The 144,179-nt window shown below is 34.9% G+C and overlaps 5 protein-coding genes across 10 annotated transcripts; 3 read left to right on the plus strand and 2 right to left on the minus strand.

Moving 5' to 3' along the window:
- Positions 1–1,055: 1,055 nt before the first annotated feature.
- Positions 1,056–100,755, minus strand: LOC119074772 (voltage-dependent calcium channel type A subunit alpha-1). Of its 3 annotated transcripts, XM_037181044.1 has the most exons (37): positions 100,562–100,755; positions 56,439–56,618; positions 56,097–56,369; positions 51,305–51,405; positions 50,754–50,909; positions 50,424–50,644; positions 48,310–48,413; positions 47,676–47,791; positions 47,523–47,582; positions 47,328–47,432; positions 47,005–47,040; positions 43,183–43,380; positions 42,597–43,110; positions 42,195–42,539; positions 41,831–42,133; positions 41,459–41,734; positions 41,227–41,370; positions 40,955–41,156; positions 40,541–40,705; positions 36,398–36,508; positions 31,663–31,746; positions 31,202–31,228; positions 27,662–27,844; positions 25,048–25,139; positions 22,921–23,071; positions 22,693–22,820; positions 22,241–22,443; positions 21,961–22,169; positions 19,510–19,551; positions 15,609–15,820; positions 14,913–14,937; positions 12,128–12,243; positions 11,867–12,033; positions 8,834–9,031; positions 8,233–8,378; positions 7,874–8,076; positions 1,056–7,813 (listed from the first exon to the last, which is right to left on the minus strand). In XM_037181044.1, the coding sequence occupies exons 1-37, from the start codon at positions 100,753–100,755 to the stop codon at positions 7,651–7,653; spliced, it is 6,153 nt and encodes a 2,050-aa protein (XP_037036939.1). In that variant the 3' UTR covers positions 1,056–7,650. The 3 variants fall into 3 exon arrangements, with proteins under 3 accessions (XP_037036939.1, XP_037036940.1, XP_037036941.1); XM_037181045.1 differs by lacking the exons at positions 14,913–14,937; positions 15,609–15,820; positions 19,510–19,551; positions 31,202–31,228; positions 36,398–36,508 and adding an exon at positions 33,637–33,747 and having other exon boundaries at positions 47,005–47,022; XM_037181046.1 differs by lacking the exons at positions 14,913–14,937; positions 15,609–15,820; positions 19,510–19,551; positions 31,202–31,228; positions 47,005–47,040.
- LOC119074776 (vitamin D 25-hydroxylase-like) lies at positions 66,909–69,927 on the plus strand. 3 transcript variants are annotated; one of them, XM_037181051.1, is made up of 11 exons: positions 66,909–67,091; positions 67,284–67,477; positions 67,790–67,890; positions 67,952–68,072; positions 68,140–68,246; positions 68,303–68,441; positions 68,630–68,767; positions 68,827–69,077; positions 69,142–69,322; positions 69,378–69,669; positions 69,740–69,927. In XM_037181051.1, the coding sequence occupies exons 3-11, from the start codon at positions 67,797–67,799 to the stop codon at positions 69,884–69,886; spliced, it is 1,470 nt and encodes a 489-aa protein (XP_037036946.1). In that variant the 5' UTR covers positions 66,909–67,091; positions 67,284–67,477; positions 67,790–67,796; the 3' UTR covers positions 69,887–69,927. The 3 variants fall into 3 exon arrangements, with proteins under 3 accessions (XP_037036946.1, XP_037036944.1, XP_037036945.1); XM_037181049.1 differs by having other exon boundaries at positions 67,794–67,890; XM_037181050.1 differs by having other exon boundaries at positions 66,909–67,018; positions 67,296–67,477; positions 67,794–67,890.
- On the plus strand, positions 81,815–83,226 carry LOC119074777. Its single transcript, XM_037181052.1, has 2 exons — positions 81,815–81,899; positions 81,953–83,226. Exons 1-2 carry the CDS (start codon positions 81,846–81,848, stop codon positions 82,994–82,996), a joined length of 1,098 nt encoding a protein of 365 aa, XP_037036947.1. The 5' UTR covers positions 81,815–81,845; the 3' UTR covers positions 82,997–83,226.
- LOC119074774 lies at positions 88,952–91,032 on the minus strand. 2 transcript variants are annotated; one of them, XM_037181047.1, is made up of 3 exons: positions 90,790–91,032; positions 89,091–90,732; positions 88,952–89,009 (listed from the first exon to the last, which is right to left on the minus strand). In XM_037181047.1, exons 1-2 carry the CDS (start codon positions 90,790–90,792, stop codon positions 89,092–89,094), a joined length of 1,644 nt encoding a protein of 547 aa, XP_037036942.1. In that variant the 5' UTR covers positions 90,793–91,032; the 3' UTR covers positions 88,952–89,009; position 89,091. The 2 variants fall into 2 exon arrangements, with proteins under 2 accessions (XP_037036942.1, XP_037036943.1); XM_037181048.1 differs by having other exon boundaries at positions 89,091–90,729; positions 90,790–90,988.
- Positions 100,756–118,319: 17,564 nt separating the features above from the next.
- On the plus strand, positions 118,320–119,706 carry LOC119074778. The gene is made up of 2 exons (XM_037181054.1): positions 118,320–118,671; positions 118,779–119,706. Exon 2 carries the CDS (start codon positions 118,795–118,797, stop codon positions 119,617–119,619), a length of 825 nt encoding a protein of 274 aa, XP_037036949.1. The 5' UTR covers positions 118,320–118,671; positions 118,779–118,794; the 3' UTR covers positions 119,620–119,706.
- The last annotated feature ends 24,473 nt before the right edge of the window (positions 119,707–144,179 follow it).

Raw genomic sequence — 144,179 nt, forward strand, 5'->3', positions numbered from 1 at the left:
AAATTTCGGTCATGTAACATCACGATGGAAAAAGTGATTTTTCAAGTTTTCTTTTTGTCTGGCGGCTCACAGTTCTCACTGAATTTTGTCTGGCGATAGTTTTTTTGTTCGTTGGGGTCTGTGGGCATCGAATGACACCACTTTCAGATCATGGGGTCATCACGACAAAAATCGGCCATGTTGGGCTTTTCATTTTGTCTGGCAGCTCACAGTTCCGACTGAATTTTGTCTGGCGGGTGTTTTTATGTTTATTAGGGTCCGTGGGCATCGAATGACACCAATTTCAGGTCGTGGGCTTATCACGACAAAAAGCGATCATTTTTCGATTTCCCTTTTGTCTGGCATGCCCCAATATGCATTTTCCAGGAAAATCGTAGAACATTTTTTGTCGCTCGTATTCATGGGCACCCTTTAGTACCCAAGAGAATTATATGACCATATGAGGGACTCAAAATACCATAGGCTCCAGGTATATATGAAGAATTTTTACGCGTGGATCACGAGAATCGCGTGAACCACGAGAATCGCATGGACCACCGGAATCTTGAGAACCACGAGATAGAGTCTTAAGTCATTTTGTTAAAATAATGCACCGACGTCTTCTTTGGTGACGAAAAATGATTCTATATCTAAGAAAATTTCTGAGAATCACTATCACTATCATGGCACACGATTTTCCACTTACCTCTCTGTGAAAAGAATCCATCCTATCAAAACACTTTAGAAATAGCACGACGGCGTTCCATCGGAGACAAATCTAATTTTAGCTAGATAGAAAACTGTTTGTACTCTTTGCTTTAATAATTTTTCTTTTATTTTCTTTTTAAAAAAACGGCTTCGAAAGCGATGACATGACTTAATAAATTTAATTTATCTTTGTAATGTACTTAGTTAATAAATGCAATCAATCAATAACCGGTATATATATTCTAAAATCTGTTGTCAAAAATGTCTATTTGTTTTGAATTTTAATTTAAATAAAAACAGAGATCTTTCCTATGTAACTTTGCCTTTATATATACAATGTCCTTCATTTCTGAAAAGAAAACCGAACAAAATTTTTTTAACGTTTTTTATTTATATGAGTGAAGTGAATGCTGTTATTATATCAGTAAAAGTTGATTATATTTTCGAAAAACGTCTGACTGCAATTAGAATGAAAACGAGACTAATTTTCATTTTTCTTTCAATTATTTCATTATATAAAGTCGAAATTGTGGAATTGTATAAATGTTTGTGTTATATAGGGTTGTCGTTTCTTTTTTCTTGTCTTGTATAGAACATCGTTTCATAAATTTATATTGTCGAAGTAAAATTGTTTGGGGGACGAATATAGAGATCCCATTTTTTTAAAATCTATTTCATTTGTTTAACTATTTCGTTTACAAGAGTATCCAAAAAAAATGTTAGGTAATTTCTCATTTCACAAATTGATGGTGGATTGGATATGTTAATTATTACAAGAAAAAAATAATCGATACGCACGAACGAGTATTATCTATAGGATACAACAATCTGTAAGCACATGACTTGTTATAATTAAAAAATTTCCATTTTATAATTCGAGATGGGGTAGAACGTTCTATGACTTTTTTTATTGATTTTTTTTACTTTTAATTTCAAATTTTAGATTTATTATGTGAGTGTTGTCTTATCTATTTATTGTTAATAAAAAAGTAACGAAAAGAAAACACTGTTGGACTGTTGTTGCTTGTTTATTGAGTTAGAGTTTTCAATATGTAGAATTATTTATTTATTTTTGTATCAAAATGTTGCTTATTGGATGGGCATTATTAATCGCATTCGACTTTTTCCATTGCAACCGGATCATTCGAATAACCATTTTATCATGAAACAGATAACGCAACAGAGATGGAGACTGTCTTACTGAATTTGTAATAATAAATGGGGTACTAGTCTACCCTGGCGGCTACAAAAGCACCATCCTTGTCATCATAACTGAATGCGGTTGTTTCGGAAAGTTTTTCACTGAAAACTACAACAGAGCCATATTAATAAAATATGCCACTTACGAAATGGCAAATTTGAAAATTCTAAATTCGTTGAATGGTCTATGGCATTACACTCATACCATGTAGAATCAACCAATCATTTCGGAACACAATATCACATCTAGTCTCTGAAGGGTCACGTGCTCTAAACGTGGTAACGTGTATTAACGACAGATGAGAGAGCTGCAGTCAAAGCAGCATGCCGGTTTACATAAGAAAATATATATTAAAATGAAGTAAAAGATTTCAATCTGTCGAAAAATGTTCTTTTCTACCAATACTGTTGGTACCAAGGCCTATTTTTTGATTTTTTTTGTACATTTTTTCTAAAATTTCTAAAAAAAATGCCAAAAATTTCCAAAAACTGAGAACGTCCGAAAACTGAATTTTTCCATCATTTCAATGATTTTGTTTGATTCTTGACACTATCAGCTTACAAATGAAGTCGAGCGTCAATTATCAAACAAAATCATTGAGAGCCGACCAAAACACAAGGCTGAGCTCAGGAGTTGCCAAAGACGGTCGAAATTATGGAAAAATTCAGATTTTGGACGTTCGCAGTTTTTTTTGGAAATTATTGGCAATTTTTTAAAATTTTGGAAAAAATTTCCAAAAATAGGCCCTGGTTGGTATGTCTGTGAAGTACCTTCGAACTTGAGCCTGCGAATTCTACATTACAGTCCGGTCGTTATGACGATCATTTTACATGACGTTTTAGTGATTTTAGGAATTACAAAAACCAGACATGTGGTTGGTACAATCAATTCTTCGAATAAAAAAACAATTCTTGAAATTTTTGTTAATTATTGGAATGTTGTAAGCTCGGTACTGTTGGGTCAAGTAAAGGAGAATAGTGGAAGAAGCAGGTATAACAGTGGGTAACTGTTTGTATGCTTGCCGTCTGTAAAAGGTTCAATTGAAATAGGAAACTTCTGCTGTACGGTTCCCATTCAGTTCGTTTTCTTCTTCATGATAAATAGTAACATGGTTCCGAGAGTTCTGGTGAATGTAATATTCTTGTAACTTTTGTCTCTTTTTTTCGGTCTATGATAAGAATTTCTGTTCGAGAAAAAACGTTTACAGTTAATGCTTAATACAATTTAACAGAAATGTGTACATGAGTTTTTATTTATTAAATTTTATATTCACGAGTTACGACATTCAATTTAGGATTTTGTCAATTTTTTAGTTTTTCGTCTTTGAGTTTTTCCTTTCTTTTCTTTTTGTATGTATATAGATCAATGGTTTAAACTCGCGCCATCTATCAATGATAATAGTCTTCTATATTTATTCACATGAAATTTGGTTTATATAAATTGATAAAAATTGCATCTTCTTCTAAATTTCATTTTCTTCTTCTTTTATTTTTTTTCTTTTTTTTTGGTTTGTTTCATATCACAGAAAAATGTATTTACATTTTCGTCGAATGCGAATGTGAGAAAAGTTTTCAAATTTATCCAGATTGCGTCGAAAGAAACTCACAAAAAATAATCAAAAGCTGACACACTGATGTGATACAGACATGGGTAACAAACCATGTAAAATAACATAGTCAAGCCAGAGAACCATTTCTCTAACGAGACTTATCAATAAGTCTGTCAAAACAAGACAGCAGATGTTAGCTCATGCAATTTTATGGAATAACCACATATGCCTTAGTTTCCTCGCAGTGCAAACATCGACTATGGAAAACGATACAATTTTCATGAAGACTCCCTACCGTTCCCTTTGAATCGAAGGTTAAAGGAACGATCCTAATTAATTAATTCAAAACCTTTGCGGGTCTTATTACGAGATATGTAAAAATTTACTTTAGTCTCATTGCGGTGTATAGTCAACTGTTGTAGTCCTAAACGATACATCATTTATATTAATTCCAATGATAGAAGTTAATTTTTTAGAATTTCTTTTTAATGTCTCCTAAGTTGAAATCTATTAAAAACCAAAAAAAATAAGTGGAAAGTAGCACACTTGGCACAAAAAGGACACATTTTAACAAATGCTCCACTTTTTTTTCAATGTAGAAAAAGGTGCAGAGTGCATGTAAGCCAGGGCCGAAAGCGCCTAATCTAAATGTTGCACGAAATATATTCACGAAAAGAGCAAATCAATTGCATATTAATCAGACAGATCGCGATAGTTTGAACAAAGAACGGAAACTTTAGCTTTAAAAGTCTTTTTGTTTTTGTTGGTCGAATTAATTTGCTTTTGCTTATAACACAATAGCGATTGGCGTAAGCGTCCCGAAGTGACAATTCATTGGTCTAATTGTTTAATTTCTTTTAATAAATAAAAACTTGAACTCATTTTTTTGAATTGAATCATGCAGTTGTGTCTTTTCCGCACTGCTTTGGTTGTATACTAATTAAAAGCATAATTACGCGCACAATTTACTTATCGAAAAACAAGTCAATTGAAAAAGCTCATATTTGATTCATTATATTAATTCACTCGTTCTCAAGATTATTTGGGTTTTTTTTACTTTGGTTTATCACATGCATTCACATAACATTCCTTAACTATTAAGTTTCAGTTTACAATTTTGTTTTTTTATATATTCTTTATCTAAGAGTTTCTGTTGTCTTTTTTTTAGTTTTTTTTTTAGTCAAAAAATGAGAATTTCTTCTCGTTCTTCATTTATCAAGATTTTTTTTTTACATTTTTATTTAAAAATTTATTTATTTTTTTATGAAATTTGCTAGACGATTTTATTTTATTATTTTTACTGTGAATAAAGTTTCGAGGGAGTGTGAGTTTACAGGGTTTTTTCTTTGTTATATTTTTGTCATTAATTAAATTGTTTTTTGTTCTATATGTACAGTACAAGATTTCAAAATTCTCTGTTGTTTTTTTTATATAAATTGTTTTGTAACGAGTTCGTTTACTTTAATTCTAACTTTTTTTAAACTTTTTTTCATTTAAATATTTTTTTTTAATGATCGAAGGCAGGTTTTTCTTTATATTCATCCTTTAATATACGCTGAAATCTATATATTCAAAAAAAATTAGTAAAATCGGGCTAGTTGTTGACGATTTTTTTCGTCGTCTCTTCTTAACTTTACAATAAATTTCTTTTTTTTGTGATTTTTTTAAATTTATTTTTTAATAAAAATGTTTAAATAGAAAAACATATTACTCGATTCCATTATAGGGTGTCACTATTTATATATATATTTGTCTGTAAATATATTATCTTCAATTTGTACATAAAATAAGAAAAAAAAAATCTTTTCAATTTCTCTCCGTTCGTGTTGCAATAATCCAATAATAAAATTTATATCAAAACAAATTTACTATTTTCATTTGATTATTCTCTTCACGATTTTGTCATTTTATCTACTGATCTGGCATGGGCTGTGTGAATTGGGTAGCTAGATTTTGTTCACTAAACATTCAGTATTTGTACTACATATTTTGTAGGCAGCATAGCTATGTATGTTTCGACCGCAAAATGTGAAAGAACGCTAACACTTTTACGTAAATGCTTGCGGATCGAAAATCTTTCTTTTTATCGAATTTTGTGTGGTTATTGGGCTCGGCTTCGCCTCGGATCTATTCCATATGTTTCAGACATAGAATTTTTTTCTTCATAAAAACGTTTAATATAAACATGGAACGTTTAATCGGAACGTGGAACCTTTCAGTGGATTGTGGAACCTTTCAGTGGATCGTGGAACCTTTCAGTGGATCGTAGAACGTTTCAGTGGATCGTGAAACTTTTCAGTGGATCGTGCAACGTTTCAGTGGATCCTGTGACGTTTCATTGGATGGTGGAACGTTTCAGTGGATCCTGTGACGTTTCATTGGATGGTGGAACGTTTCAGTATAGAACGTGAAACGTCTCAGTTGAAAGGTTTCAGTTGAACGTGAAACGTTTCAGTTGAACGTGAAACGTTTCAGTTGAACGTGAAACGTTTCAGTTGAACGTGAAACGTTTCAGTTGAACGTGAAACGTTTCAGTTGAACGTGAAACGTTTCAGTTGAACGTGAAACGTTTCAGTTGAACGTGAAACGTTTCAGTTGAACGTGAAACGTTTCAGTTGAACGTGAAACGTTTCAGTTGAACGTGAAACGTTTCAGTTGAACGTGAAACGTTTCAGTTGAACGTGAAACGTTTCAATTGAACGTGAAACGTTTCAGTTGAACGTGAAACGTTTCAGTTGAACGTGGAACACTTCAGTTGAAAGTGGAACGTTTCAGTGGATCGTGGAACGTTTCAGTTGAACGTGAAACGTTTCAGTGGATCGTGGAACGTTTCAGTGAATCTTGAATCGCGGAACGTTTCATTCAAATGTTGTAATGTTGAACGTGGAATGTTTACGGAATGCCTCAATTGGATGAAAACTGCTGCACAAAATATTTGCATCTACTAAAGATTCGGTTTCAGTTTATCATAGACACATTGACTGCTTGATTAAAGGAACCTGTCAGAATGTAAACAAAATATAAATAATGTGTGACGTCACTACCATATGTTTACATCATTTTGACAGAATTATTGAAATGTCAAATTGAAAATATTTGTCAACTTTTATCTGGAATCGGCCATAGCTTTTCCACCATAGGTATGTATAGAACTTTTTTGGGTTATAATTCGTTTGTACAGTATTGTACATAACACGGGTTCGCCACAGATCAACTACCTTATGTTCGCACGAAAACCTTTCAACTTTGAATTTCTACTTAACTGTGAAAAATGGCTTGATTTTTCCACCAGATTTCCAGAAGGATTAACCATACCAATTGTACACATCAGCCCAGTCCTGTTATCTACTGTTAATTTGCTAAAATATAAAGTTCTGAGTATTTAAACCTAACCGAAACGAGACACAAATTCAACAAAGACGAAACAATATACATAATTATGCGATAAAACTCTAGATTTTTCTTTCTTCATAACACATTCCCGATATTTAACATGTCCGGACGCCGGATCTGGCTCAACTCAATTTATAAATTAATTTACATTGTGACTGGTATGACAATTTTCATAACGTATCAACAGAGGATTGTACTACATTTAATTAACTAGAGATTTTTCCGTCCTTCCTTTAAAAATTATTTACAAAATTTAAACATTCGTCTGTTTATGAGTGTTGGCATTTCCGTTTAATTATTTCTTTAATTCAGTGTAAAGTATGGGTACAATGGGCGATAGATCTTTAAAACCTTTTACAAACGACACCTCTCTGCATCGTCAGCGACGACGAAATTAAGTTACCCGCTCCAGCTGAAATTCTATTGTCATATTTGATGATTGAGGTCGCTGGGATTGTTAATCAAACCGTTTGTTAAAATAATGAAGTAGAAGATTTTGTGTACGAAAAAGTTTTAAAAGAAAGATCTGACAGCAAAATATTTGGAAGGTTTTCCATACAATCAAGTTGAGACCTTTTCCGAACTATTTCCGTTTTTAGAAGATCTAAAAAAACGGCTCAGCTTTACATTTACCTTTCATGGTTGAATGAACCTGGTGAAACCAACTGATTTGTCCTTTCCAGTCAAATAATGGAGCCCCACAACTCTGATAATAGTTTCAAATTAAACGAAAACACCAAACCAACTACTATCGAACCGAATCCAAATGCTATACCCAAATCTGTTCACGTCGTCGACCTTTGCGTCGATTTAGTCTTTGCTAGCACCAATCTTCATCTTCGTCCGAATCGGAGTGTCTTGCATGCAAACCCTTTGGCTTGTATCCGTTCAAAACTGGCGATGGTAACACACGACCGGTACGTCCCATAGCTAACGCCTGTTCGAAAGACAATGGTGCGTGGTACTCCAATCTCTGGATCAAACTGAATGCAAGATTTATTTTCGATTAAAATACTTGACACGATCTGTCATTATCATCGTACCTTTCCCGTTCTAATTCACGTTCGAGTAATTCTCGTTCCCGGTCTCGGTATTCATATCTCAAGTCATAATCTCGCGTCCGTTCACGCATTCGTTCACGATCTCGGTCACGATCTCTGCTACTATAATACATATCTTTGTGATCTCGTCCAAAATCACGGGAATGTGGCAACGAGTGAACACTGTGAGGTGTGGAGTGATGAGTCTAAAAATAATCGATCGAAAATGTTTATGATTTCCGTTTGTATCACTAAAAGCAATCAGTTCTCGAGGTAGAAAATCCGCATATCATTTTTCCCCAGATATAATTTAAATTCTAAAACTGAATCATCCAAGGGTGTCGTTACTTATCGTTACTTACATGTGTTGGACTGGCATTAAGTTTCGGGAAATTAATATTAGTTGGCTTCAATTGTAACGTCGATGGTTTACATGGAGTTGGCGGTAATCGTCTTCCTTGTCCTCTGCGTGCTACTAGAACTGGATAACTATGCTGATGATGACCACCTTCAGTCGGACAATAGAAAAAAATCAGAGACGATTGTCATAAAAACGAGATGCGGGAAAATGTCTACATCGTCCAAAAGAAATTAGAATTTTTCAAGCTTAAAGATTTCACAAGATGCGTTTGTCAGTACGTAGAGTCAGTGGGTTAGTCAGTGGTTAAATCGTCGTATGTACAGCAAACAAAATTATTCAAAAATTCCAAATTCAAAATAGATTTTTGAACCATGGTTGATTGTCCACTTATATCACCATTGAGTTTCTTTTATTTTACAAAATTCATGCAGACTTACATTCAAATAAGAAATGTAAGTGATAAGAGCATAACATGCAATTACTGCAGAGATAGTGGTGAGAAAAAAAAACGAAGCAAAATAACCGAAATTGTTTCCCAAAAAATAAAACGAAAACAAAATGAAAATAATAATAAAAGAAAACCAATGACTCGTCAAATGTACCCATTTCATCAGCAAGTCTATCTCTTTCACGAATCTCCAATAGTCGAGCGGGACTCGGCGAACGTGACCTTTGACATAGACTTGTTGTACCGTATGCTGGATTTTGCAGGTAATTCCGTCTTCGATGATTTCCACCACCATGTGGATACCGATTGGGCGATGGTGACCGAGCTGGACTTGTCGACGCTGACCAAGAACCTAGATATTATTGAAGAGAAACATATTGGAGAAATAAAAAATAGGAGAGATAAGGTGAACGTAAACAGAAAAGAAAAGAATTGAAACGCTTCAACTGTTAACCAGTTAAAATTTTTAACTTGACTTAAACTATCTATTGAAATGTTAGACAAGAATCTAGTGAAATTATTTTTCTATATAAAGCAAAGAAAAGCTGTCTATCGATAACATTCAGTCGTATTGGGTAAATCTAAATTGGTCTTCGGTCATTGAAGTGTGCCAGAATGATGGCCTTAAGCAAAGTACAGGCGATAACAGATATGGTTCAAGGATATAGTGAAAGTTGTGTTGTACGTCAGTACGATGAGAGTTATAGGTAGCTTTTTCCGCAAAGTTTTTGTTAAGCGTTGATGTACTTATTGAAAAATTGAAAAATGGAAAAAATAGATTCAAGAAATTTTGTGACGAATCTATTACTTGATAAAATTCAAAGAACCCAATTTTTGATCATTTTAGTTTGGGCAACCTCCTCTTATACTTCCGATTTCGATTACTTGGACCGAAATGATGAACGATGGGTGAAGGGGTAATAATTTCTCATTTTTTTCATAAAATCTGATAAAATTCCCAAGAGTGATTACCCCTCTATTGTTGCAAAAGACAAGTGCAAAATTCGAAAATTTGAGTTGTTGTCTTGCATGATCAGTAGACAGCCTTACACAAATTCGTATGTAAACATTCTCTGCAACGTCTTCACGGTATCTTAATGGAAATAAAAAGTTTTGTGTATCTCACAACAATTTCAAAAGTCTATTTTCTGTTAAGTCGACTTTCCTTTAAAAAATAATTAGTCAGTTGACTGGTAATGTAACAAACCGCCCTAATGATTTACTCTACTTATTCGTAATTAAAATTTATTTTCGACTATCGACAAAGATTTTGTTTGGTATTGAACTAACTAAAAGTCACACGGACTATAACTTTAATTATCAAAAATTGATTGATCGACAGTATAGAAACGTTAAGTATAATATTAGTAATTAATGGAAAACTATAAATAAAAATTTACGGCGCCAAGGCTAGACTTGTTGATGTTCGTATTTTAATGATAATCACGTTTCATCTACATTTGGAAAACTAGTGATTAAACTATGCTCAAGATAACTTTTTAATTTTTGTGGATTCTGTTTGTTTCATTCGTTCCACATTTTACATTTTGTTCATTCCACACATAGGTGTTTCTGAAGCGTCTCTCTTTTCGTTTGTTTGAGACTGATGTGAACCACGCGCGCTAAGTTATGTACGAGAGATGCTGGCAAATTTAAATTTTGTAATAGCTTTTCTAAAAAATTTTTTGGCCCCAACTGAAATTCGGCGCATCTGTGTGGAACGATGTCGAATAAACCGAACTATAGATACCCACGTAAAAAGTTTATTTGAGCTTAGTTTAACAATACTCCGAAATATATAACAAAATAAAATTGAAAAGAAATTACAGTAACCAAGTTTAAGAAGTTATATTGCCAGTGTTATTGATTCAATTTGCTCCACATGCAATATCCACGTATTTTTGTACATATAACAATGTTGATATTGCATGTGGGTGGATTGTGGAATGAATAACAAGGAATGCTTGTAGCTCCTTAGTGTTCTTAAACTGTACATGAAATTTAAAAATACACTAGACGACCACTAATGAAATGGGCATATATGAAATTGTTGAAAACTTGAAAATTAAACAAAACAAAAACGTATACTTAACGAAAACACATTAGAACACAACTTGTAGGTATACTCAAAGATTAACACAAATTCACAAATACGACACATAATTTTTGTACATGAAGGATGTGATTATTGACTGTGAGTTAATAATTATTTAAAAAAAAAAAGTTTTCGTGATAGATCTTGTTCGAAGTTAGTCTAACGAATTTCAAACAAGCAATAGAAGTAATATTTCGCCTGGTTTGAACATTTGATGAGTCTATTATGTTAGATCATTTTTGGTGATGAATCACCAAAATCAATTACATCAGTCGCTTCAGTCGGTTGTCTTACTTTTTTATATGCTTTTGAGTTTCCTAGTGTCGAGAATGTCTTATTACTATTACATCACTAGGTAAAACAAGAGAATTGGTTTTTAGGGCATGTAAAATCCATAGCAAAACTCCGGTATAAAAATGAAAAGTCAAGTCTTCGTGTGACTGTTGACCTCAGATCAACAAACTTCTTACGAAGACTGGACTTATCTACATTTTATCCATTCTCATGTAAATAACGACTGTATGTACACGTCTAGCGAATCATAAGCGGAATGAACAAATATTTCCAAATCACTTCACCTGACACGTGTGAGATTAGAGAATTTTTAAGCTAGAGTAATCATGAAATTTATTAATAGAAATAACTTACAGCGACTGAATAAAGAGACAATACCGTAAAGAACGAAAAGAATATTAAGAGTTAAAGAACATGTCACATTAGCGAATTATAAGAAAAAAGAAATTCCATTCATTTAGCTCCTCTTCAAAGAGGCTGACGATGCCAGTTGAAGTTCTTTTTGATACATTTAAAAAAGAGAACGAAGCCGAATGAATAAGATTTCATTTTTATTGTAATTCACTAATTTGACACATCCCGTTTCTGCATTTAACTATTCAGATGTAAACAAAAGAATTTCTGTTTTGTTAGGCAATTCCACTAAGAAAAAAGTTATCGACGAACCAGAATTTACAATTAAAATGTGATTCACATACACTACACGAACATTATTACTGTGACATGGTGAATACAATTTCTGAACTAAGTCAATCCGACCTGTGCTCGCTTATATATTTCTATCAGTGATATACTCACCCCGGGGAAATCGTGAATGTGGCATATGTCGATGACTTCGGATGCCACGCTCTTCTTTCACGATTTCAACCACATTCGACACGGTATCAGAAAATCCAATATCGTGATGTGGATGATGGGCACGTCGTCGAGGACTTGGCGTTCTCACTAACGGTGATCCTGATCGTCTGTGCGGAAGAGAAAATTTGATTAAATATTAAGTGAAAGTATTGAGAGAGAGAGAAAGAGAAGGAACAGAGATTTTGAAATAATTAAATTCACCTTAGGCTAGGTGATCGACGGTGGGCATTATGTGGATAACCCGGATGAAGATGTCCATCTCCGGTTAATGATTCCAACGACGGACGCCGTGACTCCACATCATTTATATCCAATATCTATATCCGGTACGAATAAACGGCATAAATTTAAAACGAAACAAAGATCCGATCAAAATGCAAATGATTTCGATAGAATGATTTTAGGTTGATCTTATTAACAGAGAATGCTTAAGACATCATTTCGATCATTTAAAATACGCATCTTTGTCCTATATTTTCGTTATCTGTGGTGAATCATCAACAAAACTTTCCAATCAATTTTTCGGTATCGATTGAGTGTTGTGATTGGGAATTCGGTTTTATTGAAGAATCATCACAGAGTTTGTAATGAAACAAAAAGTCTTTCGTGCACTACTAAGTGAGAATTGAGTAAAAATTGCAAACCAAAAATAGTTAAAATAATTGAAGTATTAGTCATGCAAGTGACAAAAATATCTTACAAGAACATGCAACTCAAATGTGCTTTAAAAGTTGAAAGAAAAAAAATTTTGTTACAAAAAAAATAAGGAAATTGGCTCTTTACATGCGAATTACAACTAATTTTTTTAAAAATTAATTGTCTTTGTTTTATGGCGATGTTCTTCTCCTATCAAATGTCCATTATATATATGCAGGTCGTCGGATTTGAATTCTTTACTTACCCGGACATTATTTAGTTTTATTTTATTTAGTATTAAACCTAGAAATCTATTCTACTAAACATATTTTTGTTGTATAATTAAAATAGATTTTTTGTTTCGTAAATTCTGCTCTACATTTATAAATATATCACCTACCGACATACCTGAGAAATTTATTTTAAAGAACCTATTAATCAAATTGTTTTCGCTAAAACTTTATCTAAAATTGTGCAGAAATTAAGATTTCATTCACTGAATTCAGGTGTGACTGTAAAGAAGTTGTTCTATCGTTAGACGTGAGATCTGACTAATGTTAAGAGGCACCGGTACTTAGCTAAAATTGTAGCCTACATTTGTGTTGTCATATTTCATTTTTGATGATATCTTTTCATCAGAATCCTTTTTCAAAAATGTACGACCGTAATGCTGACCACGAATGTGTTAGCTTTTAACAGAAAGTACATTTGGTTGTAGTCCTTTCACCAGCTCTGAGAAAAGTGAGCAGCTTAACGAAATTTTCATAAACTGCTCACGTTTCTCAGAGCCGGTCAAATTTCTACAACCAAATGTATTTTCTGTTGAAAGCTAACACATTCGTGGTCGGAATCGCGGTCGTACATTTTTCAAAAAGGATTCTGATGGAAAGATTTCATCAAAAGTAAACTAAAATACAGTATTTAAAATACGCCCTAATGTATGCTTTTCAGCAAAGCACCGATGCCTCTTAAGAGGAATGGATGCTTTGTTGATAAGGCTACATTAGGGCGTGTGGGTTTTTGTTTGATTTTGATATCTTTTTTCGAAAATCGTTTTTGAAAAATGTTAGACGACTGTCGATTGTCACAATGACCACCACAAATGGTTAGAACTGGTCAAACTGCCACAAATATATTTTTAATTGGTCTTAAATTTTTGTAAAAAGATATCAAGGAAAGTACAACACGAAACGCCCAAATATAGACTCAGATTTCAGCGAAGTATCCATGCCTCTAAAATCCTAAATAATTTCCATTTTTTTTCGAAGTTCATGTTCGATATTCAATATGTTCGATATTCTCATGTTACATCCAAAATATCAAAACCAAGCAATGTAAATTGTCGGTGCACGGAAAATAGTCTTTAAAGTTAGGAAATCTCAATTAGTTGAGTGAGTTTTTTCATTTTCTAGATATTTCTGCAACTGCCACTTTGAATTGATTTTCACAAGTATCCTAATGGTTCTCTTGATGCAGATAATATTGACAGTGACTCTGGTAGCAGGACTTTGAATGAGATAACAGGTAATAGAATAAAAAGTTTTGTTAAAGTGATTTGAAGTTTTCAAAGACAGGAAAGTCTTCTATGATCAAAAGTGTTTTTAAAAGACATTGGTTGGAAAAGGTCAGGTTTAGAGATGAGCGCGTTGAAGTTTTAAGAAACCTGACCTGAATTGAATTTTCTAAACCCAAAATCCTGAACCCGAAGGAAATGAAACCCGATAGGAACCTGATCCGAATTGAATTATTAAATCCCAAGTTGTATCCCGAGAAAATCAGAACCGAATCAAATTTTCGACAGCCGGTAAGTCGATAAAGGAGAATCGGGCCGTGTTCTGGTCGGGTTTTTTTACAGCCTGCTCTGCTCGTCTCTATCTTCTTTATACCTGCCTAGGTGTTTTGAATTTTTAAAATATATTCATAGGACGTTTTAAAGGTCTAATATCAACTTAAAAAAATTGAAACTTTATAGAGCAGTCAGACCTTATTTGACCTCCTGCTTTTTAAGTTACCTATGCTCTCTTAGAACTCAAAACTACACAACATTGATATCGAATGGTTTTCAAAAGGTATCATAATCAAATTACACAATGGAAAGTATTTACTATAAAAATTAACGCAATAAATTGTGAAATTTCTATGTAAAATTAAAAACAATTATTAAGCCCTATAGGAACGTGTAGGTAGATATAATATAATTTGGTAAAACGTTTCTTTTTTCTTTTCAATTTTTTGGCTTTCAATTAACATTTCTTTACCTAATAATTCGGGGTTACATTTAATATTTACGAGAATATTTAGACATTTAGTTCACGCTTAGTTCTTACAACTTAAAGTTAATCTACATTACCGGCTGTAACATCACCTTTTTGCTCCTGAAAAAGAACATACAAAAAGAAGTGAAAATAAATTGATGCCAAAACCAAAGTTGAATTTTCAGTTGCATTCGTTTGGTTAACTCGAAAATTGAGATATTTTGATAGCATCCAGGATTTTTATTTGCTAAGGCCTGTCTTCTTTGGAAGCAAGGACTATTTTTTAAAATATCTGAATGCAGAAAGGGGACCCAATTAGCGAATTATAAGAAAAATGAAATTTTAATGATTGAATTTCGTTTCAATACTCAAGAAGGAAAATAATCGTCATGTCAGCCTATCGAATCTAATGAATCAATGTGATTTCATTTTTATTATAATTCACTAATGAGACACGCATCCTTTCTGTATTTAATATTCTTTTGAGAAATTTGAGATTTTTAAAATAGTTCCTCATTGGATAACACTAGATAATTGCGTACTCATCGCCAATCGAATTAACCAAGCGATATTCAAATTGAAAAATATGTCCAAAAAGATTGCCACAAAACTTCTTGCACAATATTCTTTGCAGCAACAAAAAAAAACATGTGATCACAGAATGGAGTGGATAACAACTATCTGAAAACTTTTACTGATTCTGTTTATTGTTTTCGAAAATGAAAATTTTTGTCAGAAACCTTAGATTTGTCTGTTTTCCACTCCAATTCCCACAGCGAAACCACTCTTACCTTAACGACCGGTTACGTGTGTTGCGTCTGGCCAACGTCGATAAACTAGACCGTTCATCATTTCCAGAACCGCCCTGCTGATGTCCTTGCAGCAAATGCGTTTGAGAACTTACGCCATCCGCGTTATTACCATCAATACTCATGGAATTAGCTCTTGAATTTGTTTTTTCCATGGCCGCCATATCGAGTAAACAATTGAAAAACGACTGTTTCTAATTGTTTTTGGCATTTGTCGCAGTAGGAGCACGAAACGATTTTTTTTTGTTGCGATTTTGATGATTTGAATTGATTATTTTGTGGTTTTTGGTGCAGTGTGAGTTTTTTTTTTAATTATTCCGCAATAGATTTACACAGTAGATGTAGAAGGTACACAGGTTTTGTGTTTGGTTTATGATTTGTTGCAGAAGCAAGAGTAGTTTATTGAAGCGAATGTAATTTAATGAAAAAATTAGAACAATTTGGTGAGAATTTATCAATTGGTTAATGTGTTATTCGCATGCCGCTTTTATTCAATTTTATTTCACTTATTTAAATCAACTGACTGTGCTACAATAGTCAGGTACATTGTTAACTAAGGCGAGAAAACTGAGTTGCATTGTTACCTTTCGTAACCTTAAAAGTTGTTCTTCTATTTCTTTTTCTTAGCTGCAACAAAATGCATTTCTCTTCTATGTTAAAGAACCGAATTCTCTCATGCGGTTGGTAATGATTAAATCTTAGACCCAAGGATGCCTCTGAATTCCTTATGTTAGAATAAAAGCACCGTAGTTCCAAGTTGGAAAGTTTTAGGAACGTACAAACATACCAGGCTCTATGCTCACTTGGAAATAAAAAGATTTTTGACACTCGGTTTAACCGATTAAAATACCTCCACCGGAATCGGATCTTAACATACCATCGTTTCATGCAATAGATAAAGGATCAATATAGTGCATGAAAGTCAGCTCGAACTCGTGTCGTGGTATCTTGTTTTGTTTCGACACAACATTTAGAAGCCTTTGGGGTTGGCATTCAAAAGTCTTACGTATACAGTATTAGTAGAAGTGTGGTTTTTGATGTCAGTGAAATTGAGACAAAAATGTGTTTCAGCTGTTTTACTGCTGCTCCAGTCATACAAACAAAACTGTTTATATACTTGTTTGTTTATACAGGTAAAACAGTTACACGCGAGTGGTGGAGGTAAAAGAGTATAAGGACTTATCGCAAGCATTTTCGTTTGTATAAGCGTGTCAACTGAAAAACAGCTGAAGCAATTTAAATTCATGTCTAAATCTCGCTGACGTCTTCTGTATTTTTGATGATTCATTTTATATCTTAATAAGATCAAAACCGATTATGTGTGTACAGCAATGCAAGTGATTATTATTTGTAGCACAGTCTTGTTCACGTTTTTAAATTTTACATCCTTTTAATCATTTCTTTATTTTGAAAACTTATATAGAGCAATAAAACTGGTAATCTTCAAAAACTGCATGCGAATATGTTTATTCAAAATGCTATTCAGTTAAAAATGGTAAAATGTTTAAAGATAAAATTTTTGTCCAAAATTTAAACAAAACAACGTGCAGTAAAGAAGTTATATAAAATACGGCTGATACGAATGGTAGATAAAAAAAATATTTACAGAATAAAAATCTACTAAAAGTGGAAAAACTCTAACTAATTGATTGGATTGATTAGAAAATTGGTAAATTGATTTTATGCGAAAAGTTATAAAAAAAACGAATTGAAAATCAATTACAAAATTTAAACTAAATTATTGTTGAATGCGAACAATGAACAAATTGTATAAAAGTGGCAAAACCTACTATATATCAACAAATTGTATTAAAAATATAGAAATTACAGTTCAACAATGTTTAATAATAAAAAAAAAACAAACGAAAAGAAGACAAAAAATTGAATGAAACACTCTGAAAAGCTCGATCTACCAAGCTTAAAATTGCAATTTAAATATAGGACAAATATATGTTCTTTCATTGTTAATATAATCTATTTATGTTTTATGTCTTAATCTAATGGATTTTTATTTACCAATTGATTTCTTTTTTGTCTATGATCAAATTTTGAGGCTATTCTATTGTCTACTCTATATCCTATCCTCTATTCTATTCCTCTGTTTCCTCTAATACTAATAAGGGCCGAGAAGGCGTAATCTTGAAGGCGATGTACCTGGAATGACACTTATTTGCCATTTCAGTAAGTCATCTGTTAGAGACATCGAATCGACAGCAAAAATAAGCGATAAGCTATAGCTAGTCTTTTCTTATATAACAAAACTCATGTTGAAACGAAAGGAGTACAAGATTTGCATCAAACTTTAAATGAAAGAAGTAATAGATTTGATGTTGTCTGTAATTCTATTAACAAAAATAGTCACAATTTGTTGTAAAATTATTGGTTTACTGTCAAAAAAAACTGTCATTTAAGGTACAGCGCCAAAATTGAGGAGAGTATAATATGCAATCAATTTGGGATCATTCATAAAGTAAGGTAAGGTTTTATGTCACGCGTGCGAAAGAGATGCAATATATGGTTTTAAATGTGATAGAAACAGATGCAAATAGTCGTCACGTTGTGCCATACTTTATGAATGATGTCGTTAATGCTTTCCTATTGATAAGAAATAAATTGTTTGCTCAATGCACAGGCGAAATATTTTATTGGCTCCATGATCCATACAATACGAAAATTGAAACGCTTTTTGTGGTTACAGGATATCACTGGTTAAGCAAGAAAATGTGTTGCTATATCAACGTTATTCGTCATTCAAAAATAATTTTGGTGGCGTTGGCGATTAATTCTAGTCTATTTTAATGCCTAGTGCCTAGCTATTATAGCCCAAGACGACCATAGCCACTAATCATATGTTAGATAAGAAGTTGTATGTATGGAGCCAACAAGGTTTCGCAACAAAGTTATTTTGTAAATTTTTGAAATGTTAGTAAAGTCAATTAGTGAAATATGCCAATGAAAAGATTTAGAAAGAATAAATTGTCAACAAAATAATCTTTCAAATGCTAAACCGACGTTTCTCGATATGCCTGGATGAGTAAAAATTAAATAAAAAATTTAAAATCGAAAGAATGCAGTGGATAGATTCTCTGCAAGAGCCAGTGTCATATTTCATTAAAATATCCACACATCTGTACTGAAATCGGAAATGTTCATTTAACGCATGTGTTAAAACTAGTACTTTCTCCTAAAACCGACCCTGGCTCAAACTATCATCTAAACGTAAAATGAAACTTAAAAACAGAAAAAATAAATCAAATTCATCATAAAGGTTACACATTTATGCTTTTTCATCAGCTGGTCGTTTTGATGTGTTCATACTCGTACAGTAAAATGAGAACACGCGGCACTTTGATTTATGAAAATAGTGCAAATTGATCAGTTGAAGTAGAAGCGAAAAAGTCTAACCTTTATGTTGAATCTCATTGTACTATTAAATATAGGAAGAAAAGTCTAAGAGAATGAAAATGGAGCGACAATAAGGATGGATTGTTAGCCGTTCTAGGAGTTATTTTCAATGGAGGCATTATAAGGTATGAAGAATGCAAAAGACTAGATTGATCAAAAGATGCATTACATTAAATAGGAATGAACTATTTGCTACAGAGAAAAACCCTCGGAATATAGTTCAACAGTTTTTTGTTTTTGTTTTTTGAAAGAATCACATTTCTTAATTGTTTCAATTTTGTTTAAATCCAATTCATATGGACTCCGAAGATTTTTTTTTAAGATTGAGAAATGAAAAGAAAATATTTTCTGTTTGTTATATTCACTCAACTACGATTTCAGAAATATTTCAAACCACTAAATGACTAAAGAAATTATTTTGCTTTCGATAAAAGTTTATTTGGTAAAATAGAAATTGAAAAATAAAATTGAAATATACCGGCTGTCTGGCCGTAGGACTATTATTGCTTGCATCTTTTGCCTGAAAAATAATGGGCGTAAAATTGTACAATAGATAGTTAAGGTGACAGAAACAAAAGAAAATAAAAAAATTTGTAAAAATCTAATGAAGAGGGATTTTGATATTTCTTTGAAATTTTTAGATTTTTCAATGGAATGACTATTCGCAAACATGTGTACAAATAGTACAGTTATCAACTATTCGCACACGCGTGCGAATAGCATCAGCCATTTTTTCAATGAAGAGATTTTCGGCTACGATCTATATGCCTAACTATGATATTTTTGGGGGTAGGGTAATCTCGCACACCACACAAATTCATGGTGTGCGAGATTCACCTCTAAGTGGTGAATCTCGCACAGTCATGACTTTTCGTTACATGTCGTAAAAGGACGCATACTATGATCGTGTGTGCGAGATTCCCCGACACCTATTTTTGCTCTAATAAAATATAAAATAAAATTTGAATGATAATCCCGGACATATTTTTGTAGCAAGTTGTTTGATTGGCATCACAAAAAATCTATATTTTTTTTCACCTTAAATTAAATTACGAAGAAACTCTCTAGAGGCATTACATTTTAAATTGCTTGCATAGAGGAATGATGGAGTTAATCTTATTTGTGTTCCTTTGTTTGTAGCTAATTTTCGTATCGATTAAAATTTAGTTTAAACTTTGTGCAGCAAGATGAGAGAATAAAAATACACATCGTGCGTACAGAAATTACGCGTAAACCCGCAAGTTCAGGTTAACAGAAAAAAAAAAATCGGAAAAAAATAGTTTCCCCGGAAGTGTAGCTTTCACCGAACAAATCAACGGAAAATGTGAGTGAAAAATCTTTAATTTTTGATTCCCGGGTAATTTCCACTGGTTCCCGGGAAGACAGCATTATTTCAATGCCTGAAAGCTCAGGTTCATTTGAACGATCGATTGAATTGCTTACCCATACATATATAACTAATAGTTAAGATTGACTTAGAACTTCTGCTCATTGCAATCACCAACTAGAGATCATTTGCATAAAAAATGCTGTCCACGTACCGCTACCATGTGCAAGGTGAACAGTGGACGTTTTAGATTGTGGATCATGGTCAATCAATCACATAAATATTTCAATCGTTTAATGTATCAGCCGACAATTTAAATGGTAAAATTGCTGTCTGTGCCAGTATTAAAATAACTGAAGACTATCATCACAAGTTGTGTTTAAATTAACACGATAAATTCGAGGTACAACATAGGTACATATTCAAAGTAAATAAGTGATGCGACGGCTACAGCCACAGTAAATAAACTTTCCATTATAATAGTTGAAGAACAATTTGCAATTCCCTATTTGTTGAATATACCTCATCTCAATTACGTAATGTTCTCGGCTATATTACACTCGCTTATTAATGCAGAGAGTCAGTATTATGTTTTTGTTTAGAGAAGAACGGATAAAGAAATAGACAGGTGGGTTGTGAAATTTCGTATAACAAAAAGCTAACACCGAAACAATATTAACTATCAATATATCAATATAATCTGTTAACGAAACAATCTATTGAAAGTGTTGATGTACTTGCTGAAATTGATTGGATTTTAATTGTTTTAACGCCAAACTGACACGACAATTATTAGAACTAACCGTGTCTGTGCAGTCTACAAATTGAGAATGGAGACTGAAGGTTCTTGGCTCGTTATAGACCAGGCTCAGTCTTGGTAAGCCGAGCTTTATTGTCGTTAGTTGGATTTTGCATTAAAATAAAGTAAAGTAAAGGGCGGAGACATTAAAAAGAAACGTTCGCGTCTAGGGGGAGAGTACAAAAAACCGGAAAAATTCGAACAAGATGGAGGGGATGTTGCTAATTCGAAATTCGAACGTCCGTTTTACGATGTAAAACGAAAAGAGTTTCGTAAGGGACGTCCGCTTTCAAATAAATTAAAGTGCAACGCCATTTTCCCCTCAATGAAATGTGGTGAAAATTGAAATTCTTAAAAATTCTTAAAATTTTGGGGGAATCAGAGAAGTGGGTAAAAATGCTCACAAACGTCCTTTTCGAATGTCCTTTGAATTCGTTGAAATTTTTTTATGGAAAGGGATCCAAAGATCTATCTCAGAAAGGTTATTTCTCCCTAAAAAAAAGGCCAACGAAATCGAACCGCTGTGCGTGTCAGAAAAAATTTCAGCCAAGGTACATCAACTCAACCAAAACGTACTAAATTGTTAAGATATTGCTATAAATCATACCGGTTCTACTCAATAAAATTTGATCGGCGATCCCTTTTTTATATAAAAAAAACTATAAACATTAACAGTCATCCTTAACCGAAAAGAAAACATGTATTTTGTCGCCGACGTTGTACTCATAACAAAATAGAAAATAATAAACGAGAAAAAAAAAACTGTAAAACATTGGTGCTGTAAAAGAACTGTTCGTATTTACCGGTATTCCCGATTCCAACTGTCCGAATCTAGTGTTACGCCATGACTCCAGTATGAGGAGGCCGGCGTAGATTTTTCCCACCGTTAAATTACTCCGGTTTAAATGTTCATTTCGTGGAACCAGCAGATCTAACATTTTCTTTGCTTGAAATGGCCATATGTGCGTTATCGTACCACGCAGCTCTTCGTCGGCTTGATCCATTTCGTCAGCTAAATTGACAACATTTTATTTTCGTCAGCCAAGTCAAATAAAATCATGCTCAACTATCGTTGACACATACCGGATCTCATTTTAATATTTAAATTTTCCCTAATCAGTGCAAACAGAGTGGTCGTAAAATTAACTCTGCCATCAGCATCCAATGGCATATTCATTCGTATTAATTTCTTGTAGGCGAGACGATTCGGACATTTGTTGCCAAATCCCAAAGGTGGATCGATGTTTTTTAGCATATCGTACATTTCTGTGTAATGGATTTTACCCCTGCCATACAATTGATAATCAACGGATTAATTTCGTGTTATATTTTGTTCCAATTATTTATTGTGTTAACACCAAACATACACACACGCACACATAAAAGTGGTCGATAAAACAACTCGGAGAGTTACCATAAAATCAATATGATTCCAGGCTATCCCTCAATTGCAATTTTTCGTTTCCCAATCTTTGTGAATCGAAAACTGTACAATTTGTGACCTAATCGTTCCCGACATTCAAAAATTCACTTACGTTGCATTTGGATCATACTCGGCCCAAATTCGAACGAATTCGTCTAAATGATGAGCGCCGAGTATACTCGAATCCCTCGTCAGATAATCGAAATTATCCATAATGACAGCGACGAATAAATTTAGCATCTGTTTCGATTGAGATAAATTGTTCGTTTATCACAGAAAATAAATGGTCAATTAGTATGGTCAAGAGTGTGGGCACAATAATTTGTTATGTGTTGATTACCAAAAATGAACAAAAGAAAATGAATGACACGAAGTATGCGTACGCTATTGATGATCCGCACGTTTCGTCACCTTTCTTTGCTTTCGAATCACATGGTTTTCCTTTTAGGCAAGCCAACATAATGTTCGGCCACGCCTCGCCTGTAGCACATCTAAGGGGAGAGATGAATTGTATTAAAATTACAAATTTGATGAAATATTTGAAGAAAATGACTTTAACTGAAGTGATTGAAACGCGACAAAATTTTTTCATAAAATGTCTTTGCTTGCCACCAAGGTAATGGTAATGGCAGTTATATCCCGTGCTGTCGACAACGAGAGCAAAAATAAAGGTTGACAGAGCTCACGTAATCTTATTATTCATATGTTCAAGCAAATGAAGTAACAGACTTCATTTCAGTCTGAGTCGAAAAAAAATGTGAACAAATTCGATAACTGTTTTAATGATACGTTTGCTGTCTGTGAAAGATTAATTCAATGACATTATACTTCAGCTTAGTGGAGGGGTCTGACATTCTTTATCACCGTGATCCGAATTATTCATAAATTGAGTCATTAAAAATCGATGATGACCAACGAAATCACTTCAATTTGTCATTAACTATTATAAAACCTCTACAAAACTACAGATAAAAAATTGTATTTTCTGTTCTAGTAAAATATTGAACTTTCTCAGCTAAGAAAATGTATAACAAAAAGGATCTAGATGATCACTAAACAAAACGTCTTGTTTCTTATCTACATTGAAAACCGCAGACACATACATTCAACGTTCTAAGTAAGTCTATACCTTTTATTCGCTTTTTCATTTTACTGACCACGAGATCTAAACAAAACTCTAAAAAAAATCTAATTTCAGTAACTTTCACTAATCTAATCAATCTATTTGTCTAAATGTAACAAAACCGAAAATATAAAAGAAATTTTTATCTGGGAGCCAAAAACGTTTCCGTGGGAGACGAAAATTATGAGAGAGAAAACAAATGAAAATCCTGACCGGTTCTCTTTTAATTAATACAAGTATACTAAGAGCCAATGATTCCGGCGAATTGTTTACAATTCTTTAAGTTATAGAAACAATTAATTTTTTGGCACCCGTGAATTATTGTGTCAGATTGTGTGATTCATCTAACTATAAGTTAAGAACAAAAATACTTCAGTGACTAGCGAGTAACGAAAAAAAAAGTTCCAGAAACTAGATCGACGAAATCGAAATACTAATGCAGTTTGTGTCAGAAGAATGCCATAATTCTCTAAATGCAACTTAGTGATTCAGTTTTACAGTAAGATACTTGTTCAAGTCCTGTCTTGTGTATGAGGATTTTATATATCAACGAGCTGAAATCAATTCGATCGAAATAAGTAACTGAATCGATAAATATGATGGTTGTACTTTGAAAGCAATCTTTGAATCGAATCCTTCGCTGAAAATACCGATGTAGGTATACGAGGATTACGATGTACGAGCTAATAGTGAGGGTATTATGACAAAGGCACATAAAAAACTTGCGAATTTTCGTTCGGGTTGAGATTAGGTTTTTATTTGAAAGCGAAAATGTAGATTTCAAAAAAACCTCGATCACTTGTAGTGCTATAAAGCATTGTCATTAAATCTTTCAGTTAATAATGAACAAAACAAACCAATTATAAAGCGACCTAGTTTCTGGATTGCCACTAAAAATCTATTTCACTGCAAAAATCATTTACCGACAGGATGAAGAGATTCGAATATAAAAAGTAATTAGTTTGATAGATACTAATTGAAGAAAAAAAACATTAGAATTAAACGTACGAAATTACTGTTTTCCCCCGTGAAAAATCCTATTTTCTTTTCTAAGCTTTTATTGTTACTCATCTCTCCGTTCCTCTGATTTCTCTTATTTCATATGATTTTTTCAAATGACAAATGAGAGAAATCAGATAAACTAGGAAGAACAGCTTAGATACGACAGTGGGATTTTTTACGTGTGTAAAACAGTACGTCAAAAATTAAACGTTAAACTGAACAATCTATTCGAATTTTTTTTTTTTCTTGTAAATAACAGATTCGATCTTGAAACAATTAAGAAAATTATAATTTTTTTTAGATCGCTCCTTTTCCTGTCTTGTCAAGCTGAATTTCACTTACCTGAACAGTAACATGAGCCCTTGAACAAATGACCGGAAGTTGTTATGCCTACTTATCGCATTGTCGGGAGATAGTGCAATATTGCCAAACACCTATAGTATTCCAAAGAATAATTTACGAATTCTAGCATTAGTCACACTGCATGGCATGGATGTTCTAATGATCTTTTGATTTTTTTTACAAAAATAAAATTTTCTGTTGCAATTTTTTGTGTGTTTTTTTTCGGAAGCTATAAATTTTGAAAATAATAATAATGCTGGATGATCGGTGAAGATAATTTCTTTTCGTAAAAGCGTTGATAAATTCCAATTTGTTAAATCTGCATGTAGACCTAAACGTAAGTGAATTGTACTAATGTTCTTTACGACCTAAGGATATTTACAATTTCAAATCAATTGCACGCCGCTAGTTGAATTTGCGCTATTTTAATCACTTTTTGATTTACGGTTTACTCACAAATACTTACAAATTATTGAGGCTTTGCTCCTAAATACAATTGTTGTAGTATTTTCCATATTTCGCCTTTATAATGTCACACATTTAACAGGTTTTTACTTAAATTATTTACAACATGCAATTTATCAGTCGAAATGAATGGTTAGTTTTAACAAGAATGAGGTTGCTTCCGTCGAAGTTTTCAACAATATTTGCAATCACAAATCAAAATTATCTCCTGGAATGGGTTTTTACAGTGAGAGTATATCGACGTCTATCTGCCAGAAAGTGGAGTTTTAGGTGTTTACTGAATATGAAGTAAACTAAGTTTTCTCGTGCATTAAATATTTGTAAATTTGTAAAGGTTGTTGATATGGTAAAACAAACAAGATTGATATCAGCAAAGTAAAAGTCATCCTCATGAAACTTTCACCTTCATACTGACACCAGAGAAATACAATGAAACCTTGTCTTTGTCGTAAAATAGGCCTAATTGGCTGAATGCCTAAAAATAGTGTATGTGTGTATGTGTAAAGCAGAACAGAACTGAGGATGGCGCCGTTGTTACGTACTGGCCTTCCACCAAAACACCTCGGATTCAATTTCCATATCAGACGAAATTCCACATGGACTTTTCCTGGCGAGTATATTAACGTCCTGAAGTTCACTCAGGCTTCATAATTTGAGTGGTTGCGGTATACATAACGTATACCAAATGAATTTGGGTACATGTTACTTGCCTACATTCAGGCGAAATATCAGTTACACCTGAAACGAGTAATTGAATTTTTCGAGGCGTAATTGGGCATCAACCCAATTAAAAAATGTAAAAAGTCTGTTAGATTAGACTCGAAGCGTGGGAATGTGGCCAGATCTGAGATACCTTGTTTCCTACTCCCAAGCCTGCTCCTTCTATCACTGGAACCTCACCTATCTAAAGACTGGTGAAAAAGACGACAATCCCTAAGGATGTGTACACCAGTCACAGTTGAAAGACCGTAAGAATGGATAGACTGGATATAAAGGCCTAGAAAACAAACAAACAGACAAGCATTTCCCATTTGATAAATAATAGGATCCACCGCCACTCTTCATCATAACATAAAATTTATTTTTGGATATTGATTCGGTTGCACTTTCGTTGCCTTTTTCCTACTTTGTATTTAAAAATACCTTGCACTCGATAGTAGGTAGAAATTAGTTTCCGTCACATATTCGTATCTTGACAACTTACATATGGATTAAATGTTCTCATACAAAGTCCATACCAAATACACAAATCACTTCAATGCACATACAATCCACAAAAGAGAATATGTGTGCCGGAAATTAATTTCCACCGACTGTAATTATAACCAAACCAAAATACTTTCTACGTGATCGACATAATGCAAATCAATTACAAACAAATATTATTATTTTTTACAAATATTTGGATTTTCAATGTCATAAGTTTCAAACTCCGAGCAAATTTACACAGAGGGGATGTGGTTGGATTGAGATTTAAAATCAAAACAATAATGGAGTAAGTTCAATAAAGTCTATGTTCAAATTCAACTCATAGAAATAATAAATTCAACAACCAAAAAAATTTCCGCTTTTAATATTTTACCGAAACAGTAGAAGAAGGCCACCAAAGAATGTTTGGAAATTGTTGTGTCGATTCAATGCTGTGTCCGGGTCAAATTTTAGATTTCCGAAAACCTTTATTTTGTTGTTGTGTTTTTGTTTTTCAAAAATTGAAATGGAATTGTTTTTGATATCTTAATCTTAAGATTATTTAAATATTCAAAAGCTTCACTCAATTAAAATTAATGCAGCAATAAGAACTAATTGAAAGAAAGTAAATGCATGGGGGAGCATTGCAGCTATAATTTGATAATGTAAACCAGATAAGACTTTTAGGTCCACCTTTCTGAAGGAGTCGTTCATAAATTACATAACGCAAAAATCACGAATTTCGACACGTAAATGTATGAGATTTCCACACACAAAAAACGTATGGAACTTCACGCGAGCTTTATACCTTCCATACCATCTCTCCCGTCTTGCATTACGTAATTTATGAATAACCCCTGTTCTACCACTTTTTCGAACCAATAGTAAAACAATCAATGCTCTCCCCATTTCCATCGACGAATCAATTCTGTTAATAAATTGTGTGTCATAACATTCTCACCTGCATCCCAATGATTGCGTAGATGAAAAATAGCATTGCAATGAGTAGACAGACGTACGGCAACGCTTTGAATGACTGCACAAATGTCCACAATAATATTCGTATCGTATAGCCCTGGCGCAACAGTTTGATCAGTCGTGCGGCGCGGAACAGACGTAAGAATCCCACATTGAACGTATTCGCCTGCATAGTGTCGATTGTTCGTTTGCAACGCAAAACGACAGAAGGAAAATAAAATCGGGGAAAATGGAAAAATTTCGAGAATTAGTTAAGTTTCGTTAGTGAGTGCGCATGCAAATAAAATTAATTTGATTTTTAGAATAAATTACTGAGTTAAATGCTAAGATAATAAAAATTAATTTAAATAAACAAAACTAGTTTCGTATTATTATATCGTGTGTGCAGTGTAATTGTGTTAGTGTTGGGTAGTATACATGTTTTTCCAGATATATGACGAATTTTCTAGCAGTCGATTATATGTCTGTTCTAAATTTCGATCTCGGATTGAAAGGAATTTTAAATTTTGGTTGATATGTGGCAAATAAATGGTTTATTGCACGACTAAGAATATTTTCTAAAGAAAATCTAATTTGATTATTTAGAACAAAATCGCATACAAAACAAAATCTAAGAAAAAATGTTTAAGCTTCAAAAACTGGCAATAAAATGTAATTCCGTAGGCTACGCACGCACTAAATTTGTTTTACAGAGAATATTCATTAATGCAACCGAGTGATAAATGGTTTTTAAGGCACAAGCTGCACGTGGTCCTAAAATAGCATTTATCACTGAGTTTCATTTAACATTTTTCTCAGTGCAACAAAGCAACGAAAGTTATACTTTTCGTCACTGAGTTGAGACAACAGATTTCTTTTTTGTCGAGTTTGTTTATAATTCTAACAATTCCTTGATTTTGTCAGCAAAATTTGACGTAGAGCGAACTTTGTTGAGCGTTTGAAGCATGCATTTGAAATGGTCAATCAAGAACTATTCGAGCGTAGCGAGCGCAATTTTTTTATTAGAAATATTTGTCGAACATTCATCACGAAATTCTCTTTTAGAGGAGACCTTAAAAAATCTTGCCGGTTGTTTTGGTCATTTTTGTATCAAAGCTTACTTTAGCTCAGAAAAAATCAGCTGGTATGATTACCTGGTCATACTGAACGACGTGCTTATGTGTTGCGTATGATTGTTTGACTCCTAACATAAAACTAGGAGTGTTTGTAGGAATACGTACCAGCTGGTACAAAGACATGAAATTGAATGTCACTCACTGTAACTACAAAGTTTAGAAATGTGCCTCAGCTTTAATGACATATACCGAATTTTCCAATGAAGAAACTTTAATCTATGGAAATGGCTGGTCATTCGCTATCTTCGTCAATGAAAAGAATAAACGTCGATCTCTGACTAGTGTTCTCTTATATAGCAAAATGTTTGATAAAAATATTGAGGCGATAGACTTTGTAGCAAACATTGGAAGATAATCTAGACAAATGCAGTGACAGATTTAAGGAATGATACATTCATTGAAGGACTTCAAAATTTTCCCTACTTTGCAACGGGAAAATATTCAATAAAAACTTCCCAAAACCTTGTATCCTCTTGGGAATACAATGTTGGAATGAGGCACTGCAAAATAAATTATTATTCGTATTGTTATACCTTTGGAATGCAAGGCGAACAAAGCAAATTTCGTTTTATACTTAAAATTAAGAAAATAACTTTCCAAACATTTTATTTTAGTAAATTTTCAATTTATAGATTTTTTAAAGATTTTCCTTTAATTACAGATTATATCAACCAAATTTGTGTCTAAGTTAGCGAATTTATCAGCTGGTCCACTTATACAATAACACTGTTTTCACTGTTTTTCCACTGCCACGCACCTATGAAACCCGTATAAATGCGTATCGTATAAGCAGTTGATTTGTACGATAGATCAGCTGGAAAAAATACTGAGGCAAAAGATCCAAATTTGGTTGACATTAACTGTATCAAAATTAGAAAAAAAAAAGTTCTTTCAGATATGGACTGTGCGATCTGCTGTCACTAATTTTTTTTTATGAATTTGTGTGTATTAAACGAACAAAACTATGGCCACGTTAGACATAAGGTTTAAAATTTCAAAAAAATTGTGATTTTTGTGTACAAAATTCAAACAACAAATGAAAATCGACAATCCATATCAATGTTTTAGCAATGCCTTTGTCAATTTTGCAAAATCTGTTTTATAGGAACCAACCTATTCCTTTTTTGTTTCACGCCGACTACACTGACTACTGTATGCATGTTATCCTAAAATTGACAAACTTACAGTTATTACACTTGTTTTGTACTTTACGTAGTTCAACAAAATTTAATTTCTTTGCATCATCGTCATATTTTTTAATTGCATTTTGTTTTCATTATACTTTTAATTTTAAAGTTAAATCTAAAATTCGAAAATTAGTTAACTAAATTCAAAGTAAAACTAAGCTAATCAAAGCTAAAATTTACTAATTTTTTTTGAACATTCGTTAGTATAAGCTAAAATCAACTCAAAAACGCTAAAAGTTTATTTGAATTGGGTTTGATTGTTTGCCTTATTGTTACCCTTGGGATCAGATTGCCCTAAAAATATAAGTAAATTGGCTGATGAGTAGAGATAGGGAGCCGCCAAATTTTTTGGGCAGACTTTAAATTCGGAAACCGGAATCCAATAAGTCGGTTATATAGTGATCAATCAACGATTAACCAGTGATTAACCGTAATTAATCAGTGATTAATTTGTAATTTACTAGTGACTAATACGTGATTAACCATTAGCTCATTTTGTCTATCAATCAAAAAGCTTTGATAGATTTGCTATACGTTTCGTCTATGCTCGTCTACCAAAGCTAGATAGATCATTGCTTTCGTTCTTTGATATGTAAATCATACTAGAAAATTGCATTAAAAGTGGCCAAGGATATGCAGCAGTCAATCTGTTACAAACGACCAATGATCTATTTTCGACAACGAAATATATTATAATCGTCACGAGCTGGAGTTCTCATATATACTAAAATAAATCGTACGACAAACGGAGTAAGAGAATTTGTGTCAAATAATATTTGTCGAAACGAAAGAAGTAGCAGAATTCATGATTGTATGTATCGCGATATCCTGGAAATTTACATTACCAAATAACTTGGAATGATGCAAATTTGCACCAACATTTTTTTGTTAGATAGCGGACGTAAAGTTAGTGGGAAGGATGTGAAGTAATGGTTGTTAGTCAAGAAATAGATTCCTGAATAAGACACCATTCATTTTGTATCATTAGACAATTACAACTGTAATGGACGGAACCCATCAATAACACATTTATCTGCGCAGAAGATCGCTAATGTCAACCAAAATCAAAAAGCCTATGTAACAAAATCTAGGAGCTATCGATATATTATATAAGTTATAAAGCCAAAGAAACTGTTATATCAAATATATAATTTTCTATATGTTTAAACGCATTTCATAAATTGAGTTCTTTGTTATAAGTCCTCAGATGGTGACATTTACCTCATCACCGGGCTTCTTACTATCATCCTAGAAGAAGAACATGTTTTTTGTGTTTTCAAAGAATATTTTGTGTTTGCAAAATGACGAAATAACGAAAAATAACAATGACATCGAATAAGAAAATGTGAATTTCCTTTTATCCATAAAGTGGTCCGAATGGGGTCAAGTTGATTTTTTATGCCAATTTTATTTTGTGCTTTGCAATGAGTATAGGATCACATTAGTATAATTACATTCCCATCAAAATTATGGTCAGTTCGACTATACTCTATCATTTGGCAATTGTACTCGACTCATCCATATTTTCGAAATTATAGTGGATTCGACCTCTCTCTTCATTTTAAAACCACATTGCATTCGTTCCACTTTATGGCATTATTTTTGAAAATGAATTGATTTTCGTTATGCGAAATTATTTGCAAGGAAAGAACAAAAAAAAAATTCTGCAAACAAATACTCACCCCAATTTCCAAGACCATTGCGTCAATAATACTTCCAATGACCGTGATAAAATCGAAAACGTTCCATGGATCTTTGAAGAAATTCTATAAGAAAAATACCGGCAAACAGAAGTGTTAGTCACAAGAGCAAAAGAGAAAAGTTCAGAAGGTTCTAAAGTATAAATAGGACCCGAAGCGTCTTTAACAAAACTAGACTTTATTTCAACTGTAAGAATTTACAATTTAACCAACTCTCTGCAAATTATTTTATCGAAACTCTCAGCCAAAACCCGCTTGGGTTGACAAAGGCTGCTAAGTAAGTAAGTAACTCTATGACATCATTAATCACTTCCTTTCAGTAATTTCGATTGATCAACTTTATCCCAATTGTGATGCACATCAGAAAAATTTATAGACAATGTGCTCAATTAGTGCTACTAGTATGCATTGCATAGTGGTTGTTGCATTGATGCTTGCAAGACGACAAAAAGGATCAAAAAATGATTTTAAAAATATTCTTCGAATGTCGCAGTCAAAAGTTTTATTGATTATTGACATCCTCTTTGAAAGGAGTCGGATTAAATTAGAATAGATGGCGGAGTCAATCCAGTACCTAAGCTTCAGATGGGACTGTTACGTATCCCGATGACATGAGAATATTTTTGACTTGAAATCTAGTATAATGTACTCCCTATGGATCTAAGATGGAGCTGCCAGGCATTTACTAACTAATAGCAGAGAATTTCGATCTAATTATAGTAATGTGTCAACAGTCAACTAGGAAATACTTAGTCACTTAGTGCTTACAAGCCAGGCAAGATTTTTCACTCGGATTCGGGTTCACACCATCTAGTGTACAATCTTCTGTTGAAAGTATGGTTTTAATAACGTTTTCATAGCATTGTGATAACCATTGATCAACTGCTTTTTCTCTGGATATTCAACCGTTACAGTAAGAACTTGTTAAATATTAAGGAACAACACACAAAATACTTGAAACTTTTGGGTCACTCATGGTTACGAAACGGTTGAACAACTCAGGTTATTTTTAAAAATCGGCATTAACAGTTAGTCAACGGTTATCGCATCGCTACGCAAAATATTGCCTAAAATAATGAAGAATTGCTACTACGACTTTTACAGTTGAAATAATGTTAGCCTGTCAATTCCGCTTCACCATGTACAAGAGCTACACAATCTCGATAAACATCAGATCATTACGTTAAATTGTATCTAAAGTTTAAACAAATTACTTTATCAATTTTTTAGAGGGGAAGTGGTATAATACTTAGTTGGACGGTTTTGTTATTACAAAATTAAAAATCAACAGAAAACTGTCCTAAGATTTATGAAACAAATAAAAAATTTTACCAAAGAGTTTTGGATTTTGGCGTGCTCCGAAAGCTTGTATGTTCTAGAGCCAACTACTTGTATACTAAAAAAAATGTTTAGAAATGAATAAGAACTAAAATTGTAAAAATAAAAGCCTCAGTTTCTTTGAGGATTCATTCAATGACAAAATGGATCGGCTGATTAACACCTAGTTAGAACAGTCGCTGTCTCATAACAATGAAGGAATATATAAAAATAAATGAGATTTGTTTGCCAAAATAATTTTTTTTGTATAAAAACTACAACTCAAAAGGGAACAGAAAAACCAGTTTTAAAAAAAAACTTCTTTACTATAAATCGATTGTTCCATATAAATGTTTTGTTTTCAAGTGCGTCAATAAATAATAGATCTATGTAAAATTACCAGAACAAAAAATTATTTCCTACGATTCTACATTATGATTTGTAAATGTAAAATGAAATGTAAAAATGTAAAAATTAAAATTTGTAAAAAGAAAGGAAAAAAATAAAATCGGAACGTAACATTCAATTCCTTTTAGCTCTATAAGCTTGAATTTTACCAATTAAATTTTGAAACAAAAATAATTTTCCTTATTACCGAAATTGTCGGAGGCACAATTTTGTTGTATTGTTGTTACAAACCTTTATTCCAAATGCTATTAGCTTCAGCACAGTTTCCAGAAGAAAGAAGAATGTGAACACCAAGTTCATCAAACTTAATACATCTAGGAGTACTAGCGGTGCGTCGTGGAACTATATTGGATTTTCGTTTTTTTATCTTTTTAATAATTCTAATTAAATTGCGTGGTACTCCTCGATTTTAGTCATAAAGTCGACTTAATTGTTTCGTTATTTTTCATCCGTATTATACCTTGAAGCTCTCTTTAAAGCGAGATGTGTTTAATAAAACAGAAAAGAATGTAATCTAACTCTGCATGTTAGGAGGCATCGATGCATAACTAAAATTGTAGCCTACATTTGTGTGTCTCGTATTTCATTTTTGAGGATATCTTTTCATCAGAATCCTTTTTGAAAGATGTACGACCGCAACAACGACCACCAATAGCTTCAAATAAAAATTAGTTTTGGTTATAGTCGTTCGACCAGCTTTGAGAAAAGTCAGCAGTTTTAGGAAATTTTCATAAGCTGCAGAGTTTTCTCAGAGCTGGTCAAAGTGCTACAACCAAATCTATTTTCTGTTGAAAGCTAACACATTCGTGGTCGTTGGTGCGGTCCTATATTTTTGAAAATGAATTCTGATGGAAAGATATAATCAAAGGTAAACTAAAATCCAGTAACTAAAAAACGCCCAAATGTATGCTTATCAGCAAAGCATCGATGTCTCTTAAATTGAATGAACAGAAGAACAAAAACTAAACGAAACGAAAATATTGTTTGAAAGAAAGAAGTCATGTCAAAATCATACTGAACGAAATAAAAGCTTTCGATCGATGTGTTTTAGTCGAAACGAAAGATGAAAACCATATAAAATCAGCATGCAACCATATCTCATTCAAAAGCACCATGCAAATAATCAAACAAAAAAGAAAAATGAAAAATAAAATTTATTTCCATGCAACATCGTGCTCATGCATTCAAAAAACCATATTGACCATAATGCAGGAAATGTCATGCAAATTTTGTTTGATATATTCGAAAATGCATGCAGGATGGACTTTGGGATTGATGCGGTAGGTGTTACACAAATTGCTTTGTGATTTTATTTTTCCTTGCTCGTGGAACACAAATTTCAAACGAGAGTCCACCGACACGGGACACATTTTACACGGAGACTTACCATCAATTTTCATGTGATGAAATTATTGAATTAAATCGTAGCTAGCGAAAACTACGAACTGGAAACCGATTATTAGAGCACAAAATGGAAGGATACCAATCAAATACAAAGAGTTTCGAAAACAGGTAAAGTTGATTGCGGGTGATAGAATTAGAATACGAGGTGTAGTGGCTAGGGGCATTAATTATAAAAAAAAACGATAGAAAAATAATCTTAATAAATCGTTGCCGTGATATATATCTACTTATCGTGCGGGTTCCCTTGCGTAGTTGAACTCATTTCTTCTGTTTATAGACCATAGTTTGAAAAAATATTCTTGACCCAGATCGTGGCATTATACTTCCTTTAATCGCGAAGCCCAAACAGTTCCGGTGGTTGTACGCGGCGTGGACCATTATTATTTTACTAATTTTACTATTTTACAACGCTAAATATAGCCGAAAGATCCTTTGATACCGGACTGTTTTTACCAGTGGTAGCTGACTCAGCTCACTCAGTGGTAGCTTTTGTGACAAACCTAGTGGCATGTCATCTAGAGCGAAATTGGTAGAAGTCGAATACCGGTAAGTCATGCGAAAGCTCTACACTCTATTTTTCAAAGGGCACAAACTTAACGGACAAAATTTAGGAACGGGCATAATTTTGTAATTTCGACCAGGGAATGGGTAGGCAAGACACACATATGACAAACGCAGTTTAGAGACGGGTTTGATTTTCTAATTTTGGGCAGGGAACATAGGAACGATCAATAAGCTTTGTCTTGGCTTGAAAATCTGACAAACGGTTCAAATCTGTCTGCAATCGCGTAATGGAGACCATACGAGTTAACCACTAGGCTATTGAGTTGTTATTTCCTTCGGGGTAGGTTATTCTAATATTTTCTTCTTGCACTTCTTCTTCTTCTACCATTCCACATTGCTTGGTGTTCCCCACGAAAGTAATCATAAACCGGAGCATGTCAGTTTTCCATAAGGTAATGGCTTGAACCCTATGCAACCTATGCTGTATCATACCTTACTAAAAAACTAAGAATGTTTCATCGGGCGTAATGTAGGTAAGGGAGTAGGTCGTATAACTTAGAATATGCATAGTGTAATAGTGTGTCTCAGTTAGACTATCTTTTGGGACCAGTTTCTTAAGCTACTTCTTCAAAAGTAAATATGCCAAAACGATGATTTTCTGTAGGGGTTTTGCGAGAGGCAGATAATCGTGTATCGTGTGAGTGCAAAAGAAAATCTTCAAAGAATTTTCTAGGACTCGAAAGGACTTTTTTGGTCAATTTTAAAGGATTTTCTGGTTTTCAAGAATTTTACACGATTTTTAAGAATTTTCTTTTGAAGGCAAAAGGATTTTCTATGTTTAGTTTATCTGCCACTTAGGACTATGTAACAATTGACGTGAAATAGATACCTGATGAGAGATTTATACACGTGAGCTATCCGCCTATCACGTTTAATTTTGTGCACGGCAATTACGTCGTTCTTACATAGTTCGCGTCCACCCCAATCAATTCAATAATTTCGATCAACATGCAACCCTGTTCCTTTTCACTCCAATAAACTTAACTTAATTAAAATTATTGCAATTTAACGTTTAAATACAAACCTTAACGCCAAATCCGATGATCTTCAGTACAGTTTCAACGCTAAACATTCCCGTAAATCCCATGTTGATGTAGCGCATGGATTTCTCGTAAACTTCGCCTTGATTGTGATACTTTAGTGGGATACCGTCGTCGAACATTAACCAAATAAATGAGAGTTTTGTGAAGTGTCGATGACAAAAATGAAATTGTAACGAAAAGTTTTTGGGAAATAAATGGAAACAGAAATCAAATATAAATTCGATGAGAAGGATCCGTGGTCGATATTCGTTGTGAATGCAAGAACAAAAAATCAGAGACAACAATTTGGTGAAAATAAAAAATAAAAAATGAAAAATGAAAAATGAATTAGTAAAAGGTCGATCCATATCCAGGTTGTTCAAAATCCATTTTAAGACAGCAGCCGAGTACAATAGAAGAAAAGAGAGTTAATTTCATTGGAATATTTAAATTTCAAAATAAAATTAAATTTCAAAAAAATTTATTTTTGTCTTTAGTTCCAATCGTTTGTTCCCAATTTATGATTTCAATTTTTTAATTTTTAATTTTGAAAATTTTGTTGTCAACAATGGTCTCAACCAAAAACACATTCAAGACTAGAAATAAAAATTGGATGCAGTACTTAGCTCGGATGCAGACAGCACTTAATCGTTGATTTACTGTTCAACTCACATTCCAAAGTAAAAACGTATAATAATGTAATCATGCACGGCATGCAATTGCAGTGTTAAATGATTTGAAATGATGGATGGTGCAGTGAAAGATCACATAGTTTCCATAATGGTCATCGTGTATCGTCATTTCAAAACTTTGTATAACAACTTAAAAAACATCGTCAAATAAATCATGCAAAAACAACGCATATCTGTTATAGTATGCAGTTATGGTTTAGGCCACCGAGTGATAAATGCTTTCTTAGGCACTAGATGTGTGCCTAAAAAAGCATTTATCACCGAGTTGTATAAAACGTGTGCTTCATTATTGGTACTAGATGAGGACTTGTGTGACAATACATATTGTGTACCGATTTTTCTGCAACGTTTTATGCATCTAAAGTGTGACGATTATGCACATTATGATGCTGAGTTGCATAATAATTATTTAAGCCACCGAGTGATTAATGCTTTTTTAGGCACTAGGTGTGTAGATGTGTAGTCGGGCTGTAGCCTGAGTGTGACACAACACACCTCAAGTGCGTAAAATAGGATTCATCAGAGAAGTGCATACAACGTTTTTCTCAAAAAAAGCCAACAAAAGTTTTACTTTTACTGAGTTTAGAAAATAATATGTCAAACAGCTTGCGTCCACAAGTACATGAATATCTTATTATGTTATGTTTATGCAGTTAAACTAATCATATGCATGCGTAAAGGAATCAAAAAGTTTTTCGGCAGTTGAAGGAATTAGGTTAGTACTCTACGATAAATTTGAATCCCTTATACGGCCACAGTGTATATTTTGACCGATGATTCAAATCGGTGTCTATATGAAGGTAATGCTTCATAATGACGAAATGATCAGCCGAGATCTAGCAGTGGCCTCACATAGCAAAATATGAGTAGGAATTTTTGAAGTAATAGATTCGGAATCGACTTTCGGAATCGTTAGTTCAAACGAAGTAATAGACTCGATAATATTACACCGTCTGTGAAAGATTAAGAGTCATATCGCCAAAACTTCAGGCGATTGGGAACAAGCGGTCTCCGATTTTAAAGAGTGATAGCTCGTTGGATTCGTCTTTCAATTCTAGGAAACACGTACCTTTCACTTTTTCTATAAAAAAAATTATTTTCTGACAAAAGCTCTCAAAAGTAAAGACATGTCAGAAGGTACCGAAAACAGTTTTTCGGCAATAACTAAAGAAAAAATTATTTTAAATTGTTGTAATGTTTTACGAATGTCGGCTTTGGCCGATATTTTTAGTCAAAACTCTGGTGGATGTACTCGCACCAAGCAGTGCGTATACTCTACCTGTAGGTCTTTCCAAGGCCGACATTCGTACAATATTACAACAATTTAAAATAATTTTTTCTTGAGTTATTGCCGAAAAACTGTTTTCGGGACCCTATGACATGTCTTTACTTTAGAACGCTTTTCACAGAAAACAATTTTTTTAAGAAAAAGTGAAAGATACGTGTTTCCTAGAATTGAAAGACGAATGCAACGAGCTATCACTCATTAAAACCGGAGCCCGCTTGTTCCCAAAGTTAACAAAATCGTCTGAAGATTTGGCGATATGACTCTTAAAATAAAAATAAAGCCAACAAAATAAGGGGAAGTAGTATTGCCTGACAAACAATAGTGCTGCTTCATTTTTTTTTTGAACAGATCCTTCGGTCAGTACAAAAAAATCAAATTTCTTAAAATCGAACATGAATGGACGAACATGGATTCATTTTCAAGTTTTAGAGACGAAAAGTGGGAAATGAGAAACGAAAATCATGCTGATCATAACAGAGCATTTCAAATGAAAACGTGAAGTAAAGTGATGATAAATAGTGATGCAAATAGCATTAAATTGATCATAATATATCAGTAATGAAATTGATAATCTAGAATGAAAAGGAATGACACAAAATGATATTGCTGAGTTAAATGTCGACATGACCTGGGGCCAGGATCAGTGTGATCGAAGCGAGCGTTAAGTGGCATTCTAGTGAAACCTAACATATTATGGGACCTCTAATACTTCAATGCAGGCAATGTGTAATTCCATTACACTTCTAGTGCATTTCATCATAAAATAACTAATTTCAGCGATCTATTTTTTGTGAACCAACTAAATTCATTGCTTTGGCATTTCATGAATATTTACCAGAGTGAAGTTTATTCATCAAAGATAGAGCTCAAAGAATGAGATACTGGGAAAATGGTTGCGCCTCTGCAGGCCAACGGAAATTTCCTATGGTGTCTGAGGTGAACACTCAAGTATTTTAGTATTTTTAGTGGAAAATTGAAAATTTCCATAGTTTTCCTAAAATAAAGTTTTCAATCCGGTGCTAAGCTATAAGTTGAAGTTGACCTTGTTTTGAAACTTATGAAAGTGTTTTCTTCATGCAGCCAAACATAAACTCTGCTTCGCAATGGATTGACGTCTAATATCCTTCTATAGTGAATGCTGCTAACTTTTCTTAAACAATTTTAAATTCCACATCTTGGGTCCATTTGTGAGATCAAATTTCAAACAAAATTTGCGATTGATTTCTATCTGGTATATGCACTGAAACAATAGTCTTGTACATAACTAGCGATAAAAAGATGAAAAGTAGAGTTTTCGTATGAATTGTGTTGATCCGAGACGAAGCCGGGGTCAATAAATACACGAAAACGAGAATGGATTTTACATGCTGCGGGAAAGAAGTATGAAAAGTACGGTTCTGGACGCATGTAGCATGTAAAATGTTTGATACAATTTCAACTTAATGTCAAATTCCCTTTTCTTTCAAAAAAATTCACACAACAAGTAGTGAGATGCAGTCACTTTCATTCGATTAAAATAAAAATAAAAAATTTACATTCCAAAGCTCATTCACTCACATAACCACGCTGCATATCCTTTCAAATGGAACAAACATGCAATGAAATAATCTCTGACGTGCTCTCTAGATTGTGGGTTATTATGACGACATAACATGCAACAAATCACGCAATAAACTTTCAAATGCTGAACTCAACTCCAACAGAAGTCACATTCAAAATAATAATGAAACAGAAAACGAACTGGAAGGTCAAAAAAATAAGAAACTTTGTACCTAGAGCTTTCTTTGCTAAAAAAAACTTTTTTTTTTAAATATAAAAGAGAAACGTTCTGTGTTCTCGTATCAAAATGATCATTCAAATAGCGTTATCGTGTTGATAAATTTATGCTTTTGAAATTGTGTGGTTTGATAATGTGGTATTATCACATGACAATATTGTGGTGTTGGTGTGTCATTTCATCAAATTTTTGTTTGTTGCGAGCTTTTTTTCTTTCAACTAATTTTCTTTTTCTCAATTAATTAAGTCAAATTTATGCATAAAATTTAAGAGAAATAATTACGAAAAAAGAACCGGAGAAATTGTCAATTAATTGGAAAATATAAATGAAACAATCTCCGGTAAAATGGCAAAACAAAAACATTCGCCATAAAAACTGTACAACATACCTTCATCATTAGAAGTAGCGTGTTGAACACAATCAACATCATGATGAAATATTCAAACGGTGTGGACACAACAATACGCCATACTTTGTATTTGAAACTGTTTCGCTTACTTGGCATGTACCGTTCCAACGGTCGAGCACCGATTGTAAAATCGATGCAAGATTTCTGTAAAAGGAGATCGTTGAGAGATTAGTAGGAGTTCGAAGTAGTTTCGTCAGCGAAAGGACAAAAGGCACGGAGCAAAGGCACCAGGTATACCTGAAATCTGGCCTGATTCACCTGAAGTTCTCTTAATCTTCAGATTTCACGTGAATTCAGGTCAGATCTGTTCTTACTCAGACATTTTTAGATCGACTTGGATCTCAGTTTCAGATCAAAGGTTGCTTTGAGTGTTAAGTGTCACACTGAACGCACCTGATTTTTATCGATTTCACCATCCTGTAATTCTGCTTCGCCTTGTTCCTGAAATGTAATGATAATCAAGGCCACGAAAATGTTAACGAAGAAGAATGGAAACACTATGAAGTAGACGATATAAAAAATGGACATTTCAATGCGGAAATTCTGTATTGGACCCTTGTTCTCATATGTGGCTGCCATGGAGTTTTGTAGCACTCTAAAAAAAATTAAAAAAAAACTCGTTTACGGCTGTTGGGCTTTTATTTGAATCGTTGCTCGGAACTTACTGTGGCCATCCTTCCCCGGTTTGAACGGCAAACAACGTTAGCATTGCTGTAGCGACATTATCGTAATGAAAACTTTGTGATAGCCATTTACGTGGCTGCTCATGTGGTAGTCTACTTTCTCCATCAAATAGAAAAAATGAACCTCTGGAAATGGACAACGAATTGTGAGTTTGAGCCACTTTTCGTAAATAATCTTAGACATCATTCGGCCACACACAGGCATCATACTTACTGACACTCAATGGCGCTGTGTTTGCTTTCGTCCGTACAATAGAAAAACTTTCCATTGAATAGTTGAACGCCGATTACAGCAAAAATAAATTGGAATAATATGTACACGATTAAAATATTTACAACGTTTTTCAGTGAATTAACGACACAGTCGAACACAGCTTTTAGCTTTGGAACACGTTTTATAGTTTTCAATGGACGCAGCACTCGTAGCACTCGTAACGACTTTATTGTGGATAGATTTTGTCCAACACTGCCCTTGCTATTGCTGTCGCTTCTGTAATACGAATGAAAAAAAAACTCAGTTTCCCGCAACCCTACTCGACCGAAAAGCTTATTTGGTCGCACAATCTTAGTACAAAAAATCACTCACGTCAAATCAAATCCTATGCTTACAGCCGCACAAATCACAACCACCGCATCCATCACATTCCAGAATTCGCGTAAATAACTGCCCGGATGAAGTATTATGCCCAAATCCACAACTTTCAGTATCATTTCGACCGTGAACACGCCGGTAAACGCATAATCGAAATAGTTCAAATATTCATTCATTTTGGAATCGTCATCGACTGGATCTTCGGCAGCTAGCGAAATCGATGACATCAATATGACAAGCATGATGAACAGATCAAAGTATCGCAGATTAACAGTCCAATGGGCAGCTTGTCGTATTCTTGAAAAAAAAGAGAAAAATTGTTCTTCCGGACCCGACAGAGAAGGCTAAGTCAATTTACGGATTGGTTGGCGACAAAATGAACATGGACGAATATGGTAACATGGGTTTCGGTCCATCGGGTATGTCATCATCATCTTCCTCTTTCTTCTCGTCGTCTCTTTTGCGACCTCTTCCTTTCACCGACGACGATGAATTTAGATCAACTTTTGATATTGTTCCGTCAGCCCCTTGCAATGCTTCCATTTCTTTCTCTAATTCCTGTAACTGTTTCTCTTTATCTTCTTCGACTTGCTCCTCTTCTGCCGCAGTCAATTCTTGAGCATTAGCTAAATTGTCGACAGCGATAGCCAAGAACACGTTCAGCAAGGTGTAGTTACCGAACAACACCAATACAATGAAGTATCTGCAATTTCAGCGCGTTTATTGAAGAAAAATCAATTGCATTTGGTGTTATACTTACAGTGAATAGATCATCCCCTTTTTATGACCACCTTGAGATTCAATACCATGATACATGACCTCGTTCCAATCCTCACCAGTCAATATTTGGAACACCGTCAACAATGCAATGGGAAATGTATTAAAATTAGTCGGCGGTGTTCCATCGTCGAAGTTAAACTGGCCGCCGAACAGTTGCATTCCCAGCAATGCAAATATGAGAATGAACAAGAACAGTAGGAACAACAACGAAATGATCGATCTCATCGAATTCAGCAACGATATGACTAAGTTTCGAAGCGATGACCAATATTTGGTCACTTTAAATATACGAAGCAATCGTAGTGCTCTCAGGACGGACAATCCGAATGAGCCATCTTTCAATGCGGACCAAACGACTTCGAATATCGAACCGCATATAACAACGCAATCGAAGCGATTGAATGCTGATTCGAAATAAATGCGCGGACCAAGTGCATACATTTTGATCCACATTTCCATCATGAAGAGACCGAGGAAGACAAACTCGGCGTAGTCTACATGGACATTATTATAAAGTTTGGTCATTTTGGTAAGTAAATTCAGTTGTAAGTGCAGCGGAAACTCACATAAAAAATCGGTTAGAAAGTCCGGTTGATCATAATGCTCTACGGCTACGCAAACAGTGTTGAAAAACACCAGTACTATGACAAACCAGTAAAACCATTGTGCTTTGACTGTATGACGGATCCAGAAGCGGAATCGTTTTTCAGCTCGCCAGAATCCTTTGCATTTTCCTTGAGATTTCACTTTCGATTTTAGGTATCCTGCAATAAGATTGTAACAAATTAACAGATTGAACGAAACCAAGCTCGAAAACAAGAAGCTTTTTCACGTTCCGTTTAAGGTTTCAGCTAATTTACTACGTTTCAATGTAAAGCTTTCGGTAGTGTGCGTAAATAAAGTTATTGAGCTATTAGTACCAGGATGTCACTGAAGTAAGGTACTAAGTGGCATTCATTTTTATAGGCAAAATATTTCCCTTTTGCAGTTTTATGGAAAAAATAATCCACCGGAACATGTTAATGAAGTATGAATGACTCATGTTTCAGGGATGCAGTGAGTAATAGTAGATTACGTCCTTGATTGTAACTCTTTATTTGTTTAAGTGTGAGGGTTTCAAGAAAATTCGAGAAAACTATTTTTATTGATTTACTCGAATTTCGGGAAATTTTTGCTGATTTTTTCCAACAAATTTCTCAAAAACAGACTATGTAATCGCCCGATATATGCTGCAATCACACAAGACGGTATATGAAGGTGGAATGTCCAAACAAGGACGTAATCTAATATAACCTTCTCAAGGATTACTGAAAGTCTTTAAGGCACATGCACTTTAAACGGTAATGCGATCCACATTAACAACGAAATATAGGACATGATACAATGCGCTGTGTTGTGCTTCAATAACTTCAATCAACCATTCCTCTTATTACATTATGGCCATTCTAACGACTTCTAGGTCGCTTTTCATGTGTAATGTGTGTGGTGATCTCAACGAAAAATATTTCTACATAATGTGTACGTCTAGTATTCGAAAGAGAGATTCTGTCATTTCCTGACTTATTCTAGGAAGCAATGGAAACTTTCTGTTTTAATAAACGTTCCAAGGTGTTTACTGAATGCGGAGTAGAAAGATTTTTCGCTTACAGTCCCAGAAAACTAAGAAGTTTATAATCCAACTTGTTCCACATTCGACATCCATGTGATGTATGTATGAGGATTAGTAAGCTGAATAACATGGAATCGCATGTGGAACAAGTTGGATTATCAATGTTGAATAGGTGACTTCTTACGTGTGGTGATTCATAATTTACAATTAACATAAAATAAAGCTGAAAAGTTGGTCTGCATGGACATTGGATAGAAATGATCTTTTTAAATTTCCGAGATGCACAGTAAACAAGATTACCTTAGAAACTATGCGCTTCTTTACTTGGATACTACATATTGCCTACACACAAAAACATTTCAAATCTATTTCCGTGTGGTGTTTAGGAAAAGTGTAGCATTTTTGAAATATTTTCCATGAAGGTTTTAGTGGCTTTAATTGAATAAAGACCTTTTTTTGGTTCTATTCATAAATTGAGGGTTCCAGTACCGACTCTTCATTGGCTAATGGGATACAATTGTTTGCTGTCTAAAGTTTGTCTAGAACCGAAGAAGTCCGAAACAAGTTACATCAAACGGCAAAGAAATCCCACAATAATTTTTCAAGTTTCGCTTGAACACAAAACCGCAGAAGGTTCACCACTTTTGAAAACAAAATGTCAACAGTAAAATCGAAAGGTCTCCTATGGAAAATTTGATTCAGGTAGAGGAAAATCGACATTCCAAACATTCGGGAACGTCTGTATTCAGTTCCATCTTTTACCTTTAGAAGTCATGAGCACTTTGAAATACAAAAAAATATTTTCTTAATTTTTAACCTAAGTTTTCAGTCACTTTTTGTGTGTCCAGTCATTCGTTTTGGGCTGTCTGTGGCTCAAAGTTTCGATATGGATAAGGTGACACGTCCGTGCTCTTTAGTTTAGAATTAGTTTACGTGTATTGAGTGTGCTCTGCTGATACTTAACACTATGACTACGATTAGTTAATTCACAAGTTTGGGTAGGCGAAATGCTAAATGCAACGTACAGCGCACGAACTTCCAAAGTTCGAACATGTTTACTATTTACCAATGTAAATATTTTTCTTTATTATATTGGCGTAAATATATCGACATTAAACACGGTTTTTACAACAAGTGACGAAAAGCAGGACTTTCCGTTGACTTTATTGCGAAAAACGTTGTATATAACTCGATGATAATAGTACATTTCGTCTAAGGCTCGGAACGGGTCGGGTTCGGTCAGACCGGAACCTGAACTTGATTTAACCCGAACCTGAAAAAATTATTTCGGGTTCAACCCGAACTTGACCCGAACTTGAATTTTCGATTTCGGGTTTAACCCGAACCTGATCTGAACCTGAAATTGTTCAACCCGAATTTGACCTGAACCTGAAATTTTTGACTTTTTTTAGTGTAATAAACGCTCAAAATTTCGGGTCGAACCCGACCTGATTAAATTTAAAATTTCGGGTCGAACCCGACCTGTTTAAATTTAAAATTTCGGGTTCAGTTCAGGTTCGAGTCGAACTCGAAATTGAAAATTCAGGTTCAGGTCAAATTCGGGTTGAACAATTTCGGGTTCAGGTCAGGTTCGGGTTAAACCCGAAATCGAAAATTCAAGTTCGAGTCAAGTTCGGGTTGAACCCGAAATAATTTTTCAGGTTCGGGTCGTGAATCCGGTTCAGGTCAACCTGAACTAAAACAGGTCAACCCGAACCCGTTCCGAGCCTTAATTCGTCACGAGTGATGAAAAGCCGAACGAGGCGAGCTTTCATCACGAGTCACGAACAGCGATTTTTGCGCCTGATGATCATAATGATCTCATTATACAAAACTCAAAAACAGTGATCAGCGGCCGGAAAAGTTGCTATTCCGACCGCAAATCATTTCAAATATAATTCGGAGGCCGGAAAAGTTTGCGGCCGCAAATATCAGTCCAGAAAAATAGCACTTTTCGACACTAAAATGCGTGTTGAAAACGATCGAATTATGATCCTCAGGCGCGAAATGTGTTTTGTCACACTCGGCCTATGGCCTCGAGAGACTATTTTCACATATAGTGCCTAAAAAGCATTTATCACTCGGTTGTATTTTATTATAACTATTGTCGAAGTATTATACCAAACATTAATTTTGTCATGGCTCATGGTGTGTGCGATGTGAGTGACACGTCATTATTATTTATCTAGAGTTCATAAGAATACATTATTATGTCGATAAGTTGATCGTTTGCGCCAATACAATAAAACATTGTAAGGTACCAGTAAATATTGCACACACGAGTGCGGAATTTGCAATATTCCCCGGTAACATAATGCACTATTAAATGAACTGAATTAATGCGGTGCATCATTTAAATTACAATTTGTGGTAACTATTTCATCGAGGTGATGAACCATGTTATTCATCACCGCTCTATTATAATATACAAGTTCTAAGGTTTTCGTCAACGGAAGTTTCTTGATGAATTGCTTCAGTATACCATAGGATGTTTTATGGAGCTAATAACTAAAGCTCAAAATTATCAAAACACAATTGGTGGTGCTTTCGGAACTAGTGCGTCTGCCTCTAAAATTGTTTCATTTACAGATAATTTTTTGTCGTATCGATTTGCTTTGTATAGATTTGGTTGCGTTAAGAATGTATGTCCTAAAAAAGCGAAGGAAGGCGTCACAACATAACAATTTTAGCTTTTAGCGTTTATATGTACAATGGTTAATTTGCGTATAATTTTGCAGTTAAAAGTGAATTTTGTTGCTGGATTCACCGAATCCATTACCTTTCTTTTGTTTTAGGACTGGAAAAAAATAAATTTCTTCTGATAACATTAAATGAAATTCATGTCGAGATGTGATTTAATTGTAAAAAAAACTCTGTTCTAGTCAAAACAAAAAACGTTTGATCAAAACAGTTGTGGTTCGGTGTGGAACTACATTATGTCGTGCGAATTTTGGAAAATTTTGGGTTCGTTTTATCAGCCAATTTACATGAAAATTTGGTAAAATATCAAACACGAGAACAAAATTCAAAAATTTAGAGAAAAAAAAATTAAAATTCAAAAAATTCGACTGAAATGGATGAAAGTAGAAAAAACGTATTTACCATCATCAGCACAGTCATCATCAGCTTCTTCCTCTTCAGTGTCTGTTGATTTTGATTTTCCTAAATTTTTCAATTTTTTTCTTTTGGCTGCAGCTCTTCGTCGAGCTTAAAATAAAAAAAAGTTTGGATTTTTAATTAATTATAATAAACCATTGTGCCATTGATAATGCCTCAATAAAAAGACCGGACACATACCTTCCATTATATGCATTTTCTCCTCTTCAGTTGTTCTTTCTTCCGCAAGAATAACTTCCTCTGCAAGAATGTCATGAATTTTGTAATGAACATTGTGATTTCAATATTTACACAGAAATGAAAGCAATTTTCTAGCAAAAAACATAATTTTACCCGCTTTGCAGATCCATTCAACATAGCCATTCAATTCTCTTTCCAATTGTTGCTGACGGCGAAGCTTTAGAAATTCTTGTCTATTTTCTACTTTTTCCCTTTCTTTAGCAAATTCTCTAAAATGTTAGCAAAATACCATGTTGTTAATGCATTGAATGGATGTAAAATAAGGAATACACAGTGCACATTTAATATTAAGGGATACGCAGCTATAAGCGAGATTTCTTTTGTTGGTGTTGTTTAGCTTGGTATTTGAAAGCTTGAGTCATTTCTGCGTAATTTAATTAAATGAAAGTTCTCAAACGGTTGGAATGTTATTGTACAGATAGACCAGTTCACAAAGATTTTTATTGATTCCAAGCAGTCTAGCACTTTAATGTTCTAGCGAATCAACAATTCTTTCAAATTAACCTGCTTGTGTGATCCAATCTAAATACGAGGTCATTGCCTCGACAAACGTTTGTCTTGAACGCAATTTATGATATTGTACACGTCGATCGACTCGATTTTTCTCATTCGAAAATTCGCTGTGTTTTTCGTTCGTATTCAGTTTGGAAGAAAGAGTGACCGTTAAGAGGTTTTCTCGTCAATTCAAATTTGTGTTGCTTTTCATTTACTTCTTCAAATTACTTACCCACTAAGAACACCGAGAACTAAATTGAGCATAAAGAATGAGCCCAATACGATAAGAGGCACAAAGTAGACCCAATTGAACGTTGAGCCTAATGCATCGTTAGTCTAAAAAAATGTAATTTTGTAATTTATTAAAAAGAAAAACTGCCGAATGGTCACGTAATACCGAAATACGGAACATTTAGTCTCCTGATAAACACTCGTTAATTTCAATTCAGTGGAGGAACGAATAAAAGAAAATGTTCGTTTGCAAATGAATGTTGAAAGTAAATGTTTGTCTTTCGATAAATTCATTTGGATCGAACAATAAAAGAAAAGAATAAACTATCAATGAGCATCTGAAGAAAAAACCAACAAATTTCTGAGTTTGTTCACCAGAACCACGATTGTAATACTATACAATACTCGTATACCAACGAAGCATACTTTGCAAGCATAAATGGAAAGCTATATTGTGTAGTGTAACAATAAACGTCGTTTCGTTGCATTCAAAAAGTGGTTAACAAAAGATTTTCTTTTTCTTCTTCGTTTTTCCTGCAATAACGACATCCATGACTGCTTTTGAGTTATATAACATCTTTGAATGTAGTGTGGGTTTTATATATCGTCTTATCAATTGATTTATTAAAAATTAAAAAGAAAACTGCTGCTTCATCGAAAAAAGAAAACTTTTTCAACCCATTCTATGGAAATGAATGCAACGTGAATTGAATATAATGCAAAACGGAGATTGTGAACAAGAAGAGTTTCTGAAGAGTTTTATAGTTGTTTTTTTCTTCTCTTGCTTCTTCTTCGTTCAAAGTTTATCGCGTTGGTGTGACAGCAATGTTATCATAATGTTGCATTAATTATGCAACCCATAATATTCATGGCATATTTCGTAATGAACATTTTTGATGATAAAGTGACAATTTCAAACATAATTTGTGAGTGAGTGGGAGTAGTGGGAGTGAAGGAATTTAATTTTCAAAACAATTCACGCTCATTCACGTCACTCTTTTATTTGCTTGGATTTTTAGCCTCGAACTAATTACAGTTCTATAGAGTTGAACATGGACCGAAGCTAGGTGAGCTAAGACATTCCTGGAGGGGCCGAACGTCTAAAAACCATTGAATGGGAAAATTTAAAAAATTACAAGGTTAGACGCACGCATTGCCACCCTACCTAACTACGCCCCTGTTTGTAACTTTTACACGTAGATTGTTGTCCTATGTACGGAGTTGCTACATTCACCAAAAAATCGCATGTCTGTTCGTAACGAGCTTGAGCGATTTTTAAAACTCTTCGGAGATTCGGTCAAAAAATGATCATTTTAGATGGGAAGGTTTTCGCAAAAATATACGGAAGGACATTCCTGTCTACCTTGACTAGCCGTAGAAAATAGTTCTTTCCTTTCTCTTTTGCTTATCTCAGGCCTAGGCCTTCCTTTTAACATTACCAAACAGGAAAGAAGATCAAACGAACTTTTCTTCCGCTGAATTGGCATCTTTGATCAAGCACAAGGGTTTGCGCTTACTCAGTGAGTGCAATTCGACCTTTCGTTTCGTGGTACGACTTCGTGCCTATAAAATTGGTTAGCTGAATCATGAGTCCGTGGAGGGAGTGAAAAGGAGCTGCACATTTTTTATCGCCAATTTTGTATAGTTCAGATGATGGAGGGATTAAAATATATTTTTAAACGAAATGTTGCTGTGGCATGGCATGCAATTATTTTTGCTATATTTGTGGAACGTGGACGTTCATCCGACCAGTTATTTAATTAGAATTTTAAATGTGGCAATTCACTTTCGCCGCATCGATTTTTTTGTTCAGATGTCACCGACTTCCAGGGATTAATGGGGACTATTACGGGATTATTTTGAAGTAAGAATGCGCTCGTTTTGAGCAAGATTTTTTAAAACAACAAACATACACGAAACTTATCATCAACTCTACAACAAAAAGTCCTATGCTTGCATTTAGTTACGAGAACGGACTGACACGACCGTTCAACTGATAAATGAAAAAAAAAAATCCGAAATTATCGAGTGAATCAGAAGATTGTTTTATCAATCACAACATCGGGGTTGGAAAAATACACATGTACAAAGGTGAGAACATCGACATATTCTTACCCAATACAGTATTGCCGTCCAACCTTCCATAGTGATACACTGAAATACCGTCAGCATAGCAAAGCCGATATTATCGAAGCTAGTTATACCGAAATTCGGTCCAACCCATTTCTCCACACATGTGCTGGTTGTAAAATTACATACATACGAACCCGTCGGTGCTATTGTGTTATTGTCCGTGTTGCACGGTGTTTCAAATTCGCCTTCCTTCACAATTTCATCTAAAATGCGGTTGATGAATTTTGTTAATGGAAAATTATTCGTTGATGGGACGACGGATATGAATTGTGAAAACTGTGCATCATTCTATGGACGGATTTGTATACTCACTTATATCCTCTAAACTGTAACAGCTCTTGTGCAGTGCGCCCGAATAGAACTCGAGACCAATGATTGCAAATATAACGATAGCAAACAAGACCAAGAGTCCAATTTGAAGTAATGGCGCCATTGCCTTTATAATTGATTTTAAAACTACTTGTAAACCTATGGGAAATTGATGTTGATGATGGGAAGAGACATTTGTATTAATAAACTTTGTTTTCACTCTAATATTCGGTCAGAAACTATAAATCTAACTCTAACTAGTTAGTCTATAAAATTAGTGTGTGAAAAAGGTTACTTTAAAACAGTTTACGTTAATACGTGCTACAGTATACATTGTTCTAAGAAAATAAATTAAAAAAAAAAAAACATAAAACAACTCTAAGTAATGAAAGTCACTTGAATCCTGAATTTATATGGAGTCGTGGATACTCCGTTTAAATAAGTAAATTACCAATCGATTTGGTTCATTCCTTTAAAAAAAACTCAACAAAATTCAAGGGACCTTCACTATCACTACGCGCTAATTCTAACATTTTGCTAGCGCAACTACTCACTAGGAATTCCAGATACTAATTTTAAGGGCCGCAGCACACGGATAGCCCTTAATGTTCTGAGATCTACTTCGGGCCCTTTTTGTGGCATCATTGTGATGAACCTAAGCATATATTTGAAAGAAAATAATACTCTTGCCATTGTAATGTAAGACTACAGCTATACGATGGTAACTATTATATCAAAATTATTGTTGATAGAAATGGAAATAGCTAAAACGAATCAGTAAACCGCCAAATTTACAACTAGCGACTTCTCGGTGTAGATATTTCCAATTTAAAAATATTTTAGAATAAAAATGACAGTTGACGTCAGTCAAATTTAGACATGAATTTACTTCAGCTGGTCCACTCATGCAAACAACAGTGCTCATACGTCTTTATTTATAGGGGTGAAACAGTTACCGTATAAATACGTAAGAACAATTTCTTCTGACCAGCTGAAAAACAGGTGAAGCAAATGCATGCCTAAATTTCACTGACATTTACAGTAGATTTGAAAATGAACTAAAATTACTTCAAAAATTGATTGTTGTTAAGAGACATATTGCCAAATCTTCAGACGATTTTTTTAACTTTGGGAACAAGCCGTCTCAGATTTTAATGAGTGATAATTCGTTGGATTAGTCTTTCAATTCTAGGAAACACGTATCTTTCACTTTTTCTAAGAAAAATTTGTTTTCTGTGAAAATAGCTCAAAAGTAAAGACATGTCAGATGGTACCGAAAACAGTTTTTCGGCAATAACTCAAGAAAAAATTATTTTAAATTGTTGTAATGTTGTACGAATGTCGGCCTTGGAAAGACCTACAGGTAGAGTATACGCACTGCTTGGTGCGAGTACATCCACGAGAGTTATGACTAATTGGCGACATATCGAAGCGTTTTTCTATTGATAAGGTAAGAGAATAGCAGATGATAAAAAATGACTGCCGTAGTACTGTTCCAGCTGTAGAGCCCTCAGAAAGAAGGAAAAAATCTGCATTTTGTCACCAACTTTTTTTCCAAGACATCTGTGGGCTTGCAGCACAAAAGGGGAAGAAATAAAAGCGATAAATCTAAAATAAGAATTGATCACTTGAAAATAAAAATGATTGCAGGAAAATAAGAATGTGATCACAACCAGTTTTTCAAATATAACACTACGAAATAAGATTCTATCAACCTAAAATAAGAAGTGATCACAAGTAGTACCTACCACCCGCTAAATCAAATGTGATCACTAAAAATAAAGAATTTGATCACTAAAAATAAAGAATTTGATCACTAAAAGTAAAGAATTTGATCACTAAAAGTCCGAACGAATACACATAAAAAGCGTTTTAACACGCCGAGCGATCCGGCCCATTGCCCCGGAGCGAAGCGGAGGGCCGCAATGCGAGCCGGGCGCCGGAACGGTGTTGGTAACTTAGGAGTTAATTTTTTTTCTCTCGCATCGTCTAATAATTAGTCTGTGTAATTCATTGCACATAAAAAGCGTTTTAACACGCCGGGCGATCCGGCCCATTGCCCCGTAGCGAAGCGGAGGGCCGCAATGCGAGCCGGGCGCCGGAACGGTGTTGGTAACTTAGGTGTTAATTTTTTTTTCTCTTGCATCGTCTAATAATCAAACAGAATAATAGATAGCATATCCTTATTTCTTGCAATCAAATTTTTTATTTTGCACGATCATTTCTTTATTTTTTGTAATCAAATTCGTATAATTGTAGATCATTTCTTATTTCGAGACGATCATATGTTAGTGGTAAAATTGCATATATTTAGTGATCAAATTCTTATTTTTTGGTGATCAAATTCTATTTTTATTGCTATCATAAAAAAATTGTGATCATTTCTCTTTTTCTAGTGATCATTTCCTATTTTCTTGTGATCATTTCTTATTAAATAGCTATCACTTTAATTACATGCCGCACAAAAGTACTGGGTTCATTTATATGTGCAATGATAGTGGGTGAGGCCAGCTACAACACCCCATACTCAGTTTCGTGGAACAACGAAGCTGCAGAGAATCCGGACTCTCCGAACATTCACTATATTTTTAGTCATAACTCTCGTGGATGTACTCGCACCAAGCAGTGCGTATACTCTACCTGTAGGTCTTTCCAAGGCCGACATTCGTACAACATTACAACAATTTAAAATAATTTTTTCTTGAGTTATTGCCGAAAAACTGTTTTCGGTACCCTCTGACATAAAGACATGTCAGAGGGTACCGAAAACAGTTTTTTTGAGCTCTATTCACAAAAAACAATTTTTTTTTTAGAAAAAGTGAAAGATACATGTTTCCTAGAATTGAAAGACAAATCCAACGAGCTATCACTCATTAAAATCGGAGACCGCTTGTTCCCCAATCGCCTGAAGTCTTGGCGATATAACTCTTAAGTATAGTTGTTTACAAAATGAAATTAGCTAGAGCTGAGCGAATGTAATTGAAAAGGACATAATTTTAAGAAAAATATTGTTCAATGATGTATGCTTTCCAGTTTAAACACACTGGTAGTTAGTGATTTTTCAGTTAGAATTTACTCCGATAAATGGTAGATTGTCGAGGGGAAACAACTAGCAATAGCTGTGTTCTTGCAAACTTTTCGCGTGTGCAATTTTTTTATTCAAGAAGTATTCGCTAGCTTGCCCGCAAACACTCTTTGTGAATATACTTTTTTTAAACAAAAATTCGATTTTTTAAAATTTCGATTTCTATTTACTGCTCAAGGGAGTGTGTTTTTACGGGCCATCTGGTGGACACATTTTAAAGTATTTTATAAAACTAGAATAGGAAACGAGTAAAATGAACTTCAAACGACAGCAGTGAAATTTAGACATGAATTTGTTTCAGCTGGCCCACTCATACAAACAAAACGACTTAAGTCTTTATGTGGTTCTACCACTACCACGCGCGACGCGTTCTAGCAACTATTACTCCCGTATAAACAATTATAATCACTAAGAGTGTGCGATGGTTCGGGGATCGGAATGGAACGGATCTAGAAAAAAATGTTTTCCTTCCCTAGATGTCAAAAATCGATTAAGTACGTTTGTTTGTATGATAGAATCAGGAAAATAGCTGAAATGAATTCATGTCTAAATTTCACTGACTTGCAGTGTGTGTACATAAACCATTCTGAATTTTTACGTTGACTTCGGCTGAAGCCTCCCATCGCCGAAAAGAATGGACTCAATTCACAAATGCAGCACAATGAACTCCGTATTATGTCATAATTTTTTCACTGTAGGTCAAGCCCTCGATCACAATTATGTCACAACTAAACTTTTAGAAATTTATTTTCTTCACGGTACCACTGGAAAACGAGTTCTTACTTCATCGACAGGAGTGTTAAAACACATTTCCCAAGCGGTTAGTGAGTAAAATAACTTACATAATTGTTTGGTAACTTAAATTCTGCCTTGCATGATTGGCAAAGTACTTGGCACACTTGCCAAAATTTAAAGTTCCAAACAAGGACGTAATCTACTATATTTTAACAAAATAAATTAATTTCTTGTTAAAAAATAAACCAATAAAAAGTCTGTTAACTTTAAAGTAAAACTAAATTGCTTATCTCGATTTAATCACAGCATCTAGCCTAGCGTTGGTTTAACATATTTAGTAAAAGAAACACGAAAAAAATCTATGGAAAAAAACTATTCGTTTATTGAACTAATCTAGAAATTATGGACTTTTTGTAGTCGTAAACGATTCCTACGTATGATCTTTCCTAGCTGAAATATATCGGACGGGGCTTACTTGGTATCCGAGAAACGAGTTTAAGTGGCCGCAATACACGAAACGATCGTAACATTCGAAGATCAACATCAACATTTGCCTCAGCGAAGATGGTCATTGAACTGATGTTAAGATTTTGATTAATGTGGGTAACAGTGTCCGAAGGTATGTTTAAGAATTTCATTTTTAAATTTCTATCCAATGAAATGTTGAATATTTGAATTTGGTCGTAAATAGGGCTTGATTTCCACTTACAAAAAATCACTCCGTTTTGCGCCCGCTTAGCTAAACCACGCTTGTTTAAAGTGTAAACGGAGAAAAAACGGAGTGCTTTTTCATAAGTAGAAATCAAGACTAAATGAAGAAATTACTGAGCTTCATCGTCTTTTCTTTAAGCAACAAAACAGAAACAAAAAAATTCGACAGCTCATTGAGTGGTAATTGATCACTCAAAGAAGAACAAGAATATTTGAATACAAATTCGGTTTTGAATGGAATTAAAAGGAAATATTTGAAATTCTGAGAGGCGGCTAAGATAAATGAGAAGAGATGGCGTTGCTGCCATGTCACCAGATAGACTGTACATACAACGAGTAAAATGTCAATATATTCCATGTTTCGAGACCCAAGATCATAACTTTTTTTACCACTTAATTTTCAACTCAATGGATTTAAATCGAATCTAGAGAGACGACAGCAGCGCCATCTGTTGTCATTTCTCTGAATTTCATAGTCGTAGCAATAGACTCTATAGACCAAACGAAATCATTCCCACAAATCAATAAGCTCCAAGGAAATAATTAGTGAAAATAAGTTGGAAATTATACTTTGCCGATTTCTAGTAATGTGTTAACGACAGCAAGACCAAAAATGAGGGAGAAACATTGTTTAATCTCCTCTTACATAGCAGAATGTATGTAAACACTAAGGAAGTACAAGATTTTGTATTTAACTGTTAAAAATGTTGGTATGATTGCTGTCAGTTTCGACGAAATTCTGGCAATCCATCTTTAGCTTTTCAACGTTTATATATTCGTTCATGAAGAATCTAATAATGAACAACATTTCTTACCCAGTTACTACAACAAAAAAATCCATAATGTTCCATATATTCCTGAGGTAGGAGTTTTTGTGCAGCACAAACCCTAAGGCGAGGATCTTGAGTGATGCTTCAACGCAGAAAATGCACAAAAAGTAGGCCTCTGTACTTTCCAGCTGCTGAGCTAATACTGTTTTATCTCCATGAGGCAAATGCTCCTCTAGAGCCAGCACTACACAGTTCGCAATGATTGTCAGTAGTACAGCGTACTCGAAGGGTGGCCATTCGATAATAAATCTTGTGTATCTACGATTGAAATTCGATGTCAAACTAAAGCCGTTTCGTGGCGAGTTGATTTGTTAAAACATTAATGACCTTCTAATGATGTTCTCTTCGGTGAGGATAAATAATGAAGTGGGCCCACCTCCAGGAGGGTCACTTCTACTACTCGGGTGACCCATTCTATCAGCTAAGCGATGGGTTCCCTTTCGTCCCGAGTAACCCCCACTCGCGGTGCCTTGTCCTGCTAGTGCTGCTTCTTGGGCTGCTGCCAACCTAAAAATAGAACATAAAATAACTAAATTAGTTGAATGAATTTTCATGAATCGTTATACAATCGCTAAGTATTTAAATAGACAAACTTTGTCTATGAGAATGAAATCTTTTACGACAACAACAATACGGAAATGAGTTAGGTCATTATGACCTAAAACTTTGAAAAGGCGTTTCTGAAAAACAAATCCACTAACATCTTACACTTAATTTCTCTCTTTATTTACTGCGCTACACTGCAATTTAAGGATATAATTTGTAACTTTACGCTGTCAGTCTGAATAACATAGACGAAAATGTTTCCATGGAAAATGTCATTGAAATTAAAGTTCGTATTAATTAGACCCGACACACGTGCAAAAAGCTGCAAACAATTTTATATAATCCAGTTTACGCTCAAATTATACGCTTCCATAAATATTATTGCATTTGAAAAGTTTTTAATTAGCTGAAGAGGATAACCGAGTGATGCTATTATGTGTGGTAGCAAAAATCAACACAACACACAGTGTATTGCATTTATTAAAACAAACAAAAAACTTATCGTTTTGTTGTCGGGTTAAAAAAACAGATATTGCTAGTGCTGCACTGCACGTGTACCTTTTGTGAGTGTGTTGCATGAAAAACTTTCTAATGATTTATATTAATCTACTTATAAATATTGAACAGTTCAAAACGAGAACAAAACGTTGAAAAATAGAGGATTTCGTAGGTTTTGCTATTCGCAAATATCGTCATCGATCTTAGAGTTTTCAATTAGTTCAGAAAAGTTTTTGGAGAACATTACGTAACGCTCTTTCAGCCCAACTCAATAGCGCAGTGTTATGTGTGAGTCGAGACATTGACTTATTTATTTGTCAGTTGTGGGTTCAAAACTCAACCGCAACACAAATAATTCGTTTCATCAGGTTGTTGTCTACAATAATGACATCTGATTGAATCGGTTATTAGGTTGTGTCTTGGATTTAGTATCGATAACGTCTCTCTTACATGTAATTGTTCGTTGGTAATATGGTAATGTCATTTAGTCAGTTAGGCGAAAAGCCCGTTGCCCGGTGTGTGTTGTCTTTTTCAGTTCTGTCATCCAAATTAAATCTTAAGCAACTCGAGAAATACGCGGCTTACGAAGTTAGGACTATGTTCAACTCTATCCTATGAACGATGATGGCCAAAAATGGAACTACACAACATCGTCACTTTGGAACCGCTACATCGTATACCTCCCAGCAATAAAAGCATAGTAAACTAGCAACAAGGCTTGATTTCCACTCACCAAAAAAGTGATCCGTGTGAGAGACAAAATTAATTTTTTTCAATTTTTGCTTTGTTCACTTGACAGCTCGATTTCTCACGACTCTCCCACGTAGTACTTTTTGTTAAGTGGAAATGGAAACCATACTTAAGAATAACATAGATATCAGAGCTTCACAGAGCGCAGATCTCTCTATTTATTCAGGATTTAATTTTGATGACAACACTGAAAAAGCGTTACGTAATTTATGAATGATCCATAATGAATGTTCCGATCCCAATCAGCATTCCGGTCAGCAATGAACAAATACGTAATGGCGTAATTACGGGTATGCGATGGTACTGGTAATGAATCTCCCCGATTCCCCGATTACCTGCTCTAATCTCAAAATCAAGTTGCGCACCTTTTTACCTCACTTACCATTCAGAATTAAACTTCTGAAATTCTCTTAATAATAAACACTGCGCGAAGGTCGAATAGTATGATGTTCTTGTATACCCACCGTGATAAGATAATTTATGTTTATATTGTTCTGTCAGGATGAGTATAACTAATATATGCACTTGATACAACTGTATAATTTTAAGAAATTATGTTTCTGGTCATTACAAAATAACCGCAATTATGTACAGTACAATCCACCATTCGCATAGAGAATTTGTGTCACTATCAGTAACAATCAACGACCCTATCGGACGATTGTCATCTATTCAATGCTTTATATTGCATGTGGGTTGTGTGCTTTATTCATAGTTTATGACTATTATGCTTATGTACACCAGGCCCGTCCTATATATTATGTTGTCATGGTGGTAATACATAATAAGTAAGTGGAAAAGTATTGAATATAGTTTTCTTGGTTCTTCCGAGGAAAACACATTTTATACCAGCAAAAAGATATTTCCATTTACTTGGAATTGTGCCACCGTCATGTCAACGTTTTTTCTGCCAAACGTGTGGGTTTTCTTTTTCAGGAGAATAAAAACCAAAGCGCAAAAAAAGTGTGGTATATCCATGAATCATAACTCAGATTGTATACAGAAAAAGGGTTTGGAACATTGAGTGTGCGGCAGCCGTGCTCAATACGTAACCGAGTGTAATGGATTTTTGTGGAATCGTACATTTTATCTGCTCGGAATATCTACATGGTGTACAAATTCATTATTATCATTTTTCTGTTCCGTTTCCGGGACAGCAAACCTAAGCGTAAGAAATTAATTACCGTTTCTGAATGTGCAACGTTTGCGATGTTAGTTAGTTAGTTGGTGAGACGACGATTATGATAGAAAATTTCGGATGACGACAGTTGCATTTCTGTTTTGTGCTTAATTTCTGATTGAATAAATAAAATAAATAAATTTTGAATTGAACTCTCCTTCTACCTCTACGAATTACTGGAGCTTGTTGTGCGTTTTTATGTATACGGTGGCGTTCGTATTGAATTGGGTAGAGAGAGGGTTGTAAATGTTCATGATTCGATAAGCTAAATCGACAGATACTTATCCGCCTATCCGGTTAGCGCTCCTTATTGATGTTAAAAATTTTCCCCGATTCGTAATATTAAACGTCAACTTAAATTTCCAAGATGAGTAAAAGTGGTGGGCATTTTCGGCGTTTTCATCTGAACACACAGTTGCATTCTGTTTCAAATGTTCGAATTATTTCTACTTTGAAGGATAATCGAAAGAACGAAGAAAAAATGATTGATTTTGATGGGAAATTCAAAGTGAAATCATAGACATTTCAAATTGATTTTTCACTGGGATATTATGGCATATTTTGGCCGAATGATGAAAAATGTAGTACATAACATTGTCTATTGGTTGTCATCATGTTAAAGAGTGGCAGTTTAATTTGTAATGGGCAACTGTTTTCCTGGACAGATTGTTTTTTTTTTTGATGAGCCGATAATGTAATTCTTAATCAATTTTGTCTAGTACTCTGAGTCGTAAAGGCTATACTTTTCTTGTAAAAGCAGTTACGTCAATTAGGTCTGAAATATATTTCTTCATCTCATCCTCGTCAGTTTTTCCAGTGGATGATTTTTCAATTCGACCCGAAACCGAATTAAATTTTTGAAGTTCGACAGCCAAAAACGTGAGGAAACTGAAATACAGACGTTTTATCGGTCACACTACTACGCTAGGAGAGATCGTTTGATAAGAAAAGGAACAATGTTCTGCATGATAAATACGATGTGATTGTCATATGTGTTTAAGGTGGACTACTACTTCTGAATAGGTTTTAGGTTGAATTATAATAGATTGTGGAAATTGTTACTACCGCAAAGATACGAAATTTAAAAATCAAACTCATTTGTCTGTCTATGAAAATATTGTTCGATGACAGAAGTGGCCGACTTGCCGACAGCGTCAATCATTGAGAGTCCTGTGAAATATTATTCAAATATTATTTGTTTTTCCTAAAAAATATTTTGATAAGAGAGACTAGGAGACTTTATTGGAGTTCTATAAAAAAAAACCTTCATCTCTTACGTCAACAAAGTCCAATCTTTTATTTTAACTTCTGGTTCCAATAGACATTTTATTCATAAAGAAGTTGCAATAAATTGAAACACGATAAATCTATATCCAATGAACCCAATGGAATCGAATTTTCACATAAAATTACTACACGTACAGTCTGTACAGCCCATAACGTTGTTGTACATTCTCTGTCAGCTCAGCACATGTTATGTACAAAAATAGCGTAAACAAATTCCACTAGAGCTTACCGATGCAAACATATACCAAACAACAACAAAAACGATACGTTGTTGTGTACAAACAATAACAATTTAAAATGCTTTCACATAGTCTACGTAAATTCAGGCGTCCCAGTACCTTATATTAACTATGAACGGCTAGCTAACAATTACAATTACTTTTATTGATTATCGTTGGTAAAAGCCGCAAAAACGACACATTTTACCATTTAGGTGAATATATAGGTAAAGGGTTGAGAGCGTCAGTGAATATAGTTATACATTTTAATGTATACACCACGCCAGAGCATAAATTTGCACGCACTGCACAATTATTTATTTCTCTAACCTCTTTTTGATTTTACCCATGGATGTAGTAGGAGTAGAATATTCATTTTTGGGGTTGTAAATGATATATATTCACGTATACTGAAAGAGGATTATACGTATATAATAGAATAAAGCATGACCTAAATTCTGCCGGTTTTGTTTTACATATGAATTTCGAAAATGTGCTAATATAATATACACACAACGTTGTACAGACAATAATGGCTATACTTTACGTAAATATGGAACTTTTGTACACATAAAATGTTTGCATTTTATAGTGTTGTGTTTTCCGAGACAAGGCACAAGAATGAGTGCAGATATTAGGATCACAAAGTTTGAGAATCTAAATGAATATACATTCACACACACAAGGCACAACATAGCATCGAACACAGAAACCGACCGACTTTAGTATTAATAAATGTTTTTCATTGCACATCGCACTATATCATGTTACTCACGGTATACGTTGCGAAGTGTTCTTGGAACTGTTTGTAATTCTGAGCAAACCGGAAACTAACAACAGATTTTGTGTTTATGCTGAACGCTTCATAGTTAGTCAGCTAACAACCAGATAATTTACCGTTGCCATAGAATATTTCTCTAAAATTTAAGCGCTTTTGATTAAGTTCACCGGGATGGTTGATTTGATGTTCTCATATGAGTCACAAACAACTTTCAGATAAATCTCTTTGAAGTGAATAGATTTACTAAAGAGTTTCTACTCGGAAAAAAACACATCTTCTGTGACTTTGTAGAAAATTGCTTCAGCACCAACTGCACGGTATTATATGAGTTCACACTTCAGTCACATACTTCAAACACCATTTACAACCGAATAAATTCGCTTAATCCATAATCTCAGCTAAACTAAGCCCATATAATTGAAATACCATTGTCTGTCAATTTGATGCTCGTACGACCATATACAGAAACATAATTTCAAAGACACACGTTTCTATGTTTTGAATCCAATCATGTTATACCATTGACTCGAATTCGTTCAAAATGTGAACGAAAGTATTCCAAACAGTCAAGGCAGTGAAATTTCAACTTGAATTTGCTTCAGCTGTTTTTCAGCTGGTCGACACATACAATCAAAACTGTTTATACTTGTTTATACGGTTGAAGCTTCTACACGCATGCGGTGAACAGTTTTGATTTTTTGTTTGGATGTGGATCAGCTGAAAACAGCTGAAGTTTCTCTGACTGTAACAACATTCGGACCTAGAAATGCCTTGTAATAGCATGCTATTAGGGCAAAAATCGAAACTTTTGCTAAATATGTACAAAAGCTTCTTACCATTGTATGACTTATGAGAAACTGTACAAAATTCAATCAACACTATTCACTGCCTGACTTCAGTGATTATTTTTCGAGAAAATAAAAAAAAACGGAAAAATTTCGGGAAAATCGAACATTTTTATCGAATTTTGTTAACGATTTCCTCGATTTTCACAAATTTGAGAGAAGTCAAGAAAATCGAGAATATCTGGATTTCAAGCAATTTCATGACGGTTCAAAATATTCGGGAAAAACGATGGAAGATCAAGAAAAATTTTCTCATAGGCAGACAGTGACATTATCAATAATCGGAATAGAATAAAAGAGAAAAATCTCAAATTCATTAAAATAGCAGCACACCCCAACAGTCTGATCGATAAGCACTTTTTTATTGACCAATATCGATCCATTTTCATTCAAACGATTCGTACTCCATACACACATTCGTAGCATGTACTAGGTTTTTTTAATTTCGTTTTTTTCCCCAACGAAGCAAACAACAATCGAATGATAGACGTAGATGTGTACGTGTCGAGTCGAACCGAAAAAAGGTCAAAGTTCGATGAGTATATAAAAAGCCTAATAAGTCAAGTTTGTATAAAATTTTGGACCATTTACCACGGTGAATACGTGGCTGCTATGTAGAAAAGCGACATTTTTCTGAAGTACCTTTCAAGTTTTGTTCATCTATAATTTAGTGACAATTGAGTAGGAGCTCTGTGCATATACACACAGCAAATATGTATAGTCACAGTCATGGCGGGTGTATGTTCGTACACACAGCATAATTTATACGATGAACGATGTTGTTATGTATAATGGCCACATAAAATAATGTGCTTCATTAAAAACATTTATCATATATTCACTTACATACTGTTCAATTGATAAATTACACTCTTTTATCCGTACATATACATTCCATACTTCATATATAACTTCTCTCTTCAACATCTTCTACATAGCACCCCTTGAAATTTGTATAATTCTTTCTAATTGACTCTCCTTCTTAACCATTGTAATTTACTTGGTCGTAGACAAAAAATTTATGTAAATGAGTTGTTAATGGTGAAACAATAGGTGGATGTGGAGTAGTTTTGCAGACTCAATTCTGACATATGAATAAAGTTGCTGATCTCGATATTGTGATAAGTATATATGAAGAAGGCGAATTGTGTGAAGGGCATTATCTGTTGGATTTTCTCTAGGATTTTTTTCCAGAGCTGGTGCCCACTAATCTTCCAGTATTTTCCTCTGCAATCATAAATTCATAGCTCTTCATAAGTATGACAACAATACAATAGTTCGTAGAGCAATTAAAACTCCATAGAAGAATTTCTATATTTAAGCGACCACAAGGCACTGAGCTTTCCTCAACTTTCGTGGAATTAGGTTAGACAAAATGTAAATCAAAATGGAATTGCTAAATGAGTTCACTTAGGCCTTAAGTCTTAGGGGATTTGTAGGAATTTAAAAAAATTGTTAAGTATACCGGCATTATACGTCGTCATTATACGACCGGTGCACCCTATTGAAGAAGTTGGTCATTTATAGGATACATGATTTTTGGCTTAAAGGAATTCGACACATTGACATTGGAACAGGTACATAGGAGATTTTTCCAAATGTGTGATATTTTCCAGAAGAAAAACGACGGGATATTAAGCTCAGCAGATATGCAGATGTGTGGGCAGAAAAAACCCATTGAATCCTTTCGCCGATCAAAATAATAAAATTATTTCTTTGCTTCTTTTCTTTTCTATAAAATCGTTCTTTTTATCGAATTTTATATGTGCAGTTTACAATAGAGCAAGCAAACGTTCAGTTGCTCGATATATAACTATAAACTTTCGCCGCCGCAAGTGATAAATATTGTGCACCTGTGTCCAAATATTTATTTTGACGAGTTTGTGATTGTGATCCTAAGCCGAAGGCACATCTAATGTTTTATATGTCTCTGTGTGGTAAGATTAACATTATTCAATAGCTTGAAGGTTGAAGAGGCAGTTTGGGTTTATCTGCCTTTGGCTTAGGATTACAATCACCAACTCGTCAAAATAAACATTTGGACATCGGTGCATATAATTTTTTATGTGTCGATGCAAAGATTAACCTAAACTCCCTGTCCGAGCTGATGAATAATGTTAGTCTTACCACACAGAGACATATAAAATCTATTACAAAACTAGGGATAAAAGTCGAAAAATCTCGTTTTCGCGGTTTTATTAACCTCGACCATATCAACAATATTCACACGAATACTATGCTTTTCAACTTTAAATCCCTGACCCTGACTTGACCTGAACCTGATTGGTTTAACTTTAACCTGACTAATTTTAATCTGAAGTGAACATACCCTGTACCAGAATAATCGATAATCGATCAACACGAGCTTCGAATCTGTCAACAGAAAGCAATGCACACATTCCTTACAGCGCAGCGCCAGACGAAAAATATTAACGCTAATTAGAAAGGTTCTTGTTTTTTTTTGTCTCGTTCGCTCAATTTGATTGTTTATTTAATGCCAAATATTTCGTCTGCACATCGCCGACATTATCAATGACTAGAAATAACAATGGCACACAAGCTTACATGCAGTTACACATAAATTAGGACAATTTTTACCTAAAATTATTGAATTCTGATGAGAATTACGACTAAAAAATTGAACGGTCCGCTTCGTTTACTAAACAGATTCCAATATAACAAATTCCAATATAACACTTTATAACAACTGTCTGAATTCACAACGATAACAGCCCATGGAAGGAACGTTTTCGGCAATGTTTCTTTTGTTAGATACTGAGACTTGGATTAACCCAAAAGTACACGAAGTACCTTCTACGACCACGATTTCTATTTGTAACAACCCGTTTTCATTGTGAATGATTTTCTGAATAAAGACCTATTTTAGAAGTTTTTTTTATAATGAATCAGCGTACCTCACATCTCATGTGTTTCGCCGTTTATACTCCGATAACTTTTTGACATATGACTGAAAATCTATCGACGAAACGTTTTGTTGCGCATCAAATACAAGTCACAGACCTCCCACTTCTCCTTATTCTCCTTATTTTTGATGAACCCTCCTTATTTTTAATAAATTCTCCTATTTTCCTTTTTTTCGACAAAGAAACGAATGAACATAGGAAAATTACCTTATTATCGACACAAGCTTAGCATATTTATTGACTGGAACTAGAACGTTAGTGAATACAACCGTTTTAAATGAAAAATTTTCGCTCGCTTCGCTCACATATTGCTTTATATCCACTCATTTTTACCAAACAGGTACCAATTATTAATTAAGAACGGTAGAACACTTTCAATGTCGTTGTATGAGCTAGACCTAGAGAGAATCAATCATTAGTTCTATCAAGGCGAAAACATTATTAAATGCAAGGAGTTCAACCGCTGGACTTCAATGTGTAACTTTATAATTCAAATATTTGATCTTGTATCTGAAAAAACATTTAGCATGCAACCCCATACAACAGTGTTCTACTTATACAGAGTAGCATGATTGATTCCTAAGTGGGAAGTGATCTTTCAGCTTATAAGTGTTAGATCCGAAGGGGAAATTATTTTTTTGATTTACACCCGATTTGCACACGATTTACGTGATTTACACGAATTATCATGTCGATTATGTTCAGACCAACAAGGAGAAAATAAAACACGTTCAAATTAAGAGAAACTACCAGGTAATTGCAGTGAAATCAAGTGATTTACATTAACGTGTAAATCACGTAAATCATGTAAATCGCGTGTAAATCAAAGAGTGATACCCGAGAGAATCGCATATCAATCTCATATTTTACAAAGATTCGCAGATTAAATCAGATTCTGTTTTTTTTCACGTTTCGATTTGGCAACGGGCTGTGGAGTGGATACATACATAAAGCTCGGACGAAGACAACTACGAATAAAGTGAACACAAGCCATTCGATTTTTTCACAATTGAGCCTTGGTATATTTATTTGTGCATTTTTTTAGCATAAGTAGCTGTTGAGTATTTCCGAACCTACGTTTTCACGACAATCAAAACCTTCTTAATTCACATCCTTCTTTTTCAAAAATTCCTCATTATTCCTTACATTCGTATATAAACTTTAAGAAAACTATTGTCAAAACCACTCTATTGATGGTTCTGGAAACGGGCATACAAATTTTACGACTCAAGCTGAATATTAGTAAACTTTCTAAAAATGTCGTCTAATGAAACAGATTATAAGTCGCTTGTCGCTAAGCTAGAACGTTTGACAAACGAATTAGATTGTTGTATTAGTCCTTCTTCTTTACGACTCCACAAAAAAATTTACCTTTAGGATATTAATGCATAACTGTATCGATGGTCATTCGAAAAGTCTTTATTTGTAAAAGTTTTGTTTCATAAATTTGTAAATAATTTTGGCGTTCATTTCTTTGATAACAGTCACGAATCTCCTTATTTTATGGCTATGAAAACCTCCTGAATCCTCCTGATTTTTAAAAAATTTTCTCCCTATTTCTGAATTAAGGAGCTCATTCTTGGCGTGGGAGGTCTGAAATCATCACTGCCAAGGTATTCAAAATGAGAAGAAATGAACATTTAAAAAAATCCAAAACCAATACGCAGTTGAAGATCCAAAATATCATTATCCCCTCCTCGCTGATATGTTGATATTTACTGTAAGCTCCAACAATGTCATAATTTACATTCAGTTTTGTTCAATGATATCATCGCATAGCAATAACGCTGTGCGTCTTTAAGTTCGTTCTGAACAATTATAAGCCCATAAGAAATTAATGTCTCTGTTTGATTACATAAAAGTGATTATTTGATGCAAGTGGGTTACAATTTTGTTATTATAAACGTCTTTTATCCAAAAACGGGAGGTGTAACGTGAACATTATTTCCCGGTAACGAAACTTTACCTCATGTCTCATTTGAGTCAAATACTTTACGTGATAATGGGACAAGTTATGGAAATTTCTTCTTGTGTGTTTTTCTGATCTCGGCTTCGCCTCGGATCGGTAACTTTTACACAACAAGTAACATTTGCATCATTTGTCCCATTCATTGGTAAGTAATGTACTATTATTTGCATGAAGCACTTGCTCGAGTTGCAAACAATAAACTGAATGATGCAAGTAGTTAACTAATATAGACTGAGTCGTAAAATTAAATTGGAAAATTATGTGTGAAAAACAATAGTGTGCCAAAAGTTGATTGAGTATAAGAGATATTTGATTGACTGATCAAAATACAAACTATTACCATCCACTGCAGATCGTACGGACTGAAGGTTTGTTAAGTATTTGCATTATAAATGCAATTAGATTATACCAAAATCGATTCTTTAATTATTATTCTCCTGGGCGGATTAGCAAAATCGATACTTTAATTATCCTCCTTAGCAGATTTAGATTAAATAAATCGACAGTCTGTCTAGTTAAACCATAAATAATTTCTTTTCATAATTCTGAAGCAGTCAGCCAGCAACAGTCAATTATAATTACTCGTCGAAGATTAATAATGCAAAATAAAAGTACTTCGATGTACGAATGTTCAGTGTTCGTACTTTATCTTTTGATTTTTTTTTTAATTTTATAACAAGCCAGAACATGTTATCGATGGAGCTGTTGCTAATGTTTGTGACAACGTTGCTAGCAGGATTATATTTGCATAACAAATTCAAATATCGCAACTTTCCGAAAGGTAAGATAAAGATTTAAATTTTCAATTTTTCATTTTCTGAAAGAGATTCTATCATCTACAGGTCCAATGGGTCTACCGATTATCGGTTATTTACCATTCCTTGGTCCGACACCACATCGTCGATATTCGGAACTAGCCAAAATCTACGGAAACATTTTTAGTTTGATGTTCGGGCAGCTGCCGTGAGTATCCTAGACTTAATTTCTGCATAACAACAGAAACCTATATTGAATTTGAATCATGCTATAGAGTGGTTGTACTGAATGACTTAGAAACTATCAAAAAAGCATTTCGCCACGAAGTATTCTCGGGAAGACCCAACAAGCAAGTACTTGCCATGGGAATTGTGAAAGGAGGTACGAGAGAAGGCATTCACAATTTGCCAAGTTTAATCGAATCAGTCGTGTTGTAGGAATGACATTCAGTGATGGGCAAGAGTGGACAGAACAACGACGATTCACACTAAAAATACTTAAAAGTTTAGGGTTCGGAAAGAGTTCGTTGGAAGGGTCGGTGAAAGAAGAATGCTCTCGCTTGCTTGGATATTTTAAGTAAGACTAACGACAGGATGGGCGCACCAGTCGCCGGACATGTACCAGTTAGCGAACACATATTGTTCTATTTCATTGATAAACTTTTTTATGCATAAAAGAGGTGTCTGACTGCTGGTACATATCCGGAGATGGATGTCACCACCCTAGTCACAATTAACGATTACCAATCGAACTATGCATTTTAGAACCAAAACGGATCGTCCCATTAATTGCAAGCAAATATTTGAAATATCTGTGATGAACACTTTGTGGTTGATAATTGCTGGAGAATCTCATGACTATGATGATCCGAAGGCCTTGAGATGGCACCAGTTGGCCTATGAGTAAATTGAGTCTTACATTCAAGATTCAAGCGGATATAGAAATTTCTAAATTGTTCTAGAGGACTTATAGAGCCAGCTGTAGCTGGTCCTGTTTGGTTTATGCCATGGCTTGCACGGCTTGCACCCGAGAGAACCGGATTCACAAAACTTTTGGAAGCCGTTCAAGATCTCCGGAATGAATTCCGAATTCTTATTGAAAAGAGGCAGGCAACCCGTTCTAAAGACATCCAAAACGATTTCTTGGACTATTACTTGACAGAAATCGAGGCAACGGATGACGACAGCAGCAGTTTCTATAAGGACGTTGGTGGTTGGTTCGATTTTGTGTTTAGAATTCTTATTTAATTTGCTAGAGCAGATTCTCTTTGCTGCAGTTAACAATCTCATCGACTTATTAATAAATCTTTTCGCTGCCGGGTCGGACACTACCACAGCCACCCTGTGTTGGGGTTTTCTTTATTTACTGAAATATCCAGCCGTGTACGCGAAATGGAAAACTGAATTGGATAAGATTGTCGGCCGAGGAAATTTACCAACATTGAACGATAGACCAAAGTATCCGTTTTCAGTTCGTGTAGCCTACATTTCAATTCAATTTCCAACATTCTAGAATGCCATACACAGAAGCCGTTCTGCACGAGCTACTACGAATCACGTCAGTCACATCTGGTGGACTTTTACACTGCACCACCGATAACGTGCGATTCGAAGGATATGATTTTCCGAAGGGCACAATCATATTACCGAATCTATACGGATGTCAACATGACGAAGCTACGTGGGGTGATCCAGATGTATTTCGACCGGAAAGATGGTTGAATCGTGACGAAACCGAATTTGTGAAAGACGATAGATCAATTCCATTTTCAGTGGGAAAACGTATTTGTCCGGCCGAACATTTAGTGAGTAAATCGCCATTGCAGTGTTGTAGAACCAATTTTTAAGAATTTTCTGTTTTCTGTCCTCTTACAGTCCCTTTTGAATCTATTCATATTTTTCACTAGCCTGATTCAGACGTTCGACTTTGAAGCTACTGATGCTGGACTGCCGACGTTGGAGGCAAAACCGGGTCTGGTGCTACATCCGCAACCATATGAAGTTTTACTTCGTTTACGATAAATGTAACTGAATTCGTAGAATAGACGTTGCCAACACCATTTGTGTGTTATTATCGTTTCGGTTATGGAATCGGATCGATGAATAATTTATCAGCAAAATCATTGGAGAAAGAGTGAAAGATAGAGTGTGGGAGCGAAAGTGTATTATTGAGAAATAGAAAATAAATGAAGCCTTCTCTCTCTCTCTCTCTCTTTCTCTGCATCACTCTCAAACTCAACAATGGTCTATACTAGCCAACAACAAAATTGAAATAAAATCCCAAAGTTTACGGAATGTCCCCAAACCCGTTCTTATACGTACCGTAAATTGGCGCAAATAAATTTCGATTAATTAGCCCTTTCTTGCTACTGCTTTATTCGAACAATTTCGCTTCGACATGAATCCATTATCATCATAACATTGTTGACAGTGACGTCAATTACCTTTCTAATGTTTTCCATTTTTTTTTCTAAATCGATAAATTGCCATTGAATAGTCACGTCTTCTTGTAATAACTTGTTATATATACATTCTTTCTAATAACGTTCATAGCATTCATACGTATATTAGAAGTAAAATAGAGTACGCTTCAAGTGGAAGCTGTGCCTTCGGAATTTTAAACAATTTTTCCAACTCGCAAAAATATCATAACAAGCTCGACGTCACTATAGAAGCCTGTTCCATCGTTAATGAGATTGATCACGATAAGAAATATATTCATGTAGCGGGATAGAAAATTTGATTTGCGGGGGGTGCTTGACATTAACCGAAGTAAGATAAAAACAAACGCTCACATGACCTCTCATACTAATGCTCCTCCATTCTCCAATTTTTATAAATTTATTACCCACGCACACGATGCGACGTATTGTGGTATTTCTTAGCAATGCAAGAACGGCGGGAGAATAAATGTTCGAAGTCGTTGGTTTCGTCTTTCGATTTTAGCGACAAGTTCGAAGATACACCGAAAGAATGGTTCTTTGGTATTATTACATACTGACAGTGTCCACATCATAATTATACAATAACTACTCCAGAACCATACGCCTACACCTGTTCGCTGTTCCAAATTTTAACTGGTCGAATGACATTTCTAGTGAGTAAAGTGCAGCACTTTCTCCGCCATGGGAATAAACAGCATAGCAACTGCGGATGGCCAGACCACTCTGGCCAGTGACCGATGTCAACACCTGAGGTCGAAACAGCGATTCAGTCTCGTAATTCACTTAACGTGACCCGTGGGAGGGATTTCTCTGTTTGTTTGTTCATTCATCATTTTTTCTGACTTCCTTTTTTAGAAATTTTTCTGTAGGCATTTCAGGTGGGTGTTTTTCGGTGTTTTTCAGTGATCCCAAACGTCTACGTCCTGTTTGTTAAATCACCGAAACGTCAATCTTGCTTTGATATCCCGGTTGCTAACCCGGAATGAATCCCTCACTCATCTCTTAGAATTTGGTTTTTAATGGAAGTGGGAGAACGACTCCTTAGTGATTAACCTCCTTATGATTCACTTCAGATTGTACCCTTCATTGGATATATAGAAGTAAAATGGGCATGTTAGGCTTAGCCTCATCGAGGCTGTTTACATGGTAGAAATAGGAAATTCCAACTCGAACATCGCTCTTGTTGGAATTTCCTATTTTCTCCACTTGGTACACAAATAACTATTTCAATTTCATTCTGCATTTATCTGCATTCAGATGTCAATGTAACGGTTGGTAGGGTTTGACTATGTGTGCTTGAAACGTTCGCTGTTTCTATTGGTGCAAGAAATCTTAACAAAATTATCAAATCCATCTTTGACGAGTAATCTTTGACGATAAACCAAACGCTTGTCGCCAAACACTGTAATTGCAAGAGCTCTGCTTTTAAAATCTGAATACCTGTTCGTCGTTGAAAGGTCAGCAAAGAAGGCCTAAAATCACATTCATCAACATTCAACACAGTGGATTTGATTCCTATTTACGATTTAATTATGAAAAATCCAATTCATTTCCTTCCTAACTATCCGTATTCATGCAACTTGCACATTGATGTATGGAGCCAAACCACCTACACTCCACATTTCAAAATACACAAACATGAGCAGCTACAAAGACACTTTAACGCTTTCTACCGCACTAATGGAAACATTCCAGCAGTCCGAATCGGTTTTTGATCACACACTTTGTAATTGATTTTCCTGTGGCTGAAATATTCTCCGATAATTTGCTTATTTAACCCTTTTTCCATTTCACAGGCAAATACGGTTACGTATTTTCGTATTTAAGTTCATATCGTACATGGCTTGCGGTGAAACTATACTTGTATGGTTTTGTAACGAATCAATAAGCGGAGATTGGAGAATCATGCCATGATAACCAGTGCCGGACTGCCTAACAACAGGCCCTTCGGGGCAAATTGGGCAAATGGGCGAAAAAATTTGAAAAAGGCACATTTTCCATTTATAAATGCAAAATGCTCTAAAGGAATTGCCCGAATTTTTAGTATAGCCAGTCCGGCACTGATGCGAACATTATTTATAGCAACACACCAATATCACATTTCCAATGACGGAACATTGATTGGTCAGCATATAACATTAGAGTTGGGTTTGTAAAATTTTCATTCAACAAAAATCTGACAAATTCGTTAACTGTAGAATTTGTGTGGCAAAAATGTAAATAATGATAACGAAATTCTGGAGAAATTAGAGAATGTTGATTCAGTAAATGTTTCATTGTTTCCATTCTATTCACATTGTTGAGTGGTGGAAATGTTATTTTGAATATAACAACGAATTGAAACGATTTTCATGGAAAATTCTTTTAACATTCAACTGCAGGAAACCGAACGGTCGAAGATTGTTATTTTTCTGGAAATCATTTCCTTTTTCTACAAACCGTCTAACAATTAGCACTCCATTATTCTGTGTACATTATTACAGTGAGTCTCTTCTTAATTGAGAAATTAAATTAAATTAGTTGTTTCGTTTTTCCCTTTCACAGGTGCTAACAACTTTATGGGGAAATTTTACACCTGCAAACTTTTTGCGACAAAAAAAAACTTGTATGTGCGAGCGCGATGATTGAGTTAAATTGTAACCGTCAAGGTGATTCGTGGGTAACGGAAGTGAATTATTATCGTCTTTTATAGAGAATGTGCCATTATATTCAATGTGGACGATGGAAATTTATCTACGGTAAACATTGAACATGTAGAGACTGCATGAAATGACAGTAGACTCAATATTTTTCTTATATATCTCGTAAATTTAAGAACTCGTAACTTAACAGTTGTCACCTTACTGTTAAGAGTGATTCATTAAGGTGACAAGTGTGAATTAAGGAATTCTTAAATTCACAAGAATCGGCGCCTAAATTACTTGTTTTCGTTGTATACAAGCAATCTTAAGCGGTAACACTATAGTCTTCAAATTGGACGCTTGTAAATTCAGTGATGATGCTAGGAGCTAGTGCTATGCCGTCAACAATGAATTTTTATGTGAAAAAATGGAAGAAAACGGTGAGTTAGACTTTGTCGTCACAGTCAGCCCTGAGTGTCGGTCAATTGGCGTTGGTTCTAAGATGATATCTTAGACCACTGACGTCTTCAGAAGGCCAGTGGATAACATACTTTTTTTAGACTTTCCCACTCTGATTCTCACCCTCTAAAATTTCTACAATCTATTACGTCCGCAAACACAAACAAATGAAAAACACAAAAAAAAACTAACGATTGACGACTGATTACACTCTGTTTATACGATAAGGTGTGTCTACGATTTGAATATAAAACAAAACTTTCAGTTTTTATGGATAAGAACCGACACACAAATGACTCGATTTTACCGAAAAAATATGTTTTTCTGTCTGACTCGTCTGACTGTAAAAAGGAGCATAGAAAGCGTATAAAGTGATGCGATAAAGTTTCATACAAAATTACACTGTACGACGGTATTCGAGTACTATACGACTTATCAGTGCTTGCGTGTAATAAGCCAGATAATATCTAAGTATGCACCGAGTAGAACAAGTCAGAAAAACTAAAAACGTACAAGTCAGCAACCTTTAATTCAATTCTTTTTTACTTGTATATACTTTTGTCACCCCCATCATATTAGAACACGTTACAGCATTTACGATTGTGTATTCTAAGAATGTCGAAATTGTGCCATCACAGTAAAAACAGGCATGATTATTATAGAACAATCAATTTTTCGATTAACAGCCACAACAATTATGCTAGGAATGAATGAAGAGCTTTTTCATGTTATAGTACACCACAAAACATTAAGAAGATTGATTTTATCGCTGCACAAAATTTATGAAATTTCATACTCGCATCGATTTTGTCAGAGCGAGTACACACAAAGCAGAATTTTTCCGTAACAAAATTCGCAAATAACATGAATAAAATGTACAATTCAGATATGTTGTAAAATTCATAGATTTCATTCCATTTCAAAAGAACCTACCGTCAATAATTCCGAATCGAAGCTTTTATTTGTTTCACTCGAATTCACTGGAATTTTAAGGTTTTTCATTGGAACTTTGACACTGTTTCCATGAGTTTCACTCGAATTAGGTTTTCCATTTGGAATTCGGTTGATAATTACTTCACTGTTTTTCGGTATTGATGTATCGAAAATTGTAAGATCGTAAAATTAATAATAGAAAAACACTCGGCCATATTGGTTACTCCGAAGAAACCGCACTCATTTGTCCGTTTATACAGTCGTCCATTTGCACAAATTTAGCTTATTTCACTCGCACTACACGTATGACTTCTTTCCGCTTGGTTATTTGTTAAATTTTTTGATTAATTTCCCAATTTTCCTGTGATAAACTACAAAAAGACTTTGACAAGCAAATGGTTTTTAAGAGCGCGCGTATTTCGCTCGCTGAACACGTCCGTATGAATGGCGCTGAAAACGATGAAAATTGTGGCCCACCCCTTCAGAAATAGACATTCTCAATTCGACAAATTTTTCTCTCTCACACACAATTTTCCGGCTATTTTCTCTGATGGAGTGTGGTGTGTGTGTTATCGCGTGTATGAATGTAGAAGTCATGAGGGTGGTTGTTATGGGTATATATGCTACACGCACAATTTTTTTTAGTGAGGGACATTGCTTTGATCGGTTTCACATTTTCTGTATTTTATCTACTGTAATGTCATAATATTCACAATTTGATGACACTTTTATAATCAAAATGAGCTAGATTTAAACACGTCATTCTCAGAACGTCAGTTTATGAACTGAAAATTTCGATAAAATGTTTCATTTTCTTTTATAATTTCTCATTTATTCACGGCGAACTTCGATAATTTTACATTTATTCACTGAAAATTGGCAGATTCTTGACAGTGTACTAGATCTGAGATTTGTTTGTGGGTAATATGAATATTTGACGGTGTCATGGCGTGTTGATGTTTCAGTTCGAGTTTTTAAATTCGTTTTTAATTGTGATTATGACATTCCGGTAGATAAAACCTTGTTCCTAACACGGTAGTAAATGGGGGTTCTGCGCACATGATGTGTTGCCGAACTCGCTTCGCTCGTATCTCACATATATTGCGACAATTAATTAATTTTGGTCTGGCATAGCAAAATGTAAATGGTAAAATTCAATTCAATTCATTTATTTAACGTCACCTAGTGCAGTCGATGATATCAAAAAATACATAAATAGAGGAAATTAGAATAGAGGAAGAACAATTATACAAATCAATCTACGATGTAGTCAGGTACAGGCTTGAGCGTAGCGCGGCTGCCAGGTCAACAAAATAAAACAAAAAATAAAAAATAGGTAAAAACAAAATGACAATGAGTTGGAGAAACATCACAGTGGAATAAGGCTACGCCGAAAAAATTTCTATCAGAAATCGTAAACGATTTTTCACAACCACAAGTGAAAAAAATGCAATATTGTCACCGCAGATACAACGCAATAAACTAACTCGGCATTAGATGATTTTAAGTCTTCGCCGATAATAACTTTATTAGGGGTATTCCCGACCCGACTTAATTTTTTTATACTCGAGTATAAAAATATGAAAGTATAAAAAAATAAGATTTTGACAGACTTTGTATGAAGTTGAAAAATAATCAAAATTCTGACTCGACGGATTTTGGTCAAACAAACTGTCTTTGTGTAGCGCGTGATCTCAGGAGTCCGGAAAGGTAACTAGTTTTTCAATCGGATAAATATCTGCCGAGCGATAAGACTTTAAAAACACGATGTGTGGAACATGCAAAAACAACTTTTTCCAAAGTCTTATCGCTCGGCAAATATTTATCCGATTGAAAAACTAGTTACCTTTCCGGACTCCTGAGATCACGCGCTACACAAAGACAGTTTGTTTGACCAAAATCCGTCGAGTCAGAATTTTGATTATTTTTCAACTTCATACAAAGTCTGTCAAAATCTTATTTTTTTATACTTTCATATTTTTATACTCGAGTATAAAAAAATAAAGTCGGGTCGGGAATATCCCTATTATTTTGGTGAAGAAACAACTCGACCCTTACTATGGGAAAATCAAAACATGTGCATTATCAGAATGTATTTGTGTAGCAGCTGTTGTGTGTATGGAGTAAAATGGAAATGAAAATCTCTCTCTCAAAAATTCTACCGGCCCGCAATATATTTTCACTCTCTCCGAACAGGTGACGTCTTTTTTTATCATATCAAAAGAAATACATGAAGATAATGGAACAACCAAAAAATGTATGACAAAAAAATAACCTTGCGTCAATTTCCATTGTTGTTTTGTCATAATAAAAGACAACCAACAACGATAGATGGTGACGATCAGGGTTGACAAAAAAATCAACTATCAGTTTATCGGAATAAATTATTTTGTTTGGAAATTGTATACAATGCATCTTTGAAAAGTTTTCGACACACTGTATCAGCGTGTGTGTTAGAATTGGTGTGTAGCTTATAAATAGGGAGTATTTTCACTCAACCCGTAAACATTTTCCCAATGAAAAAAATAACGAAGAAAATTCAATATATGGACACCGTTATAGGGGAAAATTCAATTCAGAAAATGTTCTTTCATTGCCATTTTGTTTAGGAAATGTATGATCAGGATAGATGTATGTAACACACTACAAACATGAGTGATCGTAGAAACAGCTGCCAAATAAATTAAACTACTTTGCAAAGTATATAAACACTGAAGAAAAGGTGCGGGAAATTATTAAAAAAAGCTTAGCCTTTCGTTTATTTTTCTAGTGTTTTCGTAAAATTATTGTAATTAGACCCGTACGAAGTACTGGGGTCTTATAGGTTTACGCATACGTTTGTAACACGTCGAATTGGACTCCCTGAGTAAGGGGAAACCTATTGTGGTTGTCCAGAGATGCCAAATCAGCAAGTAAAAAAATGTCCGTCTGTCCGTCCGTCCGTCTGTCTGTCTGCACGATAACTTGAGTAAAACGCATCCGATTTTGAAAATTCTTTTTTTTCCCGTTTGGTAATGTCAAAAGACAGGCTAAGTTCGAAGATGAGTGATTTTGGATCGACCCCTCCCGAGCTGTGGCCCAATAAGTGCTTTACGGTTTTTCGAAGATATCTCCGGACATTTAAACGTTAAACTTGTAAGTGATACGTCAAATAAAAGGTATTTACAATACCGATCGACAAAAAAAAAGTTTATGGAAATCGGATGACCGACTCGTGAGTTAGACCCCTTGGTGTGGAACAGGCACAGGGCGGCCAGCAGTTTTTGCTTGTAGGTCGGCCACATTTGAACATATTTCGTCTGTTTTAGCTTTATTAGATAGGTATTGACCGTACACATCAGGGAAAAATTTTTTTATGAAATTATGTTCTCCGGAGCGTGAGCTAGGTCTCTTGGAGTGAGCTCTTATCTGGCTACTCGGAAGTACAGTGAACGTGGTGTATTTTGACAATATCTCGAGTAAATTTTGACCGAATTTCATGAATTTTTTTTGTTTGAAAGGTATTAACGAATGTAAAGCGTCGGTACTATTTCCGGTCTCCTAACAAAATGGCTGCCGGCGGCCATATTGGATTTTAGTAAAATAGAAATATCTTGGGAAAAATGATACTTAGAGAGTTTCTGTTAACATGGAAATAATTTATTATGTGTGTGGGGTTTCAGGGATTCCATATACGGACATCTATATATACCTATATACAGCTATATTGAGCTATATACAGGCATATAGAGCTATATAATAGCATATATTTATCTGTGAAATGTTTATTTATAGTGAAATATAGTTAAATATAGCGGTATATAGCTGTTTAAATAGGAATTTATGAAATTTGACTTCGTACGGGGCTGTCTATATTGCCTCCGGCAATTTAATTGTATATGATAACAAGGCAAAGAGTGGATAATGTAAGTGATTTAAAAGGAAGAATAGTTTTTCAGCAGAGAAGAAAATGAAGTAAGAGAAATGAAGAGTTTCACATTAAAGGCTTTTGATACGAATAAGTGTTTCGTACGGGTCGGCGTTAGCTATGTTTTTCTAAATGTCATTGCAAAATTGCCATTAAGGCTGCTATTGGTATTAATGGTATCAAAATACTACTCTATTTGACGTGTAAAAATATCTATTACCCTGCTAGGTGCTTTGGTTAGGAGAAAGAAATATCTGGCATAAAGCGCTAAAAACGCTAAAATTGATAAAAAATTTCCTCACTTTTCATCTAAAAGTAGTCCAATTTCATTAGGGATTTGAAAGATCTCTCCGAGATGTAAGACATAGAATGAAATTGAAAGAAGTTGTAAATAATTTATCTATCAGCGGATCAGAGAAAATATGGATCCCGACTTTCATTTTTGAAATTTTGCCATCATTTTCTTGTGACTAACGATTCTAAATTCACTTGAAAGTATAGTGATCCTTGGATGTTTCTGTACTCTTTTTAAGATGGCCTCATAGTCGTCCTTTTTCCAGCTGTTTTGCCCAAGGCTTGGTGAGGTCACCCTAGGTTTTGCCTCAGCTTTCCAGCCGTTTGACAATCGGAATTAAAACAATGCAAAAATCATCTAAACAATAGAAACGTCACCCTAACCGCAGGTAAAAAGTACGAATGTGAATTCAGACTTAAGCTATCAAAAACGCGCTAGTTTCATTATAAACTGGTGGAATACATAATAAATTGCACAATCAATCAATTGAAGATGTGTAAGGTAAAGTATCGCGGTTCGACAGAATTTTGAAAATCTGAGTTTCAACTCGATTGTTTCCGTGTCTTGGAAGATTTGTACCCGGAAATTGTTTTGGATCATAGGAACAATTAATTTTGTACGAAACTAGCCTAATTATGTTAATTTTAGAATATTTGTTAGGCCATAATTATGTAGAGCAAACGGAGCGTAAAAGTAGTAAGTGAAAATGAAGGCTTATATTGGGAAACGATGCGAATATCGCGCACTACAATTTATATTATGACAAATGCTATTCGCAGTCAACTGCCAATTGTCAATAATGATGCTATTCGCAGTTCATTTCATTTCATTTATTTCAGTTTCAAGGTGATTACAAATACAAAAAACATCTGCGTAGCTCTAGTGTGACGAAGTCAATTCGAAAGAGCTACGAAAAGTTGACTGCCAATATTCAATATTGATACTATTCGCAGTTTCCTGCGCATAGACAATATTAATGCTATTCGCAGATTAATGGTGCCTTCACATTGATAAGAAATGATTTTGCGCAACGCAATCAATGTGAAGGCACCACGGCAGAGTAAAGTTAACCAGACAGGAGTGGACGTTTGACAAGAGACCTGAACAATCTAGTAGCCCTATATTTTTTGCGAACAAAATTTTTCAATTTATGTCAGTGTTCATTTGAGTTCATTTTCATCCAGTGTATTAGGTCCCTTATTTGACGTTTCGAAAATGAACCGCTCCTGCCTGGTTTATTTTACTCTGCCGTGGAAGGCACCATTAGTCTGCGAATAGCGTTAAGACTCAATTTGCCAAAACTTCGAACAAGTTGTATGAAAAAACAGGAAAACAAGCCATCGAGCGATTTTAAGAGGGTATACAGTAATTGAATCGGGGGACCCTCCTGAGTCATTTGCAACAAAAAAAATCTTCGAAGTAATTATGTTTTCACGCCAGAAATCATGAAAAAATGGTCTGCACGACCAAAATAGTTTTTGTTGCATATCACCAACAATACATGATGCATTTATCTGAAATTATGGTGGTTGGCAGAGGTGTTGAGGGCGCACATGTTGGCCTTTAAAATATTTCGAAATTTTTCGTGTATGGTGGTGCAGTAGCTATTGGTAAAAGAGATAAACAATCCCTAGTTTTACAGTTTGTACATGTAACCAACAGTCTCCAAGGCCTATACAATGGATACTCAGTTTCTTTCGTTACATTTTTTAAAATATATAAAGAGTATAAATATATAGAGTAAATATATATACTTCACAAATTAACGAACAAATCTAAATTTGTGACTGAACGAATTTTCTTTGTTTTGATATAAGTAACAAACCGACAAACTTTCCAACTTGTTCTACTTTAATTTTAGAAGATTTTTTAGTTATTTACAATTTTTCAAATTTGTACCTGCAAATACCATCAATATTGACTATTGGCAGTTGACTGCGAAGAGTCACTTTGTTATATTATTGAAATTTAACATCGAGGTTTGCCGAAATATCCCCTTAAATGTCATTAAGATATCCAAACATATCCAAAAACGGGACGACAAAATCTCAAAGACATTTTTGGTGAAGCGGAGAATGAGAATGGTTCGGCTACTCGAAAATTTTCAGTTTTTAATTTTTCGCCACTTTAAGTTGTTCCAGACCATAGTCTGAAAAGTGGTTTTTCGGTATCTGAGGACGTCTAGAATTTCTTTCACGCTCCGCAGTACCGACCATCCCTAGTATACGTACATATAGTTATAGTACCCATTTTCAATACACAAATCGAAGATTTCTCTGTTATGTCCTGTGACATAGTGTTAGTAAATCTAATGTGTGCCTTGATATATTTTCGCTAAGCTACGTTTCAAATGCTTTTAATATAGGTACTCAGAAGGTGAGAATTTGCCGGTACCATATTTACCGACTATCGTTTATTGGTAAATTGAAAATCAGTGAAAATGTATTTACAATTTCAATTTCAATTTAGTTTATTCATTTAGAACAAAGAAAGATCGCGCCTTCTACAAATGCTCATTAGATAATATAGAATCAGAAAACATACAAAGAAAAAACTGATTAAATAGAAGAAACCATTATTCGTATGGTTTAGCTTGACGTCTATACTTTACACCGACATCTAACAATATTAGAATTAGACATGGCATTAACGTGGCAAGTATTATTATTTGACGACAGGTTTTTTTGTGCGTCGCGGTTTTTTGCCGAACTAACAGAAGAGAAATAATATTTGGTTGGAAAGTAAACAAAAAACTCGAGAGACAAACATTTCTTGTGACAAAAACACCATCGTTTAAAGGTATGGTTTCAGTTTAATTAGCATCAGCTGTTCCAACAATGAGATATTTGTTCCACTTTATTTTCAACTGATCTAATCGACAAATATCAATTTGTCCGAAGAAGAAGTAACTAACTAAACGCAAAACTGTCCAATGTCAAAGCGAACTTGTTGAAAATACAGGGAACACTACTGGACGGCCATCCTTTGCCTGTTGAAGAAAGAAAAATTCATATTCACCAAATGAAGATTCGGAAAAAGACTACAACAATCTGGAGTCACAGGGCAGCCTTTGAGAAGACATGATTATCAAAAATTGTGAAAAGGACAATGCAGCACACCAAATAATTATAAGAAAACTAAATTTATTGTAGTTATTCGTTTTTTTTTGTCTATTCCCGCATCTTCCAATCAAAACTAAGTCATGCTCACCGTTTTTAGCAGTAAGTTTCCCTCCGCTATTAAATTTCAAATAAAACTCGGAGCCTTTGCGTAACCCAGCCAGAGTTTAACCTACGTCCGGTTTAAAGTAATATATACAATAATGAAGCTCTTGAAATTATTGCTGGTATTTGGATTGATTGGGTTGTTTTGCAAGGTATTGAAAAACATTTTAAAGTATCACATTTCGATTAATGGAAAAATTTGTAGACCGTAGATGCTGGTGAAAATGTTGAAACTACAGAACAGGTCAGTTTCAGCGTGGTAAAAATTTGGCAAAGCTACCATAGACAAGCCTGTCCATGTACATGTCCGGTCGAAGATGCACCCTGGGCTAAAGGCGTTGAGGGACATTACAACGGAGTGAAAGGAGCAACTGATAAATTCTGTGGTAAAGCGAAGGACATAGGCGATGTCGCAGTGCGATCATTGGGAGAATTCATAGAGAAATTGATTTATTTCACCGATTCCAATTCAACAATTGTCACAACGAGCTCCACAGGAATTTTAAATTCGTTGAGCAAATGCATCAATCTGAACCGGAGCGGTATGAATATCATTGTTGAATTCAACAAAGTTTATCTATCCATCGTCGACGATTTTGTCAACGTCGCTAAATCATTAACTGATTATATTGGTGATGAACTAATATGTTCCTTTACGGATGCTATTAGAGCTCTTGGTCGCGAATTTTCAAATTATATGAACGCGTTCCTTAAAAGTTGTCGTCTATTCGGATGTAGAAAGAAAATTGATTACGAATGTGTACTGAAAAGATTACAGACACTGATGAACATCGTGGCACTCATTAACGAAACACTCCTAAACAAATGTGAGAAAGCTACTCAGCAAGTGCACGAATCAGTCATGGTTTTCGATATGCTTTATTGTTACATGGCAATTACAGTTCAGGGAGTATATAGTTGTGCTCTAGATGTGCTGAACGAACGAGACATTGTTGTATCACAAACTGTTAAGTCGTCCACTTTATCATTTGAGTATGCGCTTGTACAAGTTACAGAAGCTATTTGTAGCGTCACTTTGCCGTTAGGAGATAGTATTAAAGAACTGCTAACCGCTTTCGTTAACATAACCATGGCTTTAAATTCGACGCTAAAAAGCATCTTTGGACTAGTGGGTAGCGTTGGATTAACGGTTGGAGATATAACCAAAAACTTATTGAAAGGTGTCACAACCACCTCAACGGTTACGCAAGAACGAACTAACATCTTGAAGGGTGTGGTTCGAAATTGAAATGACTAAACGTTCCATCTAAAATGAATTGCAGAAGAAGCCTTTGTACCATGAAAATATGTTTTATTCGCTAAACCCTGTAAACCCTGTGGGTAAAACTTTTTCCGTGACATTTAAATACTTCTGTGTACTTAAGTTAAAATCTACAAGTTTTGATCGTTAAAAGTTTACCTTTCTTTACAAAAAAAATGAATTTCATCAATAAATTTTAGGCTCTGCCAACAACTTTACACCCAGTTTTTTTTTTCTTTTGTTTAAACAGCCATCGTTTACACTGAATGACTTAGAAAGAAATATTGCAAAAAATGCATTGTCCCATTGACATGGTCAGTTAACGAACAATGGCCAATTTTGTTGGGAAAATTGAACATTTCGCCAAGGTAAATATAGTGAGGAGGTAATGCCATATATAGCCGAATCAGAAGTGCGGTATCACGAAAGTTCGACACAAACGCCATCTCATCCCTTCGTTGAAAGCAAAAAATGGAATAGAAAGTCGGGCCATCTGTTGTGAGATAGCGAAAATATTTTTGTGAAATACAAGTAAATCGTAGTCAACCATTTTAAAAAAAGATGTCATTGGCATCGAACTTATGTGCTAGGCCGCGCGTCTGAATGGCATTACCTCCACGCGTCTGAATGGCATTACCTCCTCACTATATTTACCTTGCATTTAACTTCGTAATCAACTAGGTCCCACCTTTTGGGTCCCTTGACTGACTGATTTTACTCAATAGATTCTTGTAATTGTAACAAAAATATCAAACACCGTGAAGTTATTCCCACATTTTCAAACAAGGAATGCTTAAGTCTTATTGTCTCTAAATGGACGCTGTAAGGATGGCATATTTCTTGCTTAAATGCTTGAATTGATTCTTGCTTGAATTAAGGCCCTTTTCGTAATGTTCACTCTTTGAAATAAATCTGCTGAAAATTTGTTTATGATTAAGGAATAGTATGTTACATTGGATGCTGCGGAGGTAGTTCATTACATGAGGGATCAATTTTGTGATACGAGTTGAACTCACATATGGGATTTTGAGCAACAAGCTTTGGAAACGGTTTTTTTTGACAAGTGTAGAGAGCCGAAGGCGAGGTATGCAACAACACGAGTCAAAATAACCGTTTCCAAAGCGAGTTGCTTAAGTTCACGAAATCACAAAATTGATTCCGAGTGTAATGAACTACCAAGCAGCATCCAATGTATGCTGTTTTATTGCCTATTCACCCGGAATATTGTTGTTACGAGTACATTTTTCCACCCAAGGACCTGACAGTTCAAAACCAAAAGTGTTCAAGAAGACACTAGCAGATTCTTGAATATCATAAGATTATTCTTAAATTATGTATAATTTGACAACATTTATGTCGCGCTATTTCATTCACTGCCCGACTAATAATAAACATAAAAAATACCGATCCAACAAAACCAACAAAACAATCTGTTGTTGCATTGAAACGTTTATAAACGAATCTAGTCTGCTCATGAAATCGGCTCACACCTCTTCATAACATTAATAACGAAAGTATCACTAGGAACACTACTGTTTTGATGACATGTTGACAAACTCAAAGCTGTATACTTTGGGGATGCCTCCTCAAAGTATACATCCTTGGACAAACTACTTCGACTGTTTTGTTTTTGTGAAGTGCTAGATTCATATTTTGCGTAATATTTGTCAATTTTGTTAGTGTTACAATAAATTTTGCTGTGAGTGAGGTGAAGTCACTTTTAAAAAAAAAAAAAATTCGAAAGTTCTTAATGAATTTGCTTATGCTCAAAACAAACGAAGCATTGAAAACGTGTTTTGGTCCTATTTTTCATGACGAAATTTTCGAAACTGTCAAATGAAGTTAGAACTTTTTCTATTCAAAATCGCAACTGCTGCATCTGTCAATGAAAACTAGGACCAAAACACGTTTTTAATGCCTCGTTTGTTTTGAGATTGGTGTGCACTTAATTCAAGTGACAAAGTTTGTGAAATCAAAACTAAAATAACATCGCGAGTATTGTTTCGATTTCAATCCTAAAGCATATTTCATGTGATACATTTTTTCTGATAAGTAATGAAAATCTGCTGGTATGTAATGAATTTTCATATGAATATTCCTTCACTTGCGATGTAATGAAAAAGTTCCCGTAACGACCGCTTTCCGCGGGTGGGAAATGTACGTGTAACAACAATATTCCGGGTGGATAGGCAATAAGTTCGTAAACTTCACACTCGTTAAAATTTTGTTTTCTATTATAGACACCAAGAAATCACGCAGAAAATTCTTTTCGGAATAAATCTTAGATTATTACTTCAGTATTTTCCTTAAACGAACTTAACCCAAACTACCAATCCTCATCGAATAAAAACGTTTTTGGAAATCCGTTAAGAAATACGCGAACTATTGTGTTAACAAACGGCGCGACAAAAATTCTTTTGAAAATTTCTCTATGATCATCGTTCGTAGCGTTCGTAACGCTAATGCTCAAAACAAACGAGGCATTCAAAACGTGTTTTGGTCCTAGTTTTCATTGACAGATGCTGCAGTCGCAATTTTGAATAGAAAAAGTGTCCTTCATTTGACAGTTTCGAAAATTTCGTCATGAAAAATTGGGCCAAAACACCAAGGCTGTATACTTTGGGGAGGTAAGACGACGAGAATCATCAGAGTAGGTGAATTTTTGTATGAAATCGGCCATTTTATCGTCAACTGTGGTGTGTAACCCGCGTATCTGTAATTGCGTGACCTCCCCAAAGTATACAGCCTTGCCAAACACGTTTTCAATGCATCGTTTGTTTTGAGCATAAGAATTCATAACTTGACAGGTGCATGTATAAAATCCCATAAGAACTGTCAAGTTACAAATTCTTAAAGTTACGAATGTTTCGAGAATCGGCGTCCAGGAGTTTCATTCCCCGTAGAATAAAACAAAGTTTTTCGAGGGGTGAACCACTAATTTTTTCGTAGGATTATTTGGATTATTTGGTGATTATTTCAGAGTGGTTCACCCCTCGAAGTTCTTGGAAATCCATTGAGAATCAATCAAGTTACCGTGCATGTTAATTATTAGCAAGGAATGAATACAGTGTGACAAATATTTAAATGTAAGGTCACTGACCGTGATTTATGAACGCGAAAACCGGACCATGATTTGCGTAAGTAAATTTACAAGTAAAATAAATTATACCGCAAATCACGATTCTCTTGGACCTTGACCTTGAATCCTTCAGATTTTGGAATACATCCAAATATCGGTCTCCGTTAAACTTCATATAAAATACCACAATTCACTGTCACCATAACGCAAATCTCGATGCAATTAAAACTTGGATAGGTCTTGGTTCCTTAGTTCAAATAACAACTCCTTTGGTCTTGATCACCTATCTGTAGTTCAGACCAGAAATAATTTCACCCACACAGTCAAAAGAATTTCTGGTCTGAACCACAGATAGGTAGGTGATCGAGACCAATCGAGGTGTTATTTGCACTCAGGAGGTCCAAACGGCAGACCTGATCTCTACACTTTCATTGTCATATATTCGAGTTGGTTACCTCTCCACACAGACGAACGGAGGTGTGTTGCATATTCAGGGCACCGAGACCTATCCAACGCACTATGTCACCATCCATGTACATGACGTCTGTTCCCTAGTGATTAATTACGAATCCAATAGTCAATAGTTAGCCACTACTCCTGGACATCAAAGGATTCCAAAAAAAAATTACGCTTAAAGTTAAAAATTGTCACAATACCACAAATCACGGTCAGTGACCTGATTTAAGGTTTTTGGCACAGCTCTGCTTCTAGCATTAACATAAGAAATATTCGGAAGCTCATGCAATCAAAATGAACCTTGCATTTTCTCGTAAAGGTTGTCTTGTTGTTAATAAAAACACACAAACACAACAGAAAAATTAAAAAATTTTGCAACAATTTATATTAACCTATATTTACCTATAAATAAACATTTTACTAATAAATATGCTAGTATATAGCTCAAAAGAACTATCTACACCGTTATATAGCTCAATATAGCTGTATATATTTATAAATAGATATCCATATTTGGGATGCTTGAAACACCCCACACACATAACCAATCACTTCCCACTGATCAGTAGCTTTGTAAGTATCATTTTCACCGATTTCTATTGTTTTTACAAAAATCCAAAATGGCGGCCGACGGCCATTTTTTTTAGGAGGTAGAAAGTAGTACGGCTGCTTTACATTCCATAATACCTTTCAAACAAAAAAAAAATTCATGAAATTCGGTCAAAGTTTACTCGAGATATTAACAAAAAACACCACCTTCACTGTACGGCCGAGTAGCCACATATAAGCTCACTCCAAGAGACCTAGCTCACGCTCCAGTAAACCGAATTCCATGAACTCCCTGATTGGTACGGTCAATACCTATCTAAAAAAGCAAAATCCATCTAAATCCGTTCAAATTTGGCCAACCTACAAGCAAAAACGGCTTGCCGCCCTGTATCTAGTTCACACCAAGCGGTCTAACTAACGAGTCGATCATCCGATTTCCATTAACTTTTTTTTTGTCGATCGGTATTGTAAATACCTTTTATTTGACGTATCACTTACATGTGTAGCCTTTGAATGGCCGCAGATATCTTCGGAAAATGTTAAATCACTTATGGGGCCCCAGCTCGGGAGGGGTCGACCCAAAATCGCTCATCTTCGAACTTAGCCTCACTATTTCGAACATAGGCAAACACTTTGCCCTTACCGTCTGCTTCGAATTCCATCAATTACACACGGCATCGTAATCCTATTAGCCCCTTGTACTTCGTACGGGGCTAATGAATGTTAGAGACAGTGCTATGTTTTTGGACATTTGTTCATGCCATTTCCAATCAAAGTAAGTGAAAATCGCAATCTTCCAAACAGCTTTGATACAAAAGTGTGATTTTTTATGAGAGCAAAGCAGTAATGAGTCCATTAAAATTTTATGTTTTCAGTAAATCAACAACAGTTGCGCTACTAGTGTCGCGATTGATGGTATTTCATATTAAATCGACGAATCGATAGTCTGTGGTATTCGAAACTTTATCCAAAATTCCCACAAAATTCTCCACAAATTTGCAAAATTTTTCAAAAAATAACTTCTACACACCTTCAAAGTCAAATTAATAGCTTTATTCACTTTAAATTGCACTATAACAGACAAAAGAACGCAAAGACTTGCAAAATGTGCTGAAAATGAAGCGTAAATTTTTGCAAATTTTTGTGAATTTTTGTGAATTTTTGCAAATTTTGCGAATTAATTCTACATAATAGGCCCTGCTTTATACTGCCGAACGAAGTGGCCTACAATCCGCGAAATTGCCTAAAATCAATCGTCCAAAATAGGTACACAAATAACCATTCCTTACATGTAAATTTACATCAGGAAACCACTGTAAAAGCTTTCGAAAGTGGCTTATTATACACCTAGGCAAAACAAGAAATTTGGTTTAGGTGTCAAAAGCATGTAATAGTATTTTACATGCTACATGCGTCGAAAGCCGTACTTTTCATGTTTTATGCACTTCTTTCGACGCCCTCAGCATGTAAAATCCAATACATAACTCGGGATAAAAGTTGAAAAGACTCGTTTTCGTGTGTTGATTGACCTCGGCTTCGCCTCGGATCAACAAAATTCATACGGGAACTCAACTTTTTATCTCTTGTATGAGAAAATACATCGAACATCGATTGTGTGAAAAAGGACATTCTCATCGCACTGGAAACCACTGGAATCAACATGTTCTGGTACTTGGATTGCAATGCGTTGCTGCCAACCATCACGTACAGAGTGACAAGACTGTGTCAGGCGGTTTCTGAAAGATGAATATTTTCTGCTTTATGGTCCTACTTCTGCAGCAGGTAGAACCTTAATTCCTTTTTTATTCCCGTTCATTGATCCAACAGTCAAGTCCATAATTGAGAAAGAAAACGAAGCGTTTTTATGGTTCAGCAAATAAGATTTAATTTATTCGATTTGTTATTCCTATTTTTCAACTTTACAATAATTCATTCACGACCGCGGCCGCCATAATCACATCGGACGAAAATACTTGACTCGACAATTTACTTTTCAACTTTACAATAATTCATTCACGACCGCGGCCGCCATAATCATATCGGACGAAAATAATTGACTCGACAATTTATCGCGCAAAAAATTCATATAGCCAACAACAACTTTACCGAGTTCATCACACCAAGGAATATGTCCGTACTTGTTCAGAAAAGCAACGAATTGCTCATTAGCCAGTATATCAGCATCACGTTCAATAGTCGAAACGATTTGATAATTTGGATCGGATGCTATTGCTTGTCGTTGTGCCGATGTAGCAGAAATACCGTCGCATCGTGAACAGGTGCAAACGGTTTTGCATTTTTCCAAGTACACCATCTGTCTCTTCTCCTTGGGTTCCAATAGAATATAGTCATAAATGGAGGCCAGCAGTTGTTCTCCTTTCTTAATCGGTCGAATTGTTATAAATACGAACAGGTCATTACGATCGCATTTCATCACATTTGGTGCACAGGACACTTTGAAAGATCTATTCCGTACGCCTATCAAACAGTGAGTGTACATACCTTTCATCTCATTGTTGACTTTGAAGAAACGTTTTGACCAGTTGGTATTGTTTTCGGTTATTTGATAATGTAGACAAAGGAGATGCATCAAAAATCGGCGATGCTTTTCGGTATGGAAGTACTCACTCACTTCGGGAACGTCCAATGCTAGGTGGTACATGTAATATAGGTTAGAAACGAATTGCGTGGAATTCACTGGTGGAAACCGAAGTTTGAGAAAATCACTGTATTGAGTTTTATCATCAGAAACGGGCCAGTCTACTGACTTATGGGCAAGAGTTTTCTGGACAAAATACATCAGCTCGTTCGCATTTTCAAACATATCGATGACTATAAGAATTATGCGCACCTCTTTCAAAACGACAGCATCATCAGCTTCTGAACCGCCGAATACCAGACCGCATTCACCATCATGTGCGGCATTATTTATACATTTCTCGTGACAGAACATCGCACGTGTACACCTGCTGCATGGTACCAGATTGGTGTTTATTTTCAGGCAGACGCTACACTTCAAATTGTGGCCCATCAGTGAGTAGGTAGCAAAGGCCTTTTCGACGATTATTGTTTTGCCAACGCCGATATCCTCTTTAGCGGTCGCTATAAAATTACCAATGTCATCCTCTTCGACATTTAACACATTTGCTACAGATGGATACGTCTTGTCCGGATCGTAGCTCAGCTTCGAGCCGATATCGTTGATTATCCGTTGATCTGCTATAGATGATAAACATTTAGCTTCACGGGCACTAAGCTTATCGGTTTTTTCATTCGGATAGTTTTCCTCTTTAGCTAGTCTGAGATCCACAAGGCATTCCCTATACATTTTCAGTTTGAGGAAGCAAGCGGATCGATTGGCATACGCTATGCCGACGAGATCCGAATTGGGGGGAGCCAGGCACAAACTGTCATTGTAGCATTGCATCGCTTTCACGAAGTCGCCATTCTTATACGATACGTTGCCGGCTTGGCGCCGTGCTATCGAATTAATGGGATTTTTCTCAACGGTTCGTGCTGCGCTGTCCATTTTTGTCATCTGAAAATTCATCTGCAGGAATTGTTTGTCCTGCGATGCGAACAAATCGCAGTACAAGTCCCCCTTCTCGGCGTCTTTTTTCCACATATTTTTTGCCAACAACTAGAAAGGAACCCGTTAAGAACGATTGAATCGAGAAACAATTGTTTTACAGCTTACCATAATTGGATATCAATAATTTCAACAAACGAGAACAGACGAATAAATTAGCGACTTCTGAGAGGATCTTTAAAACAATGTGACTCAGGTAGTTCGAAGTGTTCACACCAACGATAAGTCGACGAAATCAGTAAACGTTACAGGACTTTGAAAGAATGTGCTCCGGCCAGTTGAAAGTTTTCACAAGAAATAATGTCGGCCGATTGTGTCAGCTGTATTTGTACTTTGTACGCAATCTGTTCATCTCTTTCAGACCAGGTTATCATTGTTAAAAAGTGTTGCAATTACAATTCATTCTATTAGTCAGGGCGACCTTAGTTTATATGAAACTTAGTGGAATTGATTGCACAAATGTATCAAAGAAATATGAACGGATCGGTTATTCTTCCACAAGTCTAATACATTCGTCTAAAGTGAAATAATTTGGAATAAAATTTCCAATAGTGACCCCTGGTCTTTATAGAACAACCAAAAACAATGAAAGTGACGCAAGTCCCTAATTCCCTTGACTGTTAAGTCAAGGGTCTTATATCATAAAATACGTTCACTATGATCAATTTTGTGAAATGTATGAAATATTAGCAAAAAACGGAAAATACTGAAATGTACGTAGCGCTTGATAGCACGATAACTTGAGTAATTCTGAACCGATTTTCACAAATTTAGTTTCAATCGGCGAGGAATAAAATTCCAGAGGTCAAGTTCGCAGATGGGCAATATCAAAGTACTGATCTGGGAGTTATTCCCAAAAGACTTTTTTTCTGGTTTTTTGATAGCACGATAACTTGAAAAATCCGGAACCAATTTTAGTACTTTTGATTTTAATCGACGAAGGATGACATTTTTGAGGTCAAGTTCGTAGATGGTCAATGTTGGACTCATGATCTGGAAGTAATTCCCAAAAGCGTTTTTGTCTGGCTTTCGAATTTCACGATAACTCGAGAAATCCTTAACCATATTTGGAAATTCTTGTGAGGGATTCTTTTGAAAAGCCGTCTACCAAAATCGGACCTATTTCGCCTGGGATTGATATATACATGGTTTGAAAGGTCTTTGCCAGCAGACCTCAAAACAGGCCTCACACGGTCTCTAGACACACCTGGTTGCTGGTTGAACATCTCCGAAGTTGGTAAAAAGGGGATTTTTATCCGAATTTTTTGGCCGTTATAAACGATCGTCCCGGGCGAGAGTAGGCTCGTTGGAAAGCTGAGTTCAAGTAGTTTCGGGTCATGCCTAGTTTAATTTAATTCATTTATATATGTTTGCAAAAATCTGCTAGAAAAATTTTCAAAATCTGTGTGAACTTTAGACAGGTCTGGGCTGGTACTGATGACGCTTAATGTGAACCTAACATGCTAGTCGTAACATACATTGTCTAAGCTTTCCATCGATACCTCATTTGCAGTGCTGGTGATTGCCGACATAACAGAATTTTATGGTAGTACAACCGCTACTCGTAAAACTCGCCAGCAATCACCAGCACTGTAAATGAGGTATCAATGGAAAGCTTAGACAATGTATGTTACGACTAGCATGTTAGGTTCACATTAAGCGTCATCAGTATCATCCCAGACCTGTCTAAAGTTCACACAGATTTTGAAAATTTTTCTTGCAGATTTCTGCAAACATATATCAATGAATTAAATTAAACTAGGCATGACCCGAAACTACTTGAACTCAGCTTTCCAACGAGCCCACTCTCGCCCGGGACGATCGTTTATAACGGCCAAAAAATTCGGATAAAAATCCCCTTTTTACCAACTTCGGAGATGTTCAACCAGCAACCAGGTGTGGCTAGAGACCGTGTGAGGCCTGTTTTGAGGTCTACTGGCAAAGACCTTTCAAACCATGTATATATCAATCCCAGGCGAAATGGGTCCGATTTTGGTAGACGGCTTTTCAAAAGAATCCCTCTGTTTTATTCGACGAGGAATAAAGTTTTCGGGTTCAAGTTAGTAGATGGCCAATGTAGTACTAATGATCTTGAAGTAATTACCAAAAGCATTTTTGTCTGGTTTTTGATTACACGATAACTCGAAAAATCCTGAACCAGATGTGGGAATTTTTGGTTTATTCGACGAGGAATAACATTTTTGGGTCCAATTTCGTAAATGGACAATATGTGATCAATGATCCCTGAGTTATTCCCAGAAGCATTTTTGCCTATTTTCTCGATGGGATGATAACTTAAGTATGTCTAATCTGATTTTCGAATTTTTTTTCCTACTTTGAAGAATCAAATTTATGAGGTCTGCTTAATAGATGAACAAATTCGATCAGATAGATCTAGGAGTTATTCCCGAAAGAGTTTGTTTCATTTTATTAATTAAAGCAATATTACTTGAGGAAATCTGAAGCTTTTTTCTAATCAAATAATACATATTATGCACCACTGTTCAAATTTTCATTTGACGAGTGGGAGATCGTGATCCTATGCTAAAGGTACAATGATGGACTACAAATTTCACTGCGCATAAAATATGTCTTACGCGCATACGTTCATTACGTTCACTATGATCGATTTTGTGAAATGTATAAAATGTTAGCAAAAAACGGAAAATACTGAAATGTCTGTAGCGCTTGATGGCACGGTAACTTAAGTAATTCCGGAAATAATTTTCTGACTGTTTTTTGATGGCATGAAAACAGGGACTATTTTTGAGAAATTTTTTGAGAAATCGTTGAGAAATTTGAGAAATTTTCTTTGAGAAATTTGAGAAATTTTTGAGAAATTTATGAGAAATTTGAGAAATTTAAGAAATTTTTGAGAAATTTGAGAAATACATTTTGAGAAATTTGAAGAAATTTTGAGAAATCTTTGAGAAACCGATTTCTCAAAATATTCCCTGCACGAAAACTTGAGCAATCCTGAAACGATTTTGGAAATATTAGTTTTTAGAATTTTTTTCTCATTTCTTATTAGGACAACAACTGGGGTAGTTCTGACCCGATCTTAGAAATTTTCGTTTCCTTCATTGAAGAATCCAGTTCATCAAGGCTGGTTCACAGATCAGCAAATTCGATCTAATGTTCTGGGAGTTATTCCCAGAAGTTTTTTGTCCTGATTATTTGATGGTCGATGAGTATATACTTCTTGGTGACTGGGTGAATAAGATTCCTTGACTGAATAACGATAATAAATGAGTTGTCAATTCGAGATTATGAATTTTAAGCCACATTCATACTCGAAGACACAATGTACAAATTTCTGTTTAACAAGAGTTCAAAATGGGAAATATTCTCCATTTTTACTGATTTAATTCTTTGAAATAATATCTGTGGTCCCAGAAAATAAATTGTAATATCCTCCATCTGATTTCACTGAAATGCTCCGTTGATATCACAAAAAAATTATTTTCTTGTCTTCCAAGAGGTGTTCTGTTCGACCCTTGGGAATTTATCCTTCTACGAAGAGGAACAGAGAGGTGTTATACTTCGCCCTAACCGAACATATTTTTCTCCTTTTGCGAATATGAACGTCAAGGTGTTCTGTTCAACCCCAGGGAATTTCTTCTTTTACGAAGAGCTCGACACTTACATAAATTATCCTTTTACGAAGATTAAAGGTGATCTGTTCGATTAAATAGAAAAATAATAAATGTCAACTCTGATACTTTTCTATCAACTCTATTACGTTTGGAATCAGAACTACACAAGTTTTTGGGCTTATCACATCGTATATGAAATATATTTTTTTGGATATCAATTTTATGAGAAAAAACACTTTTAGTTTTTAAGGATATCAAAATTATTTTCGGGGGAGATCAGGCTGACAAGATAACAGAACTATTTTTCTAGGATGTCGTTAAAAATTCCAATTATTTTTTGGATGTTTGCCTACTTCCTACGGTATTGTCTCCTAATCTATGCCTGATTGGATTGTTTCTTTTAGGCTTATGCATTTAAAGCTATAAAATTTACATCCGTAGACACAATGGATAAATTTAATGTTTTACAGAAGAGTTAAAAATGTTTATTATTTTAAGATGTTCACTTCTGTGGTATTATCTCCTAACATATGCATTCAATTTCATTGTTTAGTTTTAGAGTTGTTTTGAGGATTATGTATTTTATGAATATATAGAAGCAGTCAAGGGACCTGACCCACCCAAGTGGTGGGGCCTAGTTTATACTGAAAATTTGTGAATGGTCTATAATGGTTGTTAGTGTTATTAAGGCTGACTGGATGTACCAGTCTTCTGCCTACTGTTGTTTCTGTGTGGAAAAACCAAAAAAAAAAATTTCTAAAATTTTCTTCTCATTTTTTTTTGTAAATGGACCTGCGTCACGGCCATTGTGCTAACGCGCGCTCATGCCTCCACTAATGAACATCGAACTTTCTACAACTTTCTATTTTCACACAAATGACCTTACAATAGACAATCGAACGAGTATGGATATATAAAACATTCTCGGTCCTTTTTCACTGAAATATGACTAGAACATTCTCGTATCACAGCGCAATCCAAATCGAGGCGTCTTCTTTTTTCCTCATATTCTGCTTATCAATGTCTTCTACTGGATCTACCAGTGCTAGCAACGGAGATGTTTTGCTGAACACTTTGTTCATTACTGGTTTGTCCTGGTGATTATTTACATAAACTGGCGTCACGTATAGCCATTTTGAATTTACCGTTTTATAGCTACAGTAACGATAGATTATCCACATCAATTTCATATCCCTACCTTAACATTTGTGCAGGAACTGCTGAACCATACATATCGTCATTAATCCAGTCGTCTGGCAAAAATTTACATAGTTCAATCTGGGAAACATTCTATTGTTAACAAAACTCACCAGCAACTCTGCACTTCACATTGTTTTAATAGGTAAGTGTAAATGTCGAATGTATGATAAGCTTGCCGATTGTGGTAACTATCTGAAATCCAGATACGCAAAAGCTGGTTGACATCAAGTTTTATGCGCTCACACATCATTGCCGTTGAAGAAGAAAGTGGGGGAAACCGGAAACCTTGTTCCAATGGGATCTTTCGTCGACTTTTGTTTATGAAACAGAATGGAGGAGAGCCAAAAAGGTAGAAGGAAATTTTCTGTATATTACCCCAAATATAGGAATTTCAACACTAAAATTAGAATTTTTTTTGTAGATTTCCCTATATCCCGTAACGGGAAATTATAAAATGAGAAAAAAAGTCAATTTTTTGAGGATTTTTCAATGCCGATAATGGGACCCTGAATTTAGAGACAAGAAGTCAATTGTCTGTAGATTTCCCAATCGCAAGGAGGGATGTTTCAATTTCGAAACAAGAAAATAATTTTCTACCATCGGGAAATGGATACATAAAATTAATAGAAAAAGACAATTTTTCAATCGTAATGCTTGACAGTTTGCTCTCTCACACGGAGTACTTTTTGTTGAGTTTAAACCATACTTAATGAATATCCATAATCATTGCAGCTGGTAGCAACTGTCAACCGAAAAAACCAATGATCTTTTTCTGATTCTTGCCATATAAAGGTTATGCTTGATTTACACTCAAGAAAAAGTACTCCATGAGAGAGCCGTTAACTCTTTAAACCACAAACCCAGGCGTGGTTTAGCTAAACGGGGACAAAATGGCGTAAGTGGGAATCAAGCATTACGCTACTGCAGTAATTAACAAGCTGTGGCTCAATGAATGTATTAGAAACTCTAGAGACTGTTACGACTGGGATTGTTTTTTCGCCCGTTTGCGAACTACAATTTGGCTATGTGCTATAATATTTTCAATTCGCTAGAGATTGATCGACATTTCCATATTAAACTCATCTCTTAAATATTGAAAATGTGGCCCTCGATGCACACATCACCCACTTATCGAAATCTATGAAGTGTCACGTCATCGATTCACAGATTGCTGGTGGGTGAAGTACCACTAATTACCACAATTGAAAATTCCATAGGCATAATTGACGTGCCTATATCGGTAAATAAATCTAGTGAATGTGCAAATGAACAAACACAAATAAAATCGCTGATTGACTACTGTGGAACGTTTAACAAAATAAAAACCTTGAAATATAAATCATTTTTATGGGCTGGATGTACAATGTACATGGTATCAACCAACCATAAATGTTTTCTGAAGCTTTTGAATAAAACCGTTTCATGAATACGTGAAACGAATTTTACTTTTTTATGGCTTGACGACAATTTTGTGATTTTTTGCTGCATATGGTAAAGTAACTTCCTTACAGAACAAAAACCAAAATGTGCACCTCTCGAAGACGAAACATAAATCACGGCCCTCGATTAATGCATGTTGAAAAAGCCTATAAAACAGCCCATAAAAGCATTTGTAAAAAATTCATAAGACTGCAAACATAAAATCTTGACTGCATGTCCTCTGTAATATATTGGTAGTGGCATAAAATTATCAAACTCTCAAAAATCCATTTTATTCGATTAAGTGATACGTTCGAAAATATAGGAATTTGAGCAGTATCTGCACGATTTTTTAAATACCAAAGAAATACGACAGTGAATCTTATTGCGTTTATAGATGAACGTCTAGCCTAAGTACGAAGTATCTACTGAACACGTCCATACATGTGCTCTTTTTGTCATTATCGCAATGTTGATAAGAGAACATCACTCTCATCGTGTTCAAAAAGTATTCTAAACATACTCCACATTCGAAACTGGTGCTTCGGTTTGTATCCACGATATTTCCCCTCACAGAATCGACATCGCAATGATGCCACCAAAAGCTTTCCAATCGCAAAGCTTTTCACAGAAAATAATCGCTTACATTCAGTCAACGTGGTGTATATACATCACGGGTGTACTTTACCATAAAAATTGTCGTAAAATACCATCGAGGCAATTGCCGAAGACAATTAAAAGTTACTATAACAGAAAATCGTTGTTGCCGAAAACTATAAACATTACTCGTTTAGGGCATCTATTTCTTTAATTAAATTAATAAAAATTTGATATTATTTAAAAAAAAAACCTTGGAACGAGCCGAACAATTCGTATGATCTGGAATTTCCAATTGTATCACAGAAATCGGTTAAATTTGCATTTAAAATGTTTGTCGATTTATTTGACTGGATCTGCGTTGGGTAATCAAAATTCCAGATCATAAGAATTGTTCGGCTCGTTCCAAGTTTTTTTTTACAATAAGAATCAGATTTTAATTAAATTAATTGGAGAACTAGACGCAAATGCGACTTTAATTCGCCACCCACCGGTTAAAAAAATATTTCGGTACATGTTGTGGTATTGTCGGTAATGAGCTCATTCAGAAAATTAAAAAACGATTCGATATTTTTGAACGACATTCAACAGGGCTGGTACAAAAATCAAAAATGTTCTAAGCAGCGACAATAAAAATTGTTCTAAGTTACACCCCTGTGATATACATGTAAATGAAACTTGTTGCACAATTCGTTAGCGTTATTATCTCGTCGTTTGTGTGCGCGAAAATTTGGCATTGATGTAGCTTTAATAGCGGTAAGGGTTCTGTAGAATTGTCAACTTTAAATTACAATATAAATTTTGGGAATGGTACTTCGGGGTGAAATACTTATTTAATGTGTAACCAAATTGATATGGGGTTATTATACACAGTGACTGCCATTGGAATGAGGTATGTAACAGACCCAGAAAATTATCTTCGAAATTTCAATATTTCCTTCATCGGAATGATGATATACCCTATGCTGTGTGACAAACTTTTTTCTTTGTATTAAAGTTGCTTTTAGTTAGAGAAGATGGCTGTGAGTGTATTGTTATTATCACTCAGCATCACAATGTGAAAATGTGCAAACTTTAGATGCGTCTATTCCATAAATCAATGCGTGAATCTCAGTGTAAAGTACTTTATTAGGCTTACGATCGATGTGTTTATGTGTATTATGAGCCTAAAAAAGAATTTTACACTCAATGTCATAAATAACCATTTTATTTAAAAATGTTCCAACCGTTCAGTTCGGTCTTTGTTATATTTTGTATAATAGGGAGAACGACACGAAATTAATTTTATTGCATTACGGTGAATATAGCGACATTAAACACTGTTGAATATAGCGAGCATTAATTCTGCCATAGTTTGGGCTATGCCTGACGTAATTATTATGTACCTAGGGTTCATAATCATATACATATGATACCAGACAATATTCGTAACATTCGTAATACCCGTAATATTCTCTTGTATATTACATTACACCACGACAGAGTAAAGTTAACCAGGCAAGAGCGCTACGTTGACTAAGGACCTGAATAATCTAGTACCTCTACATTTTTTGCGAACAAAATTTTTCATACAGTGTATTAGGTCCCTTACTTGACGTTTCGAAAATGAACCGCTACTGCCTGGTTTATTTTACTCTGCCGTGATTACACAGCCACTCTTGAATTTCATTCCGCACTAGTGTTTTGTGTAATATACGCGAGTGTATAACGCTGGCAATATTTACCGGTATCATAATGTATCAATTTTAAGCTTCCACTTTTTTAATTGATTTTCATTGAAAAACAAAATTGCAATATTGATGAATCGGCGAAAGGGTTCGAATTATGTTTCCGGTTTATTTTTTAATTAAGCTGTCAGCGGACTTACGTCGTTTAGCACTCCATTTACGAGTGAACAATTGAAGCTCCTCCCACTTTCCATTGTTAGAACGTAAACGCAGCCTTAACGTTACACATTGACGTTGATTTGTTGCGGTTTTTGACATTATTTGAAAATGTTATTCATGGGTTTGGCGAATAACCGTATATAAATTGGACAAACCACCCGGCTAACAATTATTGTGTATACTGTAAGTAGACTCTTTTTATCGTTATTAATGGAATAACGATATTGAAATGGTGGCAAGCAAATAGGTGAAGGGGTAGCATGGGATATTTGTTGAGGAATACGTCGATTACCTGAGTACTACTCCCTTTGGCCTGCCCCATGGGTAAGTTGATAATTACGTGTTAGTTTATCACCTGAGAAAATGATCTATTATTTTGATATTCAACTTTCGGTCGGATAGGGCAGTCACTAAAAATTCATTGGATACTTTCGTGTATTTGAGCAACCTGCTCCGATAACTCTTCGTTAAGATGACAACTGTAGTTGTAAAGTTACAAGTATACCTTAAAGCCTCGCCTTCGGCTCTTGTTGCTCAAGAGACAAGCTTATAAGTTTACTTAAATCACAAAGTTGTTACCTCATGTAATGAATTACTTACGCCACATCCACTGTAATCTACTATTCTATTTTGTGGTTGATCTACCGAGTTTTTATTTTTATTTTCTCATTTAATCATCTGTGAAGGCTGAAAGTGGTTCTCCTGGTCATATCCGTACGTATCATTTACAATTTCATAATTCGATACGATTTCTGTCTCATGTTATCGGTATACAATATGTATCGACTGGAAATACATTTGATGTGTGTTCAACGCCATCATCAATGCAATACATTACCAAACACGAATGTTTAAGTAGGTCATCCTTGACACAGTCAGTGGTCGAAAATTGCTTCTGTAAATTAAGTTCTGCACGTTCATTCTTGATATTCTAATGACACTGCGTTCCGATTTTATTTATATCAAGGGCCCCTCGCCGAGGGGAGAACGATTAGACGTATCGAGATGGCAGGTGTGAATACTTGATACATAAAGGTTAAAAGGACAATTCATAACTGGAATAATAAAATCCATTTTTATAGACTTACATAAGTAAGTCGTCTTACAAAATCATCGCAATCGACGCTCTATTCACGCAAATATCAAAACGAAATACTTATAAATCATATAATTTCCACTCACATAATATCGCCTAATTTCAGTCTCGTTTGTATAAGTGCACAGCTTTTATGATCACTGGTTGTGACAGCACGTCGTCGTCGTGGTGATACCCTCGCTTGAATTTGTCCTTCCTCCAATGATGTCACCAAACGCACCATTGGCGACGATCCACGTCGCCTAGTCGACATGTGTCGACCGGCTACACCACCCAGCATCCTAATTAAATAAATATAGAAAAAAAGAAGAAAAGTTTTTTTTAAATATTATTTTCGTATAGAATTAACGAAATAATAAAATAAATGTGATTGTCATGCAGTATTACATGTGCAGTACGTACGATTATGTATATGCTATTACATACGACAAATGGAAAAATGTGATAAAAATTATTATAAAATAAAAAATGTTTCCAATTGGATCAGAGTTTACATTCATTCTACATAGAAAACGTTGTATTTAATGAACAGATTTTTAATATTTTTTAATGGTTTTGTAGCAACAGTTGACTGGTTGAATAAATTATTCATTTGAATAAAACACAAACGCATTTCATTCTACTGTGTGATATTTGATTAAAATATAAGTATGGGGTGATATGACACGTTCAGAGCTTCCACTTGAAAATAATTCGTGTCCACATTTTATTGCGAAAAGTTGGACAAAGCATTTACCGATTTCTCTGGATAACAGATGACTTTCATCAGGAAACTTTTCTCGAAAATTTCATGAATCTTCTATGATTTGTTCAACGCTTTCAATGGGTTTTCATGGAAATTTAAGGATTTTTCAAACATTCTTCGATTTAAAATGACGTCTCGGTCAGGGTCTATTTTTGGGAAATCGATTTGCCACAATTTGCCAACATTTGCTAAGTTTTTCCAAAATTTTCCGGTTGACAAAAGATTGCATTAGCATGAATTTTTCTTCATTTTTCACCATCTAAAATCGATTATGGTTTTCAAAATATTCATTTTTAATCTAAAAAAAAAAAATTGGTTCGAAAATTATGAGAAAACTTTAAAGACCTCGCTGGTTGCAACTAACAAATCAAATTTCTGTCTTTACTAAAATAGACTTCAATGATTTTCTGAGGATTTTCTCTGTCGTTTTTGCAGAATTTTCAAGGATTGGTTTTGTCTCGATTTTTAAATTTGAGGATTTTTCTTGGATTATTTTTACTGTGGATTCGCTTTGTAGACAGACGATGTTCTAGTTTATCCGCCGAGAGGAATTTTTAAAATGAAATGTAGCACCAAATACGAGAAAAAAAATGTTTGTTGAACAGGTGTCGAAGAATTTTTTATTTTAAAGAAATCTTTGTTATTTCGCTACTCCCTAAAGGAAAATAAGTGGTAGGCACAATCAATTTTTTTACCATATCATTTCAAGCATAAGTCGGACTTCGTATTTGACTAAAAGTTTCACAAATAACCTCACATTCAGGGAAGAAAATTTCATCAAAATCGGTTGTAGTTGTACTTTTTACACATACCAATGACATAAAAGTGTAATAGACCGGCATTTCATACATTTAAAAGTAAAGCAAAAGCTCAGTGTAAAATTTATGGTACTTTTATGGTACTCGACTGATATCTAGGAATAAACTAAGATGTTTTTTGAAGTGAATAATTTAGGTGGTTCTACACAAACCATACATCTGATCTCGGCTTAATTACTGAAAGAAGTTAATGTTACTTTGGCTTCAATTTAATTTAAAAAAAATGTTCTACGAAGGGCCAATCAATACTCTATTAAATCATTGACACACACGCATTAGAGATACAACGATATCAACCCAAAACATTCACATGTAAAACATTTTCGATAAATGTAGGACACAATGGGTGCGCTGCACTCGGCTGCACATTTTTCAATGTAACAGAAAACCAAGGGTTTGATTTTCTATCGAGGATAAAATAAACTTTTTCTGAGAAACAAAAGTCGGAACCTCAGATGTAAAATCACATTTGTCGACTGAGAACCCATGGGAGAGAAAGCAGCAAAATTCAATAAGAGCGAAGAATCGGTTGAGTTGAAATTTAATATTTTTCTGTTCGATACTACCACAATGTTGTCTTTAATAACTTTTAAGTTTCAAAAACTACATGAATTCTCCCGTTGGGTAGAAAATAAGCTTTTTAATCACCTGCAGGTGTGTAGAATACATATATGTCCTGGACGAGATATGTAAACATACATTTATGTATTACTTTACTACGAATACCGCAACTGTTTTAGTATACGTTCTGGCGAGTAAACCGAGCCCGGACCGTTTTCAATTCTATTGTTTCGATGGAATCATTTTCAGCGGATCCATCAAAACCATTGCAATTAATTGGAGGTCCAATCATACATAACATTGTATTTTCATAAGGGTTTTCGTTGACCCGTGATGATGGCCACCACTAAATATGCATTCTCTTCTCTAATAATGCACAAAATTATCCGATTTTCCAGCGAAATAATGTGAATTCAGGTGAATTATGTTTTTGTTAACGAAACATCACCTAGAAATGCAAAAATACTGAAAATTATTTACTGGTGGTTTTAGCTTTTCATCGTTTGTCTTTTTGTTCGATTTATTTTTAATTAGCGACAATAAGCTCGGTTTATATTGGCAGCTTCGATTTTCAATAGATCGAAAATGTAAATAAAATTGCAATCAATTGAAGTTACAATTCACTGAAATTGGAAACTGTATTTAATATATCATTAAGCGGTAACGAGCATTTAATAAATAATTGCAACAATTTCTGAATAAATAGATTTTAATTGTGAATACTTCTGAATAAACAGATTTGGCTGCACGGAATTTCACACCGATAAATTTAAAAAAAAATCGCGGCGAGTGAGATTCCTTCTCGAGGATAGGAATTTTACGCCCATACATTTTCACCTTTCAAAATTCCTCTACAAACAATCTGAATTCAGAGAATGTCAAAAATTGAAACTTTAAAGAGTTTAAAGTGTCTAAAATACTTTAGAGGTTGGGAGCAAGCGAGGGAGCAAGGCATTAGTTCTACTGCACGATTACGTTGGTCAGAGGAGTTAGAATATCTGAACTGCTCCAACGTACTCGTCTGACTCCTACAGTATTTCTTTCAATTCTAAAAAATTAGAGCTCTCACTATGATACCCTAACATCTGACATTCCCATTACAATACTTTGAATGATACTAAAGTCGGAGCATTATAATTTGATCGATTCTACTCATTTAATTCATTTTTAAATAATTGTAGTTTTCGAAGAAATCATTTCGAAAACATTACAGTATAAAAGCTTAGACACGTGCATTTGAACGGATTACCCGCAGGTATACCGCGAGTATACAGCTCTAATGCGTATGTGTAAGCTTTTATACTGTAATGTTTTCGAAATAATTTCTTGAAAAACTACAATTATTTAAAAATGAATAGAATCGATCAAATTATAATGCTTCGACTTTACCTGAATAGCTCTCTTCGTAAGCTATCAATTTCTTCCAGAAAATACAAATATTTTTGAAATAATCAGAAATTCACCAGAAAAAGAAGTCATTTTTAATGGACCCTACCAGTGGTAGACAGATGTTTCAAGTTGCGAGAAGATTTTTTTTTTCACAGCAAATTGGATGAGCAAATCAACTCAACTCTCACTATTCCGTATCCAAAGTGGACAGATGCCAAACGAAAACAATTATTGATTTAAATGATAATAAATTCGGCTCAATAATTAAAGATTCCGTTTCCAGTGAATGGCCACAGTGGGTTGAAAATGTTTGAATTTTAGTTAACTCTCTGTGGGTATGGCCGTATGGCACCCAAATATTATAACACATCTTTAACTAGCTCACCACAATCTATTCAACGATCATATATCGCATGTAAATAATCTAGAATCAATATCATCAGCTATAGGAGACAGACATTCCTTTCACAGGCATGTCGTACTGAAGCGTAAAAGTTAATTTAAAAGGTGTGTCGGTACATCAAAAAAGAAAGTATTAGACCGAGTCGGCTTTTCCATTCCCTAATCTTAATAATTTACATTTCAATATCCATCAGTTTGGTCTTTAACCACCAAAAAAAAATCAATGTAATATTTACATAACCGAGATACTATCATCTTCCAATTCAATACATTAATGTGTTTTATGTGGAGAAAATAGAAAATGCTCGTCTCGTCCTATGAACCCGTACATGGAATATGTAGGCTGTCGAATGGATATATATATATACATACCGTTCTCTCTACCATTAAATGATGTAACCCACTCACAAAATATATTTTATGTGAAACGACGAATTATTATCCTTTCCGAATCTGTCACGTAGCATCGTATATAGTGTGTTTTCTGGATGGAGAGTGTGAACGATGAACCCCAGTGACACCTTTTCGACTCGGTGGTAGATCCCTTTTAGGGTCTTCGTACACACATGGGTATCGGTGTATCGGCATCGTGTGATTTAAGTCTATAATGTGTCCTTTGAGTATTTCGATTTAACATTCGTTCGAATGAAAGATTCCAAAGTATCAAATTTTCTACAATTCAATTACGTATTGCCTTATGTGTGCTTTAGTTTGGATTTTGTGTATTGAGTGGTATTCAAATTAGAAAAGTTTTTATTTTCTTGGGAAATTGTAATGTGACCGAAGGGTTAGTGGTCATTTGCCAGTTAAATGGTTTTGGAATTCGTAAGTAGAATGAGATTTTAAACGTAAGTTCGTGTAAAAGTATAAAAAAAATGGTTGAAGAACCGTACTAACTTCTGGCCATGATAATCTGTATTTTGCAAGTATTTTGAGTCTCATTCTCATTGATATAAGAACTTCATCGTTTTCCTGTCTTGAAGTGACTGCTAAATTTCTTCGGAATTACGTACTGAATGTACAGTACACATGAAATGTAAATGATCTTTGTGGATCATTAACTGAGCCTTCTTTTCGACATTGTCATTAAGCTACAATCGCAGTCACACCGTTAGCACCCGTTTAGTATATAACAATAGAAAGTCGAAGCAGTAAACGGAGAGTTAATCGGCGTGAGTGCGTGGAGGCCTCTGACGTTGACCTTTAATTCTGAGGTTTCGATTTGTCTTGCTTTAAGCTATTATAATTTCTGGAATGGAAAACAACTAAAAGTCATCTAGGAAAGTAAATCTTCAGTGATTTTATATACTCTGCATACTCGTACTTATACGATCTAACTTCTGTACCATGCACACGTACCAAACTACTAAATATGCGTATCGCTGTAAAGCAGAGGTCCCCCACATTCATAATAAGTAATAATTTAATCAAATAATTGCATTAGTGAGGTCACAGCACTCATCAAAGTTCACCGAGGTTACATCGATTTTGAGAAATTTTCCGGAAGTCATATTTTCTGCCGTATATCACCAAATTTTATGAAGGTAATATTTGCCCCAGGAGTACTCGACCTCAGCTTTCCAACGAACCCATACACGCCCGTGTCCTCACCACCTTACGGAAATGAAATCCGGACTACGAAACCCCATTTTTCGACTTTTGGCCACTGACAACCAGCCAGGTATGGAAGATCAAAAATATCTGAGACTGCTTTTGGGGCCTGGGAACCAAGACCTAACTAGGCATATATAAAAAAAGTCCCGGAATTCAAAAGAATCCCTCTACGTGTATGAACTCTAAAATTGGAATGTAAAATGACCGAGCACAAACAAACAACTGACTTCCATGAATGACGTACGGAATATGTGTGGAGAGAGGTTTCAAGGATTTATGGTATGACACAAAATGTACGTTAGAAGTAGACGATGGGGGTGTAAAAACATTAAAAAAGGCGAACGTTATTTATGAACAACCCTTTCCCAACCAAATCATGAATACAAACAAAATCAACGGTACAAAGAGATAAATAACTAAAAAAAAATTAATTGCGTACTAAGGCACAATCATAAAATCCCTCCATAAAGTTGTCAAGTTGTCATTTAATCAGTTAATTCAATTAAAACGTTCCCAAAAACCGACTCGTTTATATCTCTGATCGACTGAGTATGTCCGTACGAGAACCCATCGCCCACAATGTGTAATTCCACGTTTAATTCATTTCAAAAATATATCTGAAACTTTGTTGGGAATTTTAAGTTAACGTTAAAATGTTGAGAAATTAGTTTCTGTCCAAATTCCAAAATTGTTTATTGTGTTCTAGCTATCAGAGAGGCATGAACTCTTGGACCTATACAGTATTGTTACAATTCGCTTTAGTAGCAGAACGCATAACAACAGCAAAATTAATACCATTTCAATTAATTAATGGTTTAAATTCATCTAGTTTGTCATTCATTCGCAACATGATATACACATTTACAGTATACCCAATACCCATTTTGAAAGGACTGAACTTTATTAATTCTCTCTATTGTATTCAGCACATAGGGCAAATATCAATGGGAGGTTTAGCGTATTGGTATTGGGTTTTTCTGGGTTTTCTTTTCTTTACAATGAAACAACCTGAAACCAATTTTGGCAAAACTTTTCTGAGAGCTCAGATTATTGGAACGAAATTATTGCTGTTCTTTTGTTTTGTACGTTTCTTATCAATCATTGCCGAATATTACACGCAAAGAAGAACCATTTCTTCTTACACATATTGCTTAGCTACTGCCATATAACCTATAAATATTGTTAGAGATTTCGTACATGCCATACACAAGTGAAAGATTTGGAATTAATCTATTGAAAATACTGAGATCATAATGAAGTAATAGACCCGATCGTAAAGCAGCTGAAATACTTGAATTCTCGGTGTCGCCTACACATCGTTTTTCTCAACCCAAATCATCTGTTACGATGGAACACTACAGTGTATGTCTTTTGCAGAGAAATGATAACAAATGTCGCTACGTCGGGTAGGGTCAGCATAGAGACTGAGACGTCTGCTAAGATTTTTCTGGTCTTTTTGGTGTAGTCAACGCACTTCAAGCAAAAGTGGCAGCTGCCAAATATAGTTCTAATTTTGTATGACAAATTTTTCCAGTGCCAAAATTTGTTCGATACACTGTCCCGTTTCAGTACTCTATGCTTGAAGTGTGCTGGTATAGTAAAATTTCATACTGAATCCAATTGACAGGGGACAAAATGTTTTTTTAGCCCCGTACGAAGTACGAAGGGGCTTATAGGACTACGATGCCGTGTGTAATTGATGGAATTCGAAGCAGACGGTAAGGGCAAAGTGTTTGCCTATGTTCATAGATAACGAATCCACAATAAAAATTTTGTCTGTCCGTCTGTCCGTCTGTCACGTCGATATCTTGAGTAAATCAAATCCGATTTCAAAAATTTTTTTCCCCTGAAAGATAGTCAAAATAGTGAGGCTAAGTTCGAAGATGGGCGATTTTGGGTCGACCCTTCCGGAGCTGGGGCCCAATAAGTGCCTAACTGTTTTTCGACGATATCTCCTGACATTCAAACGTTACAATTGTAAGTTGTAAGTTGTTACAATACCGATCGAAAAAAAAAAAGTTTATGAAAATTGGATGACCGACTCGTGAGTTAGACCCCTTGGTGTGAACTAGGTACAGGGCGGCAAGCCGTTTTTGCTTGTAGGTTGGCCAAATTTGAACGTATTTAGATGGATTTTGCTTTATTAGATAGGTATTGACCGTACCAATCAGGGAAAAAAAAGTTTATGAAATTCGATTCACCGGAGCGTGAGCTAGGTCTCTTGGACTGAGCTTATATGTGGCTACTCGGCCGTACAGTGAAGGTGGTGTTTTTTGTTAATATCTCGAGTAAACTTTGACCGAATTTCAATTTTTTTTTGTTTGAAAGGTACTAACGAATAAAAAGCAGCCGTACTACTTTCCACCTCCTAACAAAATGGCCGTCGGCCGCCATTTTGGATTTTTGTAAAATCAATATAAATCGGTGAAAATGATACTTACTTAATTTTAGGTCAATTCGAAATTTTGTGTTACATTTGAAAGGAAAGGCGCAGTAGGCTTACGGTAAGAGTAGGGCGACGGACGAACTAGGGTCACGTACGCAATAGATGTACGGGTTTGTACGGGGCTCAGTCGCAGCAAACGCTCCGACTGTTCTGACGGCTCGTTTTACTAAAGAGCGCGTGGTCATTTTAAATACATTTTCATTCAGATAGAGAGTCAAAACAACAAGTTTTTCTCTCACGTTTTCTTTCACTTTTCGTTACCTGTGACGTCACTTTTCGTTCCCAGCTTTGTCAATTTTATTATTTTACAAAATAAAAATCAAATGTTGAAACAATTTCGGATTTCAATTGTTACGAAGAATTGAGTAACATTTGGATTACTTTAGTTACTCATGTAAATATCAGTGATTGATCGCAGTGAATAAGGAGACCGAGCAGTCAAAATATTCCAGTTTGTTGTTATATTGTGTTCGGAATGTGAATTTTTGGTCAGCCTGAATAAACCAAATAGTTTATTACATTCGCGCGGTGTTCGGATGTCACAATTACTTAACTAGAAGAATAATTCAAAAATTACATTTTAGGTCTATGTTGTTGTCTCGTTTTCGCTTATGTGATAAAATAGAGTACACAATTGTCACTATCAGTCTCGGCAAGCTTCGACTTCTTTGTGACAAGTGTGTAATTCATCAAGTTGTAATTCACTTGCTTAGGTGGAATATGTTTAACGACAGCAGAGTAAAGTAAACCAGGCAGGAGCACTCGATTTGATGTGGGACCTAAATTCATAATTAGTCCTTTGATTTTGATGCTAAACGCTTACTAATACAAAGGCATGAAAAGAATACGTAAACGATTGTAACGGGATTTAGGTCAGTTTTCATGGTTCCGGATGAATAGATTTAGGCCCATTCTTTGAATGTATTTGCGTCGTCTGCTACTGCCTGGCTTACTTTACTCTGTCGTGGTTTAGCCCAACGTTTTTCACATTTGAGAATTGATATTTAAAACCCACTTTGTTGATAAAGGAGCTTTGCCGCTCTAGTACGAAATTTCCACTAGATGTAAAACTTCTACCTTTTGAAACGAAGCCTTTAAAAAGATGACAAATTTCGGAAAATTTATGTTGTTCACAGCAACAGACGTGTTTCACAGTTTTTTTTCCCTGAAATATTTGCGACCTTATACACATGTTTGAATGTAATTTTATTAGACAGAAGCACAATGTACACCTGTTGTTAGATGACGGAAACGGGGGGTTTCCTTTTTTTATTGAATTGAAAAATTATGATTACAAAAGTTTTTCATAATGTGAGTCTCATAAATTGAAAAGAAAATTTTCCTATTCTGTTCATTTCTCTTTGTGTGACTGTGTGTGTATGTACTGGTTATGTGTACCTTTATGAAAAATCAAAAGCAAACTTTTTTTCGACATTTTTCTATAGCCTTCGAAATATATCTTTTTTTAAGTATGTTGCCAATGTCGAAATTAGGTGAATATGGCACGGTATACACACACAACTTTACAACTTCATTTAAATTTAAGTTATTTGTACACTTCAAAAGGTGTCATGGAGATAATCTCGAGGGTACATTTGATTAGCATAAAAAAATAATGTTCAGAGCAGACGACGATGTGGGTGTTGTGATTTTATAATGACAATTAATTAGGCCGTTTTCAGTTTCATTTTAGAAAGGTATGGTATTCGACGCCGCGTGTCCCTTCCTTGACCGATCGGTTTAAAGTTCGTTATAAGTGCAGAGCGTAAAGACGCGTAAATATTTGAAATCAATTGAATAAAAGTTTTGAAAATGAGCTACGGGGTTTCGTTGTATTTTGAAATTAGATACTCTATATCGCGAAAATATTTTCATAAATATCCTCAAAATTTCGTCATTTTCTCAAATTTCCACATAAAAATTTTTTAATTTGAGAAAATTTCACGAAATTGAGAAATTGAGAAAATCACGAAAATTTGAAAAAATTTTGCACCCAGTGTCAGTGTCAGTGTCAAATATATGTCCAAGGTCTTTAATTTGTGCTAGGTGATTCACCTGTTGAAGTCCTTTTTCACCAAGCATTCTGCATGACCTTCTAATTAAAAAATCTTAAATTTTTCACCAAAACGTGTGGCAACTTTAAAAAAAATAAAACTCACCGGAAACCGGTGGCGATCCACTTGTCAACGGGCAATCCATGAACGAATTCCTTAATCTATCGTCTTACTTCAGAGATTGTCATGTCACTTCGATAGAATTCTTCCTCATATAAATGTACTTGAAAACGAAAACAGTCTCTGTGAGGATTCCCTTCAAGCTCGAGCTTCAGTTCCCGTAGTGAACATCTACTGTGAGTTTAATTAAATAACATATCGGACTCCCTGTGTCAAAAAAAAATGTGTTTTTAAGAATTGAAGCGACTTACTAGCCACCTATACCAAAAGAAGCTCCGTTAGAATAGTTTTCTAATTTTTAGAAAATTCCACAAGCTGAACCTAAATTTTTTTGTTCTTCTTACACTTTGAAGTACTTGTTTTGGCATTTACAGGGGACTCATACGTCTTCATACGGTTTTACCATTACTACGCGCGAGGATGTAAATATTTAACCTACAAAAACAAGCACTTTTGTTGGTGTGAGTGGACTAGCTGAAAAACAGCTGACGAAAATGCATGCCTAAACTTACCGACGTCCACTGTACAAGTATAGAAAGTGTACAACAAGAAGCATTGTGTGGATAATGTTTGTAAATTAAAGAAACAGGAAAAAGAATTGTTACGCAAAATCTTCCAGCGAAATAGCTCTATTTGAGATTATGCTTCCTAACATATACCATCTAAGCTGCTATTTACTGCATGAACAACTCTGACAAACAAGTCAATCGAATAAAAACCCCTTTTACCTAATCTGAAATTTGGCTTCAATATCCCCGACCTCAAGTTTGCCAACAACACAAAATTATTATATATTTCAAGAGTAATGCTTGTATATGGCTGGGTAAGGTTGTCTGGGTGATAATATAGAGTGTGTGTCATGGAGTTGGCAAATAAATACATTATTAACAGATCACAATTTAAGCTTTAATGTAAATGTTTCCGTCGACTTATCACATGTATTAATAGCGAATAGCATTTTCTAGCAATCGTTATCGCAATTAATTCAACAATTTACAATGGCATGGCATCAAAGTAATGTTTACTAATACTCATGTTGTATATGAAAATAAATTGTGTGTTTCGCCACCCCTCACTTGTTTTCGCAAGTAATATTCAACTCAATATACCTTATCACCGTACTAACATTCATTTTGAGATAAGTTTTTCCAATTATATACTGTTTTCGTTAGCATACCGAAAAATAAACACTCCGGGTTTTTCGATAATATTTGTATATTCGGTGTGTTTGTTATGTTGTAATATTAGAAAAATCAATAATTCCAGGCTGAAGAAATAAAACTTTTCAATCAAATCGTGTTTGCCATCATATTGCACACAAAATTTGTGTAACGTGTAAGAAAAATATTCTTTTTTTTCCCCCCGATTTTCTTGTTCCATTTTTATAACATTTTATCTAAACATTTTGATATTTCCATAAGGCTGTCAATTTCAATAAAATATATAAATATACGGGCTCTAAACAGGCGTAAATTACGACGACATAGTAGAGTGAACCAGGCAATGAAGCAGTAGTGGCCGATTTGAGGGTGAACCTGTAGGCTTTGATTATTCGAATTTCGCGCGTAAACTTATAGTATGTTTCAATTGGCTCACGTCATATAATGTTGACGGAGATCGAAGATCAATGAACTGGTTTTGAGCACTTCGTGAATAGTCTATTACTGGATTCAATAGAAATCAATCGCCCAAAACCACTTACAATGGAGGTGTGACGCAAGTCCTGTTATCCACTTACAAGAGAACTGATATCGGTGTAGGTGACGCTTACAGATTCGACACGCAGAAAGGTATGCGTCACAAATGGCAGCTGATGAGGAAAGTACACGAAAGTTTTGTCAACGAAAATCTTACCAGAAATATTTTAGAAAGAAAATTATGATAAAAAAGTTTGCGTCAAAAAGTGGCAGTGCTTTCTTCCGGTTGAATTCCATTCTTTAAAGGAATATATTTCACAATTTTAAAAATTTTCCTTCCTCAACATCTGCCACTTGTGACGCAAACTTTTTTCAGTCCTACGGAAAAAATTTGTTTGTCAAATTTTTCAGTTTAAACGGACTTGCGTCACGGCCCTTCACTAACGTAGGTCCATGATAGATTACAAATTGAATGAAATTGAATTTGGATAAATGTCATTGAATATTTAAGGCCAGGTTAAGGTTGTTTACATCGCAATGTAAACATTGTGGCCTTAAGGCCAGGTTTACAATGTTTACATTGCGATGTTGTCTCATTTCCAGGACCTGAACTCATAAGACCACGGTTTGCAACAAGGTCTGCTAAAACTTCGAAATTCGTGTTATGAAAAATGTTGTGTGAACAAATAACTATTCTGATCGAAAGCCGTTCAGTTACAACCAAATTCCCGACATTCTTCCGATTCGCAATAGTAATTAATGGGCCAATTTTCTACGCAGGTAGATTCGTATATTTTGCAGAAAAAATCCATTCCGAGTTCACAGGTCTATCCAATCCAACCTTTATCAAAAATATTTGGATGGGTGTGGGGTGTAGGTGGTCTGAGCCTACATTGTATACATTGCTGTGATTCTATGTTTTGCTTCGGTATACATATACATGTCGTACAACATTTTACTATGATTATCTGTATCACAATATCAATATCATGTCGTCTATGTTGTAGAAAACGAAGAAAAAAAAAACAGAAAAAATCAAACGACCTGTTGATTCTGTATGTAACATGTTTTCGAAAATTGACGTTGTTATACACAGTCTCATCTTATAAATGAGGATATTTAGGGGTGTAATGGATGTAAATGTTCTACAATTTGTAAGCTACAGTGATTAATGTACGTATTTAGGGTGGGACGGATATATTTTTTAACAATCTAATTAGGATATTCTGAGAAAGTAATTTGAGCAATCACCGGATACCAATATTTGCAAAACAATTTTCTACGCGACAGGAGACTTTCGATGATGCTTTTGCCGAGCTTTTCTGAAAGAAAACCTTGCACTTTTGTTACGAAAGTGTTTTGTTTTGATCTTTTTACTCATTTATAGCTTCTCGGTTTCTTCACAAATGTTACCAACAGAAAATGTACTGGCCTCGAAGCCTCGAAGTACTAGATTTAGGTGAGTGGGATGAGTTATTCCATTCTATGAATAGATTTTTCGAATGGTAGCAGTAAAAATTCTTATTTTTGGTTCAATTCGGTCCACGCTAATGTCACACACAGAAAACGTGGAGAACATGGATGGATGGAAGATCGAACTTTAGTGCATCAAATGTAATCAAACTTAAGCATAATGTCTATAGAACTTGTGGAATTCGTTGAAGGGAAAAACGTTCACACAATTTTACCGCTATATAAAAGTCAATTTATCACGAGGTGGAATTGTTAGTAAGTACTTAATCCGCTTTGCATTTGGAACAGCTTTTTGTGTCTTTTATTTTCGCTAAGTTCACGTTAACAACCATTCTGAAAGCTGATGATAATTGTCTAATTTACGAGCAATTAAATCAAGGAACGAAACTTTTAAATCATTGAACGCTCGACACAAATCTTATTGCATTTTCAATAATTTTTCTTTGTGCTCCGCCTAATAAAATGAAATGTAAATAGTGGATGGTGGATATGGGCTTCTGGTGTAAATTACACGGTGATTACGACTAAGTATGTTTACATTTCAGTTCGTTTGACAACTTTTGTAATTACATTGATTGAGTCCAACAGAAGGTATGTATTTATCGAGTCGTATAACAAACACTGTTGTGCTAATAGCTTGTATCTGATTACATTATTGAAATGGACGGAAATGTCGAAGAAATTAAGGATAATAAGAGGAAAAGATTACAAATTTTGATAAAAAATACCTTCGGAGACCTAGTAGACATTGAACTTCAATGATTAAAGTTGGGTATTTGACAAAGGACCGAGATTATTAGCTATTAGCGATTTTCTGTGAATTTTGTTGATTCGAGGCGAGGCCGAAGTGAAGAGAATTTGTATGCTTGTTTCGAGCTATGTACACAACTTTACACACGTCGAACTAAGAAATCCATTACAACCCTAGGGTTGCAAAATACATATTAAAATCCATTGCACAACTGTGCTAGATGTGTAAATTATATTTGATTTCAGTCGATAATGTCAATCTATAGTAAATTGAAAAACCATATTTATGATGCATGAAATATGAGTTCGTTCAAAGTGATTTTCGTGGTATTTCATTATTTACTCACTTACCCCTTTAACTGTTTTAATGACACAAAAAGAGCGATTAGAGCACCACTCTTTCTTCTTTTTTTTTTTTTTGAAATGAATAATGTTTGCTTTCACTGGTCATTATTTAATGAATTTAGTGTAGATAGATATTATGATTTGTGTACCACATTAGTTTGCTATATTAAAAAATTACGAACAGACATGACAAAAAATCTATAAAATACATCGAAAAGAAAAACAAATTTAGTTGGAATATAAACATGACCTATAAAAAAGGGTTAAAACCAACGCTAGTACATTAGTACATTACATATTTTAATGGACGTTTGTAATTAAAATCGAAAGTCAAAAGCAAATGAAGGACAGTCCAAAATAATTCAATTTAAAATTGTATAACCGCTCGTAATTTAACAACAATTTCGTTGATGAAACGAACCTCATTCTCCCTTGAATGGAAGTCAATGTTTGCTGATGGAAACAGCTCTGGAAACCGTAAGCCTCGTTCCAGGGATGTTTTTCCGCAGAATTTTGGTTGTTGGTGAAACAGAAAACGAAGTCGAAATGATACAGTGGAGTAGAAGCACGAAGGAAATTTTCTGTAGATTTTTGCCATGGAATACAATGAATTTTTATTTGAAATCACGAAAACAATTTTCTCTGACTTCACAAGGTTTCAACTGAAATAAAAATCATTTCTCTGTATCGGAATACAAGAAGTTGCGAAATGTGAGAAAAAATCAATTTTCTTTATTTCTTGTTTGTTGTTAAGCATTCACGGAAAACGATATTCGTGAAATCTGCTACTTCCTTTGTTTAAAGTCTTACGCATAGTGTTTTATACGGAATCTTTTACTTCAATTGTTTAAAATTTAATTTTACTACGTGGAAGAACAGTATAAACGACATATTTTCGTTATCATTGTCGATAACACCCGAATAACACCCGACTAGCTGTTTCTGAAAGGCAATAAGAGCTGAGGATGCGGAAGAACGGAGTGCCAACAAGAAAACTTGGATCATCCCTATCTTCTTTCTTTTAAAATTGTTATGCCAATTCGGTTTTTTTTTCTTCAGTCTTTGATGTTGATATTGTCGAAGACTAATTCGAATATACCTGGCTGAAAAAATGATGTTAAAATTTAAGTGCATTTATACTCAAATTGAGAAGAGGGATAAACAGAACGACACAGGAAATTACATAAATCATGCAAAATGTTTTTATAAACATCCATAAACGCAAACAATAATTAAATTCATTTGGCTTTTTTTCCGGCTCAGACAAACCTTTATGCAAATCTTATTCCACAACGTACAAGAAATGTGTATATCAACTGCTGTCAAATGCTTTCATAATGGTCCGTTGTGATGATGGTGAAAAGTGCTGAGAACGTTCGAAATGTTGATCCGAAAATTTCAAAAAATTTTCGTTGAAAGTTAAATATTTTTTTTTAACTTTTTAATGGTTCGGAGTGAAATGTAAAAAGCGTTTTATGATTAACAAAAGGGAAAAAAAATGAATGAAATGGTAACAAAGCGGAGTGAGTGTGTTTCAGTGTAGTACTTCAGTTACATATTTCTCGGCAACGTGAGGTATATGATCATTATATTTAACGGCTTATAGTAGATTATGCCATTGTTTGGAACTTCTTTTTTTCATGCCACGGGCCAAAGATTCTTCAAAGACGAGAATTGTTCTCGTAATTTGGTCAGACAATCTCGTATTCCAATCACGAAATATGGTTTTTGCTAATGGTAAAAAGCATTCATGTTGTTTACGTGAATGAAAAACGGTTCTTTCATTTGTTTTGTTATATAATCCTTGCGCCATTCAGGACAGAATATTCAACAAATTCATCGGAACCACTCAGAAAAATAAATCCACGTTCTGGGGGCCGTACATAAATGACGTCAAATTGTTTTATTGCATTTTTTCCTCCCCCGGTCTCACTCGAAAATAGTCCAATGAAATTCCGAAATTTTTCGGCTTCCTCCTTTGTATAACACAAAAACGCAGTAGTAAAGTTTTGCAGATCCTTCATTAGAACCCTGTGAATGGACACGTACCAATTAAATCAACTGGTTGAAAATGAAGTTATATGAAGTAGATTTCAGTTTGCTTTCTATTGTCACAAAATGTTATTTGCATTTTGGAGGAAAATAAGTGCATTAGCCGCTGGCTGGATTATATTTCTGGTGATGAGTGTTTTTTTTTAATATAAAAACACGACAAATGTGCTTTTATCTGCATCATTAGTACAGCCATGAAATTATAACAAAAGCTTTTATCATTCCGTAGCTGTTTGTTTGCACAACAATTTTCATAGAAAATACTTGGTTATATACCGCACCGCACGTCTGAGTTATATATATTAAACTCGAATGTTTGCACGTCTATTGAGGATATTCTTTGCAATATTTTTATGGCATATGTTGAACAAGGAGAACCGACTCTTTTTTTTCTTATGAAGATTTAAATCTGATCAAAGAACTTTAACTTCTTAACAGTGAATGCAAATATCATGTAAACAGCTGCTGGGCGGATGCAATGATGCTTACAAGGGGAAAAAGATGGTTTGGTAGGATTATCAAAAGTAGCGAAAACATTCACAAAGAAAACATTTTGCTTTTTCATAGTTCTTCAAAGAAGACTTAGACATAGACATAGTGAATGACCGAGCCTACAAATTGAATAGTTAAATGGAGAAAGGAGACGTGTCGCATTAGTGAATTATAAGAAAATGATATTTTGTTGATTTTTCTCTGTTTTAACTATCTTTTTTAAGTTTGACGTTGTCAATAAAGGTTTTTTTTTATTAGTTTCAAGCGAAAAAAAAACATCGTAAGCCTCATAACGGGGCTAAAAGACACATCGATCTTAGTGACATATTTTTGGCGAGACATTTTTTAACTATATTAGCAATCAAATCATTGAGAAAGTCTTCTGCTATAATCAAATCATTCTACAGAACTTAACAAATATGCAACGAAAGTTTGCGATTTCCTATTCACTAACTTTACCGAAATTGTCATTGTCGATTGCCATTTACCTGATTATAAATCAGTTCTTTTGACATGATCCCAGGCAAGGCATGTTATTCAGAATAAATTTATTTTAAGTTTACCTTAACATGAACCCAGTAAAATTAATTACGAGTCACTTCAATGACAAATTACTTCGAAATAATCTTTTCACGTTAACTGGAAATGAGTTTCACTTAATAGAAAGAGGGAAATGCGATAAAAGTTCCACATGGAGTCAAAAGGGAAAATCCAGAGAAAGTGTTGCTGGTGACTTTGGTTTTGTAACTAACAGGGACTATTTTTTGTGAAAACATTTTTCCAGATTTTCCTAATATTTTCCTTAAGATATTCAAAAATTAGTTTTGGGAAAATTAAAAAAAAACGTGTGAAAACTTAAGAAAATTTGGTAAAATGTGGGAAAATGTTCAGCCAAAATTAATCGCTCTAAGTAAAGTATGCAAAAGTATGCAAGGTTCAACACTGATACGAAACAATCACTTAATATGCTTAAAATCATCGATATGACGAGTGATATTGCCAGATGTAAGTTAACTCCAACAAGCATTGTAAACCCCTTCTCACACACACCGCGAACCAAACATGACACCACTCGAGAATATACAACTACTCGATCTCTTTCATTACCAACACACCGATTCTCCCACATTAAATCAAACTCCATCATTGAGTCGCATTCAGCCACATGGTGGCAAATTAATTCAAAAGTTTTAGCTCAAATAAGGAAAAAGCTTTCGGTTAATGGCAAGCGTAATTCGAATTATTTAGTTACAACAAAACCAGCAAACAAGTTGAACCATCGCTATTCAAAATTAAAGGTAATAAATGAAACAAAACCCATCGTAACACTAAGACTCCCTCAACTAACCTCAAAATACTTTTCAATCTCACTAAAACCAAATTCATTCCCTCTTAATAATAACAGATCGCAAACACCGAACATGTCAAAGGATGTAATAAGCCCTAGAAGTGAAAATCGACTCCTACAATCGGACAACGAGGACAACGAATTAAATACAACAATAGTGTTTGGACCGAATCGTATATACCGAACCATTAGCGAATCGTCGTTGAGCGGTATATCAGCAAACCTCAACAATTTGGAGGTAACGAATTCCTCTAAGCGTAACCACCGTTCCATGGTATTCTCGGAAGATACAACAGAAAAATCGTCGTCGTCTACTCCGAAAAAATTGAAACCATCAGTCACAATGCCGCCGCTTGTTTCCGAAGTGGTTAAAAATGACTTCCACATCGTCGACATTGTTTCGGACGATGCAGCAATTGAGTTCTTCAGTGAGACGCAAGGCACCAGCATATACACCGCCGTGCTAAAAGAAATCACTCGAGCGAAAGACATCAGCAAAATCAACTTTGAGGATAGCTTCCTCGACCGGGGAAAATTTCGCTACATCTGTTCAAATGCCACAACTCGGGATTGGCTCACTTCGATAATCCCAGGTATTATTCCATGGGGAAACGCGAAAATTAAGTCAATCAATCAAGGGGCCCCACCAACTCTGTTCAAGTACACAATGATCGTGTCGATGCCATCGCTCGAGCCACCCGATATTTTCACTCTCATGGCAGCGCAAAATGTCAATCTGGATACCTCCAATTGGAGATGCGTTTTTCGGTCCAAAGTCGAAAAGAATAAGCAAACGTGGATCGTCAACGTCGATGAAAATTCACTTCCAGCACTTAAGGAAGTCGATTTCAAACCGTACGCCGGCAGCAGCCGGATAAAAATGTTCCCGAAAAAGTGAATGAAGCAGCAGCGATCACTAATTTGTAAAATCCATTCCCATAAATTGAATAAAAATGAAAAATTTATTTCCCAGCATACAAATCAACTCTTGTTTTTACCATCAAGGCGATTATCGTACTCAGTAGCCACACTCCCAGTAGGATGTTATACACAACGCCTAGAGCCACTTAACGTAAACTGTTTCCAAGATGAAGAAAAATAGATTAGAATTTTTCCAAGGAAACATGGAACACTGCAAAGCAGCCAGCATAGAAATTAATTATCTGAGATTCGAATCACAACGATTTATCGGCATGATCCAAGAGCCTTATATTCTCAGGAATGAGATTAAATTAATAGACAAAACGAAATATCAAATCATCTCATACAAAGGCAGCAATAAATTAAGAGCGTGTATTTTAGCATCTAAGAACTGCGACATCTTCCCGTTAACACAATTCTGTACGGGGGACTTAGCAGTAATTTCACTGAAGGTTAAATTGAACAAAGTTGCAAATACAATCGTGATAGCATCATGCTATACTCCCTCGGAAGCGAACATTCTTCCCCCCAGTGCTGAGGTTACTCAGTTAGTGGCGTATTGCAAGAATAACAATCTTCCTCTGATATTAGGTTCCGATGCGAATTCGCATCACACAGTCTGGGGCAGCTCAGATTGTAATCCGAAAGGCGATTCATTGCTCGAATTTATTCTGAGCTCTGACCTTGTAATCCTAAACAAAGGAAATGAACCCACCTTTAGAAATAGTATTCGAGACGAGGTACTAGATATAACTCTAGCATCGCTACATGTAGCCAATCTTATTAAAGACTGGAGAGTGACCGATGACATCTTGACATCTGACCATAGGTGCATCAGATTTGCTATTGACACCGACAAAATAGACACGCTGAAATTTAGAAATCCAGCAAATACAGATTGGAACTCATTCCAGAGAAACTTGTCAAAGGCAATACTGCCTGTAACTGGGCGAATCGAATCAATTACGAATCTAGACAGCAGAGCCGATGAACTTTTAAATGCTATCATAAATAGTTACCATGAGTCGTGTCCACTGAAGACGTACAAAGATGGCAGGTCAGCACCATTCTTTACATCCGACGTGAAAAACTTTAGAACGACTGTAAGGAAGGCTTTTAATGAAGCCAAAGGGAAATCGCCCGATAAGGTTGCCGCTAGAAGAGCTGCGCAAAGTATGTATAACAAATTCTTACGCAAGAGTAAAAGGATCAAATTTCAACAATTTTGTAATACCGTTAACTCACACTCAGGAGCCTCCCGGCTATTTAAGTCTTTATCGAAAAACTCAACTAATCCTTTAGGATCATTAAAGCTTCCCTCGGGAGAATTTACGGATTCTACAGAAGCCACCCTTCAACATCTGCTAGAAGTACATTTTCCTGGTAGTACTACAGCCCCGACTCTAATCAATCATGATTCGTTATTATTGAATCCGTCCACAGATGACGATAATATGGCAATAGCCGAATCCATAGTATCCAAGGAAAAAATAACGTGGGCAATATCTACATTCTCTCCTTTTAAGTCAGCAGGAGAAGATGAAATCTTCCCCGCCCTATTGCAATATGGTTCTGATTCGATGAACGATCACCTGAAAGAAATCTATATTGCCAGTATTCGTTACCAACATATTCCCAAATGTTGGAGAGGAGTGCGCGTTGTATTTATACCCAAATTGGGGCAACAAACTTACACTGCAGCGAAAGCATTCCGGCCGATCAGTCTTACTTCTTTCTTGTTAAAGACATTGGAGAAATTGATAGATCGCTACTTGAGAGATGGAATACTTAAAGAGTTTTGCATACACAGTCGTCAGTTTGCTTATCAGCCAAGAAGATCATCCGAAACCGCTCTGCATCACCTAGTGCATAGAATAGAAAAAGCATTTAACCAAGATGAGTTTGCTCTTGGTTGCTTTATTGACATAGACGGAGCATTTAATAATATGATATTTGCTGCAATAAGGAAAGCATGTATCGCACATGGAATCAACCTTACTGTAACTGTATGGATTATTAAAATGCTTAGGGATCGAATTGTATCCTCCTACCTTAATACTGCCAAAGTAAGCGTTTTCGTAAGCAAAGGCTGTCCTCAAGGGGGTATTCTACCGCCTTTACTATACTGTTTGGTTAAAGACAGCTTACTATCTTTACTTAATAATGCTGGCTTTTACTCTCAAAGCTTTGCCGATGACCTCGCAATTCTCCTAGTAGGAATCTGCATCTCGACCCTGTCAAACTTGATGCAATCAGCACTAAAACTAGTTGAATCCTGGTGTCATAGTAGGGAGCAATCAGCGAACCCAGATAAAACGAGACTGATATTATTCACTCGTAAAAGGAAGGTTACAGGACTCAAAAAACCCAAATTTTTTGGCAAGGAAATCGATTTTTCCGAATTTGTAAAATTTTTGGGCGTCATATTAGACTCAAAACTATACTGGATCATCCATTCAGAATACGTCATTAAAAAAGCGGTAGCATCCCTATGGCAATGTCGCAGATTATTTGGCAATGACTGGGGGATTAGCCCCAAAGTACTCCATTGGATTTACACAGCCATAGTAAGACCAAGACTATGTTATGGAGCAGTAGTCTGGTGGCCCAGATGCGAAGTGAAATCTGTTCAAACCCAACTGAGTAAATTACAAAGATTAGCATTAATTGGAATCACTTCCGCCATGAAAACTACCCCAACAGCAGCACTCGAAGCACTATTGAACATAGAACCGCTACATATTCACATCAAGTCTCTTGCCAAGTCGTCCCTTTTAAGGTTCAAACAGTCTGAACTCTTGATCAATGATGCCAATTTCGGGCACACTAAGTTGTGGTCAGCCATGTCCCAACAAATACCTGAAGTCAATATGCCCTGCGACTTAATCATCCCAACTTACAGATTCGAAAAATCATTTAAAGTAAATATACCGGATCGTAGTTTCTGGGATACCCCGAATGCAATTGCACACAATCACTTCTCGTGGTTCACTGATGGATCAAAAAAGGACGATCTAACCGGGTCGGGAATATTTTGCCCTAGCATAGCTAAAGAAATATCCGTGTCACTAGGAAATTTTTTAACAGTATTCACTACAGAAATTACTGGAATCATGGAATGCTGCAGAGAAATAATTAATAACCACGAAGCTAATGTCTCACCCATAAATATTTGCTCAGACAGTCAAGGTGCAATTAAAGCGATTAGCGGCTTTAAATTTTCATCTTCAATAGTCCTTGAATGTCGCGATACTCTAGAAGAACTATCTGGAAAACACCAAGTGTCACTTATTTGGGTTCCAGGGCACACGAATGTCGCTGGTAACGAAAAAGCAGATGAACTAGCAAGATTAGCTTCTAGTACACCTTTCATAGGACCTGAGCCAGCAATGGCCTTATCATTCTCAACACTTAATCGGCTCATTCTGAACAGTAAAACCAAAGAATTCAATAATTATTGGAATACCCTAGACTTTGCCAGACAGGCAAAAATATCGATCAGAATAAACAACAAAAATTCGAAATACTGCCTGTCACTCGATCGGAATAACCTCAGAAGACTTGCCGGCATACTTACAGGTCACAATTCTCTAAAGAAACATCTCCACACAATTGGGGTGGCAGACGATCCACACTGCGAAAAGTGTGGTGAAATCGAAAGCACAGAACACTTTCTTTGCGAATGCCCAGCATACATTATGGCTCGATCACAGTATCTAGGTTCATACGTAACCAAGTACACCTCGATATGGAGTATCGCTCCATCAAACATCCTCAAATTTCTAAACAAGACTAAAAGAATATAAACGACCGTGGGTACGCACAACAGGCCCATCTGAGGCTTAGGTGCAGGCGTAAAAGCCACCCACTTATTCTATCTATCTATCTAAAGTATGCAAATGTTATATGGCAAAGGAAAAGAACTGATAGAAAAAGAAAATGTTGTGGAATAGGAAATGAACCAAATTTAATGAGGGTTTTCGGTAAAAAAGAAAAAAGACTGGACCGCCATTTGTTAACTGCCTCAAAAAGGCTCGGAACAATTTTCAAATAAATTATTTTTCTTTGAAAAAATCTTTATTTCTTGAAGTGTTGAAAAATTGTCTTCATAAATTTGGTTTCAGCAGGAAAAAGGAGGGCGTTAGGTATATTGTAGTATACATATTCGAGACTCTAGAATATTCAGGTTTCGATGTACTTTTCCGGGAAAGAGATGAATTTATTGAGTATGAAAATTAATATCTGATTTGTTTCGTTGTTATGCACTGAATGATTTGACAAACATTTTTTATAAAAAATTTCCATTCAAATACTAACTGATTTCTCATATTTTTATTATTCCCCGAAATTCTCGGAAAAATTCTTTTTGTTGAAATATTTGACGAGAATTTTTTTATATATTTTTCCACTCAATTGAACACAAAGAATTTATTTCTTTTATCTTTTTTCAGTAGCACGACACACACAAAAAAATTGTTCCAAATTTTCTATTGTTATTTATTTTGATTTTAATTTTCCCGTTCAATTTCCATAATATTCCAATAGCACTGTATCCAAATTTTTGCCAGCACAATTATTTAGTATCGCGAACGGTATGCATTTACATATTAAATTGTTTTCGATAAATTTTATGTCCGAATAAAAAACATCTTCCCGTATTTCATGCGAAGATATCACAGACTTTATCTCACTTTGTTATTTTATATAAAAAAAACTAAAGAAAAACAAAAGAAAAAAAAGAAGAAAATTTGTCGAAAGAAGAAGCTAATTTATTTTCCTGTATTCGGTTACACAAAGCCAATGATCAACGGCTTCAAATCTATATTCTACACTAGTCACACACAAAAAAAAGACCCAAAAATTGTATTTTTCTATATACAACACACTACGAAGGAACCACGCTATGGTGCGTTTTTCATACAAATTGTTGCATGTTCCACTTGCGTTTCTACCGACGTTCGCACAATACTGACTGATAAACGGTCTACGGAAAATTTGCTCAACTTTTCCCTCATTCGTTGGAATGAAGCAGATGATATACGTACGACAGGGTAACACACAATTTATTAGAAAGAGACAGCAACGATCGTCCCCCTGATTACAAATAACGAACCGTATAAAGGAAATTATTATAATTTCCCCTTAGTACCTATAATGTGTTGTTGATAGTAGATCGTTTGATTTATTTGTCTTATACGTCTACATAGATTCATTTTCCAACGTATTCAGACATATAAATCCTAGGGCTTTGCATATACTTCACATTCTTCACATACATTCACGTCGTCTAGGCCTAAAATTAATTCGATTTTGTTGGACTAACATTCTTGTTCATTAATTCAAACATAAAAATGGAATAGGGAAATGTTTTACGATTATTATTATAGCTCGCTGTGTCTCGTCCCCGCCATACCGCTGTAGATTAATGCCTGTTCAGCCTTTCAAACCTATAAAACAAACAATATTTGAACATCACGCTCTGTTTATTGATATGCCGTGGCTTGAACTTTTACGATTATTATTTTATGGAGCTTTCGTTCCGAATTTAATACGAATCCGCGCGACAAAAACTTCATAAATAAAAGTTTTGAGTTGTAAATGCATTAGCAAGCTACTGGGTTTACCTTTGAAAGCTGTGACAATATTCGCGTAGGTTAATTTATCATTCGAATTTCCTTTCTTGATTTGTCGTTTTATAGTCTTACTTTGTCGTTTTCAGTATTTGACGGCGGTAAATGAAAATGTAGCTAGTCTTGGTATTTGTAAATTTTGTAATATGTTAAAATCAGTTCAGACAGTGATTGAGGTGACTGCGACATAAAAAGTAAATGAATTTTTCTTGGTCAATATTTTAATTGGAATTGAACTAGAAAATCGACAAAATGAGCCAAATCAATGCACTACATGCATGAGTTATCGTAGTGAAAACTGCCAAATAGAGTACTTTTCTAATATATTTCTACGTATGCAGTCTAATTACAGTGGCAAGAATTGTTCGATACTCTGTCCAGTTTCAGTACTCTATTTAAAGTACCACTCATGCTTGAAGTTCATTGGCCAATTGCCTGCACTTGAGTATACTCAACAGGTTGAGCGACTAGAGAAATTATCGCTTTACACTAGTCCGAATAAAAATGTTCTAACAATCTACTATTTTTGCTGACTAGAAATTAGTTATCAGATGGATAAAACTGTAGAGAATTTTGGCTGGTAAATATCTAATTTAATTGTTCGATTCCTAGAAACATGAATTATCTTTTCATGAGAATGTTCTTCATCGAGGCCGATTAAAAATCAATGTATTAAATTCTCTGAAAATTCACAATCACTCCCATTCGCAGTATTCTGCTATCAAGTTTCTCTCAAATTTATTTTTCATTTACCATTTTTTCATACGCTGCATCACCCAAAATCGAAATTCTGAAGAGCGCTTACGGCATTTATCAAATTTCAATGCATTCAGTTATTCGAATAACATTGGCGAACAATAAGTTTTCTACGAATAGGAAATATAGATATGCACATAGAAGGTAGACTACCGATATGCAACCTACCGATTTTCTGGCATAGTGGGAGTCTGCACATTAAAATATTATATAAGTAACATTTATCAATTAAATCCTAAAGCAAAGTAGAATTTTCTTTTGTATTCGTTTTTTTTTTCGTTTTATTCCGAGTTATGTAATGGATTTTAGTTGTTAAGGGCACCGAAAGAAGTGCTTGTAGCATTAAAAGTACGATTTCGACGAATTCAATTAAATAACTATTTTTGCTTTGAATAAAATTTTACGTCGATTAAGTCAAAACTTGCAATTCTCACTGCTTCTGCAATATAGAGTTTGCGCAAATGACGTATAAACTTATAAATCCGAATTTATGAGCTACAAGTCGCGTGGTTATATATCGACTACTTATAAAAGTTCTAAGTTCACAAGTTTATAGGTTAAACGTTTATAAGTCGAAGTTCTAGAGATGGTGACCTGGTGGACCATGTAAAGTAATAAATCTTTAGGAACCAATGTAAAGTCGGTTCAAGAATCCCTAAAATTTATAAAAATACTGTAGTCACGTGAATTTTGAATGTGGAATTTATTTATCCGCAGAAACCTGAAAAATCCTGAAGTTCTTAAGGAGCGTTAGAGAAGTAAAATGTTTTCGTTATTCTTCCTGATTTGACCTCAGAAGATGAGTTCATGCAACACATCTCTGCAGAGGGATTCATTTGAAAAACGACCTACTGGGAGCCCACTCACAATTCTGCCTCCTTTTTAAGGAATAAAGGAGGATATTTCGATAATTTAAGGAGCATTTCAGGAGTTTTAAAATATGAGATTTTAGATTAAATTTGATGAATTCGAAATTTTTTTGACTTTCCAAAGTCATATTAAGGATATAAGAAGTAGAATTTTTGGTGTTTCTCAGAGAATATTCTTTTGAAAATATTTTCCGAATTTCACAAATATTTTATCGAAGATTTTTCCAAAAAATGTTTACTCTAGATAAGATACCCAACGTACCCTAAGTTCACGTAGTTAGATTTAAAAAAATAAATTAGCCTGGTTACTTAATTTTTTGTCTTTTTTTTATTTTTTTTTTATTTTATCTTCTTGCTACTTGTAATGACTGCCTTGATGATTTATCTAATTTACGTTCGCTAACTACAGCTGAAGAATTGTTATTACCATCATCAATTAACTTTTCGGCGACTTTTAACTTTAAAGTCTCCGCTGCTATTTCAGCTTCGATGCTTTGAATTTTGGCCTCTTTCTTATGCTTTTCGTTTTTGTCTGACTCGTTTTGTTTCGATTTTGCTAACAACGCCTTTCGCTCTTTTTCTACATCTAATGTAAAAATTTCTTTTACGGGGCGACGAACAGAGGTCTTACAATTTTCGAATAATTGGAAAATCTTACACTTTATCGTAGAAATACAAAGTATTCTAACTATCCGAATAGCCGCAATCGTTTCTTCTAAGAGCTGCTCCTTGAAATTTCGGGAAACACAAATTTATTTACGCTAAATCCTCGCTCAGGATCAGCATTCCTATGATTGAGGAATAAATACGCATTGGCCACACTAGATGGCCAAACTTTTCTCAAACACGATACACACCAGACGAAAGTGAACAATTGATTGACAATAAATGATTAAGTTGCCAGCGGCATCAACACAATCGATGAAAAGAACAATTGAAGCAATAGGGTTTTGCAAGTTCCTTTTAGCACTATCGATCTCATTTGTTGAATAATTTGGGTTTCATGAGCTTTTTTTGGTGAAGTAAGCGAGGAACGGTTTTGAATATGTGTATATGGTTCCACAGTCAGAATTAAAATGTTAGATGTTTTAACTAAAGTGAAACTAAAAATAAGGAGTTTGAGGATATTAAGGAGGTTTCAGGAGGATTTTTGAAAATCAAGGAGATTTAAGGAATCAAGGAGGATCGGGCTCCCTGGACCTATGTGCCTAGGTATGCGTCGATGCTTGCATGTCTAGCGAGAGATGATTGAAAACATGAACTTTTGGGGCAAATAGTCGTTCATGGGGGATAGAATGCACCCCTAGCGAGTTACGAGCAGTTGTAAGTATGGGTAAAAATTTGATTTTTCTGATGAACTTCTGTCGGTTCCTGTGCATGTATAAATACACATGTATTTTCACGACATTCTCATTATCTTCTTAATTTATCGTTGGTCGAATCATCATATTTCCATTGCAATTGTTTACGAGCGGAAAGGTTACAGGCCAATCAGATTTCTGTTGTATTTCGTTTAAGTTTTCTTGATCTTTATATTGTCCAGTGCTGCGGTTGTACCTTTTCTGTTGTTTTCAGTCATTTTCATGTATTAATTCATTATATTTCCGAATAATTTTGGAAGATTTTGAAGAGCGAAAAATTTTTCTTGCCTTTCATCGTTCGTAGCCTACCACTGTATAAATAAGATTTATAAGTTCACTTATAACTTATATGTCATTTGCGCAAACTTTCTATTGACTTGTATATCCACGTCGACATAACATTAAAAGAGTATTACAATCAGGTAGATTTCAAGCAAGTCAGAAACTGGAACATAAATATATTGAGTAGTAAAAGTTAAATGGAGAAGCAATCAAAGTTTAAACGAACATTTTTATAATAGTTATTTATGTAACAAGAATCGTATGAAGGTATATTATCGCACTAGATGTCAGATTGCCAATACGAGGCGAAGCCGAGGTTGGCAAGACATCGTGTGCGAAAATATACCAGCATACGATTCGTGTTGCATACAACGTTTTATGCAATGGAGAAAATCGACTAAATATCGAAGATAATTGTAGTGTGACGTCAGCACCACGTCGCTTTTATCGCACTAGTGCGATAAAACTATATGGAAATTAGGGATGTGCGATGGTTCGGGGATCAGGATGGAAGGGGTCCACAAAAAATTCTTACCATCCCTAGATGTCAAAAAAAGATTTTAAATTTTTTTAAAAATTCATCAACAACTTGCGCAAATTCACTGAAGCTGAATTTGCGACTACTGGTAAAATCTCATATTTCGACCTCTACCAAAAATATGCTGCGAGATATTTTTTGTCCTAATTAGTGTTTTTCTACTAATTAGAGTCCAATTAAACAGAAAATTTTAAAATTGGAAAAATTTAGCCGAAGCATTATGTTTGGTGTGTCGTCAAAGTTCGCCAACTATGAAAAATTGAGTAAATTTTAAACTTGGAAATTCTATAATCGACATAGAAAAATATTCGATTATTGCTCGAATGGGCTTAAATTGTTGGGAATGTTGGCGGCTATCCAAAGAAGAGGAGTTTTTGAAAATCGTCTGTGAATGTGTTTGGTGTGACTCTTTGTTTGGCCCAAAATTGAGGCAAAATTCCTCAACGGAGAAAATCGATTTTTTTGAAAACGTTTGAAAAGCATTGTTTGTGCCTCAAATAATTTAATTTAAAGTTTGTGGGCACTTTAGATTCGAAAAAATTAAAATCCGTGATTTTTTAAACGTTTTCAAAAAAATCGATTTTTTCCGTTGAGGAATTTTGCCTCAATTTTGGGCCAAACAAACAGTTACACCACACACATTCACAGACGATTTTCAAAAACTCTTCTTTTTTGGATAGCCGGCAACATTCCCAACAATTTAGGCCCATTTGAGCAATAATCGAATAATTTTCTATGTCGATTATAGAATTTCCAAGTTTAAAATTTACTCAATTTTTCATAGTTGGCGAACTTTGACGACACACCAAACATAATGCTTCGGCTAAATTTTTCCAATTTTAAAATTTTCTGTTTAATTGGACTCTAATTAGTAGAAAAACACTAATTAGGACAAAAAATATCTCGCAGCATATTTTTGGTAGAGGTCGAAATATGAGATTTTACCAGTAGTCGCAAATTCAGCTTCAGTGAATTTGCGCAAGTTGTTGATGATTAAAAAAAAAATTAAAATCATTTTTCGATATCTAGGGATGGTAAGAATTGTTTGTGGACCCCTTCCATCCTGATCCCCGAACCATCGCACACCCCTAATGGAAATCCTTTATCGCACTAGTGCAATAAAGTAGGTTCATACGACACTGCACACAGGCGGCGTAAGTATCGGATTACCCTACTGAATTGCATAAATAGAATTTATGTCGAATCCGCCGTTCTTTAAGGACATATAAACATAAATTCCGTTGCGAAAACATAGCTAAAAAATACGAAGAAGATTTCTCTCTGTTTCTTTTGTCTTTTCTTTTTATTTTTATCAAATATTTCGCTAATTATTTTCTCTCAACAAAGAGACAAAGAAGTTTCACCTTCATCTGTCCTTGTTCAGAAGCATAATAAATCAGTATTACGACAAGCTGTTATCGTACAGTATATATTATACTCACAATAGAAATCCTTAACACCTTCACTTTTCACAAACAATGTGAACTATTTTCTTGGCGCTCTTCAACATCGGTCCACAATAATACAGAGAGAGAGATGTGTACGTGTTTCAACATTCCGACTAGTCGCTTTTCATACCTTCATCAGACTAGAATTAAAACAAAAATAACAGACAAACAACTCACGTCATTCCACAACTACCTAATGCGTACCGCCAATACAACACAGGCTACATAAATATAGCTTAATTCAACGGAATTTCAGATATATGTGTTCTGGGCTTCTTTACTTATCGGGAGCCACATATTATTTATATATACAAAATATACGTGTGCGTACAGGAAAAAAAAACCCAAATTATAGTCGTGTCAAAGTCAAGATTATACCATGCAATCTTATATATTATTCGAATAGATAGAATGCTTAGGTAATTTAACAAACATAATAGCTCCATAAGACGGGTAGCTTAATAATAATATAAATTGCTTTTATGTGGTTTGGCTGAAGAGGAAAGCTTTTTTTTTTGGTGTAAAATTTTCCTACTTTCAGTGCCAATCCGTTGCATACATGTGTGAATGTGTAAATGTGTAAGTGCGAGCGATTCGAAAACAAAAGAAAATTTAATTCCAAGAATTGAATAAAACAATAGGACTGAAATAGATACGGAAAGGGGTGGAGGTGGTTTTTTTTCGGATTTTGATGATTCTGAGACGATCAATTTTTGTTGGTACGATCATGTCCGGAGCGATAGCGGAGGACTTGACGCAGTCTAACTTCCAAAAAAAGAACGAAGAAATTTTTTTGAGCCGCGGCAACTATATATAGGCGAGAATTTAAGTTTCTTTCCTTTGGCCTGTATCACCACAAATCCTATTCTATCTTATTCGCGCTTCAAATACGAGCAAAACGAGCTATCACTCGACTATGTAACTTTAAAATTGCCGGAGATACATCGTTTTGAAGTTGGTCATTTTGATAGAAAATGCACCAAATTAACGTTTTCCAAACAATCAAAATCTTTCAACTTACTCTGTATGTTTCTATCTGTCTATCTATCTGTCTATCTATCGACGGTCGATCTCGGAAACTAGTCAGCCAATCTCCATGAAATTTTGCAGGAACCTCAGGGTGGGCATAAAAATGAAAATGTGATACGCCATTACCCAGGAAAAACCAGAATTTTGTTTTATTGGCCTCGAAGTGGTTTCTGAGTGTGGTTTTCGAGGGTCGGGAACGCGTTTTCGGCTATAGCTTAGCTGTATTGAAAACTACAGAGGCGTGCGACCCATCAAATGAAAGGTATTCGTAACCCGATTCGAACAAAAAAATAATTTAAAAAATCGGGGCAGATTCGTTTGAGCTAGAGTGATTAGAGTGACCAAATTTTGAGCTACTCGAGCGTAGGATGAAAGGACAAATATTTTTTTGGGTTATGAGAGATAGAGAATTACTTTCTTCGGCAAAGTCTCAGAGTTTTACGAGTAGAACAGAGGGGCATATGTGAAAAATGTCGAAAGTTGGAAATGGGTGGGTCAATTATGTTTTTAGAGGTATTTCTTGAATGGTGGCAGATAGAGAGTTACTTTCTTCGACAAAGTCTCAGAGTTTTACGAGTAGAAAAGAAGGGCATTTGTGAAAAATGTCGAAAGTTGGAAATGGGTGGGTCAATTGGGGTTTTAGAGATATTTCTTGAATGGTGGCAGATTTTCGTCAAATTTCGAATTTCGTCAAATTTTCAATTTTCGTCAAATTTTCGAATTTCGTCAAATTTTCGATTTTCGTCAAATTTTTGATTTTCGTCAAATTTTTGATTTTCGATTTTCGTCAAATTTTCTGTCAGAAATCCCGATATGATATGTAGCACTAACCCCAACAAAAATCTCTTCGAGAAAAGTGTGACGCAGTCTTTGAAGTACAATTTCTAAAATGAATGATATCGCTAGAGTTGACGCTTTCAGCTTCGTTACGCAAAAATTAAATTTTACACCCAATTTTAGTTCAAACTAGGCATGGGCGATAATGATAATGATTATCGATAATTATCGATTATCGATAATCGATAATTATCGACTTTTTTTATCGAAAATTATCAAAAAAATATCGATAATCGATAATTATTGATATTTTGATAATTATCAAGATATCGATAATTTGATATATCGATATTTCGGTCCGATATTTATCGATATATTCCGATATATCGGTATATTATCATGAATTTTCAGATAAATATCAAGATATCGATATTTTGATAATTATCGATAATTATTAAATTATCGATAACGATATGATTAATCGATTATCGATAATTTCTTTCGATTGACATTATCGATAACTTTGAACTAGCTGTTTAAATAGGAATTTATGAAATCTGTCTTCGTACGGGGCTGTCTATATTGCCTCCGGCAATTTAGTTGTATATGATAACAAGGCAAAGAGTGGATAATGTAAGTGATTTTAAAGGGAGAATAGTTTTTCAGCAGAGAAGAAAATGAAGTAAGAGAAATGAAGAGTTTCACATTAAAGGCTTTTGATACGAATAGGTGTTTCGTACGGGTCGGCGTTAGCTATGTTTTTGGTAAAATTTTGGTTGTTTCCAGTCAAATTTTTTTTGGTAAAAATTATTTGGCAGATGATGAGAAAAACTAAGCCAGCTTGTTTGAACTAAAATTGGGTGTAAAATTTAATTTTTGCGTAACGAAGCTGAAAGCGTCAACTCTAGCGATATCATTCATTTTAGAAATTGTACTTCAAAGACTGCGTCACACTTTTCTCGAAGAGATTTTTGTTGGGATTAGTGCTACATATCATATCGGGATTTCTGACAGTTGACGAATATTCCTTTGGAATGTGGATTATTACGAAATATAGGAATCCAGTCAGACAGTAGAGTGGAATACACCATATAGAAATGTAGTTAATATCTAGGCGAACATGCAGGGAGCAGAGATGAGCTGCTCCAGAAAATCATAAAAGACTACCCGACACAAGAAGTTGTCCATTGAATTTATAGCTCTTACCACCCGTTCACTACCCATAATTAAAAAAGCCCGACCCAAAAAATTGACCGTGAAGTTTGAGCCCGTTTCTTTGCTCGAAATTATAAAAAAATGCCACCAGAAATAGCGCACGACCCTCCTTTTTTGGTTTGGTTCGAAGAATTTTCCAACACGCTCCTTCTGCAGGGAGATCCTTCTTATCTCGAATTCGAAGCGAAGACAGTAATTAAAGCGATACATTTAAATAGTATTTTCATACAAGAGCTACAAGTTCTTTTTTAGCGAGACGCTATGCAGATTGGCTTGATTTACACTTACGAAAAAAACACTTAGTTTACTCTTTAAACAATAGAAAAGAGGCGTGGTTTAGGTAGGTAAACGTAGTGGATTTTTTGTAAGTGGAAACCATACTTAAGGCGGAAAACACGCGAGCAATTTTGCATTGATGGGATCACCAATTGTAAACTTGGTTTTAACGTAAATGTTAATTTAAAAAAACGAACATCACGTTAACATCGACGCTTTCCATTGTAATCCGATTGTAACCACAGGCTAAAATGGAAAAGTTAGCATAATTGTCGATACCATCAACGCAAAATTGCTCGTGTGCTTTCGGCCTAACATAGAACAGATAAACGTTACCATCGTGATTTTATGCTCATAACTAAGCTGTTAAGCGTTTCTATATTTGTTTAATGACTATTATAGGACGGTTTTATGGAATGATTTATCAATTGTACCTACTGATTATACCTTTTAATTAATGTTCCATTCCGTTTAGTTCACATCGTCTTTTCTTCCCATTCGAAAAGTTATTGGACCAACATGAACCAAAAATATCAATATAAAGTCTCACATGGTAAGTAAGACATAAAATATTGAAGGACATTCGAAAAGATATACTTTTCTTCTTGTCGAATAACCGCCTGTTGTTCCATACGATTCTGCTTAATCGATAAACTGCTGGAAACTTTTTGGCGATATAGGCAAATGATAATTTCGTTTAGTATACACCTATAATTACATAAAAACGACGATGGTTATTTTGGCAACATAATTTAATTGGAATTAAATTTGCTAGCAGTTTGTTCCTTGTAATCTAATTAATAAATTAATTAAATTAATAAATAACCTAATTACTTAATTAAAGGTTATACTTCACTTCAGTTTAAATGAGGTACTTACATATCTAGGTCGAACAACCGACCATTGCAAATTCACAATAGCTTCGAATTTTTGAACAAGAATGGATTTTTCATTCGATTTATTGATTGGCTGAATATTTTTTAATTAAAATCCATGCGGACTAATCATATAAATACACTCACTTTGCGGCTCGATTAATAATATTGATTGACTTATGATAGCTTATCCACCGTGGCTTCGTCAATTATTAATTAAACATTTTTATGGGACGCTTAGCTGAGTTTATTGATAAAAGCCTCAACAAAAACAAAAATATTTTCTCATTTTGTATTGATACATAAAATCGAAAATAATACAAACTGGTAAGGATGGTGCGGCGGTAGGCGGCGACACATGAAGTAATAAAAATAAATGAGTTCAGTCACTGTGCGTTAGGTATTTAATGTGATTTTCATTGAAATTCAAAGAAAAATGTTACACAATCTTATGGCTTTCAAAGACTTTCTTATTCTTAAGAATTTTTCTATTGCAAAAATAATGAGGACATAAGGTTCTCGGAATTGTATGAGTTGAACTATAGTCGTCAGTCATCCTCTATTTAAATAAAAGAAGTTCTTTAAGTTTGAATAGAATGGCAAAATGACATTTCCACATTTAAGAGTGATGTGGCGAAAACTCGGAAAGAAAGGTTTGGCGATCCGGCCGAGTTATGAAGCACGGTAGAAATTTCTTTCCATTCAAGACACCACATCACGTAATCTCTTATTTATCGATTAGAGGTCATTCAAATAGGACACATGGGCTGTTCGTAAAGTCAGCCAAAATATTAGGTACGCTTGAAGTAACAATTTTATTTTGTATAGTAGGACATTCGACCAATGTTTCGGATCCGAGAGAAGATATGCGGTTTAAAAATTACCATTTCTCATCAGGCCATGGCGTTAGCTGTACTAGTACCATGTTCTATGAACCAATTTTACTGATGAACAACACAAGCGAATTATAGTTGAAATGATATTTCAACTCGTCATTAAACTAGGTGGTCCGTGCGTGGTGAAGTTACCACAAAGTTGAACAGAGCAACTTTCACATTTACTTTCGTGAGGATAGTAAAAAAAACTGTCTTTTTGTGTGTACTGTTTGAATGATTCCTTAGTCTATTTTTGAGGTATTTCTTAAAGTTAAAATGGTGTTCGATTATTCGAAGAGTACATGCTAAGTCCAATAACGTGAGTGGGACTAGATACGACTATATAAATGTTAGAAGAGCAAACATTAAAATATGTGGACTCCATCAGGTAGATTTCTTACTTCGACTAACTTTCTTTTTGATTTTTATGCAAATTATCTTAGATTTGGTTTACATGGATGGAGAGGGGGCCATTTATTCTGAAAATAGACAACTGATCGATGAAATAAAGGAGAAAATTGCCGAAGTTTTATTTAACAAAAAATCGGTTCAAGTTTCCGCAAAATCACTCTTAATATTGTACCATATAAATATAGTATTCTAGATGAAAGCACAATGAAAACAGATTGTTTTGGAAGAAAATATTACTAAATTGCTAGCGAGTACTCAAAAGAAATATTAAAAGCATGCAGAAATATACCCACACTACTCTCATTTATATACAAAAGTTTAGTGATATTTTGAACAGTGAAAAAGTTGTCTTATTTTCAGCGTGTATGGTTAAGGGGTCATTCACAAATAGCTGGTTTACATAGTCCGGTAATGTACAACTCGCATCCTTTCAAGGTCGAGAAGTCTGCTTTCAAATAAAAGGTCTGCAAGATCTGATTCAATGATGCGGTTAATTCTTATCTTACAAATGAGGTAAGAAATAGACTAAATTTTCTGTTAATCTAAATAACTGTCTATTTCTGCAGATACTCGACACATCCATGTTATTCCTACATCAACGACTTTTGTTTGCTGTCGGATCCATTGATTTGTCACTCTATCTCTGAACGCAATTCCTAACATACTCCGTTCCATGGCTCTTTGTGCCAGACGAATAGGGCGAATGGGCTTGAGGTCCCTTTACTATTTGCTACTAAGAATTGAAAAATTTATTGAACGAATTTTAAGTCAAGTTACCGATCCGATTTGCGGAGTGATTTTAATAAAAAATGGAAGTTCTAAACATGTTCAACGAAAAAGTGTGTATCATGCCCGCAGGCTAGTAAGTGGGCGTGACGCAAGTCCACTACCAAAAAAGTAGTAAAATTTCTTTTTTGGTGACGGCGGAACATATTTACAGCAAATTTTTCACTTCTCCCTCTTGGCTCCAATGACCCCCAAACTAGAAAACTAGGATATCTAAACTCTAGAAATCCATATGAGTTCAACGAGCTATTACACGTTACTGCAGCTTCAAAATTGGTCGAGATATTGAACTTCGAAATATTGATGTTTGTATGAAAATAAACAAAATTTCGAATTTTCAGATAATGAAAATGGACTAAGTTAGTTAGTTAGTTCCTATGATTACGATGTTCATAGGTTAGTGTTCCTAAATTTTGCGATGACAGATCATTACTCTGGCTCTTCCCAGCTTCCATCGGATTTGTCGATGAATTTGGGCTATTTTCGATATGAGTGAGGTGTTCCAAGGTTGGTTCCTGAATTTTGGGATGACAGATGATTCCTCTGGTACTACCTAACTTCCATCGGATTTTTTTTAATGGATTTGGGTTATTTTCGATAGAATGAGGTGTTCCAATGTGGTTCCTAAATTTTTGGATGACAGATGATTCCTCTAGCACTACCTAACTTCCATCGGATTTTTCGTTGGATTTGGGTTGTTTTCGACATTAGTGAGGTGTTCCAAAGTTGGTTCCTAAATTTTGGGATGACAGCTGATTCCTCTGGTACTTTCTAACTTCCATCGGATTTTTTGATGGATTCGGGTTATTTTCGACATGAGTGCTAAAATCTACCGTCCACAGCAGATACGTAAATAACTAATGCATGACAGAAGAAATGTGTCAAGTAAACGGAATGAAAACGGAGAGATCTTTTTGAGCCGGACCGCCTTTATTTAAAGGTTCTGAAAGAACAGGTTAATGGGACAAGTGGGTTGGCCTGTAGAGGAGCCACATTTTTTTCATAATACTTCATTCTCTGCGGCTTATTTTCATGTGAACCAATTTCACATTTGTCATTACAGAACAAAATGTCACCATATGAAGTTGTTTCAATTGAAAATAAGTGCAGTGACAGCAGTAATTTTATGACAGAATGCACTAACATATGGGAAAACTCTATTACATTTCTTCTTAGTTTATAAACATCAATCACTATACACCTTTGAGTTGATCACGAAGGCAATGACACCAATATTTCTCTGTGGCGCCGTCTACGGTTATGAAAATTTATATGACTACTTCAAATTAACAAAAATAAAAAAATAAATAATTTAGTTCGAGTTGAATTTTCTTCACACAATTTGTAATGAGTGCGTTTAACAAATTTGATGTTCTTTCAGAACCTTGCTTTGTTCAAAGTTCTGAAAGAACAGGTTAAGACAACCACGGAGGCGGGTTACTCCAAATTTTATGAATGCACTCACTACAGATAGTTTGAGAAATCAACTTGAAACTTTTTTTTTGGGAAATTCGGAATTCCGTCATTGAGTGACATTTGAAGAACCTTTCGTTTCCGCAAGGCATTGTATGTAGTAGATTATGGCCTTGTTCGGATTATCTTATTTTGCGAAATGTGATGGTGGCAGCCCGAGTCTTCTGGGGTTGTAGCCTTAACTTTTTTTCTTTCGATTAGTTTGCGCTACAGAATAAGGTATGCTAATATACATAAACTGCCATCTTAAAGGTCCCTAATAATGATCGCTTCGACATTAATTTATTTTACCGCCTAAAGGGCGCCTAAAATAATTTAAGGTTGGCTGTGTAACTTACGGCTAGCTTCACAGCAGTCTTGTCAAACATTTTGTTTACCTGAATGTTAACATATTTTTTATTTGATTTCTTCAAAATTTTACGGCTAAATTTGCAAAACATTTATTTCAGAATGCTGCTAAACAGTAAATTTCGAAAATTTAACATTTGAATTCACAAAAACCATGAAATTGTTCAGAAAAAATTAAATTTTCTGATCACACACAGGGTTCAAGGAAATTAATTTGATTTTAAAATTATTTTGGAGAATTTTTCGTCACTTCTATTTAGGACACTAATTAATGCACAGACTGAACTGCTTCCTGTCCAAAAATTAGCCTAAATCACTTGCTATTTAACGAAATATCACAAAATTAAAAAATTACTGTTGCAATTTGACATTTGTCGAAAATCCATTGAACGATGGGTGAATGAGTGAAAAGATGAAACGTGGAAAACGTAATACCTTATGTGGAATTTGTGTGGAAAAGGCGCAAATCACATATTTTAGGAATTTATAAACTGACAAATATTTTCGGTTTTAAAGTTTCTTGTCAAAAGACGAGGCACGGGTATCTTTATTTTTGGTCTACGTTGTTCCATATCGTCAATGTAATATTGTGGACCCAACGACGTAATCTGCCATTTATCTTAGCCCAGACATTTTCAATTATCAGTACAATTGTGCTGGCAATCCAACCATAAACAACAATTACAGGAAATTTGAATGCATCATCAGCTACCTGTTGACTTTTGAATCTGTTTTGCTCAATAACTTCTATTTCTGTTTTGGCTCGGTTTTCTTTTAACCATCGATGAAGCAATCCTGAACTGTGTGACCGGTGAATAATGTCGTTCAATTTATCAAAGAACACAATCGAGTCAAACGCCAAAAATATACAAATTGAGTTTGTCACTGTAATACCAGTATCGTAATAGCCTCTAATGTTCAATCGCCGCTGAACTCTTGAAAGCATATCGATGTCACCATCAGACATCAAATACGATGTCGAAGTATTGAACTTAGTGAATTGTTTGAGATAATGCCTATGACCAATTGTAACAATCTTGTGGCTCCAATCTTCATGAGTTGACTGATAGGCAACTCTTTCGATAACCATATTCACATACTCCTGAGGGATTGTAATAACTAACGGTGAATCGTAAATTTCAGCAACGGTTTTCAGTTGGGGTTGAAGAACCGGTTTTGTCAGATAGCTTTGCAAATTAGACATATACCCATTGACGACAATTAGTCCTACGAATGTCAGTGGTCCAATCACAAATGTTTCGGCATGAGAGAGTCGTTGATATTTTATCGAACTGTTGTCATTGACGAGGAGGTTCAAAACATCTACCAAACTTTGAAAAAATGATATTTTCTTCTGTTTGATACAGCGACAAGCGCATAACGTCAAAACAATTGCAGCCATTGTACCCGCACAATATGCGAAAAATTCGTTTGACGTTAACGTACTCAGATAGGCGTACAAGTCGGAGTACGGCTCTGCTTCGGGAACAACAATATTTTCGTGTGACAATACAAGTGGGTACATACGAAATCTACGTGATCTTGCGGAAAAAGAATTGAGTACAGGAACTATGTCAACTCCATTTCTAAAATAATCCGCAACGGTACCATACTTAGCCTTTTCTATAGTAAATGACCCATTCATTACTTGAAATACTGAGACCCAGAATCGTTCATAGGCAACATTTTCAAACGGAGTCACTCGGAATTCGTGTTGATGATAGTTTGAGTCTAGACTCGGAAACAACTCTTCACACGTGTTCCAATTTGTCACGTTTATCACGTCCAATGTTCCAAAAGAATGAAAGGTAAAGACATTCAACAAATGTCTATTGTTAGGGTAAGCCGCCGCGAATACATTAACAACCAACTGATCTCTGAACCACTGGAAATGAGTGTTTATATCGTTCATTGACGTGATAGTTTTAAAGAGTATTCCAAGCTTAAGATTTTGAAGATCAAATTGAATATCCCTGATTTGTTTCAGCAAATTCAAGTTCTTGTTGACTGATGAACTCCCCGGAACAACAATCATGAAAGAATTTTTACTTCCAATTTGCAGAAGTTTTTTCAAGCTCGTGACTCTTTCATTAGCATTCTCGAAAAGTAATAAAGTTTTAGGCTGGCTTCCGTTTCTCACAAAGTGATTGACATCTACGGACGTTTGCATCAAGAAGACATTGTGGTCGAAGTTAAAACACTTGTTTAAATCGCCAATAAGAATGGCTTCTTGAGATGTAAGAGTCAGAAAGCTTAGGATTGCCTGGATTTCCATGGTTGTTCTTCTATTACTTCAAGTTAAATCATTTTACAACAACGCAGTAAAAAAAAATCAAATCAAATCAATCGAGAGAAGTGTAATTTCTTCGAAGTAGCGGGAAATTATAATAAAATGTGTCTCTTCATAGCATTGAAGCAAGCAATAGAACTTCGCACATATAAGATCGGAACGCATTATACCAACCTTACAAATTTGACTTATGTGACAAATTTCGATTACTGCGTTGTGGAAGACCCTCTTGAAAATTCATTCTCGTGCTTGGTTCAGTGCTATGACGGCTTCCGATAAAATTGTTATTTTTTCTTCTTGTTGTCATAACCTAAAAGAAAGGTTTTTTCCCGCTTCCTCCAGTCAGTGTAGGTGGTCATTACGGTCGTTATAAACTTCTATCATTATAATAGTCGGGTTTGTGAATCCACATAAGTATACTAGAAATTGGTGAATGAAAATTCATTCGAAACAGTAAAATTGGCGGAGCTAAGTCACAATAAAAGCGGACGACAGGGGTTGTTACTTCATTTCGGCCGTTGCATATTCCGGTACGAAAGTATTTTTACTTTCTATTATTTGTAGAACTTCCAATCAATCCCATTACACGTCCTTTAGAACTCTCAAAAATGAATAAACTATTTTGCAGTTCTCCATTTCTTATCTCACAAAGTGATGACTCCAGGGCCTATTTTACGGAAACATGTTTCTCAAGTTTCTGAAAGTTTCCAAAATGTTTCTTAAAGTTTATTAAAGTTTTTTAAGGAAACTTTTCTAGAAACTTTAAGAAACTTCAGAAACTTTAAGAAACATTTTGGAAACTTTCTAAAACTTGAGAAACATGTTTCCGTAAAATATACCCTGGATGACTCCGTCAATAAGGTATTGTGAAGCAGTTTGCTTACATTACCAAAAAATCGGGCCTCTTGAGTTAAAGTCAGCAAGCATATAATATGATTGCGTCTGTCTTAATCGATGGACACATTTTCCGTTCAAAATAAAATAAATCGAAGAGTTTTATCAGAGCACTATCAACCGAGAATGCTATGGTGTTATTCATCAGTTAATAGTTTATAACTATCATATGGTCAATTTATAAAACCCATCAATTAAAAAAATAGTCGATTTTGACGTGATAATCATAATTTTCAACCACACAGGACAAAATTATATTGATGATGTTTCATTGGCATTAAATTCCTCAGCGATACAAGACTTTACATAATTTTGATTTATGCTATTTGACCGAGCAGTCAACCAAACAGATCTGACTAAAATGAAAAGTTTTCAATGAAATGGCCAACATCAGATAGGCGTGTTTCGTGACGTTTTAGTAATTGAGTTCATGTTTTAATTTCAGTCAACAAATTACGTTAGAAAGCGCTGCTCTAATTGTTACCTGCACTAATTCTCGATTAAGAGCATCTCCATTGGTTGCTCCATACCAGGAAAATTGACAACATTTCTTGTAGTTCTATAGTTCTAGGACGGAACTTGGCCGATTCGGCTGGTTGTGACTGTAGGTGAATCAATCAATCAATCAATCAATCAATGAATCAAATAGTGAATGATTGTCCGAATCGAAAGTTTGTTGACCGTTCAGACGAAGAAGCTGTTGAGTGGCTTGCAGGCCTGGATTTAAAGATTTAATGATTTGAATTTAACTTGTTTTGCTTTTGAAATTTTTCAAAACGATTTTGTAATTTTGCATTTTGGAACCCAAAAATTGTTCAAAAAGATTCGAAATAAAAATGTCCACGGTAGCTCAATTGCACATCAAAATTTTTATTTCAAAACCAATTCGATTCTAGCATTTCTAAGCTGAAAATTAAAAGAATTCGTCGCGGAATATAGCGTTTCGCTAGAAGATTCAGTTTTTCCTTCATTTATTGTCAAAATGTAATAAAAAAAACGAAGTGACTATTTGCACTTGAACACTTTTTCGATTTTTTTACGAATTTCTTTTTCAGAAAGGGAACGTGTGCCATCTGCAAGAAAACATTTCGACGTAAGACGTATTTGACGGATCACAAGCAATTGACCTGTTTGTTTATCGACTCAGAATGAATGTGGCCACATCTCGGAATAATTTGATTGCGGACGAAAGGCCTTATACGAGGGTGCACCCGTTACCCTCGTATACGGCCTTTCGTAACGGGTAACGGGTAACGGGTGCAAAAAAAAAATAGTCGTAGACTGCGGATACAGCAAATATTGAAATTCCATACGACTCAAAATCAGCTTTTAAAAAAACTAGGCGTCCGTACGAGTTCAACGAGCTATCACACGTTACTGTAGCTTAAAATTTGGCCACGCAATAAATCTTCCAAAAAGCCACATTTCCATAAGGCCTATTTCAGTGCTTTAAACGAAATGAAAAGATCCTACGTAACTTTTTGTCTCCGTCCATCCGTGTTTCCAGTTAGAGGCCTATCTCCTAAAGTCTTTATTAGAATTTAATGAAATTTTGTGTGGATGTGTATGTGTATGGTAGAACAAATTTTTTCGCTCTCGGTAAGCTCTGCTCAGCTCAAACTTTTTTTCCTAAATTTAGTACTTTTTATATTTTTTACATTTTTCAAATTTTTTACATTTTTCAAATTTTTTACATTTTTCAAATTTTTTACATTTTTCAAATTTTTTATATTTTCCAAATTTTGTAAATTTCGTAAATTTCTTCAATGTTTCAAATTTTTTAAATTTCTTTAAATGAGCGAATCGTCGAGATATACATGAGTACTTTCGTAACGTACAAGTGACAGATGTTTTTTTGTAGAATGTTTTTGGTCAAACTTTTGCTTTTACAATTTTTGCGTATAGGTGCAGAATGCGTCACCTACAGCGATATCAGTTGTTCTGGAAGTATGCTCAGGGACTTGCGCCACTTTTACTATTTAGTGTTTTTGACTGATTCATCTTATACAGAGAAATGATAACAGATGGCGCTGCATGGTGAGGCAACAGCAACGCCATCTCTTATCATTTCGCTGATCTTATACATTCAATCTAATCACGCTTACTGTAAAAAAATATTGTAACTGGTTCTTTAGAGGCAACATGCGATTCAAACAGATTAATTTTAGAAACACATCAATTATCTGCACCTACACCATTTTGATATCAACAGTATTTTCCATTCCATATCCCATACATGTTACATGTTACAAGATAATAAACGAAATGGAATTTATGTTTCCCCAAATAAATCATTTCACGGGATGTAATTTTGAATCATACCGTTAAAAAAACAACAACATGACAAACAACCTCTTTCATATTCTTTGTGTTATTTTATTTCAATATGACGAAGCCTATTATC

The sequence above is a fragment of the Bradysia coprophila genome, unplaced genomic scaffold (assembly GCF_014529535.1).
Source record: "Bradysia coprophila strain Holo2 unplaced genomic scaffold, BU_Bcop_v1 contig_151, whole genome shotgun sequence".
Classification (NCBI taxonomy): domain Eukaryota; kingdom Metazoa; phylum Arthropoda; class Insecta; order Diptera; family Sciaridae; genus Bradysia; species Bradysia coprophila.

Bases quoted from the DNA above. Each gene is read 5' to 3' on its own strand.
- LOC119074776 (XM_037181051.1), top strand. From the start codon at position 67,797: ATGTTATCGATGGAGCTGTTGCTAATGTTTGTGACAACGTTGCTAGCA. The intron at 67,891-67,951 runs GTAAGATAAAGA...TATCATCTACAG, and splicing joins ATATCGCAACTTTCCGAAAG to GTCCAATGGGTCTACCGATT. The intron at 69,323-69,377 runs GTATCCGTTTTC...CCAACATTCTAG, and splicing joins ACATTGAACGATAGACCAAA to AATGCCATACACAGAAGCCG.
- LOC119074777 (XM_037181052.1), top strand. From the start codon at position 81,846: ATGAAGCTCTTGAAATTATTGCTGGTATTTGGATTGATTGGGTTGTTT. The intron at 81,900-81,952 runs GTATTGAAAAAC...AAAAATTTGTAG, and splicing joins TGATTGGGTTGTTTTGCAAG to ACCGTAGATGCTGGTGAAAA.
- LOC119074772 (XM_037181044.1), bottom strand. From the start codon at position 100,755: ATGCTGGGTGGTGTAGCCGGTCGACACATGTCGACTAGGCGACGTGGA. The intron at 47,433-47,522 runs GTATGTGTCCGG...TTTTATTTTAAG, and splicing joins GAAAATGCATATAATGGAAG to CTCGACGAAGAGCTGCAGCC. The intron at 23,072-25,047 runs GTAAGTGAAATT...CTCTCCCCTTAG, and splicing joins GGGCTCATGTTACTGTTCAG to ATGTGCTACAGGCGAGGCGT.
- LOC119074778 (XM_037181054.1), top strand. From the start codon at position 118,795: ATGTCAAAGGATGTAATAAGCCCTAGAAGTGAAAATCGACTCCTACAA.